Consider the following 121,896-nt stretch of genomic DNA (forward strand, 5'->3'; position numbering starts at 1 on the left):
GCCAGGATTCCTTGTGGACAGAAGTGATGTTGTCCTCTGTGCTAAGTGCCTGGTGATCAGTTCATGCCCCAGGGCCTGTACATGATGCAGGGGAAGGCCATTATGGCCGAGCCATCTACATGCCTTCTATGTAGCTGTCTTCAGTTCCTTAATTGCTTCAACCTTTGCACAGATACTGCAGGGAAAAGTTATCCCCTGACCACAGCGTTTTTTTTGCTGCAAGATTTTGGTGTCAGTGCCCTGCAAAGCAGCCTGAACAGACTCTAGCTGCATGCATCATTCTCTCTGGGTTGGGGATATGGCAGCAAGGCAAGATAAGGGACCTTCCCCCAAACTCATCTGCACAATGCCACATCTCATTCCCCTCCCTTTCACCCCCTCCCCAATGGAGCACAGGGCAAATCAGCCAGCTGTGTCTGGCACTTGGGCACGTTGGAGTGGAGGCATTGCAAATGCATGAGATGGGTTGAGCTGAGTGGGGAGGGGGTTGTGAGACGAAAATCATCTACATGACCCCCTCGGCAGCAACTAGAATATGTAGCTGTCCCAATAATCATGAGAATTTGGTGATGCTCATGAACTCATACTGGTGATCTGTGACCCTGACTGTCCCTACTGGTGTCTTTACTCACTCCACCATTTATTGGACGGTGATTAGATGTTATATGGAGTCATATTAATCATGGAGACCAGGAGAAATGTGCTTTTTTATTTATTTATTTATTTATTTTAATTTGCCTTCAAATCACAGCAATCTGCAAGACGCTTTACTGATAGACCAGGGCACAGCAGCCTGGTCTGGAAGCTTTCAAATTAAAGCAATCATAAGGCTGCCCTTAGGTTTCCAGTGACTTATGCAAGAAACCAAACACAAGAGGACAAAAGGACAAATGGAACGCTGAGGTTTCAGGCTGGAATTCAGCCTTCTCTTGGTTTGCATTGAGAGCAATGTGATCAACTCACCGTGCCTGCGCCAGGAGAGGGGAGGGAGGGGGCTGTCCTGATTAGATCTAATTTCCAACCTGTTTACTGTAGGCATCTGCATAATGATCGCCCTGCAGAGCGGTTTGCATTTTGTAACACCGGTTCCGCAACCCGTTAAAACACAACACGGCTCAGACCGCTGCTGTTGAAAACAAATCTCCTCTTCCTGATTGCGTCCGAGAGGATGTGGCCTTTGGATGTCCCGGCTGCTTGAGATGGCTGCGAGCCTCCTCCAAATGCCATCAGAGAGATAAATGCAAACTGTTATATTTAAATTAAAAAAAAAAAAAAAAAAAAAAAAAAAAAAAAAAAAAGAAAGGGAAAAAAAAGAAAAAATTAGAGAGTTGGAAAAGGATCTAAAGGTCCTTCAGGGGTCATTTTCCGTTTTAGTTTGTAGAAATGGGCTTCTCTAATACCGTGTATTCCTGGTCCCGCTGCTGGTGTGGGTGGCAGATGGAAGCAGTGCCAGTGAGAGGAGAGATGAGGGCAGCGATTCGGTCCTCTCTGCTTATCTCTGTTCGTGCTTCACCAGAACTTTCACCAAAGCAAATCTTCCCGTCGGGATTGACGATATACAGGCTGCAAACGTGGTGGGAAGTTGAGCTTATTTGTAAATCATTTGCTTTTAGTGAGAGCAGATGAGTGTGCTATTGTTTTGGGAGAGTTTCTTGTCGGCTGAATTACAAAAAAACAGATAAAGGGGAGGAATGCGAGGCAGACATGACCGTGCTGTTGCCAAAGGGTGGCAGAGGATTGCAGGTTTGAGTATCCAAGCAGCGAGGTGTCAGCAAACAAACCCAGGCTGGTTCACCTTTCAGCAGATCTGTTCATCGTTTTACTTTGATAATCAGGGTCCCAATGTCCTTTCCCACCTTCTCACAGCTTGGCAGCCATCGAGACAGTCACATGCTCTCCTCTGGCTGCTGTGGAGCCAAGCTAAAAAGTTATCTGTAATGGCAGCATTTTGGCAGCCTGGGCGGCTTGACCGGTGTGACTTCCTACAGTGACATCTAGGGCCAGAAATGCAGCATGGGTGGTAATCACAGCTTGGTGGAATGCAGCAAAAAAAAGTGGTGGATACCCCACTCCGATTTGGCCACAGGCTGCCTCTGTTTCCTTCCTGCATGCTGCATAATGAGAGCTTTAGCTCATGGATGCGCTTGTTTGGCTGCAGGGCTCTGTGTTGAGTCATTTGCCCCATCCCTGGAGGTGCTCAAGGCTGGGTGGGGCCCTGCATGGCTTGATGGCAAAGGGACTAGAAGGAATGGCTTCAAGTTGCTCCAGGGCAGATTCAAGTTGGATGTTAAGTAATATTCTTCTCCAAAAGAGAGGTCAGGCGTTGGAATGGGCTGCCCAGGGAGGTGGTGGAGTCACTGTCCCTGGAGGCGTTCCAGAACCGTTTAGATGTTGTACTGAGAAATGGGGTTTAGTGAGAAATATTGGTGGTATGTGGACGGTTGGGTTGGATGATCTTCGAGGTCTTTTCCAGCCTTGGCAATTTGGTGATCTTGTGTCTGATTTAGTGGCTGCCAACCCTGCCCACGAAGGGGTTGGAAGAAGGTGATCTTTGCGGTCCCATCCAACCCAAAGCATTCTGTGGTTCAATGATCCTTTTTACTGAGGGTCTACAAACATCACCAAAGGTAATCTACTGCTGCCACCTCAAAAACTGCTTCCTACTTGGCAGGTGGAGCCGGCGGTTCACAGTTCCATGCCTGAGAAAAGGAGCAGCCCTTGGAAACCACTGCATTTCTCCGTCAGACTACAGCTGCACAGGCTGGTGCAACAGCCTGGCCCTTCTGCTGGAACCACACTTTGCTTTCTCATTATGCAACCCTTGTATTTTAATAGAAGCCTTTTTTTAGGCAGTCTCAGAAACAGTTGGTGTTTTTTTTTTTTTCCCCTCTTTTCCTCCTTCTGTCAAATGACCAACTTAATAATTCACTAGTTGTGCTGGGATTAGCCACTTTGGGCCACACTCTGGATTTCTTATCTTTAATGTAGTTCTCGACGACATCTTCTGCACTTAATCCCCTGACAAAACTCCCTTTGATTCTCATGACAGTCGCTCACAGAGATCAAACGCAGAATGCTGCTCTGTCAGGTAGAGCTGGGTGAATAATTTGTGACAAATAATTTACCCACAGACTTTCTCCTCGTTTTCTGTGCACAAATTGTCCATTCGGTTGAGACTGCTGATGGATTTGTTTCTGGCTGCACGTGTTTGAGTTCAGGCTCATGAGAAAAAGCCTGCAGGTGCACTTAAAGGGCTTCAGCATCTTTGATGCTTTGGCCTCTTCCACTTCCACTTTGGTTTTTGGCAGGGCTGAGCCCATCTCACCTCAATGCACACCCTGATATGCTCACTGCTCATGAGTCATCATGCTTTATTTCTGTACCAGATCAGAGGAGCGTGACTTTCTCGAGCTGAGGAGTTGCAGTGCAAATATTCCCTAATATCAACTTCGCATTTCCTGTTCTAGGGATGCGCTGTAATGTGCATGCCTGATATGAGTTCCATCACTTTCCCTTGCCAGAATATTCTCCAAAAAGCAAGCTGAGGGATGTGCAAACCATCTGACCAAACATTAACAGTGTCTCTGAGAATGTTGCATCCATGCAAGCTAGGTATTTTAGGTAGAGAAAAGGTTAGGAATTAGGATTAATTAGGAATAAGCCATAAGAGAATTCTGGATTGATTTACGCAGTCTTTGTAATTGTATAGATGGGAATGTTAGAGCTTGCAGATCGTGTCAAAGTTAGCTCTTTCCTTCTCTAATTAAATGTCACCTTAAAGGTGGCAACTTTAAGGTCTCCATCTATTTTCCAAACAGCCTTGGTAACGCCTGCGGGGAGCAGAGAGCAGTGCTGCCTTACCAGGGCCCACAGAGACGCTTCATTAACCCAATTAAGCAGGTGGATGGAGAGGGTCTCTCTGATAATTTACACCTTACTAATGAAGTGTGTGACTCTTAATCTCCTCCAAACAAGATACACTCATGAAACACTGGTGCAAGGAAAGGGGAAATTAATTAGGTGAAAAAACTATGAGATTATAGCAGAGGGATTCCAATGAGGCAACTGTAACATAGCTGGTGATTCATTTGTGCCTGTCTTAAATTAATGGCTGAGCTGTCAAGTAAATAAGACCCAGCATCATTTTGACTTAAAAGACATTCTCATCAGACCTAGCACAAGGCACCTGATTCTGGTGCACTCCATTTCCAACACCCAGCTGTCTGGGTAGCCCTGCAACCAACCCAGCCTGAGCAGATCCTGGCCTGGAGGATCAGAAGCAGCTACTTTATGCCTATATTTTCAATACAGGACGAAAAGCTGGAGACCCCCTACTATGTGCAGGGTTGCCAACCACTAGAGCACTGTGTGTCAACACTTTTGTAGAACCAGCCGGCTCAATGAGCACAACTTCTCCTGGCCCCAGTGGTATGGGAAGAGACTTGCAGGGGTTCCTGTCCTGCCTGCGTAATGCTGGGTGGTGCCCTAAAACCTGGATGTGATGACAGAAGGGTTGGAATTGGATGATCCCTAAGGTCCCTTCCAACCCAAGCCTTTCCATGATTCTGTGATGGAGATTGTCTTGTTTTGTCCTCATGAGCTCACTGGAAAGACACCGTTCATCTTGTAGGTATGTATGGTAGCTCGTTCCCAGGGAATGGAGTCTTCAGTATTTCCAGAGTGGGAATGCTACAGAAATGCATTTTATCAGTTCAACTGAAGTGGAAGATTCCCAGAGCATCAGATCTGAGTAAATGTAACATTGGAAATTGTATTTTTTTCCTAAAAAATAACTCAATACAACCAAGGATTTCAAAGCTTTTGACAAACACGAATTAAAGCAGCAATTAATTAAGCTCTGCAGCACTCTTGTTTGATAAACAAGAGATACATTACGATCAGTCAGTATTGCCAACTGCAAACATTCACTGCGAGTCCAGCTCCCCAAAATTATGAGATTGGCTTTAAAAATCATGAGATTAAAAACCAAAATTGTTGCATTTTCTTTATCCACCATCTGGCTTCTCAGCCCCTAGGGTAAACATGCCTCGTGTTTTCGACTACAAGGGCTAACCACTTACTTACAGACATGAAAACTGGGATCCTTGCACTTCACAGCGGCTCCAAAAGTGAAGCTTTGGGAAAGATAGTAAAAAATCCTAAGACTCATCATGAAATCTGAAGAATTTGCATCGCTTATAATTAAAATAGTTTTGGCTCAGCAGCTATTTCTGAGTGCATCAAAACAATTTGAGAGCTGCTAGATGAGGAATAATGAACACAGCCCTTCCTGGTCCAAACTGCAGGAAGGTATAGATGGGTGAAAGACAATTGCAGAGGGAAGACGTCATGGTGTTCTTGCTGTAATGTAACCAAGGCACCATAGATAAACACATCAGCACTTGTGACAACTCTTCTGGGATTATTAATTATGGTAGATGATTGCTCCTGTCTCTCTGGAAGATGGTTGCAGGCAACACTGCAGCATCAGGCCCTGCCTGGGGGCGATAGCTCCGTCCCAACGCACAGATGTGAATGCCACCCCCGGACAACCCGCTCCCCTGGATGTGCAGCCCTGACAGACAGTGCGTGTCGGCAAAATCCTGTCTCAGGCTGATCCGACTTAGCTTGTGAGACAGGGCCATTTTGGTGGCAGGGCTGGCAGCCACCGCATTACTGTCTGGAGAAGAATTTACGCTGCAGTGGGAATGGCAAATTATCTGGAGGGAAAGTAGCTGCAGAAGAGCCATGGCTGGCCAAAACCAGGAAAACAGATTTCAAACTAATGTAAACAGCTTGGATTTATCACCGGGTTTGCAGGTTCAAAAATAAATATCACCGTTTCCGTGGTTCAAAAGTTGGTTATTTTCTACTGACACTTCAAAAAACGCGGTTTTCAGGTGACCTTGGAAACCACTTTAAATACACTTTTCAGTAATTTAAAAAGCTGAAGTTAATAAAAGAGAATCGGGGAAAGAACGAAAGTTTCAATTCTTTAAGCAGGTCTATTTGTCACAGAAGAGAAAATGAACTTGAGGCCACCTGAGCACCCAAGCACATGTATTTTAGAGAAAACTAGCTCTAATGTCTCCTCCGCAGCAGGATCCCCATACACGTTAAGAAGCCATTTTCTCCAAGGAAGAACATTACGGCTGTGCTTAGGATAGACTCTGATCTTTGCACCTAAACCTATTTCAGGCGATACGAGGGGCTTTTGTGCTGCTATGAAATTGCTCTGGGCCAGCGAGGGCACTCGCTGGCGGTGCGCTCCCCTCTCTGCTGTGGAAATCAAAGTACAAACAGGTTGAAAAAGCTACAGACAAATTCATGCAGTGAGAACCGGCTAGGGCTATTCAGTAAAAAGATGCAGCCTCTGGCTTAGGAAGTTCAGCGCTGCAGGGAATGGGGGAGATGAGGAGGAGGGCTCGTCCTGTTCTGGTGGTTTTTTTCTCCCCTGGACAGCTCTGGTGGCCTTGGTTGGACTTGAAGGCCATCTCCTGCGTGGAGCCATGGACCTCATGGTGCTGCCCTCCGTTTGGACCTCCTTCTCTGCTTTTCAAACAGTGTTTGTGTATTGAGTAAGGCATTTCAAAGGGTTATGCTAAATAGGTGTCTGGGGCTCAGTAATTAATGTCAACATCCGTAAGGGCTGCGTGTCTCACTGTCTTATTGCCCAACCTGTGACTGTAGACCAAGTATCTTATCGAGTTACTTGCTTCCTCCAAAAGGATGTACCAGCAGGTCGTGTGTAGGTTAAATATGGCAGCTCTCTAACCACTCAGGAGCTGTTTTATCCTGTGTGCAAACCTGGTTTATAAAGCTTATCAAGAAGAGAGGCTTGGTATCGCAGTCTAGTACTCATAATTAATCCTGGAGACAGTGCGGATTTAGGTTCATTGGGGCTGACTTCAAATTAAAAAGTCACTATTAGCATGTGAAACAGACACCATATGTTACATATTAACACTGTAGATATTACAGAATGTTGTGCATTTCTCTTTTCGAGTACAATAGCCATAGGTACACCCTTTTCAACAGAGAGTTGTTCAGGTACCTATAAATTGCTCTCTGTTAGAAGTGGTGGCAGATGTCTTTTTACAGGCATCCCTACATCCAGATCTATTCGTAGGCACGTATCCATATAGGTGAAGTCATTGTTTACACAGTTTTTTATGTTTTTTACGTATAGAATTGTACTAATTTACAGATGAATCTATATACATGCTATTACAACTTGAGCACTGTACTGATCAGTACAAATACACACACTGATCAAAGAGAAATGACACATTTACACATACAAATACAGAAATCTTGACATATCTAGTTTGTATTTTCCACAAATATTCGTCTTCCTTGTTCTCTCTCAACATCTGTGGCTACCTTGATCTGATGTACAAGTTCAAAGGGGAAATGCTGGCTAAGAAGGCGTTTGGCAGCAGCCTGTAAAACCTCATTGTACTAGGAGTTAATGCAATGTTCTCAGCGTCTTCAGTCATCTGAAATTCGAGTTTAAAGTTCTTGCACAATCACAGTCAACATAAAATGCAGCAGGAAATCGCCATTAGTCAAATGTGTTCATCTAATCCCACTGCAAAATGGAGCTTTTTCATTTCTAGCCTGCCACGGGTTACTGTGTGATTTCATATGTCAGATACATCAATTCTGCCAAGGAGAGGAGATGGGCAAGAACAAATTAAAAATATGGGCTCCTTTGCTTCAGGGGAAGTGGAGAGGGCAGGTCTTTGTAGGGAACAGTAATAATGATCTCATTTAAGAGAGTTTCTGAGTCTGATTCTTTGCTGCCCTTCTTCATACTTAATTAGTCCCTAGCAAATTGAGGGCCTAACCAGCAAATCCATAGGAATATGTATTCACTCTTCTCTGCTGAAAAGGCATTGAGAGAGTGCAAGTGGGGAGACACCAACCCACGTACTTTGATGCTTTACCGCACCTACTGGTTGCCAATGGGAAAACCTGCCGGTTCTTTCTCTCACTCTTTCTGTCCTCGTCCTGTTTTGTTTCTGTCTCTCACTCTCTCCCACTTCCCTCTTTCTAATTCTCTCCCTTCATTTGCGCAACCACAGGGATAAATACAGCAACAGTCCCTCTTCCTAGAGGCTCATTCTTGGGTGGATATTAGCGCGTGCCACACTCGGCTGCCGATTTGTCTTAAGGTAATTATTATTAATGGCTGTTGTTGTTTTTCCTGCAGAAACTGTAATATAGACCCTTTTGTACCATTGGCTGAAGCCTGTTGTTTCTGTAGGAAAAAGAATGGGCCCTCAGATTAGGTCTGCGTATTATGGCTCTAGTAGCACAGCAGGCTTTTGGTATTGGTACCAATCCTATCAATTCCTGGCATCCTTCCCCTTTTACTCCTGGTAATTAATCTTTTCATGAATGCTGTCACATTTAGAGCCATTTCATTAAGTTTCTGTTTCCTACGTTTACGTAACTCACTGCATCTCTCATCTGCTCCGTCAGCCGGGGGATGCTGGGAGGTGGTCTGCTCACCCCATCCTTTCCTTCCTCCCTGCAGCACTCGCGATGCCATAAATGAAGCCACACATGGATGACAGACAGGCAGCTGCGTGGTTCAGACAGCCCGAAAGGGGCAAGATTGAGCCATCAAAAGTGAGGAAAAGCCCCTGTGAATGGAGCCTGTGGAATGCCTGTCTCCCGTACGTGTCTGTGTACCAAAGGGACTGGTAGGGAAGCAGTTACACACTTTCAGCAGTGATGGTTTCTAGTAAAACACTGCAGAGTTCTTAAAGCAAAGATGTCGGTTTGGGGCAATCATCTCCTCCAGCCAAACATTGATGCTTCCTTCCTATTCCACAACAAATCTCCGACCGCCTCTCATAAAACACACCAACCCCAACACCTTCCTATAAGGTATAAGGCAGGAGCCCTTACAGAGGGAGAGGAGGTTTAAGCCACTTCTGCTGGTGTTGCTCCAGACTGTTATTGCTGGATTTGAAAGGGAGTCGGGCCCGATGGCTGCAGACAGCGTGCGTATGCATAGGGCACAGCAGCAGGGTGAGAGACAAAAGCTTGTATTCCCAGCCCAGCCTCGGGTGACCTTGTGCAACCCCTTAATTACTGCAATTACTTGCCTCCTGAGATGACATTATTAGGCCTTGCTTGGTAATAAGGGCTGTGAAGTTCACAGAATTATTCGTGCCGGTTGGTGAGAGAGCAGTGAGCAAAAACCCTGGGCCATCTTGTGCCTTCCAAACCAGCTCAGGGTCAAAAGGGGATGGCTGACGGCTCTTCTCAGGAACTCAGGGTTGGCGGTTCTGCATTTGGGGATAGGATTTTTGCAGCATGGCATCTGCAGAGCTTCACGGACGGTACGCAACAAGCCGTGCTGTAAGGTGATTGCACCCAAGGATGTATCACAGCTCTGCTCCTCCAGTGCTGTCCATCTGCCAAATTTCACATTTCTCCCCCAAACCAAATGCGAGAACTCTTAAATGGTAAAAATACTAATGATAAAAAAATGAAAGCATTAAAACTGATAGCTGCCGGAGCCAATTTTTAGCATTAGCAACACTCATTCAAAAGACTGAGAAAAAAAAAAAGAAAGCTGGAGCATTTTGCTGGTCCTTGGGGGAAAAAAAGTAATAATAATAATAATAAATAATAATAAAAAAACAGCACTGCAGAATTCACCCTGAGGTACAGGACAAACATTGAGGATCTCAAATGAAGTATTTCACTACTGAGGAAACAGCAGCAATGGAAAACAGGAGACCAAATGGAAAATGTTAAACAGTCTTAACTGTAACTATCACTGCAATGACAGATGCAACTTCGTCTGCCTGCAGCTGGGGATGCTGGGCTGGAGCAACAGTTCTCCCATCTTAGTGCTCGTGTCCTTCATGAAAACATGGCTGACAATGAGCACCTTTGGCTTTCTTGCCCACTTTGACCCCATAGATCCCATCTGGGTGCAGCAACGCATGGGAGTGCCAGCTAAGCCAGATGTAACCCAAGCCCAGACCCAGGGCAGGGACAGCACCCAGCCCCAAACCTGGACCCATCCAGGGAAGCAGTGAGAAGAACAGAGCACTGAAGAAGTGACACGGAGGAGAGGGATGCATTTGGCTTACCCCTTGGGCAGGCTTGTCAGCCTGCCTTGAGTGGAAAGAGATGCCATGACCAGGATGACAAATCAGAGGGGAAAACTAAACCTCCTCTTGCAGCACAAGAGATGCAGCATGGGGTGCAGGGTGTGTGTTTGGGCTGCCTTCATTCCCCTGTGAAAATGGAACCATTCTATACGTGTATTCAGTTCCTCTCTTCTCTGCCACTGCAGTCCAAGCTCTGCATTGTGCCTGTTGTATGTTTTGCCTTTTCCTTTAAATTATTCTTTTAAATTATTTCATGTTGCAAACCTGGCGATTATTTCATGCTGTTTAAACTATATTTGCAGTCTTTGATCATATGTAAGTAGACTGAAGTAAACTGCTGATAGAATGAAGATATTGTTCTTGGCGTTTCTCCTCTCGCTTTGTTCATGCATTATGCCTATAAGCTTGCATAAAATGTTCATTGCAGCAATATGCCTTTGTTATTAATTCTCGTGGTGCCACGTATTTTCATGAAAACTAATTCATTCACAAGTGGGGTGATTAGGTAATCTAAGCCAGTGTGTATGGGCGTATTTTGCACACAACGTGGACACGTACAACGCACAATTACATGTAGCCCAAACACATACTTATCCATACAAATAGAAAGACCAAACCAACGTGTCCTGTTTACATCTGTTTCAACAACATACCAATAATCCAGCTTCCAGGGCCCTTTCTCAACATGAAATTTTGGACTGCTGTGAACCTGAACACAACAGCAGAGATCTGCAATGACAAGTAGCAACAAAGAGCTCAGAATTTCAAGGCAAAATACATGCAGGAACCCAGGATGTCCCACAGGACACCTGTATGACCTCTAGCTTGACTCCTACTTGCTCCCTTTATAAACCACATGCATTAGTACATGGCCATTCTATAGGTCTGTGCTTCTCTGCACAAAGAACAGGTATCCAACCCTACTAGCTGCCCTCATTTAGTGGGAGACAGATGTCTCGCTCCCAGGTTTCTCTGCAAATCACAGCTAGGCATTCCATCAAGTAATTAAAAAATTGCCCCATGTTCAGGACATGGCTAAGCTCCTCTCTAGCCTTGACTCTGTTCCATGCAGTAAAGGCATAATTTGTGTCTGATTCCTCCATCACTAATATATCTTCATCCCACTTTTTTTTTTTTTTTCCCTCCCTTTAGAATTTACATTAGGCATTGCAAATGAGGGAACACCACGTCCTTCATTTCTCTTTTCTAAACAACAGAAAAACTCCCCCTCTGGGCTGAGCACAGCTCAGCAGGGTAGGAGGGACAGGAAGGTAGATATGATGCTCGATGACAAAAAGCTGCCAAACTACCTCCCTCTGAGTGGGATGATGGGAGGATGCCTCAGAGCCATACCTCTGCTGAAGACATGGTGGTCCCCTCCAGCCTCTAAAGGAAAGAATTGACAGCATCATCAGAGAGTGCCCATCCAACCCGGGGGGCTCCAGAATTTTGGATCCATTTATGGGGATCTGCACAGCCAAATTCTGGGACTGAGCATTCAAAGGGATGTCCCTTCATCAGATTCCTCCCTGGGTGAGATGGGCATGTGTTGTTGCAAATATTCCTGATAAGTAATAGTTTGCAATTTGCAAGAGACATTTTCATCCCTAAAAGATTTTGTTCTGATGTGTGGGGCAGTCAGAATTCAGTGATGGGTTCCAGTAACCCACTTTGCACTCTGCAAGTTGCATTCTGATATTTTAAGGCTCCAAACTCTTCCTTGGAAGGCACCTTTTCTTTCTAGCCTTGGTAAATAGAGTGTCCAATTGCAAAATGCTGATATTGTGCAGCATGGAAAAGGCTTTTTTCCCCCTGAGTTTTATTGTATACAATTGATTATACACCATTTTTCTCTCCTTCTGAAACCTGCACAATTGGAGTCGTGTTGCCAGAAGAACCTGCTGTTAACCAGCCCCAGGGAGAAGAAACAGAAAACAGGAAGAAAGCCATGTTTTCAAGCTCTTAAAAGTTTTTAAAAAACATTCCTCTATAAAACATACTGCAGTTGCAAGTACCAGGGGCCTCCTGATTGTCACACAGTACCAGGGCCACCACAGCAGTTGCTGTGTAACCGTGTCCAAGTGGATATGAGCTCGCTGCTCTCCCTCTCCCAGGACATGCTGTCTGTCCTACTCAGGGTGCACATCACAGAAAGCCAAGCTAAGGGACACAAGGCCCTTCAGCCAGCCAGACATACCTGGGAATGACATGAAACTCAAGAAAGAAAGGGTTTTCCTCAATCCCATCCCCTTGCAGGTCTAGAGGGTGGGAAAAACTGGGGAGTTGTAACAGCAGAGGCATGGCAGGAGGGAGAAAAGCACACCAAGTGACATTTTCAGCTATTATGGTTCAAGGCTTGGGTTATGCTTCCTCAGCAGATGGGGCTGTTGCATGGCAAGCTCATAACCTGGGTTTGTGGGAACAGCATGGCCAAATGTGGTGGCCACGTCAGGACTCATTGGCCCATCTTGGTGATGTAGGTCTACCTCTTCTACGTCCTCATCTAGTCTTGCCAGCACAGGTTCTGGGATCTCTGCATCTCACTACAGCTGCGTGGAGGAGATGGGCTAGAAAAGAGCAAGAACACAGCAGAAGAGGCAATATGGATCAGCAGGAATGAGCAATCAAGGAGTACGTAGAGTATTTTCCTGGTCACCTGAACTGCAACTTTGTCCAAAGGCAAATTCTCTGGATGTGGGTTCATACGCCTGATCTATAATTGGTTGGCTATTAGGGAACATTCCTTTAAACATATGAAAAAGGAGCCAGTTTGCAAGACCCAAACCAGCCTTCCGAACTGTGAGCATTTCCATGCCCCCTCTACATGCAGTCATACATAAATACACATGCACACAGCCTTCCTGTCTGTGAGAATTCCCTATGAGACCCCAAATCATCCTCCAGTCCAGATTATGCTTGAAAAAAAAGAACTGCACAAATAAATGCATAGATTTCACTGCAGGGAAAAAAAAAGAAAAAAAAAAAAAAAAAGATTATTTTCTGCATTATTTTTGCTCAGATTATTGTAGCTGATGAGCTATTTTGAGGTTTTCAAGTAAAGAGTAGATGTGGCACATGGACATGGTCAGTGGGCATAGTGGGGATGGTTTGGGCTTGGACTAGGGCATCTTTTCCAACCTTTATGATTCTCTGATTTCCTGCATGATGGCATTACGGACTCAGTGATCCTTAGGGGCCACATCCAACTCGGGGTATTCTGTGATTCTGTGATTTAATGAGCAGCTTTTGCACTTCTCAGTTTCACCACCCAAGAATAGAAGAGCTCCCTATGTGACTGACAAATGCTGAACGATTGGGAAGTGCCCATGATTGCACACTGCTTCTATATGGAGCAGACTTCCGAAAAGGATTTCAGGGTCCAATCCTGTCTCTGCGTACACTGTGTAAATCAGGTGTAACTCCAGTAAAGCTAATAGATGCAGCCTGGTGTTGAGCCCACCCAGATAAAAGGATCAGGCCCTCTAAGCTTTAAAGTTATGAGTCTTTTCAAACTGCCGATCTACTGTCAACATTTCGGTGATTACTTCTCTTTTTTTTTTTTTTTCCCATCACACAAACATAAAATAGTAACAAGATTATCAGATTAAAGAGCCAAAGAACAGCCAGTTTATTATACTCTTGTGTCTAAAACACTCCAATCTTATAGGTTTCCTCCCCGCTCCGCATCTCGAGGGGGGGAGATTGGATTGTTTTCATTTGTTTTTATTTTTATTTTTTAAGTAGCAGCCTGGAAAAAAATAAAGGAAACATAATGTTATAATAGTTCAGAAAGAGAAAAATACCCCCTGAGTGCAAACCAACTCTTCTGAGCTTTCCAACTTAAAAATAAACCTTTGCATTCTGCCAGTCCCCATGAAGAAGGGACGAGAGGACAAACAGAATGGAAAGGACAGAGCTGTTTAAAGCTAAAAATGTGCAAATGCTGCATTCCTCCCAGGAAAGGCAAAAAGCCCTGCACCGAGCCGCTATATTGCAGCGCTATAAATTGTTTAAATCGGAGATGGTTTGCGTTGAGGGTCCTGAACAGATTGCATAACTGTTGCACAACTAATGTGTACAAGTGTGTCACTAATTTAATTTTAATTTTACTGTATGAGTTTGTATAAGATCCCCCAGCTGTCATGTGCTCATCATCTGTCACAGAACTATCACTAAGCCATGCTGGGCTAAGACAGGATTATAAACGATGAACTGCCATGTGCTCTAAATCTTCTTATTTGCCTAGCCTGGAAGGTATGCCCTGTAAAATTTGATTGGCAGCGTGCTCTATTCTGTCAATTGACTTTGAAGGCCTTTTCTATTGGCGCGGGGAGCGGCTCTCAGTAGCTGTATTGACTGTCACCTGCTGACTCCCACACGTGCCTGACCCCAGCCCCGCACCAGGCTCTGCCCACTCGCGCCGCGGCGGCTCGCGGGGCTCTGGTGGCACGTGCTGCACATCAGGGCATATGGCCGGCTGGTTGTGTGCAGAATGGGATAACTGAAGCCAAGCAGCCCCGCACTGTTATTACAGCAGATGGGGGAAGCGTGGCATTCAATATTAAGACAGATGCCACCTCCTTATTCCACCTGTCTGGAACTTGGACATGGGACAGAATGAACTGTCTGCCTAATAATTAAGGAAACAAAGACTGCATTTATGAAGCTCAGCAGAGCACCGTATCTGCGAAGCATGCACGGATACAACCGCCGGCCACAACAATAAGGAAACGTAGACCACTGCTCATCAGATGCTCAGATACGTACGCGCAATTACAGTAGGAAACTGTACTGTCCCCAGCTGCTTGTGCAGCCTTTTATTTAGGCTGGTTGTGTATTAAATTAAACGGGTGGAGCGAGTTGGCTGGCATTATTACTATTATAAATAACGCTTTAAAATTACAGTGAAGTTCCTTAAATAACAAAGCGCCCACCGCTCCCCCTAACAGCCGCTGCCGCTATTGTGCTGTGCCCTTTCTCGCAAATTTGCTCTCTGCTTCTCAGTAGTCAACTGTTTTTGTAACAGCCAGAGAGAAGAAAAACATTCTTTCCAGGACCGCTATTATTTTCACGTATTTTTACACAACAATTTGCCTCTTTCTTTAGCATTGTTAAAAAAAAAAAAAAAGATAACTGTGTAAAAAAGACGGCCTGGCTCCTCGGCATTTATGCTATGTTACGTTTCTGTTATTTAATCCTACTTAATTTTGGTCCAATTACAGCTGAGCCTGCCGCGCTTTGTGATGGCAGTGAGTGTGTTGGGGAGGGCCTGATCCTGGCTGGGGTTTGTAGAGTGCTTGAATTCTGAAGGTTGGAAAAGAGCACTGAGGTGATCCAGTCTGGGTTTGGCACAGCGGAGGCTGAGGCTGGGGCTGGAGTGGAGGCTCTGCCATGTGGTTGCACTGGGGTCTTTGCCTCTCCAACAGTGGTGGAAGGGTACGTGCCCCACTTTTAGAGTGCCCCCAGCCACACACAGGTCTGGTGACAATGACAACACCTACAGCCTTCTCCAGTGTGTGTGCATAACCCCTCAAGAGCATCCAAATTCAGTGCTTTGATGCCTTGCTGGGCAAAGGTGTTTCCATGTGGAAGCAAGATGCCATTGATGCCTATGACTGAGAACCCAGTGTGATCCAGGAGATATTTCTTGTACCTCTCAAGCTACCTCCAGCCCTCTTTCTGTGGTCTCTACTGATGTGATCATGCCCATCCTTAAATCCTTCTACTTATTTTTACTCACTTTTGACTGAGTGAATTCAAAAGCAGCTTAAAAATCACTGTCTGTCTGTCCTAGGATCTATCCATACATAGCAACTGGAATAAAGATGAATAAGTTGCAGAGGGTGGAAACACAGGAGCAAATGTTAAGGCAGCATACACTGTGTGTATGTCATATATAAGATTAAGCACACACAGTGCCCATTGTCTCAGCACACCCTGAGAGTGAGCTTTCATGTTTATACACATGTATTTGTGCATACACGGTGGTATACATACACGATCCTTATTAATTAAAAGGAATAATTGAATTTTCATAGGTAGAAAGACAGCATGCAACACTGTAAGCAAAGCTTGATCCTTACGTTACTTGCATATATACATACTCATTTAGAAACATATACATGTAAATGCTGCATAACATGATTAGTTAGACATCACAGATCTATACGTATATTCAATTATATACACATAGACAGGCATGATGAACCCATTGTAATTCTGTAATAATGCTCGTAGATTGTTCCACCCCAATTTGTCACAGATGCATTTAAACCACACAGCTCCTCCTCAGCAGCAAACAACGACCAGATGTATTTCCAAAGCACAGGAATCACATGCCACAAATTGAAAATAAGCAATCAAAGCCCAAACTTTCTTTCTTTCTTTCTTTTTTAACAGGAGAGATAGCATTTAAAAAGGCACACATACATATTACGAGATGAGGATCAGTTTGAAAAGATCCCACAATATCTGTTACCAAGAGCTTTGTTAATCTTTAAAAAACCCCGAATGACTATTTATAGGGAAGCTGTGAATTAACTAGGCTTTAATAAATAGCTCACAGGCACGGGTGTCAAGATTGTGCTTTTTGTTCTTATATGTGTCTGCATTTGGCAAAAAAAGAAGAAAAAAAAAAAGAGGAAGAAAAAAAAGGAAGCTATTATTTGTTATTCTTTTTCTGTAACAATTATTTCAAATTAAAAGCCCATCTGAAGAAAGGCATATGGATGGAGTGGGGGTTCAGCCCTAATTGAACAGCCCAGGACTCGTGAGGTTAATTACAGATATTAACGCTGTTGTTCTTCAGCTTCTTGCCCTCATGAAGGCTCCAGCTTCCAAATGACCTGGCTCCAACAATAAGACTCTCTTTAGCCCATTAACTAATTGATAAAAATGTGAGTGTTTAGAATGAGTCTAATTAAATCACCGAGCCTTACAATTACGAGTCCATTTGGTAGCTGTCGGGAGATGGGTAACCTCAGCTGGCATTGTAGGCGAATAAAAGATAAAAATAAAAGGGAGCTTAACCAAAGATCATTTTGAAAGCTGTTCATTTGAAGACAAAGTACACATTTGCCTGAAATGTATACATACACCACTTCAGACGAGCACGGTGTCGCAAAAAGAAAATGGAGCATTTAGCAATCATGATTTTTTTTTTCCCCCAGCACGTGCATGAAATTCTCTCCCGGCTGTGTGATGGAATGAGCTACTTTCATAACCATTTCTGTGTTACAGGGAATAACTGGATGCTTTCGGAGCATCTAAGTGGATGACACCAGGTTCCTCAATGTTACTCATGTTTTACGCCCCTCTCTTTTATAACAGAGCACTCTCTGCAGTTGAAATCCCCACGTCCCCTTTTGGGTTGCTCTAGAGTGCTGCACTAGGGATAGCTGGTCGTTCCCAAAGGTCCCACTGGTGAGGTTGGCTTGCTACAGTAGGGCAGATGTTCTCATACACATCACATTTGCCTTTGGGAAGGGAGCTGCAAAATATTTTGTGCATGAAACTCCTCTTGAAGGCATGCCTCGTGTCCTGAGCATCCCAAGTAATCACCAAGTCAGAGAGTTTTACATCTAAAAAAGGATGAAGAGGTAGGTGCCAATGCTTGCTGAAGGAATGGTTCCATAGAAGGGACCCTAAGCTGACCTCTTCCAACCCAAACCATTCTTTGATTCCACGATGCCATGACAAGGGCTTGCCAGGTGGAAAAAGAAAAGACTGAAGCTGGATATCACAGTTATAATTGCAAGAGAGATGGAGGAGGTGAACAGGAGTGAATACACGCTGTCTCATAGGAGTATCAACCATACTGATCATGTGATAACTTTGAAAGAAATGAGAGTGGCTTTTCACCATTAACATAAAAAATGTACCCCAATAATATATGTAAAGATGCTGTCTCTGTCTTGGGAAATCGCTGAGCTGCAGATATCTCGAAACTGGAACAACATACAGAGGAATTTTCACTGTATGTTTGCCTTACTTGAATAGTCTACAGTCCTTACCATTAGCAAGATACTGGGATAAACTGCTTTTCTGGCTCACCCCTGTGAGCCTGCTGTTTGTACAGTCTCAGTGTGCATCTACAGTGAATGCACTACCCAGAGTATGTCTCTGACAGCACCATAGGCACTAAGAAATCTGGAAGGAGCTTTGCACAGCCTGTGAATGGCAGGGAGTTAGGAGGCATAGATCTTTAGGTCAGTGAACTATGGAGATTGTGCTTTGGCCTCTGAAATATGGCCTGGGTATGAACTGTCCTTGAGCATTTCTTGGCCCTTTGCATATTTCTAAGGCATATGGCTGGAGTCTGCCAAGATGCTTCTACTTTGCAATAAAATGGCCAGTCTAACAATTTGCAAGTATTCATACATCAACTGTGAACCTCTTCACCTAGAGGATGTTTTCCCATTATTTCCTGCACTGGAAACCTAAAAAATCAAAGCACAGTAAGGCAAACACACATCCATCACCTTTCTGTGTCAATACGAAGGCAACTGCTTGTTGCCTTCCATGTCTTGTTACTGATCATTAGAACATTACTTATGGTGATACTGGGGTAGATTGGAGGATGAGCTAGTTAATGTGCATGTTATGGTGACAGAGAGAGCTACACACAGCATTAAAACCAAAAGCACTGTGTAAGCCTTGGCTTTCAGATGTCCTGCAATGCAAGCGCTTTCTGCACAAGCAGGGAAAACATGAGATCTATATTAGCACAGCAGGAGAAGAAGCCATCTCCTCATCTTCCATTTTCACAGCCTTTCAAATCGTCCTCTTTTCTCCTTTCATGAGGAAATCTGGCTTTCTGCATCTAAAATAAACATTCATTCTTCTCTTTGCTTTTCTGCTTCTTTCTTTCCTGACATAAAGTTCTTGTTGCTAACGCACTTCACTCCTGAGAAAATTCCTGGGCTTTGGGTTCAGAAAGGGGGTTGTGAGTGGAAATCCCGAACCAAGCAAGGCTCCAGACATAGGGATGCTGGTCTGGGCTAGGATGATATTTCAGGTGTTATGAGTAGGCATGGCAGAAATGCAGATTTGGATCTAGTCAGAGCTTAGTTCATTTCCGGCTTTATCGATATTTAACCAGCCTTGGATGCTACCCAGGAGGGACTTGGCAGCCAGTTCAGAGCATGGAGCACAGGTGTGATGCGCTCCTGCCAGTTTGCCTTGCTCAGAAGATGGGCAGCTGTGCTCAGTGCTTGACAATGTTTCCAAGCAGCCTTGCAGAGTAGCCCAAGGTAGAGCCTGCATCCTCAGATTAGTCTTAAAATGGCAGACAAAGATAACCACGTGAAAGTCCTGGAGAAAAGAGGTGATCTCTTGGGTAGATCAAGATGAAAGAGCGTTTCCATCCATTGCTGCTCACTGAGATGTTCAGGATGGAAGGAACATCCGCTTACAAAAGACCTGGAGAAAAACGGTACAGGGGATCTTTTAATAGACAGAGTAGGCAGTGTCTTCCAATTCTTCACGACTGTCTCCATCTGCCAAGCAACACTGCTTCTGCCTTATCTGGATTGACCTTCAGCCAAATGGCTTTGATCCACAGCCCTGTCTCAGCCAGACTTTGGAAGAGGAGGGGAATGGCACAGTTGGGCAGGGGTAACTGGAGCACAGAGCTGGGCACTGTCAGCGGGTGAGTCTATGGCACAGGGAGATTCTCCGCCCCTTTCCGAGGAATTCACACATCTTTTGAGGAATATAAATTGAAAGAGCAAGGCTGATGGGATGGGACAAGCTGGAAATGGAGGAGGCTCTGGTCTAGTTTCTGGCAGAATGGAGAGGCTGAGTGGAGGCCCCTTGAGCTCTGAACCAGATGTCTGCATGTGCACTGACACCAAGATATAAATCTCCATGAAACTCGAGTAATCGGTGAAGTGATTTTGGTAGTTAAAAGACAAAAAATAAGGATTCGAGGTGGATGGAAATTTCTGTAATTTCTGTGCTCTCCATTTACCCAAAATTTCCCTAATTTTTTTTATGACAGAACTTCAACTTCCAATAAAAATGTAAAAATAGCATTATTTTTTGGAAAGAGATTCTTGCACAGGTTTTGAGGGCCAGCAGAGGGAGGAAAGGATCATTCAGCCCATTTTACATAGACTGATTTTTTCAGTCATTCTCATTTTCCTTCAATAGTGAAGACTATTTTAAAATGGAAAGAGAATCCTTAAAACTCTCCAGTGTGCTGTAAAACACGATTTTGTGGAAAGCCTCAAACAAAAGTGGACAGCATGCTCAAAAAACAAAGACCTTCTCTAAGAGATTGTCAGAATTTGGCTGCGAATTGCTGCAGGAATTGACATCTTGGCTATCCCTCCTTTCTTCCTTTCCTTACTCAGCAATGCCTATCCTTTAGAGATCTCATCCCTGTTCCTGAAGCACCTCCATGCTCTTCTTCCACCAACCTACAGCTCCTGTGACATAGCTATTACCTGACTCTTGCTTTATCACCTCACTCCCCCTCCCAGAGAGCCACACCTCTCCTAGCAGTAATAACAGCACTCCTGGGCAGAGGGCTGAGATGAGGGCACCTGGCACTGTATTTTGTCCAGGGGTATTTGTGGCAGCTTGATTGGATTTAATTGCCAAAGATCACGTGCAGTGTCATACTGCAGGTGTAATGGCAAAGTATTAGAAGGAAACATAATTCAGATCAATCACAGATTCAGATTTGCTAAGGAGACACCTTCTGCATGGTTGAAATCTCACTGTTTTCATGCTAGTCTATCAAACAAAGGGGAATTAATGCAGAAGATTGAAGAATGTGTGTGTGTGCAGAGGGGAGCAAAATCATTTAGAAATGCCTTGGAGTAATATCTGAATTGAAGTGTTACTATGCAAGTTCCTTTCCTAAAGACAAAGAAACTACTTACAAATATAAAGTTCCTGTCCTGGGCACATATGGCCCAACTGCAGGGTAATATAGAAATGGCCCATTAAGGAATTAAATGCTCGTTTAGCATCTACCACGCCTGCTTTATCTGAGGACTTATCGTAATAATTGTTTGGTAGCATACTAAAAATATGAGTGTGTATCTCACCGTAGGCAAAAGAGATTGATAAGAATAGGTTTTGGTTTTAGACATAACAACACACCCCCAAGAGGCAGCCAGTCAACAGGGAGCGTGAGCCAGTAACGTTTTTAGACCTGTGAGATTTTGGAACTAGAAGATTTAAGGGCACATTGGACAGTTTCGTATTTATTTATGTAACATGTTTCACTGGAACAGATTGCCCAGTGATCTGTGGGTGCCCCATCCCAGGAGGTGCCCAAGGCCATGGATGGGACCTTGGGCAGCTTGAGTTGGTGGGAGTTGTCTCTGCCCATGAGTTGGGGCTGGGTGATCTTTAAGGTCCCTTCCAACCTAAGCCATTCTCTGATTCTCTATTCCAGGCAACCAGATTCTTGTATCCTATTACTGGAAAGAAATGCTTGGGTTGCAAAAATACCAAATGCAATGTTTAGATGCCTCTGAAATTGTGACCCTTGTCTTCTCACTACCCATCAGCCCAAAGTGGCATCTGTTTGGGTAGCTTCCAAGAGAATAGGCAAATTTCAATATATTAGGTGAGATGTGCTGTGAGAGTTCTACTAAACTGTGCATGGAACTTTTCAAAGTCAGGAAGACACTGAGAAAATCCTATTTATGTGTAGATATAGCTTGATACGGCCATGGAAAGCAGATGAGCATATTCTACACGCATAAACGCACCCACTGCACTGTGTGCAAACTTCAAAGGTCTAAAATATTCCCCCAGCAAGTCCCACACACATTTTCGTGTTCTGTGCAAAAGACAAGAGGATCCAATCAGCCATTTCTGCCACGAAGAACCCTTGGAGGCATCTGGCCCAGCTATACACAACATTCCATTCGTTTTATTTCCTCCCCCTTATGACAAAGCCTCATCCCAATGCACTGTTACAGCAGTTTGCTGCACAATCTCTTTGTTCCCCTGCAGGCCAGTCCATCTGCCTCCAAGAATCTAGGCTTGATCACAAATGTATTTTCAACGGATTGGTGAAACATTCACTTAAAGTTATCTTGTTTTCCCTCGGGAAATTTTCAATTAAACAAACACACAATAATTATTTCCTTTAATTACTCATCGCTGTTTACCTGAAGCTAGGGCACCTTTGCCCTTTTACACATCAGAGAGCCGTCAGATTGATTAATTACTATTTATTCACTTCTTAGTCTCAAAAATTACCTCTGTACTACGGTCATTTTAAGAAATATTAAATAAATGTCAAAGGGAACTTTTTTGCTAGACATTTAAAGCACAGACTCAGTTCCTATGCAGTGCTTGGGACCTTTTTCTAATCCAAACCAGTCAGCTGGGGCAGTTATGGAGAGTTACCAACACCGAAAGGATCTGTTTGATTTCCAAGGCTTTCCCTCACTGTACCACACTTACCAAACACCAACAGGGTGTGTCAGAAGAAGGAACCACAGAATGGTTTGAGTTAGAAGGGACCCTTCAAGGCCATCTGGTCCAAATCCCCTGCAATGAACAGGGACACCCACAGCTCCATCAGTGCTCACAGCCCATCCAGCCTGACTTTTGGGTGTCTACAGGGATATCTACCAACCTCTCTGGGCAGCCTGTGCCAGTGCCTCAACATCCTTATTATGAAAAATGTTGTCCTTATATCTGATCTAAATCTCCACTCTTCTGATAGGGACGAGGTTACTTTTTGATAGAATGAGGTTATTTCTTATAGCTGTACCTCCCACAAGAAACCTCAAGCAATGGGATGGACCTAGGGAGGTCTCATTCAGTTCCCAGCCTCTACAGCTGTATACAAGGCTCTGCTGACCTAGAAAATCACAGTTATAGTTAGTGCAAGCAACAGTCACCTGCTGCCCAGCCCAAACATCTGTGGAGTACTGCTCTTTCTGTCCTTCACATCCCCCCAGAGCTCCCCACAGCTCCTGAAACCTGCTGCTTTTGCCTTAGAGCAGCATGCAATCGGCTGGGATGGAAACAAGAAAGGGATGGATGAGTCCTCTTAAGCCAGTATCAATATGTCTGATAAACTACATTATTATTAATGAAACCATCAATATCAAGCTGCAGGTCCCACTCCCAGCTCATCTCCCAGGCCCTTCAAGCCTTGCCAGATCTTACCTGCCTCTTTCCAAGTTCCCGCCCAGCCCTGTGATGCTGCACTTGTAAAATGGAATATTGATGCTGTAAGGAGGAGGGCAAATAGAATCAATCTGCCTTACATTTCTGAGCAGCCTCCAGCATGGTGAAGCAGGGAAGGGGTTCTGTGGCTTTTACCTCCCACAGAATCCTCCCAGGCAGGAAGGAATCCAGGTTGGGTTGATTGTTCTTTAAATCTCGGTTCCATGTGGTGCTGCCATGTAGAGAGCTTTCTTTTACCAAAGGAAATATATAATATTTTAAATTTTCTACATATCAATTCACAACACACATCAGCCCTTCTATTGTATCCTAAAGTACTCCATGTTTGCTTCCTTGGAAATGCAGTGAGTGTGTGCATTTTCACCAAGTTACGTGACTGTGTTTTCTCCACAACACCACCTCAGCCTTCATTAAAACAAGGTTCCTAAAACCATTTTCACAGCCTGGATATCAGGAAAAGTTTCTTCAGCAAGAGGGTAGTCAGGCACTGGAACAGCCCCCAAGCTGCTGGACTTCAAGGAGCATTTGGACACCACTCTCAGACATACAATCTGATTTTTGGGTGGAGCCAGGAGTTGGACTCACTGATCCTTATGGGTCCTTTCCAACTTGGGGTATTCTACAATTCCATGGTCCTTCCAGTGGAAGGTGTTCACATGTATGTGCAAATCTCCACATGAATGTAAAGTACTGGCAGAGCACGGAACGGATCAGCATCACCTTCGACAGCCAGCAATCAGGATACAGGCACACCAAAACATGCCATCAAAAGATTTAAGAGATTTTACAAATAAAGCTTCAATAAACATGACTGAGCTGCTCACATGCGTGAAGCTAGTCATGTATGTACACATTTGAAGAATCAAGGCTTATAGAACCAGGACACAGGGGGAGGTAGAAGATAATTATCCAAAGAGACCTACAGTGAATATCTGTGGGCCAAACAGCACCATATGTATGGTATATTGATTTGGTAGTAAAGGGATTATTTGAGTGATAGTGTCTATTCTGTATATTATTCAAATATAACAGATGGGAAATTGGCATGCCCTGTAAAATACAAAATTCAATATTCACCCAAGTGGGCTGATAAATTATCATAAACCATTTATGAATATCCCTCAACCATGAAGCCTAATAATAAAATAAAATTTAAAAGATGGAACTCTCAGTCCAGCTCTATCAAACAGCAGAGACAGGCGTACTCTGGAATAAGGATTCTGTTCTGTTATCTGAGCTGATCCTAGGCTGTGTTTTCTTCTGCAGCTTGGTCCCACCAAACCCAATAGAAGGTACATTACCACCAGTGATAAAAGAGGGAGAACATCCTGAAAGGGAATACTGATCATGAGAGAGATTGGCATGAACTGATAGATTTAAAATAAATGAATTTGAAGATATAGCTTCATCATTAGCCTTCTTTCCAAGCAGACTGCTATTTACATTGGCCGTGATGTGGACAACAGCAGTCCCTGATGTGTTTGGACATCAGGGCTACTTTGGGTAACAGAAGGGAAAGCCAAATAGCAAACAAACTCTCAGTCCACAGCAACCCACTGGGATGAAGTGCCTTTCTGCACATCCCTCCAGACAAGGGGATGCCCAAGCACATAGAAACCAACTGCAGTCTAACATGAACCCCACAAGCACGGATCACAAGGAAAAAAAGTAAGAATTCATAACAACTGAAGTATCCAAAAGCCCAAAGGAGGTTGGTGTCTGACCAAAGGAAACTTTTAGCCTCGTTAGGAAGTAGGACAAATTCATTGTCTCTAGCCAGATGGTGGCATTCAGCATAGCCAAGTGAGTAGGAAGGAATTTCTCTCTTACAGAGAAGAGCTCGTACCAAATCTTAAGTGGACAGCCAATACAGTGCATGAAAATTAGGAAGGGATGAATATCCTGTCTTCCTTCTGTTAGTTTAGGTGCCTGATAGACTCTTGTCTAGACTGAGTTGCTGCACATTCTTGATAAACCTGTTGTAAGCTGTTAAGAGTATTGATAGGAAGTTAGGCAGCATGGTGCCATCTGGACCAGGTCTAGCCAGTTTCCATGGCCATGCCTCGTGATGGACATGCTGTCATTTTCAGTTATTAACCAGACAAGAAAAAATAACTCCACCTCACACTCCTATCAGCGAATCATTCTAGAAATAATAACAGAGCTGCAGTGAACAGAGAAAGATTTCTGAAGATCTCAACCTCAAGAAGAGAAGCCCTTTGGAATTTCTCTACGTTTATTCTGCAGCATAAGTCTCAGAGGAAGTCTACTTTTTGTGATACACGGTTGTATCCAAAAAAGGTATCTAGACAAAAGAACATCTATTGTGAGTATCTCTGACGAGAAAAAAATAAGGCTTGCTTTCTGCCACAGAAACGATTTTCAGAATAAGGTGGAAATAATTCAAAAGGAATTTATAGTTAGGGGATTAATCCTCAAAGGAGGCAGAAAAATAAATTACCTGATTTTTAATATCTCTTAGCATCCAGCAGCTTCATTCTGATTTCTCCTTGAAAGGAAGACCACCTGTTAGAGCACCAAGATATGGATTTATCTAACAGTCTTTGGGAAAACACACTCATTTTTGCTCTTCAGAGATCAACTCAGTATTGTACATCTTTGCATTTAACTGCTCTATCCGTAAACTGACACAGCTGGAAAAAGTCCCACACATAATGAATATATGATTCCTCTGCAAAACTCACCGTATCCCTAGGGTATAAACCCTCGTGTTATTAAATTTCAAGTATTTAGAGGATGACTGCAGATGAGACTAGGAGGCTGGAATTGTTTCCCTGTCTCTATCATGGACCTGCTAGCCAGAACACTTCATCTCAAGCTTTCTATTTAACTGCTTACACTTTGTCTTTCCGATGGAGACCACATAGTCCTCGAGGATCTCTCATTAACAGAATCTGACACCTCTATGTCCCAGGCTTCAGTGAGGCCACGACTCACTGTAATTGTACAGCTCATTATCAGTATGTGTGCTGGCTTCTTCAAGGAGCATTCAGGAAAGGAAGGGGAAGGTGCATATGTCCTTCCAATGTTGTGCACAAAGGCTGTTATGAAAGCAGAGGAAAGAGCTGAAGACATCCAAAGTCACCTTTGGAACTCAGCCCTGGTGATAATGGTGCTGAGTAGAGCTGTGATACAAAATATTTCATTTGAACTTAAATACTTTACAGATGTGAACCAGACCTCACAGCAGCTTCTCAGGTAGACTTCACAGCAATTGCTCAGGTTGATGGGCCCTAACATCTCTCTCCTTTTTTTTGTTTCCTTAATTGTGCGTCTTTGTCTAGCACACAAGATCACCAGATTATCAACACAGAGCACCTCAAGAGACCCTCCTAAATCCATGATAAATGAGTGTCCTGACTTTCAAGATCTTGCAGCTGTCCCTGTTGATCCTGCTTAGTCTAAGGCAAAGTACTCCATGAAACTCCTCTGCTCTGTTTCATGCCTTGACTTGAGCTTTGAGACCACTGGGATATGGGCTAAAGATACGTCTTTTTTAGAATCACAGAATGGCCTGGGTTGCAAAGGAGCACAATGCTCATCCAGTTCCAACCCCTGCTGTGTGCAGGTCGCCAACCAGCAGCCCAGGCTGCCCAGAGCCACATCCAGCCTGGCCTTGAATGCCTGCAGGGATGGGGCATCCACAGCCTCCTTGGGCAACCTGTGCCACTGCCTCACCACCCTCTGGCTGAAAAACTTCCTCCTCATATCCAACCTAAACCTCCCCTGTCTCAGTTTAAAACTATCCCCCCTTGTCCTATCACCATCCACCCTCACGAACAGCTGCCCCCCGTCCTGTATTTTGGGTTCCCCTCCTGTTTTCTTGGCAGTGGATGTGATGTGCTGACAATGGCAGCTGTTTGCACACTACTGATCTCAATCTATGCCCATGAGAATGGGAACCCAGCCCATCCTCAATCTTTTTTGATTCAAATCCAAACTCTGACCACTGGATAGCCCTCCCAGCGCCATGCCATCTTTCTTCCTTTGCAAATAAAGGTTTTAAGCTCTGCTGCTCCACAATGTTAGCTGCCATGTAAACTCAGTCTTTTTCATCTTCCCAAGAACAATTTCTATCTGTTCACTTTGCATGATAGAAGGTCTGGTCACACAAATGCAGGTTTGTCTTACTTCCCTGTTACTTTGCCATTTGCTTTACGACCAACACAGGCGATGCTGCTTTTATAGCTGTACAGATTTTTGCACCCCAAAGTAGCAGTGCACTGATGTGTCGTTGCTGTAATTAAGAAATACAAAAATGATTTGTTAGTGAAGAGAAAAAAAAAAGACAGAAAGAAAGAGAAGCCCCCTGCAACATAATTGGTCACTGCTATGAATCTGCACTCAGGGGACAGATAGCACGACCAGAGGTAATAGCTTACACACGTATTCTTGAGCTGTGCAATAGATGGAAAAGTGTCCCAGATGGATTGGGCAGGGGCTTAGTTCCGGGATTATGATGAGACAGTGGGTAATTATTGAGTGGCATTGCCTCAGCGCTGATTATATCTGCAAGCTTGTTCCTTTCCTTCAGAGGAAAGCATTGATAAAGATAAACCATGCTGCTCTATGTCCTTCATGTAGCACAAAACAACACATTTCAATCTAACAGGATCAGGTCTCCACTTTGATCACAATCTGTTACCTAGATGTCTTTGCAAATTAATCAGCCCTGCTTGTTTAGCTCCAGTCAGTTTGTACTGCTAAATTAATAAATGTACTAGGAGCAACAGAATACATAATTAAATTCTACAGTTTAATCTCCACATAATAATTTTGACCTTAGTCTGGGGCCTCTGTTATAGCCAGCAACACATTGAATAGACACAGACCTTGCATTGCAGCTTACACTAACAATCTACCTTGAACGATTACTCAGGGGCACCATAATCAAGAGCTACTAAAATCAGAGAAAGCAGGAAGCAAAATTAAGAAAATAAAATTGTAATCAAGGCTTCTGGCCACATAAAATAAAAGGGAGCTAATGCAGCATAGGCGTACATCTATCTCAGAAAAATATAGGAAGATATTCTGCCTTGGCTCAGTTAGCCAGGAAAAGTCAGTTTGTATTTCCAGCATCAAACGCAACTGAAAGCAGCTCGAATTCCTAAGATTCCCAGAAGAGCAGAGGATGGGTAATGTTCTTCAAGGAAAAGTTTTGGAAAGAATGGGCTGTGCCATGAATCTTAGAATCGTAGAGACATAGCATGGCTTGGGTTGGAAGGGACTCCAAGGATCACCAAGTTTCAGCTTCTCTGCCACACTAAAGGTTGCCAAACGCTGGATCAAGCACTCAACTGGGTTGCCCAGGGTTGCATCCAACCTGGCCTTGAACACTTCCAGGAATGGGATATCCACAGCCTCTGCAGGGGAATCCTCTGAAGAGGATTTTTGGGCCAGCCTTGAAAAAGATCAAAGACATCTGATGTTAGAGTGAAGGGAAAAGAGAAGTTATTGCTGAACACGCTCCTTACAGACAGCTCCACGTGGAAGGTGTGGGGGGTAGGCATGGAGCTTTTACCTTCAGCTTACCTGCAAAGAATGGATTCTAAGGGACTTCCAGAAGAACCCCATGAAAGGGGGGAACAGAAATCCCACTTTGATGTGTAAATGCTGTTTAGGTCTCTGCTTTATGTTGTCATGCTCTTCTGTCAATGTTGTTTACTTGTAACCGTGTTGGTTCAACTCCAGGCTCTTCAGGGCAGAAATAGGATTTTCTGCTTTTGCCAAGTCTCTGCCATACAGCTCCATGGACTACAGCTGAGGACTTTCAGCAATGTTTTAGTAAATTTATATTTTATACATACATACATACATACATACATACATACATACATACATATATATAATATATAATATATAGGAAACTGTTCAAACCCTTTCCTCATGTTTTCTTCCAGGACACAGAAAACATCTCGATGTTCACCAGGCAAAAACAGACTTTTGAAGGTTACGGATGTTTTCAGTAGTTAGCATGAAACTCTTCCCAGGACATTTGGTTAGAACTAAGAGCTTGCTGTGGGCAGAGCATCTGAAGCTGTTTCTACACAGGGATGTACAGTGGGAATGTATCTAATGGACATCACAGGCAAACTAGATTTTCCTGCATCCACACAAAAACCTAGCTGATTATTTCTGAAAAGATTAATTATCATGAGCCCTTTCTTTCCACTTGCATCTGAGGCTTCTTGGCTAAGTAATGAAATGAGTCACAGACAATGTCTCGATGTGTTGATGGAATCAGGTCAGTGCTTTGTTGGCTTTTTGTATTGAGCAGTAAGGCTGTAGCACACAGCATAATTGCTAGTAGATATGCAGACAGCAAGGCACATTGGATTAATCCCCGAGATGGAACTCCCAGTATCCACTGTTAACAGAACCTTTGCCTGCCTTAAGGAGAAAGAAGTGTCTCCAGGACAAACAGGAGTTGCTGGCTGCCATACATTCAACATATCCTGTTGGGCTCTAACATAAAGGCAATGGTGAAGAATGAGACAATGCTGAAGATTGATTCAAAATCAGCTAATTAATCTTCGTAGCACTGAGTGACATAGTTTAGTGAGCACGGTGGTACGATTTATTTGATGGTTGGACTTGGTCATCTTATAGTGACCTTGAAGTCCCTTCCAGCCCAAGCCATTCTATGATTCTATTTTGGGGCCAGCAGACTGACAACACAAATGATGTAAAGCTAAAGCAGATTATCACTAGAAATTGTTCAGAGACCTGTTGCAAATGATAAAGCAAAATACTTGCTTTAGAAGTCAACACAGCTGAAGAAACTAAAGCAGATCAACAGGGAAATTATCTGTCAGTAGCTACGTGTATGTTTCCTTTAGAATCATAGACTCTCAGAATGATTCAAAGGACATCCAGTTCCAACCTCCCTCCCACAGGCAGGGTTGCCAGCCACTAAATCAGGCACCCGATCAGGCTGCTCATGGTGGCCCCATCCAGCCTGGTCTTGAACAACTCCAATACTTACGTTTAAACCCAGTTAGCTGACTTAATTCTCTGTGATTGCAGATAGTATCAGAAGCTTAAACAACAGTTTGGCAGCCAGTGTTCAGTGGGCCACATGACTGGTAACACGTACTGACTGAGCTGGGACTCTTTGTCCCAGACGTAGACTGCAGTAGCTGACACTAGAGTTCTCTGCAGAACAGAGTGTAAGCAACAATATTTTTCACATACCTGTAAAAAAATGCAATGTGATCAGTTCAAGTGCAAGGAGTGCTTAGAGAATTCAAAACTATTTAACCTTAGTGGTCAAACTCTCAAACAATATGGAATAATGGCATGGGAAGGTGTTGAATTACAGCCATCAGTGCATCTTCCCCTTTGACTTGCAATAGGATGAGAGGGCATGGCCTAAAGTTGCATCAGAGGAGGTTCAGGTTGGATGTTAGGAGAAACTCCTCAGAAAGAGCAGTGATGCAGTGGCACAGCTGCCCAGGTAGGTGGTGGGGTCATCATCCCTGAAGGTGTTCCAGAACCATGGAGATGTGGCACTGAGGGATGTGGGCAGAGGGCACGGTGGCGTGGGCTGGAGTTGGGCATGGGGATCTTGGAGGTCTTTTCCAGTCTGAATGATTCTACGATTCTATGAAATTCCCTTTCCTCCTCTTTGCTGACAAGGTGCAAAGCCCCTATGCATTCACTATAAAAACCCTGTATCCAAAGATCATGAATTACATGCATATATATTTTTTTCCACAGCTTTCAATGCAAGCTCATTTGCCACTTAGCTCATAGCATTTCTCCAGTACTCATCAGAGTTTAGACACAACTTGCTCCTTCAGCCCTGCAGAACTAGAGAAGTGTTGTTGATGTACAGATACTACCAGGAAGAATGGAGCACCTTACTCTATCTAAGATTCATGTCTTTTGGCAGATGCTTGTATCATCATCAAATATCATATATCATGTATCAATATATCATATATCAATATACTGTGATATAACATCATATATACACTGTAATATACTGTAATAACGTCACTTTTCCTGTGTGCTCCATGTAGAGCAATACAAACTGTGATCCTGTGAACTGTGTTTCTATGCAATATCTGTTTTGTTTATTAAAACGACATTAAACACGATAGAAGAGCAACCAGACGTTCTTTGCTTTAAACAGCTATAAAAATGACACATAACTAATCTACAATTTATTGTATTAGTGACTCATAAGCTGTTATTAATGAGTAACTAGACAATTTAAATCTTCATGCTTACTAAAAAGGGAGAAGAAATGTAAAAACAGCATGAGGAAGAAAATGTATATTCTATAAAAAACAATAAATGGACACTTCTTGCACTGAAACGACAACACAGGCAATCAGCCCTGTTCACCATTTATATCAATTATAAATGTAAAGATCAACTGGAATATGGAAATCTCTGGTGGCCAGGGGTATTAAAAATATTATGCAGAATTGTCATGCACTGCTCTTAAAAATAAACTCCAAACCTGTGCGTAATGTTGGAGTAGATAAGCATTTGCAGTCAGGTTGTTGATCCAAAGAGAGTAATTAAAGAAGGTGAGGTCTAAACTTGTCAAAGTCATTTTGCCCTACTTTCCTATTTATAGGTTTCAAAATGGAAAAAGCCTTCAAAAGGATTTGCATCCTAGCTTCCCTCTGTAAAATCCTTCTGCAAGAGATTTGAGAATTAGCTGCTGTGCCTGCAGTATATTAAAATCTTTGACAGCCATCCACTTGGGGAATCCCTGGGAAAAAGGAAAAAAAAAAAAAAGAAAGAAAGAAAGAGAAAGAAAAAGGAACAACACAAAAATAACCACCTCACTTTGCTTCAAAAGGTTCCCAGTATCACTTGAAAGCGCAGAATAAATCGCCGCTCTTCAGAATCGTCCCTAAGGCAGCGGGGTCCTTTGGTGGGAAGAGATGTGTGCCAACACGTGGCCCTCCTGCCCACTGCCCACCTGCTGCAGGCTGTGAGGAAGGGGTTTCCCCACTCTCCAAGCACAGATAGAGCAGAGAGGAGAGGCTCTTCTCTCTCACTGTGGTTTGGTCGGATAACGTCTAGCTATCTTTTCACTCTCATGTTGGGAAATTATCTTGCCCCACTGATTTTTAACTTTCTTTAAATGTTGTGGGAATCGTAGAGCCACAGAATCACCAAGGTTGGAAAAGACCTCCAAGATCATCCAGTCCAACTGTCCATCTATCACCAATAGTGCTCACTACTGACAGAAATGCCTTACATAAAAAAGAAAGTTTTTAACCCCCAAAGCTGGAAAACTCTACATCTTTGTTGCTGGATATTTTTAGCAGAGATTCATCTTGAAAAACAGCTAAAACTGTGACTTTGATGGAAAATAATAGAAAAGGAAGAGACAACGTTACTGCAAATTACTCAACTGCTACACACTCAGTTACCAACCAAACTTTGACATGGACATTTTATACACTTACCACAAAGGCAAGCAATTTTCTTAGAGCAGTTCTCCAATAGACCAGACCTGTGCTTCTTAAAATTGACAGCTGAGCTTTGTTTTGTCCTGTGATAGTGCAGCCAAGCATTTCCTTGGGCTCACAGTATAAACATATGCCCCACAGGAGAACCATAGAATCATTAAGGTTGGAAACAACCATTAAGGTCATCTTGTCCAATCCCAACCCACCACCTCCATGCCCTCTAACCATGTCCAATGTTCATGGAGAAACACTCAGCAGACAGACAGGTACGAGCTGTCAGGGACACAACATTATCTGACAATATGACTCTTCACTTCCACTTATCTGAACTTCCCTGTGCTAAGCCATGAAAAGGAATGGCGCTATCTAACACCAGTATCATAGCTGTAAGCTGATAAGACAAAAAAAAGATAGATAGTGATGGAAATATTTCGGGAAAATAAAAGAAAATATAAATAGCTGACTCATTTCCTAAACTGTTGAGATTATTTGGAAAAGCAAGTGAGTGAATGGTTTTATTTCTCACTTCCTAGCTCTAATTTTCAACTCATCTTCAAGAAGTTTATTTGTCATCACAAGGATTAAAGGTGAGCTGATACGGGCATGCATCATAAAAGAAATTGCTTCTGCTTCCTTGGCATTTGATGGTCCCGAGAGATGAGTAATGGGAGAGGAAATGTGTTTTTTATGCCCGCACAGAACTTGCTGAAGGAACCAAAGTGAGAAGTGTCATTTAGATAATGAAAAACAGTGTCCAGAGACGATCAGAGCTTGCTCAAGAGCAAGAAGATAGCATGTCTCCTTTCTTCCATGCTTTTTCTGACTGCGTGGACCAGATTTTAGCTGTGTAACATCACACAAGTCCACCCACAGCCAACAGTTTCCAACAGCTGAATATATCATAGAATCACATAATGGCCTGGGTTGAAAGGGACCACATGATCATCTGTTTTCAACCCCCTGCTGTGTGCAGGGTCACCAACCAGCAGCCCAGGCTGCCCAGAGCCACATCCAGCCTGGCCTCGACTGCCTCCAGGGATGGGGCATACACAGCCTCCTTGGGCAACCTGTGCCAGTGCCTCACCACCCTCTGGGTGAAGCTTTGTCCAGAAGCTTTGTGCCATTTTGAACACATTTTAATTCTCCTTTTTTTTTTTTCCCCACTGTTGCTACATTCCAAGAGAGCATTCATCCCACAAAGCCTTATCTACAAAGGCCTGTTTAGAAGACACAACTCTGCAGCTCCTTAATATCCTGGGAGGAAAGTCTGATTTATTTGCTTGTCTTAGTAATATTTTATTCCTTAATTCATCGACTAAATTATCAGGGAAAGAAAAGCAATATTTAGAAAAGAAAAACCCACTCCTTACTACACATTGTGTCTCTAATAGAGATATCCCCATACCCACTCACTCTTCAGTTTAAAGGAGCCTTCATCCTTATTTGCTGCTGGTTGGACTAGATGATCTTAGTGCTCTTTCCCAACCTTAATGATTCTGTGAGTCTATGATTCTGCATCGCTCCCATCAGCTCCTCGCCTGGTTTGCACAGATGCAGACACTGGCTTTGCAAACATGGCACATCCCTGAGTGCTGGCCGTTGGACACAGCCTTTTTTACCCCAAACATCACAAGTATCCTGACTCGGGAGCCAAAGGCTCTGAAAGATGACATAGTGACATACTGGTGTTAATTGTTCTGACAAGGACCCTCTGAGCAGTGTCATTGGAGGTGACAGTCTCTGCCAGTCTCCAGCTTAGCAGCAAGGTCACTGAGGAAAGGCAGTTTCCACTAATGCTGTCGGGCAGTGGCTGTGCACAGCTCAAATAGTGCTGAAACCTTCTGTTAATGGGATGTTCCAGAGTGACCACAATCCATGGGTAGCTCCACAGTGACCACCATCCCTGGGGACAAGACATAGCAATAAGAAGGATAGATAGAGCAATGCATTTAGAGGTGTCTATGTTATTCCTCTTCAGATGAAATCAAATGAACAAACAGATAAAACAAATGAAATGAAAAGAAATAAACAAAAACATGGAGGAACGAGAAAGGGTTTCATTTTCAAAGTATCTCTACTAATGAACCAGCAAATCTGTGAAGCAAGAAGACCCTGGTCAAAGCAAGTGAGGCTTGGATGGAGCCCTCCCTCCATTTTTAAGGCTTCTTTTCTTGCCCAAAAGCACAGTTCACCATCCCTGACTTCAGAAGTGAATAGCTGGGGAATGTCTCAGGCACCTGAACACAGCTTGCACATGGCAGAGTTTTACTTCTCAAGGCACTCAGGAATGTGGCTCGCTGCTCCCATTGCAGCAGCTGCATGGGAACCAATGTCAGAGACATTCACTTGGAAAGAGGATACTCTGCAAAGCACATAAAAGACATCAGCAAGGAGATGCAGCACTGTGCTCCCTGTAAGTTCAGCACAACACTGACCTCCTTCCCTGGAGGTACCACTCGCCCAACAGGTGATGTTTGACTCGCTGGTCAGGAGGTGACAATGTGCTAGGAATAGGAAATTCATATCATTTGTATTCCTTTTCCTCTGCTATTCTAAGGGTTGAAAGGGCCACCATTTTAAATTTAATTTACAGGGTATACTGTCTATCTGTTGGAAACACGAGGAAGCAGACCTTGTCCTAGTATTTATCAGACACATGCCGCCCATCTGCTTGAGCTGGGTCGAGGAGGATTTGCTGTTAATCCTTCAGACCCATCTGCAGGGGGTTCAAAATGCTGACCAGAAAGCTAGACAAGATGAGGTTTATTTAATTAAAAAAACTGCTCCGGAGGTTACTGGAAATCACTCTGAAGAAGAAATAGCTTTTGATCATGTCACTTCTGGGGGAGGCGGGAGGGGAAGGGGAGGCGGGCAGTGTTTTGCATCAAAATAAGATTGCGACTATGGGTAAATAAGTAAAATGATAGATCTGAGCTGAATAACCCCGCGAGGGGACATTGCTATCTACCTGTTACAACACATGGAGGGAAAACAAAGCCCCTGCTTCAGCTTGGGTGTTTCACCAGCACATTGCAGGGCTTGGCCTCTAATCTGGGCCAAGTATGAAAGGCAGAAATTGGGTTACTCGTGCATGCACACACACAGCACACGCATTAATCTGCAGGTTTGTTTGCATGGAGAGACAACCTAGAAAACAACTTCAGAACTGCAGCAGGTCAGCACTGCAAAACCTGGCATTTACATTTGCCTGCTCTGTGGAAGGAACACCAGTTTTTGTAGAACTGTAGAATTTGAGGGGAAGACAGCTAACCTGAGCTTTATTGCTTTAACATTTAATTTCAGCTTTTCATAATCAGGGCTACCACCACGCAGATCCATTTATGTGGAAGTGAGGAACTCCAAAATCCCAGCTACGTTTCTTGCTGTGTTGAAAATGGGCATCTGTAATGATATTACTTCTAAAGAAATATTGTGTATGTGATGGCTTTAATGCAGTGCTGTCTTTTGGGAGAAGTGGTTTTCCATGGGAACAACCCTTATACTCCTGATTGTTTTCCTGTGGCACAACAACTTTTGATGTAACTCATACAGACGATTTGTCCCAATCTCTCCCAGGGCTCTTCACCTAACCTAGAGGGGTCCACAATCATTTTCTTTTTTTCTTTGCTATTTCTTTTAAGCATAAACATCCACAGGCAGTAAACAATGACATTTCTGACCATAAGCTGGGAGACACAAGGTTTAGCATTGTGGTCCAATACTTGGTGCACTGGTGACATAGAGCTCCATCTACAGACCAAGGGCACCCATTCTGCAGAAGGATGGATCTCAGAAACCACTTCCAGGAGCAATCTTATTCCCTTGCAGAGTGGCAAGCAAAGATCCACGCTGCTTGGGGTCAGATAGCAAAGCCTTCTGCTTTGTGGCTGAAGATAACCTCCCAGCAATGTAATTTTATCTACTGCAAATTATTCCTTAGCTTTCCATTGCAGGATTTGCTTCACCTGATTCTAGAGCTGCCTGCTATCAGATAGAGAGTGAGAGGGATGTTTTGATTTATGAGAGAAGTTCTCGTGGAAAGTGCATGGGTGAAGAAAGAAAATCTCATCCAGAGATTATGAAGAGGGAAATTCACTGTGTTTCTTTTATGATGACCAGGTTAACCAGCTATGCATTGATTGTATAGATAGAAGGCCTCTAAAGTTGGGCAGGGCCACTAGACATGTTCTCTTCTCTGAACATACAGCTTCAAATTATCTATGGGTCTTTTGTTCCCCTTCCCCAGAGCCTCCCAATCCACATATTTTTACTCAGCAGTTCCTTCAGTTGTTATTCTCAGTCATGCAAAGGTGGCATTAACCCTTCCCAATCACCCACACCATAAGTTCGTAGGCAGGGCTGTGTGAGCAGATCTGAGCCCAGCCCCATGCTTGCTGTGCCAAGAGAAGACAGCACTGCTGCATGAATTCAGCCAGTTCCGCTGGCTGTTACTTCAACTTGAAAGGTGCAGATGTGGCATTCAGGGCCATGGTTTAGTGGGCAATATAGGCAACAGGTGGATGGTTGGACTGGATGATCTTTCCAACTTAAATTGTTCTGTGATTCTATGATTCACTGGCAAAAAGGAATACACATCCTAACTAGCTTTGGATTTAAGGTCCTACTGTGCTTATAGTTGTCAGATGCTGGACTGAGAGTCAAAGCCACTGATGCTGAAAGCACATTCTTTCTGCCTTCTCCATGGCAGGGAGAGTGTACAAGCACCTCAAGTCACAGCAGTGTGCACCAGGACCCCTTTGAGAGGTTTCAAACCTCTGTGAAGCCCAAACATCACAAGGCAAAACATGGCTGAAAGGGAATTCTTAATGACAGTATTTAAAAGATGGCAAAGCCCACTTTCTCAGCACAGATACTCAAATTGTGCACGGGTCCCCTATTTACACATGCAGAGTGGAATTTGCACATGCAATTAAGTTGATTGACATTTTCTTACTGTGTAGAGACCTTCATCGGCAAACATTTGTGCAAGAAATCAAGTGAGTGATATTTTTAAATGCCCACCCTGGCATGCAGGAGGAAATGGTAAGGAAACAGCAAGGACACAACTTCTTAGATGAATTCATCTAAGCACTTGTCAACAAATGTAATGAACGGAAATCAGAGGAGCAAATGACAAAAGCCATTGGTTCTGGGAAAAGAGCCTAAGAGGTGGTGTTAAAAGTGGCTCAGGAACAAGCACAGATCAACTGGTATGTCACTTTTGTCATAATTAGTTGGCAAAGAAAACAGCAAAGTCAAAGTCACAGTGGTGCATCGCAGCCCTCCTGTTAGCAGAGCAAGGCTATCGATCCCATCACTCATTTATTTAGGAGGCAGAATTTTAAACAGGAACGAGAACAGAGTCACCATCAAACCAGTTGTCAGCTGGATGTCACCCTAGGCAATTAGCATGCTCCTAATGTGCTACAAATTTTAAGCCCAAATTCTGTCCTCAGATGCTCGCGTTCAGCTCACACTGACTTTGCAGAGCACGTGGTTCAGAGAGCAGAAACCACAGAAGATCTGCAGGTAGATATTGCAGAGGCTTTAGACAAAGAGCCTGGGCTGGGAGGAAAGGAACAGGAGAGCTAAACTACGATGCTGCTAACAGAGCAGGAGGTGTGAAATACCCTCCCTGTCAGACTGAGCAGGCAAGGATGCAAATGTGCCCAAAGTAGCACTGGAAATGGGATGTAAATGCATTTGTAAGTGCCACAGGTAGTTAGCTATTAATAAATCTGGGGTTGATCCTTCACAAGTGTAAGTCGTTTGAATTCTGCTGATTTCTTTTGTTTGTACCAGCTGTAGATCTGTTTGTGTGTTGTTAAAAACAATATATCTCTTACCTGGGCCAAATTTGGTTCTCTGTTGCTGTGACTGGATTAGCTCCACTGAAATTAATGGGAGAAGTATGAGAGGTGTAGGCAATGTGGGAAATGAGAACAGAACACGGCTGCTACATTTGTTAAAGTAGAAAAGAAACGCTTTCATATAGACATATGAGCAAATCCGTTGCACGTTGGACTGACTGGACATTTTCCCTTAGAAAAAAAGGAAAACAAACTCCTTTCCCTTCAGAAAATGACATTTTGTGCAGAACAAGATTTCCCAAAAGGGAAAAAATGTTTCCTAGAAACGTTCCAATCTGAGATGTTCCAACCAGAAAACCAATAATTCTTCTTTTGTTCTACATCTGCCTGAGTCAGGAGACTGGTGATTCCTCCAAGCAACTCAGCTACTGGAAGAAATAAGGGTATGTTATGGTAGAATCAGTTTAGCTCATGTTAGGCTTTCCTGGGATCGCAGGACACACGTAGCTACAGCTCCCATCCAGGCAGAAGCAAATGATGATGACCTGATTCAAGCAAAACTCTTTCGTTTTAGCTCAAAATGTCAACATGAAATGCTCTGACATTTGCAAACAAATTCTTTTTAGGAACTATGTGTTCCAATTTGAGATGAAAACAAATACGAAAATACCAGAATTTCCCATGGGATAGAAATCCGGTTTTCATCGAGAGATCTCTATTGAGAGGTCACTTCTTTATTACAAAGCCACTGCTTTCTACGGCGATGCCTGAATTAAAATAAAAGATGGTCAGGGACCCAATTCTCATCTCACAATTGGATGGCCAACTGTCTTCCACCAGCTGGCTCCTCTGTCACTGTCTTGGGCACAGAAAGTTGAAGAATCCAGAACAGAGCCTGACAGTGACAACCACAGTACCGAAGGACAGAACATTCAGAAGTCTTGTCTATACATCTGCACAAAGAAGGGGAAATTTCAAGCTTTAGATCAGGTACCTCAACATCTTATCCGGTCCAAGGCTGTACATCAGCAAGGATGGAATTTCCACAGCCTTCCCAAGCCCCTTTTCCAGTGTGTACTGGAAAAGTTCCTCATGTGAACAATCTTTTCCTAATACCTAACTGGAATTTTTCCTGATGTAGTTTATGACTGTTGCCTTTTGTCCATTAATGCCAAGAATAACCCGTCTCCATCTTCTGACCATGACCCACCCTCAGCTTTCCCTTGCTCTGGCTGAGCAAACCCGGCACCTTCAGCCTCTCTGTGCTGCAGGTTTCTGATCACCTTGGTGGCCTCTGCTGGACTCACTCCAGTTACTCAGTGTTCCTCTTGTAGCGGAGAGCCTGAAGGCATACATACAACTGCATATTTAATTGGTGAGTGGCATGGACAACAAGAAGGCTGATGTTTCAACCTGATCCTTGCACTTATCTTACTTAGCAATGGCATTTTCTAACTATTACTAGAGTGACAACACTCCTGGATTCTGTAAGTCATCTCAATTCTCTAGGCACTAAAACAGAGACAGGCTGGTTTACACCAGGTCTGGACAAGGCTGGCTGTCTCCTCAACACCTCCATTACCATTGCCATTTGAGCAAATGAAACCATGATTGCAAATCACTCACCTGCTTATTTCATGTAGCAAAATAGCCAATGACACAACCAATGTTCCTGGGGAGAACTAGTCAGTTCATTGAAGTCATAAATGGGTGATAGCACTTGGAGCCGTAGCTTGTATTGGTATATATGTATAGGGGGCAAATACCAGCGTATGTGCAGAGAAAAGCAGGAGAAGTGAACATTCAGGAAAGGCAGCGTGTAATTCTCTGCACCAAAGCAGAATCATGCACAAGCCACCAGAAAATGCCGTATGCATCCATGAATAACCACCACGACATGCCACTGCCTTCTCTTTAGAACTCAGTCACAAGTCTGGGCACTGTTTCTCCCCACCACATAAACTTTCCCTTATAAAAGGTACCCCTACGTTGGGATACCTTTGGCCGCCATTAACATTGGGTTTCCATGGGATACTCCACCTTTTTGCCAGAGGATGAGCTCCCCCAGTGCCTTTGGGAGTCCCTTGCTTTCTGTGCCTTGTTACTAGTGTTACCTCTGGCCAACTCCCCAGGCCTTCGACACCTGTGGAAAGGCTTTGAGGGAGACCCTAAAACCACCAGAACATGAAGCTCATTCTCAGTTATTCATCCCATAGTCTCATCTACTTTTCCAAAATATACAGCGTTGATCTTTCAGCCATACATGATGAGACAGCATTGACTAAATCTGGATTTCTACTTTATTACAAGACACCATTGACTAAACCTGAGTCTCTACTTTGTTACAACAGTGATTCATCTCCTATCTCTAACTTAATAGAGTTGATTAACATTTGGATTTGGCAACCCCTTGATTAAACATGATACCCACAAGGAAGACAGTAGCAGAATTGCCAAAATGGGAACTTCCTGTCCAAAAATACGAAAGAAAGAGGAAAAAAAAACAACAAACAATAGACAACAACCAGCTCTTTCATCTGCTTCCTATGAGGACTCCGTTGTGTCTGTGTCACTGTGCAGAAGGCAGTAAGAGACGATGTCGACAGATGGGGAGTTGAGGACACAATTCACCCAGCCTTCAAGAAAGCTTACAGTCCTGTACTATACATTAATCCACAAGGTCAGTAATGGGGAGGGGGGGAGACACTAACCGTGTAAGCAGATAAAGAATTAAGATGGAGGTAGCAGACAAAGCGGGCACGTCTGTAGCATTTAGTGTAGATGGGGGAATCTGGTGGAATGTCACAGGGGGCATTTCAGCTGCAGGGCCCTTTGCCAAAGGCATGACCAAAGGGAAAGAAAAGAGCAGAAGGAAAGAAAAGGTGCAGGAGACACTCATCCAAGTGACAGCCAGTGCTGAACAGGGAGTAAATTAATCCTGGATGACACTGACAGACTAGGATTAAGTAGCTCACCCATGTCATTAGGTTGCATGCACATATAGATGAGCTAACAAAGATAGGGACAATGCTTACCCCAAATAATTGAGGACATGATGAAAAAAGGGTCAGAGGAAGGCTGCAAAAATAGTAGACCAGGAAACTTCCAGAGAAGACTTTCAAATCAGTCCTGTACTCAGTCATTCCCTTACCAAAGCATCTATTCCTACTCTCATCACCTCTCCTCATCTACTTGACTTTCCTTTCATTCTAGCTTCTCATTCTTGCCAAAAATATAGTTTTTCCAGACCTTCCACACGTTGTCCTGCTCTCTAATTACTGTTACACCCCAGCCTTCCACACACCCCTGTCAAGCTCCATTTCTTTCACAAAAACCATCACTATGGTTTACCTGATGAGAAGTAACTCAACTTGGTGATCTTACCCACCTCTTCCAACCTCAATGATTCTATGAAAGCTTCACCTCAGTTCTGTAGTTTATTTCCCCCTGCCCACTGTCAGGCTTCTACCTACTCCCCTGGAAACCCACCCTGGGAGTTCCTCTTTTGCAAAGTGGTAAAGCACACACAGCACAGCTTTGCAGGTTATGTTTTCAGGACTTGTTTAAGACAAGCACTGCTACCAGTAAATGACAGGGCTGAAATTTTCCTCATCGTCCTTCACATTGGTTGATACACTCAGAAATTAATTATTCACGTAATTGAGTTGCAATTCACTGCAGGACTGCAAGGGCTCCAGAGTGGGTGCCAGGGAAGAGGCAGAATTGCATATTTAGGAATGGAAATGGCATCAGGCTCAGCTCTGAGTTCTCCTGTAGCACTGAGAATACTGGGAATAAGAGCAGAACCTACACATAGTGCTGCTCTGTCCAGAGACTTGAGTGAGGCTGTACTTTGAGTTTCTTGCAGTGCTTGCTTGATCAGGGCCCTTAGCACTACCACCCAGGGAACATTCACTCTCCTACACTGCAATAACAAAAGTTAAGATGGTTCACATTCACATCTGTGTGAAAGTGGGTTAAATCACATGTTTGGTAAATTGAAAAAGGATCAGTCTCACTCAGAACTGGCAATGAGATAAGACTTAACTACACATCACCTAAGTGAGAAAGAGAAAAGTGCTATTTACCTTCTAAGACCCCTGCGAAAGGTATCTCTGTTAAAGCAGATACACTCCTCAAAGATGGATCCCCTTTTGTTTCAGGTTTCCCTCCTCAAGACTGTTGTAATTAGCATTTCTTAATGCAGCTCAGCTGAAACTGCCACTAATGCAATCTGAAGTTGCTAAATGCAATGTCATTGTGCACCATAACGAATGTTTGCTTAAAGATCAATAGGTGAGACCAGTGTTAATTGTTAAATTAAACATAAACATTGTCAAAACACAGCTATCATTATTCTTCCACCTGATGACACGAACCTGGAGATTCCTTGGTGACCTTATATTCAGGCTCTGCAACCTTCAGGTGCTTTGCATCAGATTATCTTTTCCTCATGCCAACTTTGTGTTTTAATTGATCACTTGCAAAACTCAATACAGGGGTGAAAACATCTATAGGGTACCTGGGAACATCTGTAGGGTACAGGGAAACTTGGAGTTAAACGTGTCACAGTTCAGCTACAGCCTTCATGGTAATATTCACTTCTACCTGCTTAGATTACCTCCTGGACTTACCATTGGAGCACAGTGTTCCAGGCTACATTTTTCAGATGCTTTGCCAACTGTTGGGGTTTGGTTCCTGCTAGCTGGTCACAGGAAGAGATGTAGATCCAGGGATGGACAGTGAGCATGATGCAGGAAGCCTCTGGCTTTGAACATAAACAATACTGAGTTTCAGCTCAGCACAAGAACCATTGCTCTCAGTAACTAAATGTGAACTTACCTCGGCTTTAGCAGAGAACAAGAAATCATTCCTGCCTTAAATCATCCCTGCCTTGCTGTGCAGCTGCAGACAGTTGATCAGAGTTTGCAAAGGCTGCAAACATAATAACAATAACAGGTATTATTTTCTATATGTCTTAGGAGGTCAACATCACCAGGGATTTTGAAGGGTCATCCTAAGAATCATTTCTGATTCTTTACATCACAAGGAATAAAACTGCACAGATTTAATTGGTTTGTCAAATACCATCTTGGAACCATCCTTTTTTCTTTGGTCCCGTTTACACTGGTAAAATCTGCTGTAGAGCCCCTTCCTCTGACAGTTAAAAGCTTCCTTCTAACTTCCAGCCTCAATTTATTCAGAGCCAGTTCCTGCCTATTTGTTCTTGTGCCAGCATTTCAGCTTATATAGCTCTTATCCCTCCCTCGTGTTTACCCCCACAACACATTTCTGGAGAGCAGGCCTATCTCTGCTCAGCCTTCGTGTTATTAGGCTGAACAAGCTCTGCTCTTCCAGCCTTCTTTCATAAGACAGCTTCTCCATTTCCCCAGTCACCCCAGTAACCCTCCACTCAGAATCTCAAACATGGGTAACCACAGCTGTCCCACTTAGGTTTTCCTTGGTATCTTACACAACAACATTAATGCTACTATAGTTCTACAATAAAACGGGTATCAGCCTGGTTGCATAGCAGTCCATCCTCATTCATCAAGCATTTAACTGCCTGTCTTCTAAGCCAAGGTGTTTGTCATTTAAGGCAGCAAATTCCATCACTGATCCCAATGTACACTGCTTCTCTGCTTCATAATACCAAAATTCTTTGGTCTGAATCAACAACATTCCCCAGTCAGCAGTTTGTTTCATTAATTCAAATAACTCCATAACCACTTGCCAGTCCCCCTTTTCTCCAGCCCAAGTTGTTTGCCATCCATGTCCCTTTGACTACTCTTTCTGCATGACAGAACTCTTCTTTTAATTCCCATCTTCTGTAAAGAATTTCCAGCACAATACATTCAGTGCTCCAAAGGAACCCAGTGCCAGGGAAAGTTCAGGTTGGATATTAGGAAAAATTTATTCTCTGAAAGAGTGGTGGAGTCACCATCCCTGAAGGTGTTCCAGAACAGTGGAGATGTGGCACTGAGGGATGTGGGCAGTGGGCATGGTGGGGGTGGGTTGGGCTTGGAGATCTCAGAGGTCTTTTCCACCCTTGATGATTCTATGATTCTATGATTACACAGGTCTTGATTTCTGCTGAGTGAAAGCTCTCAAGGAGCCTGACAAATCTATCTTCCTCTTACCCCACTTTTCATGTGCCCTTATGCGTTCAGTTATTTCAAAAGCTGCTCTAAAGCATTGCACTGTACTGAGGTACAGCCAGGAGTTTCTCTAATCACTTTCCAGCAGCTGCCCCATCCTTTATTACAGGTGCTGTGCTTGCTACTTCCCAGACAAAAGCACACAGGTTTGAATGGTGACTTAATTAATAATTTATTAAGAACTTTTGCAATGGGAATGTTGATCTCCTGTGCTGTGTCTCTCTTCTGGGTCTCCTCTGACCCTGACAGATTAGAACATTCTATGTACACAAGTCTGCGTTGCACGGAACTCTATCAGTTCTATTCACCCACTCCCATTAGTGATCTTCAGCATTAAGGAAGGCTGAGGCTGCCCCTTCAGTGTCTGGATGACACATGCTGCTTACTGCAAGGCAGACCTGTTCATTCCTTCTCTTTCTCTTTATACGACTAGTGAGCTTTTTACTGTCTCTTTTCCTTACAAGATCCTCTTTGTTTCACACCCAACTTTAGACTTTCACTGCCTAACCTTCAAGATAGAGCTTCTTTACCAAATCTAACCTTTCTCTCTTTCCCAGCATACTCCTTTTTTTTTTTTTTCTTTTTTTCTTTTCTTCTTTTCAAGGTTATTATTGATCTGAGGTCTAAACCCTTCCTGACAGCATTCTTCTTTCTTTCTCAACACAAATTCCAGATGGCTTCTATACCTTGCTTTAAAGAAATCCCCACCATTTTGCATCTTCAAATCCCTGTGTTGCCCTGTCCTATTCATTTTACCCGCTTCAGACACCAGCAGGAGCTACTGCTGGCCACGAAAATGTACAGACTGGGGACTCTGTCATTCTTACAGAAGGGCTGAAGCCATGAAAGCCTCCTAATAATAATACCGCCAACACTAATAATAGTGTCACCATCTCCATCTCCATCCTTCATAGCTACTCAGTTACGGGCAAGATGAATCTTGGGTGGCTGCACAAGCAAGCTGTCTTCTCAACTCTAGATAGCTTTGTATTAAGAGGGAATGTGCAATGCTTTGCCCATCTGGGCTCTGATATACAGACATTTGCTTTTTGTGCTGGTTGGTGCCCAGGCAACACCTCAGTACCAGCTTGAACCTGGGTTAGTGGGTAACAACATTTCTGCACTGTGATAATCCCACAGATCAAATTCTGTGCTGGTGTGGTTGAAGCTACGCATCTCTGTTCAAGTTTGCATGAAGTTGGCATCACTGAACTGTTACCATTGTTACACAGAAATAAGTTGCCTTCTGATGGGATTCTCGAGTGGAGCATTGCGTCAACCCTGCAGTTTTAATTTGCTAGAAGGAAGAATAGCACTTTGATATTCATCCCCACTTCTGTCAAACAAGATACGTGCTCTGATTTGCCATGACCACAATTTCATAACTCCAGAAAGACGCAGTCACACAGCAGACAAGATGTTTTTGCTAAAGTCAACAAACCTAACACAAGGGCGTTTAAGGCTTCCTCCTACATTTTTCACTGTGTGGTTATAAGGCAGCTTGGTCTTATCCTAATAAACACATTTTCTCACGTTAGTCAGATTTGAGATTTGATAATCTCATAAGGAAGCATGCAAGTCTCGAGCGTAGTGGGATCCACAACAAAAAGCAATAATAAAGGAACAACGAAATTTCATTGAGATGAGGATGGGTAGAGCTAGAATTGTCTCTGTGAAAAACCTGGGGAAAAGGAAAAAACAATGCAAGAGGTGTAAAGAGAGAGAAACCTCCAGAATTCAGCTTCTCCACGCCATTAATTATGGCCGTCAGGAGAATTGAGCACTTTGGACAGATTTCGCCCGGATTCAGGAAAGCGCTTTAACATGGGTTTAAGTTTACCCTCTGTTTGGAAAGTACTTAAGTATAGGCTTAACTTTGAGTAGACGTTTAAGTCCCCTTGACTTTAACATGTGCTCAAGTCCTACCTACAAAGGAGGCATTTTCCCCAAGCAGGAGACCGTCTTGGCTTAGGCACTGGATTAGCGATGAAGAGACAGGGATTTGAGCCTGCTTCTACCCCTGGCCATCGACCCCTTCTCTGTGCATCAATTTTCCCACCTGTAAAATGGAGCTAACTGCACCGCCGTTTGCAAAATGTGCTACTGCTGACTCACAAAACGTGTTAATGGTGGCTCTGAAAGTAATACCTCCTATTCAGTTCCGTGCAAACTGCAATAAAGAGCACAACACTGATGGAGCAAAATCTCTGCTGCACAACACTGCCTTTCAACATAGCCACTGCCATCAGCTATGCAAGCCTCATCTTTTGAAAGTTCATATTCATGTCACTGTCTCCAGGCCTTTCTAACTCCTCCTTTGAAACAACAATGGTTAATATAGGGCAATGGGGGATCTCAGCTGCACATCCTTCCCTGTTAATTCAATAAGGGCTGACTTTATTAGCTGGTTTCTCTTTTTTATATACCTCTAAGAGACACCTACCTTCTGTATATATATTTTTTTAATTTTAACTTAAAAAAAAAATCAATTTAAATTAATGGGTTATTAAGTTGTTGGATGCATTTTACACCTTCTACGTGAAGTGAGTTTGGATTTTCATTAGATAGAGCTAACACCAATTTTCAATAAAATATTAACCAAACACACACAGAAACAGTTCATGTGGATCTATCCACTACTTCAATAAAATTAATAGACTTAGATATTTACTCTTGCCCCAGCAGTAATATTTTCCCACATTACATTTCAAACAATGAAATGACACTAAATTCATTTAAAACAAATTTATACTATTGTTATTTTAAACAATACTTAATTCAATTTCAGTGTTTGGCATGCAACATTTGAAAATATCAATATTGTAGTTTAATGTAAAAATAATAATAATGCAGCTGCAAATTGTTAGCATACACAAGCTTCCCAAATGCCTTCCAGGGCTGGTATTTACATTAAACTGAAAATGAGCAAAACCAGCCAGATGTAACTGTGCCATCCAGAGAATGTGGCTGCAGAGACTTATGTACACACTTACACTTACAGAAGCACACATATATTGTACATTTAGATGTGTATATATGTGCAGGTATGTCAGCATATGTGTGTGTCTCTGTCTGTGTCTATGCATATGTATGAGAGGGAAGTGCCTGGAGGGCTGAAATGTTATTAGTTAATAACAGAGTTATGAATAGTATGTATTTATCCAATGATATAATAACCCACATTGTTATATGTCCAATAGACTATTATAAAACTTACATTAGCACCCCAAGGAAACTATATGCCAGTATAGAGCAGGGCAGAGTCCGCAGCGGATGAATGCTTTAGAGGAGCAGCTCTACTCAGCTGTTTCCTTAAAAAATGTAGGATATCTTGTGCTACTTTGGCCTTTCCACGAGCTTGGGGAAAAGGGCCTTTTTTATCATTTGGATGAGATCTTTAGGTTGAGGAAGAAAGGGACTAAGCTGTATAAAAGCACATGTGAGATAAGGAAAGATCCAAGACAGCCAGCATGGCTTCATCACAGGCAGATTGTGCCCGACCCATCTGGTGGCCTTCTATGATGAAGTGACGGCATCGGTAGGCAAAAGGCAATTGATGTAACCCACCTGGACTTGTTCAAGACCTTTGGCATGGTTCCACACCATATTCTTAACTCAGAATTGGAAAAGTATGGGTTTGAAGGGTGGACTATTTGATGGATAAGGAATTGGTTGGAAGGTCACAGTCAGAGGGCTGTTGTCCATGGCTCTGCGTGCAGGAGAAGACTGACAATGAGCGGTGTATCCCAGGGATCTGGGGGAAGAAATTCTGTACTCAGAGGGCGGTGAGGCCCTGGCACTTCTGCCCGCAGCTGTGGGTGCCCCATCACTAGAAGTGCCTGAGGCCAGGGATGGGGCTATGGGCAGCCTGAGCAGGGTGGGTTTCCCAGCCCACAGCAGGGGTTAGACCTAGGTTAAGGTCTCTTCCAACTCAAGCCATTTTATGATTTTGTGATTCTATAAGAGGAGTCACTGTAAGTGGAGTGACTTGAGACAACCTCTGAGGAGACTATCAAGTGTTAAACATGCAACCTTTACAGTTTTTTATTCCTCTACTAAGACATATTTAGAACAACCATGAGGCCATAGCTACTCTGACCTCAGTTCCCAGCTCTGTGCTATGGTCCCCAGCCTCAGTATTTAGATTGGATCTCTACCTGCTGACATGGTCCTTTGAAGCCCTTCTAACAAAGAAGAGCTTGCCATTTGAGGATACTTCCTCAATGTTCAGCACGCAGGGGAGCTCTGATTCAGAATAAAATAAGCAGCTAGAAGAGTGTGTGGGTACTTAGCTAATTACACGTTTGGTAAATTTGTGTTTTAAAACAATGCTGCTTGTCTCCTCCCTTTGCAGAGTGCCAGCTTACTGGAGCGTTTCCCATGGATTGGCAATTAGATGTAATTAGGTCTTGCGATTTCTGCATTTGTCTTCATGTCACCAAGTTTACTACTAAAAATGCTCATTTTGTTGGTAGGCGTTCTCTAATTGCTTACAGCTTGCAGCAGTAATAGAAACCGTTGGCAGCCAGGGCACCTGAGTTTACTGCTGGATCAAGACATCATTCCAAGCTCAACTTTACAGGAGGATTTTGTGGCAGTCAAGGTAGAAGGACAGAACAAGGTACAAGAGGTTTAAGATGCAAAGGAACATCTGAGTTGGGCGTTAGAAGATCTTTACAGAGCAAAAATTCAAAGCAGGAAATGAGGCTAGATTTGATATGGATTCTTCCACAGTGGAGAGCTTTAAGAATAGGTTAGAGAAATAGCCAGCAGGAGTGGTTTAGGTTTTGTTGGATGCTGGGACAGGGAGATGGACTGAAGAGCTTTCTAAGAGTCCTTTGAGTCTTATTTGTTGGTTTTATGAGAAGTACGAGCCTCTGCTCACCATGTGTCACCATGTCCCACTGCGTGTGCATTTGTCACGTAAGTCATATGGGCATGGGTCCCCTCTCCTGGCTAGATCTTCTAAGCTCTTAAATGCATTCCCCTGAAGAGTGCATAGCAGAAGGGCGCATTTGACAAGCACAATTGGAGATAAGCAGCCCTGAGGAGTTTTAGGACACCAAAGAAAGAAAATAATCTTCTGGTTTCTTCCTTGCACAAAAAAGATTTGAAATAACTCCATCCCCTCTGGACTACAGAAAGAGACACTCTAAACCTGATAATCTCCAGCTCGTAGACAGAACATTTTCTCTGCTGATCTCAGAGATCTTTGCTAAAGAGGTCAGCAGTGGGATCCTGTTTTGCCGAGGACCGCAGGTGTGCAGAGCTGTGCTGGTGGCCACACCACCAGGTCAGCAGAGCTGTGGGCTGCTCATGCTGGGCCCACCTCTTCTTGCAGATGGAGAATGCAGTGCATCTGTGTGGGCAGACCAGCTGGAGCCCAGCGGAGCTTAGCTAGCCACGTCTAAGTCCATCAGCAGACACCATAAGAACAGCTCTTTCTTAGCACCCTGCAGACACTTCGTGCCCCACCGAGGCTTGGTGCCACGGATGGAGGCATGCGTGGGTCACAAAATACAGTGATTGCACTCATTCCTCTTCCTCACCAAGCTGTGCAGACATACTACTGGCAGCTGGCTTATGTTTACCCCACAGGTCATAGGACGGAGGAGAAGTAGAGCAAAAGGCCCCTTCCAGTTGTCCTGACGCTTTCAAGGCGTGTGCCTTTGCCTGGAGCAAGCACACTTAGGGATGACGCATGTGGTTATGCACATTCCACCCGCAGAGACTGCTGCTCTTTGTCTAGCAAATGCTGCTGTGACAAAGCTGTTCCCTATCACTCCCTTTGATTAAATATTTGCTACAGAGCTGGCTCAGTGCTTTTCTCAAACTCCGCAATCTTGGATTTAGGATTGACAATAGCAACGAAGAACAGAAACAGTGTATGCATATATACAGGGATAACACCTAAAAATTCAAGGCTGGTGGCCCTGACATCACGTGAGGCATTTATTTGTTTCTCGAGTCAAGCTTTGGGGAAAAAATACCCTCAAACTATCTGGTTTATTTTTGTCTGGAGCTGCAGGGCAGATGAGTTTTCCAGAAGGGATAGAAAGCTGCCATCGATTTTATTATTGAGTCAGTTTTAATGAGTCACAGTATTTTTGGAAGGCTTTTAAGATTACTGTAAAGTGCTTAGTTACAGTGGCTACAGGTGCCAAGGCAGGAAAGGGAATAACAAAGAAATGCACAGCAGCTGTATCGCTACGCTTCCCCTCAGAACTGGGATCAGCAGAACAACACACATAGAAAATGCAAAAGAAAATAGGAGGAGATGTAAGAGATGACAGAAGTCAGCATGGTCAGCTGCTACACTACAGCAAAGTGCATTTTATTTAAGGGACTGCCTAATGCTCCTTGGAAAGGGCTGCTGAAAGACTCTGGATTGCCAGACTTTCAGTGAATTGCATGTTTGCCTTTCAAACTGTCCTTTGGTTGTAAGTCATTTGCTCCCATGGCTGCCAAGCTCTACCACTGTCAGCCTGTGTCGGATGAGCCTGGAAACATCTCATTTAGCAGATGAGAGAAGGGAAGGCTTAATGGGGAAAAGGGATGGTATCAAAGAAAAGAATCTTTTTTCTTTGACTGTAATTTGCCTTTTTTTTTTTTTTTTTGCCTGTATCATTCTGAAAGACTTGGGGTGCAACTTGCAGAGAGCCCGTAGGGATGCTCTGTGCTATATGACAAACAATAATTAGTAAAATATTTTGTAATTTCTGCTAAAAAGTATGTTCTAATGCTCAAAAATACAGAGCTAGATCAAAAGCTCCAGTTATCTTATGATGTGCCAGCCCAGTTTCAGATGTTTCCCATAATGACTGGACCCAGAGTTTGGTGCAGGCAGCACCCATGCTTCCAGTGCACGAGCTCAGAGCAGGATCCATTAAACATGCACATGCTCATGTTTGCTTCGGCATAGCAAGTGCCTGAATGCACAGCTGGATGCTTGCATATGCAAATACTGGTTTGTACGTGCAGATAGCTGCACGCAGACTGAGGAATCAGTTCTGGCTTTGGGGGCCCATCTCCTCATGCCACCCTTCACCAAGCAGGGTCACCACTGGCTTCGTAGCATCTTCCAGCATCTTCAGCGAGGCATTGCTGGCCCTGGAGATGGCATATAGCACCCCGGGTACACAAACACACACCAGTGAGGCAGGGAGAAGCGGAGGAAACCACTCATTGTCTCCAGCTCCAGCCTTGTGTCTGCTCTTCATGCGTGACTGGCATGAGTCCCACCGCTAAGTCCTTGGCTGCCAGCCATGCACGGAGTGGCAGGCACCTGTCCCTGCTGGGAGACCTGGCGACCCCGGCGTGCCCTAACGGTTAGTTCTTTTCTAACATCACGTCTACTCGAATTTACCTCAGGATTTCCCCCCTCCGGGTGCCAGGGAGCTTGGCTGATGCCAACTGCTTCACCATGGATAAGGCAAGGAGCGTTCCCAAGCTGCACCAGGGCACCCTCGAAGCATTCAGCTGTACTCTCCTCGCTGGAACAGATGGGGCCCATCAAGGTGTTTGTGTCCTCCAGCACATCAGCGAAATACCCCAGCAATGGGACAAAGTCAGGAGAGAAAAACAAACTGCTGCTGAGCTCCCTCTCAACCACCCTTAAATCGCAGAGACGGGCTAAGCAGAAGGACTGGCTGTGTGCTCCCATTTTGGGGCACCAATGGGGCCAGTGATGCTCCCACCACCCTTCCTGCAAGGACGCCATCTCTGTGCCCAGGGAATCACAGCTCCCAGAGCTCTGCACTGCATTTTCTTAATTCGCTTTCTTCGGGAAGCCCATCCAAGCATTTCCCTTTCTGTTCACAAACCAGGCACGCAGCAGCACCATGCATGCACAGACAGAAATGCCTTTCACAAGCTGTCTCCAAGTGGCTCTGCTGGAGTGGGGACAAGGAATTTCATTTCACTGGAAAGAGACCAGCCAGTAAGAGCTCTTTTTTCAGGAAGTTTAGAGCAGCAATAGGACTAAAACATAGAAGTCCTTATTCTGCAACCTGTTTCTTACATAGCATTCTCCTTTCTTCAGCGTTACAAATGTGAGTATAAGTCTTTCCAAAGCGTGGAGAATTTTTGAGTGATCTTCCATTATTTCAGCTTCATTTATGGTCTCTTGCACATTTCACTTATCCGTCTGAAGAAAAGGAACAGAAGCTTTTGCTTTCTGACAACTGATCTGCAATGGAAATTGGCAGGTTCTGGGCATCTTGTCCTCATTTTAATGACATGAAGTTCATCAGGTAGAAAGAATGACAGATAGGGGTTGGAGGGGCCTTAGTTTGCACCTTGCTATAATTGTGTGCAAATATAGCATAGGAGAAAAAAAGAAAAAGAAAAACACAAGCAAAAAGCTGCCTGCTCTGTGATAAGGAAATAGAGATGGCTGAAGGCAGAACATCCCAGATCTCACGCCTGACACTCCTTCACTCTGCAGCCACTTTCCCTCTTGAGCAACCAACCACAGTCCAATGGATTCCTTCCATCCATCCTATCTATCTCCTCTGAGCACCAATTTTCTCATCCCAAGCTCTCCTCTGCAAGAGCCATACAGTGCCCATAGGCTGGAAGCTCCATCTCAGCAGGCTCCACTGTGAAAGAAATAACACAAGAAAAACTAAGCATCCAAATCTCCTCTCCAAACCCAACACTCATTTTGTATTTAAATTCAAAGTGGTGCAAAAGCCAGCACAACCAAGGCCGAGCAACTGCAAGGACTATGCAAAAAGTGCTTTGTACTGAAACGATGGGCCAAGATTGAAGCCGGTCTCAGGACTGTTCATCTGCAAAAAGGGAGAAAAAAAGAGGGCTAAAAACAGCTGAGCAGCAGCGAGATGAAGGAAAAGCCATCATTTAGGGCACTGGCAACTCGTTAACCCAAATGACCTGCATCTCTGGCGAGCGCTGACCCAAGGACTTGAGAATTTACCTCCGCTGCCCAATAAACTGTCGCTGCCCAGCTTCTCTAATTAAAATAGTCCTGGATTTGCAGGACCTACCCAGAGAATAAACTGGAATTGATCAGATTAGCTAAGCCAGATCATACGTAGAGCATACAGGCTGGCCAACAGCCTACTTTGGACCAGATTAACCAGCTAAAATAATTGGGGATTTTTGCAAAGTCTGCCCCTAAAGACTCGCATTAAAGAAATGCACCAAAGACTGAGCGTGTACTGCAGCCCATTTCTTTTTACCTTATTTAGTTCCTAGTTTGATGGTCTTTGGCAAATGCTGGGAAATAGCCTTTTATCTTTTGCTTACCAGTGAAAAAAAGGTCTCTGCTACAGCTTCAGGTGAGCTGCACCAATGGAGACTGGTGGGTCTCCAAAAGGGTAGGGAGGCTGTATTTAATGTCTTACTATAGAATCTTAGAACCATTTGAGTTACAAGGGACCCTTAAAGGTCAACTAGTCCGAAACCAGTATTGTCACTCCAAAACTCTGTTACCTTTATTCCTACCCAGTGTTCCCTGTATTTCACCCCTGTGCAATGAGGAATGATTTGTTGGGATTTTATGGACTGACTCTCAAGCGAGAACAAAGCTGCATTGAGTCTTTGCTGGAAAAGAAGGAGGAAGCAGAAATCCTGCAGCCCGAAAAGGACTGAACCCAGATGGTTGCAAAATGCTCTTAGGGACCACACGGAAAATGGCCCTGGGAGACACAGTGCATCCCTCCACCCGTTTTCACTACGTTCTGTGCAGGGCAGCCACATCCTGCCTGATGTTTCTTCTGAGCAATATGGATGTCGTGGCCACTCGGGTAGAACATGTTTTGCTACCAGAGCCAAGACTGCAGGCACAGGGAGGAGCAGAAGGAGGAGCAGAGCCAGGAAACACCTGAGAGCTGCAGTCCCCGCTCCTGTTCTCACCGCCTTCAGCAGCCTCTGCCCAAGCCAAACAGACAGCAGGGCCGCCAACATCTTGTTCTCCTCTGCGGGGGCAGCCACCCACTTGGCTTCTGCCTGCAGCAAGCCTTGGGCTTTCCCTGCATTGCTACAAACCTATCAAAAGCCATGTCAGGGGAAGGGGAATCAACATAATGTCTTTTTGGGACCACTGCTCTCACTGTTTGATGAACTCCTCTGACACTGAGTTTTTACCACACAAAAGCCATATATGTCAAGGCAGATAAAACATCCTATAGATAGCTGTATTGCATAATAAAGCACTGGCACAGGTTGACCAGAGAGACAGTGGTGCCCCATCCCTGCAGACACCCAAGGTCAGGCTGGATGGGCTCTGAGCACCTGATGGAGCTGTGGGTGTCCATATTTGTTGCAGAGAGGTTGGACCAGATGGCCTTTAAGAGTCCCTTCTAACTCAAACGACTCAACGATTCAGTGATTCTGTTGACCTCACCTGTGGGATGTAACACAATTCACTCACCTCCAAACTCTTTATGAAGGATCTGTCCTAGCACAGCCAACAGTGGAGACTTTGCTGAACCAGTGGTGGCCTGGAGTCCATGTCTCTGAGCAGCAAGGAAATAAAGAGAAGCATATGTAATTAAAGGGCAGCAAAAGACCTCTTCTCCCTGGTGTTGATTTTCTCAAGGACACTGGGAGGCTTCTGTTAATGAGAATCATAGAGTAGCTTAGGTTGGGAGGCATCTTAGAGCCCATCCAGTTCCACTCCCATGAGCTGGTAGTCCCCTCACTACAGCAGGCTGCTCAGGGCCCCATCCAGCCTGGCTTTGAGTGCCTCCAGAGATCACCGAATTACAGAAAGACAGAATGGCCTGGGTAGGAAGTGACCTCAAGGATCACGAACCTCCAACCCTCCCACCACAGGCAGGGCCACCAACCTCCACATTTCACAGCAGCCCAGGCTGCCCAGGGCCCCATCAACCTGGCCTTGAACACCTCCAGGGATGGAAGGGGCATCACAGCCTCTCTGGGCAGCTGTTCCAGCACCTCACCACTCTCATAGCAAAGAACTTCCCCCTGACATCCAACCTCAATCTGCCCTCCTTTATCTTAAAACCATTTCCCCTTGTCCTGCCATTATCTAAAGAGTTGAATGGAATGGGACATACACAGCTTCTCTATGTAAAAATATAAACTGAAACGCAGAAAAGCCCCAACAACAATTTTCTTCATACAAGATAGACACTGTAGAACTGTGGCTGGTTCAATCAGCAGCTTGCATTGTCATATCTTGGCCTGTTCCTTTTCCCCCTCACCCAGGACGCTCAGGATGGTGGAGGCTGGAGCTCCATAGAAAACCATGACAAGTGCCATGCCCTCTCTCTGCTGAAGGCAAACTTTCTTTTTCCCAAGCTTGCTTCCACCCAAGCTCAAAGCAGCAGGCTCATTTCAGCCACGGCTTTTGCACAGCCCAGCCCTGCACACACAGTCTGTTCTTCTGCACCCATACGAGCCACTCACAGCCATTCTGCACTTCCAGTCTCCTGGAATCTGCTGCTTGCTACTGGTCTGAGGGTAGGAGCACAGAGCTGCCATGAGGTGAGCACACCGAATGCTAATTGGCCTGCAAATGAATCCTTACATACCACAAGCCAGGGAGTGCATCTGCTTTTTGAGCAGAGGGACAGCTGCCACAGCGGGAGAGAACAGTTCAGTCCCAGCTCTGTCTTGGCTGCCATGACCCATCTCCTCAATTGCCACGTGTGAAATTGCTCCTGAGATGAACAAAGCAGCCCCATATACAGAACAATTACAAAACCAGAGCTGTAAGGTGTTCATCCTCACTTTATCTGGGTTCTTGCCGAGGTGTCCTTTGGGGGTTGCTGTGGGATCCACAGCACATTTTTCACCCAAGTGGGGTTGGCAACCCCACCCAAGGCAGCAGGGCTGGAATTAGGTGATCCTTAAGGTCCCCTCCAACCTCAGCCATTCTATGCTGCTATGATTTCACCCTCTTTTGTAGAACGATGTCCAGAAGCTGACCTAAGACACCCGCACAGGGGTATTATATAACAATGGAGATTGTATGCGTAGTTGATGTAAAAACACTTAATCTCACAGCTGCTTCCCTCCCCTGCATCCTCGGCAAAATTCTCCTTTCATCTCCCCTTTAAATACCTGGTATTTAATCATTTCACAGGGTTGGCAAAACAAGCACAATGGAGGCAATGTTTCCTCAGACCTATTTTTGTGTGGATGCGCGCGTGCGAATTTTTGGCAGAACCGGTGTTTGCGAGGAGCAGATAAAACTTTTCTGTTCAAGAACCACTGACAGCCAGGAATTGCTGCCTGCCAGCAAATCTCTGCTCACCGGGGGAGATCATGTCATTGTTAGCCAGGTAGAGGGGCCGGGGATGGGAATCTAGAGAGCTTCCTTGTTAGGCTGTCAATGGAAGGGTTGTTTAGCAATTACTCTAAGACAGTAAATCTCTGTCTGTGGACCCACTTCAAGATAAAATCCAGACTTGGTTTGCCCTGCTTATAGAGCATGGATGCATATGCATCCTGGAAGCGACATAACCCGGTAATATTTTATTCACATCACACTCCAAGGAGCTCACTGACTGGAATTCAATAGAAACTGTTCTCTGTGTGAAAGTAATTTCAGAAAGTAATCTAGTTTATGGAAATGAAAGGCATCAAAACACAAAAAACACTGTTTCTGTACAAGTGCTTTGCTTCAAATATTTGACATGGAAATTTATATAATCCCTCTGGGGCACATGGGTTTCACGAGTGTTAACATCTTTTGAAATGAATTTCACAAATGTTTATTTGGAATAGCAGGCATACAAATAATTTAGAATATCAAGGCATCTTGTTGAATCAGTCTTAATGATACAGATCTCAGATGGCTGCGGAGGTTAAAAGGTATGAATTTTAATTGAGTGTATGGGAGATGTCATTTCCAATCATTGCGCTGCACTGCCACAGCTATCACTTTCCAATTCTAAGCTCTCTGCTACCTCCTCCTCAACTCTCTGTTACTTAAGGACCAAAGTGAAACATTTTTCACATTTTATTTGAGTGCTGGGCATGTATTAAATCCAGAGTTTTGCTGCCTATCTTGGTTCGTACAAGACTACATCATTGTCACATTGCAACACTTCTCAAGCAAGAAAAAGGATGACTTTTTCCAGATAGATAGTAGCACATTGTTATTCCAGCCTTAGAAAAAAGTTAAATGATAAAAAGCAAACAGTATTGAGGCCATCTACAGCATGAATGGTTGCTGAGACCCTGGCCAAAGTCAGATTTTCTTCCCTGCTTCTATGGCGGCCTCTACTTATAGTACAGCATGAAGCTGAGGAGAAATTCTTTTGCTGTCTAAAAGCTAGCTTTTAATTAGTAGATCTATATTTATTTGTGGCTTGGGGCAATGTGATGGATAAGCATGAAAAGACAAACTAACTGGGTACCTGTTTGGAGATCTCTGCCCATACTGTGTGGCAAAGGAGCAAGGATCCTGTGGGAAAAGATATCGTGTGATTGGGTAATTAAAAATTATCATAAGCCATAGGCAGTAGGAAGACAAATTAAGCCTGCAAAGGCAGCATGCGTTCCGAGAGCTCCTCAGATATTGAGTGCTCAATATTACAACTTCAACGCTCGTTTAAAGTTCATTCGTAACCCAGATTTGTAATCAGCAGGATTTTATCCAAGTTCTTATTTGCCTGTGTGTGACACACACACACACATATAAACTGGGGAAGGAAAACAAAAGAGCAGTTTTCTCACATGGAACAAAGTGGTTAGGCCCATTGGTAGCTTTCTGCCTGGCTAACCTTGTGTTCCTTAGAACCTAGATGTGTTCAGACAGCACAAGGGAGTCAAGTCGGGCACATTCCAGGGGAAAAAAGTCTCTCTGCCATTCAACAGACTTGGGTCAGAGGCAGGTGCCATGCAGACCATGCCTTCAGAGAAACACAGCTGCCAAATTTCAGCAAACCTCTAAAGAACATGCACAAGACTGGTAACTTGGCCGAACACAGATGGACTTCAACAAGGGCACGAAGAGCACTTTGTTGGCAGGCAGCATACGGACAATTTCCTTTCTTCTCCCAGGTGTGATGATAAAAGCTCAGCAAATGGCTATGAGGTTTTTTTTTTCTTTTTGCAAGCAAAAACTTATTCCAAGAAATACTCCTTGTTTTCTTTACAATGTCTATTATCAGCAGTAAGAGTACGATATGTTTGAGGCAACCATCCGAGCCATACAAGTTTTGAACCTCTAGAAAAACACTGGTGTTTTTGTATGACACATTCAAGATGCCTTGCTATGGACTGAATCATCATCTAGAGTGACTCTGGTTTCAAATACATTTTTGTTTGCTAGGATTTATGATCTTAAACAGTTGATAATAATCATTCTGGGTCAGACAACGGACAGTCATGTCACTGACTTTGGCAACCACTCAGAATAACAAAAGAATAAGTAAGTAATTGTGCTTCCTAAGAGTAACCTTCCAGCTTCTGGCAATCTGCTGGGATTCATGAGGCTACTGACCCTAAACAAGTAGGATTGAATGGAAATGACCCCCTGCAAGGCACAAATGTTCCTAAGACATCCCTGGGAGTAGGGAATCCATGATCATAGAATCATGGAATCATGTGAGTTGGAAGGGACCCTTGTGGGTCACCTAGTCCAATTTCCCTGCAACGAACAGGGACATCTGATCCTATGGGGCCATTTCCAGGGTTTCAACAGCTTCACAAGCAGAAGGTATTTCTTGGCATCCTCTTTAAGATCCTTTCATCTTAGAGGAGACTGGGCACAACATCTGTCCTGGTTCCCAGCAGTGCTGTGCTGCTGCAGCATCCCCTCTCCATGGTGCATGAGCACACCCTGCCCATTATCAATCCTGAAACTCCCCTCTTGTTAGGGCAGGCTGGGAGGAACACAAAGCCCTCTGTTCTGCTTGAGTCTCTCCTGTGAATAGGTGGAACAAATGAGAAGCACAGAAAGCAAGAGAGGTTGTTCAAATGAGGGAATGACTTCTCTCAGGAAAGAGAGCTTTTCCTTCCTCTCCATCCCATTTGGATGGAGTGAGCCTTCTGCTGAGCAATGTGGGCATCAGTTTCATCTCTCCACTCCTGACAGTCTGCTTTCCCCCTCCTATCACACACTTATTACTGCAATGTCTTTCCTGTCCTACAAACCACCCTTTCCAAACTGCATGTACTTGGGCATCTGCTGGTTTTAAAGGAGCACTGAGCTCTGTTCAAACCAGATCCATGCCTATAGAAGAGTTCTTGAGTCCCCTTGTTCAGCAAACACATTTACAACCAAGAAACCAAGTAGGGTCTGGACACTGAATGCTTACACTGCACTGGCTGATCCAAAAGGTCTGCTCGGATATTATACAATCATAGAATCATTAAGGGTGGAAAAGACCACTAAGATGCCAAGGTGCCAGTTTGTCTTAGCGGAAGTAGAATGGGCAGCTACTGGACCTATTGCTCCAAGTGCAACTATAAAATGATCAAAATAGTCTTTTGCAATATATACCAATTTACACTAGAGATCACTATTCAAGAAAGAGGATTCAAATGGATGGTTCCCAGTAATGTGTCTGTCAAGGGCAGGAAAGCAGCGCAGAACATTCAGTTGCATTACAAGCACATCCCTTCCTTGCAAGTATGGCAACACTCCTCATGTGTACACCTCATCCAGGGCACACATGCTTCACCCCTATTTGCCTGAGTTTGCAGAAAGCCTAAAACAGTGTCAACGGCCAGTATCTTCAATGCATGATGGCAGCTCCAGGATTTTCTAGGAAGCACCACCAGCACTGAAGAGGAAACTAAAGCCTCCTAAAACACATCTGAGGACAAGAAGAGCCCCCTTTAATCACCAAGTCCTCCCGTCACTTTCCACAGCAACCAAGGCACACAAATCCCATTTCACAGGCTGAACAAGCATCAACTTCAAATGAACTGGAGCGTCTGCCCCAAGGCCATTCCCAAATCTCAGTTGTCTGAGAGTCTCAAACGCTCTTCTGATATCCAGCTTGAATATATTTCTCCTCACTTCATGTCTCTCCGTATTTGCAGCAGTGCAGTCTGTCAAAGCTAAACAGTCTCACTCCTCTCACAACCAGCAGCTGCATCCCTCTTCAGCCAACATCACACCAAGTTAAATCCTCCTGGCTCTGCCCATCTCTGTTCTTCGTTTCTGCCTCAAATTCCAAGCACTCCCTGCTCTTGAAGTCCCCAGATCTTGCAAAGATCCATGTCAAAAAGCAGAGGTGCACAAAAAATAGTGTGTCTTTTCACTGCAGAGATGAAACCAGGAGCAGGACAGTTAAGTCTCATTAGGTGGCTGCTAGCCCTGGCTAACAGCCTTTCCTTCCCCTGAAGTGAAATTCTTCCTTAGATGAGTTCTCAAGATGGGACAGGAATTTTCAATACAGTACAGACATCTATATGGGCTTTCCAACACCCAGATGGCCACCATAAACACCTTCCTCAATGGACACCATAAGCACTTTCACACCATAGCACATCTAACGATGGCCAATTAGTCAAATCATCCAATGGGAAGGAGCTAGTTACTGGGACAATTCACTCAGGAAAACAACCAGATCTCCAGAAATCATTGAACTGTCTGAGTTGGAAGAGACTTTTAAAGGCCCCCTGCAATGAACAGGGACACCCACAGCTCCATCAGGTGCTCAGAGCCCCATCCAGCCTGACCTTGAGTGTCTCCATGGATGGGTCATCCACCAACTCTCTGAGCAACCTGTGCCAGTGCCTCACCACTCTTTTTGTAAAGAACTTTTCCCTTACATCCAGTCTAAATCTCACCTCTTTTAGTTTAAAACATTTTCCTCTTGTCCTATCACAACAGACCCTGCTACAGAGTCTAAAAGCAGGCCTTCTAACGAAGAAGATGACCAAGCATCACTGAAATCATTCTGAGCCATTGGTTTTATTTCAGTGCTGCTTAAGTATTTCTTTGGAGGGATTTCAAATCCATTTTTCCATTCCTGTTGGTTTGATCACACTCATTGCAATCAGCATTTACTCTGATTTGAACAAGTATTGTTGTATAGATTGGTAAGGAAGGATCACATCTACAGCATATCATCTTGCTTGCAGAAAAATAAGTTTAAAAAACCCACAATCAGCATCAACATCAAGTGGATTGCTTGGAAAATAATTTCTCTTCCAAAATGTAATCATCTATATTGGATGCAATGTTTATTTTTTCAAAAGAGAATAAAAATGGAGTTTGGGAGCTCTCGTGTCTATAAAAAGACTACTTTTCCTGGCATTTATAAATATTAATATGGAACGCCGGTGAAGAACAATACATAACAATAATGAGAATCACCAAATCCCATCATTTTTGACATCGTCATATCAACAGCTTAAGGATTAGCAGGTGAACTTTAAACATATTGCTTCCAAATAATAATAATAACAGTGACGATAATAACATCAGAATGAAAAAAACCTCTCACTGCATTATATATTCTTGATGGCTTTCTTCTTCTAATAGCGTTTACGGGATCATTGCTTTGAACATTTGGATGACACGCTTAAAAAATTAACCTGAAGAAGGGGGAGGTCTTCTTATCTCCTTCCATTCTTGCCAAGCTTTGCTTAGCCCCGTCTTTGTTTCCCACTAACCCCTGACACTGGCAGAGTCAAAGGCCTATCATCTAATACCCTAATTTCAGCAGGATTTTATATATACGTCTATCTATGCACGTCTGCAAATATTGTGTGTGCCATCTCCACGCCTGTGCACGAACTGAAGCAGCGTTTCAAAAGATAAAGTTGCACCAGGTGTCAGTTCTCACACCTCCTGCTAAATGCATACGGTAAAAAACGACGCCACAATTTCATTGGAAATCCAAGCTATTGAGATCTAATCGCTGCTTAAGCTGTGGCTTTATTCAAATCTGGATCACCAATAGGGCTCAGGATGTAAATGAAGTGCAAAGAGAAATAAAGCAAAGGGGAAAAAAAAAAAATCTATGATAGCCCTTTTCCTTCAGCCATTTGATTCTCAAGTCCTTATCAGTCAATTAATGCATACTAAAACTTTGGAGGCAGCCTCAGTTTAACAGACCTAATAGCTGCAGCAAGTCCCAAGCATTAGCCAAACAAAACACACTTTCAGCAGCCTTAATATGAGACTGAAAAAAGGTCAAAATAGACAGGCTTTACAGAATAAATCCCGACGATCCATTCTAATTTCCACTCAAGGATCTTTTAAGCAGTTCTTGGATGCTCTTTATGGTACTTTGATCCAAGCATAGTTTCATTAAAACTTTGTGGCTCGGTATTTTTAAACCTGATAGCTTCACTAAACTAGTTCTCAAAATGTTAGCTAAGCCGCTATGCATAAAACTACTTTACTGTCATGGTGTCTTCTAATATCACCTAAGTACAGGCTGCTGCAATTTTGAAAATGAACCTTTTCTACATTCACCAGATCTCAGCTTGGGAATTTTTGCTTTCGCACTTGAAGGCTGTCTGGCAGCATAAAGGGAAGGTGCTGCCTTACCCCCTTCCTCTCCCCCTCCTTGAAACCTAAAACTAAAATTAGCTGCTGTACCTTATTTGTTCTGGAAGCAAGTTACACAGTACTTTTATCCACCGTGGTTTCCAATTGCGGGATTAACGCTGGATGCTAAAAGAAAATAATAAAAAAAAAAAGAAAGAAAAAGAAAAATCCCTAGAAAAAAATAACAAAACATTAAATGGTGGCTTAAAATCCCGTTAAATGATGGCAAGATAAATTCCCTAAAGACTCAGGAAAACAAATGTTACTTCCCACCTTCATAACTCGGCATGTTAATAAATCTGATTTAACTGCCCACGGATGAAAACCTCTGTGCTTCCAGAGAGTGTCCTTTGCTCCCCTGAAAATGAGGAGGGCTGTAAGGTTAGGTGACAATTTTCTTCCTTTCTGCCTGTGTTCACAAAAGCCTTGATTTCTCGAGGAGCTCTTGCGGGAAGCTTGCAGTACAGCATTTCAGAGAATTACAGAAAGATGGCTTTAGAAAAGGCTGGGCTGAGTTTTCAGGAGAAAATGCAAACAGAGGATTGTTTTTAAAACTAATAATAATAATAAAACCAGTAATAAAACAACTGCTTTACCAGGCACTAAAGTCCAGCTCTGCTATTGTTTGAGCCATGTGTCAACCTGCTGCTGGCTTTTACGGGAGCTCGTGGCTGGTGCAGGGAAACATGCAGCAAAATGTGTAAAGTTGCCCAAAAACACCTCAGGTGGCTTTTGGGTGGGAGACTGATTCCATGTATGGTGGACATTCAGGGAACCCATGCTGACATGAGCATCCAATTCAGGGTCTGAGCCCAGGGACCCAAAGTCCAACTGCATCTCTCCCCATGACACTGACACCAAAGGAGGCAGAAGTGTGTATGATCATAGAAGCACAGATTCGGTTGAGTTGTAAAGGACACTTTAAGGCCATCTGATCCCTGGAAATGAGCAGGGACACCCACAGCTCCATCAGTGCTCAGAGCCCCATCCAACCTGACCTTGGATGTTACCAAGGACGGGACACCATCACCTCTCTGAGCAACCTGTGCCAGTGCCTCGCTGCCCTTAATGAGGACACTTGTTCTTTATATCCAGCCTAAATCTCCACTGTTGCAATTTAAAAACATTTCCCCTTCTCCTATCACAACAGACCCTGCTGAAGAGTCTGTCCCTTTCTTTCTTACAGTTCCCCCTTTAGATATTGAAGGTTTGCAGTGAGAGCTCCCCATAAACCCCCAAAACTCAGAATATCCCAAAAATTCATGAGAGAATCGTGGTTCGGGAAAAAAACCTGCCCCACTGACCACCTCTTGGGCAAGGTTTGCTTCTGAATATCCCATGGGAAAGGCCACCAAACCCTCCCTCTTTAATTCCCTTAGATGCTCACTCAAAAAGCCCACGAGTTACCAGTTTTGCCATCAACCACAGCCTGGTGAGCTGGGACAAGGCTGTCCCACTCCATCCCCATCACCTGGCAGAAATATTTGGGTGTTTTCACGGCTTCGCACACCTTGCACAGGTCAGAGGCAAATCCAGTCAACTCAATGACTGACAAAAGCATCCTGATGTCAGGTATAAAGAATGCCACCTACAGCTTAACGTCTGCAAAAAACCCTCCGAGTTCGGGCAAACAATGAACGTTTTTGTCTTCTTAATGCCCTGTATGCAATCGAGTGGAAATGCTACTTCCATCCTTAATCTACAAATGAAATTAAAGTTGTTGAAAGACACATGATAAACCGGGATCCTTTGTTTCTTACAGAAGAAGGGAAAAAATTGAAACCACTAAATATTTTAGCAGATTTACTAAATTTCCAATTAAATCTGGAATTATGGCAGAGCCTGTATCTGCCTCTCACTCCACCACACACATTTTCTATTTGAATAAAGTAGGTTAGATGCAGTGCTCCCTCCGCCCGCCCGCCCCAGCAGGAATATTAATGAAGCAGATCCATCGTGCTGGGCCAGCGGGGATGCTGGGGCATCCCTGGGCTGGGGTGGGTGGGAAGGACTGGTACGAAGGGGAACAGCCCCGGCTATCCGGAGGGAGAGGGATACGCTAGGCAAGAGCACCCTCTGCCCGCTGGCAGGAGGGTCTGGCTCTATAATCATGCCCCCATCGCTCCCCCTCCTTCCCTCTGCCGAGGAAAGGTCACTTGAAGCAGCTTACACAAGCCAGATGAGGTGGAGACCAAATCGGGACCAAGATTATGTGCCAGGGACTTAAAAGGAGGAGCAGAACGGCGAGTAACGCTGGTGGGTAATTTCTGCCTGTTTACTGCCCTTCCTTTCATCCCACAAAGCCCTGGCCATGTCAAATTAAGAATAACTTCTGGTCCCCCATGCCAAGCTTTCCAGCATATGTGGCCAAGCTGGCCCCTGCTTGGCCAGAAAGGTTTGGGTGTGCTTATGGCTCTTCCAAGCTGGTCCAGACCCACTCAAAATGAAAGGGAAGGTGGATGCTGAAAGGGAATGGGGATGCATGGCTGGCCCTCCTGGCAGGGGGAAGATGGGGATTTCTCCCCTGCCAAAGGAACCTCTGACCACAGAGCCCAGACCACCAAACCACAACGCTGGCTATAAGAGCTGGATCTAAGGAAGAACCTCCCTCCAACCCCAGGTGCTCTAGATACACCCCAAGCCTGGCATTTGCATTGAAGACCACCCCTCTGCATTTTGCCTCCACATAAGTGGGGCTATATCAGAGACTCACAAAAACTGCTGACCACAGATCTCTTACTTCTCTCATGCCTTACACTTCCCCTCTCTGGACTCATCACATCACTCCCTGCTGCACACAAGAGGCTTTTTGCCCTGTGCAGCAGCTAAGCCCATGCCAAGTTACTGTAAAGTTTGTTGTGACACAGAGCAGTTGAGCATAAGGCCAAAGAGATTAGAAATTCCACTTTTCTCTTATAAACTGGTCCATTGCAGCTCATTCCCACTGCCTCTATTTGCATCTTTGCTTCTAGGCAGCTGACAATTGATGCTGCACATTGGCACTGGGGGGAATGTACATCTCTAAAATGCTTTTTCAATCCCATTTCGATATTTATCTATACAAATATCTGTATAAGGACCAGTATTTCACAACCTTGTATGCCAAGAGAACAGAACAGCTTTATTTGCTAGCGGTCAAAAAATGCAAATTGTAGCCACAAATTGTTTGTCACCTTGCATGGGATTTCCTACAGTGCAATTCTCACACTTGGGCTCCCTTCTGTGCTAGGGGGACAAGGGGAGCCAAACCCACAATCTCCATGGGACGGCTGTGTTAGGATGGGATGGGATGGGATGGCATGGGATGGGATGGGATGGGGTGGGATATGATGGGATGGGATGGGATGGGATGGGATGGGATGGGATGGGATGGGATGGGTCTCACCTTCTGGAGGCACTGTCCAACTCAACCATAAAAGGGTTTCCATCCTGAACCTCACCATCAGGCCAGGAGTAAGAGATCAGCAACATTAGGGGCATTTTGGGGAACAGTTCAGAGATGAGTCATATTAGCAAAGCCCCCATCCTCTCCAGCACTTCCAGCATGGTGCTTGTGGTCTTGAAGAAGCCCATGAGGCAAATAAACTCCTTCTGTTTTTTCCTATGGCTTTTATTCCTCTGCTCTGCTAACAAAGGACTGGGAAATATATTGACCTGCCCCAGCAAAGACCTCAAATCATGTTTTCAGTGGTAAAGGTACATAAGACACTTAGGAATTACCATTACCAGAACCAAAAGTAATCCTAAAACACCAAAACCATTGCTATATTCAGGTAGATTTTAGAACATTTCATAGAATCATATCATAGAATCATAGAATGGTTTGGGTTGGAAGGGACCTCAAAGATCATCTAGTTCCAGCCACAAGAAACAAGGTAGAAATGTCTGTAATAAGCAAGCAAATATTTAATTACTAATAATTCATATTTTCAAAATGTAGGTCTGATTTTTTTTTATTTTTAAATAACATATATGACTTCAAATTTTGAACGAGGATAGTTTCCATTTTAAAATGGACCCGGAAGGATGAAAGCTATGAATTCAAAAGGCTGAAAAAATCTTCCATGTGATGCAAACCAGTTCACTGCTGGCTGAACAGAGAACCACCAAGGTGTATTTCAACAACAGAAAAGATGACCTAATCCACATCGACCTCCTTCCAAAACCAACAATTTCCAGCACTCCCAGTGGGAATCCCTCTTCGTCACTGCCGTGTGGTGACAGAAATCCCCGCTACCATCAACCTTGGTTGGAGAAGGACAGACCAGGACACTGCCACATCTGCTCCCTCACTGCACTTGTGGTTTTCCACTTCTCACCACTCAGGATTGGTAGGCAACTTCCCCAGCCTGACAGCGATTGAGCAATGCCTTGGCATTGTAAACCTTGGAGCCCAGTGCCTTGGGGACCACCTGTGTTCCTACAAATGAAGGCAGCAGAGGGTCGGGATGATTTGCTGTAAGTTATGTGATTAAACAGCAACTCTGAGTTTGCAAAGCTGTCCATCCATACCTTTCATCAGCATTTAATTCACTGAAAAAAAAAACCCAACAACAGAAAAACCCACACAACCCACACCAACCCTTAAAAGCTTCAGAGTTGCATTTCTCATGGCTGCAATAATACTTACAATATGGACTCTAGCAGCTTTTTATGTAACTGCTGCTCTTAATCAGCTCAGTGTTAGCAGCTCTAACCTGCTCTTCCTTGATTTATTTTATTTTATTTCTAAAACAAACATAGATTTACAATCTCTCTGATTTCCCAGCTTTTATGCCACTCCACTGAGGCGCTTTAAACATCTCATTTATCTCCCATACGTTGGGAAATTACAACCCCCTCCTCTCCAAAACAAACAAGCAAGGGAAAAAACCTCCAGCTAAAATCTACACAGTTGGGAAGTGTTGATTTAAACAATAACCCTGAAACAAGATAGGGAGAGCCGCGAACACAAGAACAGACTTTTATTTTCCCTTTGCACAGATCGAGCTGTGAGGTTGTTTGCGTCAAATGTTGACTTGTTCCAAGGCAGCATCTATTTATATGTTGTGGAACTGCAAGGAAGCAGTGTGAAATAATAATTCTCAGTCTTTTGGGAAAGACCGCGCCGTTCCATTTGTTTTAGCACACGTTTTCCACCACGTTTTTCCACTTCCACGTCTGTCCTTCTGTGAAAGCTGGAAAGCATGGCAGTAATATTAAGTATCGGACTGCCCAAGCGAGGTTTGGATAGGAAATACATGCTAACATTTTTTTCTGATCTGTATCATTTATGAAGAAAATCCTTCCCTAATTAGACAGACGATTTAAGCTGTGATTGCTAACGATGGATGTTTGCTGAATACAAAGGGCTGTGCTTAAACAGAGTACCCACGCATTTTGCACCAGGGAAAGCAACTCTGTGCACCAACGTTGGAATCTGTTTTGCTATTGCTATTTGTTGGTTTAGACACCTATGTGTCTTTCTCTCATTTCTCTTTAGTCTACATTATACTAATAGACTCACAATACTAATACAAAGCTTTCTCTTCCTAATTAATATTTTGTAAAATGTAAGCAAACAACTCACATTTTTCCATGAATAAAAGGGATAACATTCCCTTTCTCAGCATTATCTCTAACCTCTGTTGTTGGGTTTTTTTTTCCTTCACTCAAATGATGTTTTTATTTACCCATGGCAAGCTGTGTAAAATTACTACCGGAAAACACTCCTCTGCGAGATGCATCAAGTCAAGGTTGGAATTTTGAATCCAAGATAACCTCCAAACACCAAAACTGTTCCCTGTACTTTTTGCAGCAGACCCAACAATTCAACACTCCCCCCTTGAAAAGAGAAAGCGATCAAACCCCAAAAGTCTCCTTTGTGTCAATGGGGCGTAGGGGGACAGTTACAAATCTAAGCTCTCCATTCCAGCGCACATCCCCAGATGTAAATAAGCACACAAGCATGTTGCTACATATTTTTACTGAAGCAATTACCGACAGCCTTATCAGCGGCGCGTTCCGCACGGCGCGCATTACTTATCCGTTGTGCCCTCTGCTGGATGCTGCACACAAGGCAAGCGCTATTATTTCCAATTAATTTTTGGCATCATCACTTGGCACCCGCTTTAGGAATGCAAAGCGTGAAATTTGTAGTAGCAGGTTTAATATTTGATCCAGCCAAAAATATTTTTGCTACAAGGACTTACCTTTGGTGGTGTTTTCCTCCCCTGCCCCCTCCTCTCCGTGCTGCCGAGCCTTGTTTGTGGTCCAAACTCAAAAATCTGCCACCGAACGCCGTACGTGGCAGGAATAATTTCATGCTGTGCAAAATTTGTTTCATTTCACATCCTGTAAGAATAATTACTTAGCATAATGCCACTTAAGCTGTGTTTCTAGGTGCAAACATTAAGGAAATGGTAAAGAGCTTGATCCTGGTTGGGAGAAAAAAGGGCAGTTAGGGGTTGGTGGGGTTCTGCAAAGCCAGATGTTTTTAATGCCAGGGACAACAAGCAGAATTAAAATGTCATAAGTGCTATCACCAAATTTAAAAACACAATAAAATTGGACACCTCGATAGCACACTGCCTTCATAAATACAGGACAGTGCTCCTGGTCTGTACTGCCTCAAGTTTTCCTGTGTTTTCTGTAATTAGTTTTATTTGAAGGTGACAATTGCTCAAGCAGCCTCGAATAAAAGAGCAAGGGAAGAAGCTCATGTCATGTTACTGACCCATTTTTACATAGAGAACAGGACAAGGTAGGTTTGGAGGAGAGTTGATGTGGCGTATGAGAGGGGTGTGTTGAACAAATTTCAGCATAAGCACCTTAGTACTTCAGGGCACTGTGATACACAGTACCAAGGAGGCTCTGATCTTCCCTCTGGACCTCCCAAAAGAGGAAGAGTTTCTCTTTGTTGTAGGCAGTTACTCAAGGTTCACTCTGTAAAAACGGACTTACCTCCATCAGCATCAATCTGCAGTGAAAGCCAAGGGCAGCTTGGCCTAATCGAATAACCTCAATTTTAAGGGCCAAAATTAAAATTCTGATTCTTACTTTTCCTTTCCTAAATGGTGGTAAGAAATAATCTTCAGTGAAAAACATCTCCTGAGAACCACCTTATTGCCTCATGCTTTATCCATCAGTGACAACACTCTTGTGCACCAAGTAGCTTCATCTTCCTCAAGGCCATTGTGTCTCTTCCTTACTTGTAGTGGAGCCAACAAAGATCTACAAACATAAATTCACTGACGACCGTTCCGTTTGCATTCAGTTGGTTCAACCTGACAAAAGACACATTCTCACATTTATTAGGAATGGGCTGAGAATGTTCCCTGGATGGAAACCACCACCAGAATGTGCTACCTCCAACCTACCCACAACCAACACAAATTGTGGTCATGGCCTCAAACCTGCCAGATTTCAAGAAGCATTTGGACCACACTCTCAGAAACACAGTTTGGATTTTGGGTGGTGCTGTGTGGAGCCAGAGGTTGGACTCATTGAACCCTGTGGGTCTCTTCCAACTTAGGATATTCTATGATTGCATGAAATTCCCTCACTTCCACTCACCTGAAACAAGTTATTTCAATTCGTACTCATTCTTGTTTTCACTCCATTTTGAACAGGCCTTTTGTGAAATGTCAGGTTTGAACATAGTAGAGGAGTCAAGAGGCAGCAAGGGAAAAAATTACGAATTTTAGGAAAAAATGGTAACAATTTGGGCACACAAATTGTTCTGCTTTGTGGTCTGAATTAGGCAGCAGACCCTCCCTGAGGAGGTTTCATCATCAGCAGTTCTTCAGATGAGCTTTTTATACTACTTTGTACTTTTACTATACACATTGTACAAAGTGGTTTTGATGCTAAATCAAAGGCCAAGACAAAGAGGAGCAATAAACAAAAGGCTCCCAAGCAATCTAAGTGGAGGGCTTCTTCCCCTTCGATGTGTTTTTCCCTCCTGAAAATTGGCAAGTTGCTGCCCCATCTGACAAGCAGTGTGTCACAGTTGTCCAAAACCTGCTCAACTACTCATGCACAAGGGGCAACGTGTGAAGGACGCAGTGCCACTGGCGCTCCTTGTCCTCTCTGCAGGGCCCTTGGTGGTAACAAAGCATGGTTGCTCCATGTACCAACCTGGCAAGGGCAGTGCTGCAAGCACTCGCTCCAGCTTTGCTGGGCAGATCTAAACCAAACAGCCTTTCGGAGGGTACTGACAAGGACATCTTCATCCCCTGCTGTGAGCAGAGCAGCTTTAGTCTTTGTTTGCTCTCCTAGCACTGTGCCAAGCTCCAACTCTGCAGGTCCCTGGGGTGGTCTGCAGCCAGGCCACGCTGAGGGCTTCCCATCCCCATAGGCATCACTCGGAGATGCCATCTGTAACATGGGTGCTTTGTTTCCTGAATCTTAGAGACGTGGAGGCTGGGGAACATAGCAATCGGGTTTTGTGCTCTCTACCCCCTGCCTCAGGCTGAGGTGGCCCACAGCACTTCCAATGGATGAAATGTTTATATGACCCTGTGAATTTTATTCATTTTGAAAGCGCAGTGGAAGCAGGGCATTAAGTACATTCAAATTAACACAGCATTTACCGAAAGCAGCATAAAAAAACAAGAACACAAAAGCGGTTCCGTTCTGAAGCGCTTCCTACCTGTAACTCATTTCTCACCAAACCCAGGGATGAATCAAGGGCACCAGCACTGTCCCTGGGCATGCTGTAACTTCAGCACCACTTTGCTTGACAGGCAAGCGGCTGCAAGCCATCCCAAATACCTGTGCCACCCTACAGACCCCCTCGAGGCTGACCCACGAGCTGGTAATGCATGTGTGCGTCTGTAAGGCACGGGGATTTCAGCTATGTTTCAGGATGGATCGCTCTGCTCAGCGTCCGGCTCCGCAACTCTCCTTTCAGCTGCAAATATAAGTTACCGACATCTTGACGAAGGCCAAGCCCGACAATTTAGCAATTGCCTCCCTTTATTTCTTTCTAAAGACCGCGCTGAATCACGATGGGATTTGGGGGTTTTGTTTTAATGGCAAGGCAAGAATTCGCTGATCCTCCCCACGGCGAAGTTACTTTCAAGTCAGCGAAAGTTCTTGGCCCACGATGAAAAGTCTTTGCCAATTAGCGCTCAACAACCTCAATTCATCCCTCCTGGTTCAAGATGAGTAGGAACCTAATAAGGCTGTGATAAAAGGGCAAAAGGCACCGAGTACCCAAAGGGGATTAATGGGCTCTTCCATTTATTTGTCTTCCCAACAGCTGAACTGTTACAAGTATTGACGGGCTTCAAACGGCCCCGCGCCCGACGCAGCCCCAATGGCCACCTCCAGCCCCAGCCCCGCAGGGCCAGGGCTTCCCCCTGGGCGATGCCAAAACCAACAAAGCCCCGGGGATCAGGTAATGAAACTTCAGCTTTTCCCCCTTTGAGATTTATTTACTGGCAGCTGACAAGGGGCAAATTCAGCGCGGATTGTGTAGCCGAGGCCCTGTCAAGCCTTCAGAGGCACCCTTATGTCGAATCACCTTCCTGACTGGCATGTCGCTGAAAAGCCCTCGGCGCTGGTCCTTAACAGCTCCCGACAGCACAAAGGACACTCCAGACAGATGCCTACATGGCATCCTGCAGCATTTTAAAAGAGAATTAGTGGTTTTAATTATGGTCGTCGTATGAAAGGAAACCATGCAAGCTCCGCAGGAGACCTTTGATCAAACCCTTTTGCTAGCACAATGCCGCGGAACTGTGACTATTCCTAGCAAGGGGCCTTTTCTCGCTGAATGACTCACCAGTGATCTTTGAATGCAGACAAGTTCCTCGCCCTCCCTCTTCATTAGCGAGCATTTCTATACAGGCCCTATATAGCGCACGGAGTCTAGGAGCTATACAATGGGGGGGAAAAAAAGGATCCCTACAGATTCTGGCCTCCTCTTAGGAAGTGCTGAAGGACTCTGAGTGACTTTATTCATTAAAACAGGTTGCTATTAATTAACTGTCATAATAAAATAAAGAACTATTATTTGCATTTCTTAGTGCGCTCCCTTTAGTAATATGTATAAAAAGATGCTTGTAACAAAAATGAATTTATAAGGGAGAAAAAGCCCTCTGAAGTCGTCCCCCTTCACTTCTTTTTTTTTTTTTTAAGGCCCAGGCAGCAGGAGTCTGACTAATTATTAGGGCTGGTTCTGCAAGAGAACAAATAGAGGTAAAACACAAATATGAAAGTAATTAGGAAAATGCAAAATCCTGTTTACTTGGCAACCAACGCATGCAACTGAGACTAACGAAGAGCAAATCAGCTTTGCTTGTTTGATAAACTTAGGGGTGCCACCTAAGAGGAGCTGATAAAAATTAAACTTCTGCCAGCATCCCTCAGCACTGCCTTTCAGCAAACGGGCTTACTAACACACAGGGCTACGTCTGAAAGCACCAGCAAATCTAATTGGAACAGATTCACAGGAGGAAATCTCACACTTCCTTCTCCGTTAAACGTTTTCACCTTTGCAATCTGCCATCGGTGATACCTTCCAGCTGAGCATCCAGCACAGCCACCCGTGTTTGCATGTGCAATTCATACGCTAGCAGCGCTCACAGATGCAAGCATTTCTGGTCTCCTTCCCTGAAAAAAAAACATCAACACTTCCACTGCTGCTCACACCTGGGAATGCATGTGGTGGGAAAGTTCTGCTTGCAGTTTGCATTGCTGCTTTTTACAATGCACGGTGATACATCACTTGAAGCAGACTGCAGCTTACATACCTTTGTGGAGCCCCTCTTTTCTCCCAAGCAGATAGTAGAATTCACAAAAGCTGCCAATTATTTCAAGACTACGCAGCTAAGGAGAGGCATCGAATCAAGATAAAGAAAACTCTTGGCTCAATATATTTGCTTGAATGGATTCTCAACAATGCAGGTAACAAAAGCACTCAAAAATTGGATTCCTAATGCTTTTCTGCCAGCCTGAAGGACTGATTCTGAGAAGTGAGAAGAAAGTCAGCCTTGAGAAAGCAGCATGGAGGAATGTATGACATTCTCTCCCTCTGTACAAACACTTCTGCAGGAACTGACAAAAAGGAAGAGATTTAAGTGAGGAACAGTCGACCTGAAATGTAGTCAATTACAACACAAAGAGCTAAAAAGACACCCCTGAATCGCTCTTCTTCACTCTCCCCTTTGCAACCCACAAGCCTGAGTTTTATTTTTCTTTTTCATTGGTCATTTCTTATCTGCTGCTTGGACAGGAATTGATTCATAGAAGGACAGGGGAGAATTGCTATGGAAATCATTGGAATGAAAGGGAGAAAAACAAAGAAAAAATAAAAGAATCCAAAGAGCAGTTTGATTTTTATACATACAGCACTCAATGAAAGTGCTCAAGTTTTCCCACAATGAGTTAGAGGGACCAACAAAAAAGTCATCTTCTCTTGAAGGGATCTGTTAAGTTCAGCAAGTCACAAGCACCTAAAACTGCCCCTATCCATGTGCACAGCACAGCACATCCATGCTGAGATTTCAGAGGATGGAGGAGCAAAGTATGAAAACTATGCCAAACAAGCACTTCCAGTAACACCACCAGAGTTCAGCGTCTGTTTTAAGCCTTTCTAAGACATATTAACTGACAGAACCTTGAAAGACAAGCTATTTCATGTCATTCTTTGGAAAATATGAAGCTGAGCTCTTGGGAACTGAGTCTTCCTTAGCCTTTGGGGAAGAATGGAAAGCAGGATGGATGTCAGCACTGCAGCCTCCCTACCCCAGACTCACACAGCACAGGAGATGCCATGCTGCTGCATGCAATTACTCGCTACAGGAAAACCAGTGCAGTGAAGTCTATCACAGCATAAAATCCCAGTGCAATGAAAACAGCCCTCCCTGCAGTGAGCTGGGTTTGTCTCCACCCAACACCATCACCCCATACCAGTGGCTGCATTTGTTCCCAGGGGGTCATTTTGGCAGCACCACAGAGGCACAGCCAGGGCATGGAGGGCACCTGAAACAGCACACAGTCATGCTCCTGCAAGGGCTCCATCCTGCATGCTTGTCCTGATGGAAACCCACCTGTACCCATGCTGCCCCATGACTGTAAAAATGCACAGACACACAGTCTAAGGAAAAATGTAGTAAAACTCTTTGCTTGACAACAGCAGCAATGTTGAAGGGCAAAACATATATTTTTGCATCTGTAAACCATCTATAAACATCCATAAACAGATCTAAATGATTTTCTCAGTGCTGCCTTTAGGAGGAAACTCTCTTCTTGAAACACCGCATTTTATTTTGTGTTGAGCTTTCTTCACATACAAACTGTTCATTCGGCAACAGCAATCGGATACCAAACAACAGTACGCTCCTGCAGAACCCTCTGCTCTTTTTGTCACCTTTTCCCAACATTCTCACATTGTCTGTGACCAACTCAAAGCTCTGGACCTGTCAAAATCCTCAGCACCTCAGAAGGGGCACAGTGGAACAGGCACTACCCAGCTTGCCGCTTCAGCTCAGCTTTCATTTCCCTCAGCCCCTGCAGTTCCTTCTGGAGGTGGTTCACAGCCTGTAGGATATCCTGCCGCTGGGGATCATCTTCTGCTTTCTGGGTGTAGAGGAGGAAATGTTTAACAGTTTCGGAGAGCAATGCCTCAGGGTCCTCACCCACCCGATGGAGACGCAACATCCTCTCGCAGGCTATGGCGTAGTTTTTGTGCCAGTTCACTGGGTGATGTGGATGAGAGCTGACAATTTCTTTGTAGGACTGTTAAATGGCAAAAAAAAAAAGAAAGAAAGAAAGAAAAAAAGGGGACAAATTAAGCAAACAAAGGCGACCAACAGCTCTTAACAGTGCTTCAGAACTGCCCATAAAGGAACAGATGCTACTAAGATGTCTCCATCATCCAGAGTCAGAGCATTTCTGAAACTCACTCTGTGTTTGCCATGTGATGTGTGGTAGTGTGAATCCAAAATCCAGGGATTTTGTGCAGCAGCTGTTTGTTTAGAAACATTACAGACAATTGAGAAATTGAGATAACCCCAGAGCACATTATGCCCTTTCCCAAGAGGGAACCAGACTGGGCAAAGATGGATTTCCCTGCTGTGCCTGCAAAAACACTGACTCAGTGTTCCAGGAGATTGGGACACCTTCAACAGGATGTGAGCAGTTTGAATCCTAGGGTTGCCTGGGTTGCAAAGGAGCACAGTGCTCATCCAGCTCCAACCCCCTGCTGTGTGCAGGTCACCAACCAGCAGCCCAGGCTGCCCAGAGCCACATCCAGCCTGGCCTTGAATGCCTGCAGGGATGGGGCATCCACAGCCTCCTTGGGCAACCTGTGCCAGTGCCTCACCACCCTCTGGCTGAAAAACTTCCTCCTCATATCCAACCTAAACTTCCCCTGTCTTACTTTAAAACCCTTCCCCCTTGTCCTATCACCATCCACCCTCAGAAACAGCCATTCCCCCTCCTGTTTATACACTCTCATCAAGTACTGAAAGGCCACAATGAGGTCTCCCCGGAGCCTTCTCTTCTCCAAACTAAACAAGCCCAGATCCCTCAATCTTCCTTAACAGGAGAAAGGAGCGTTTGCTAAGTGGCAATATTGATAAGCTCAACATCATGCCTGGGAACTTCATGGAACAGAACAGCAAAAATGACAGCAAAATGGGCAAAACTTTAAAGGAAGCGATTTACAGACTGTTTGCTGGGCTATAAAACATCTCCTCTCTGCTGACACACACTGATCGTTTCGTGCATCTGCTGGCATCTCTGGCAGTGCAGTATTTATTGAGATACCTACACCAGCTTACGTGTGTCATTCTCTGCTGTGAAATGCAGCAGAATTAATTTGCAGTGAGAAGACTGTCGGATTTTACACTTGCTGGCTCAGATGCAAGACTGTGTAATGACAGAGAGGACAAGTGCATAGAGGGGACTTTAGGACAAGCAATCTCTTGGCATGGGTTTGGAGCCCAGCGCAGACAACATAATTATAGCAAAAGGAGGGTGTTGACTGGTTAGCTTTTGGCATCCTCTGTGACCAAGAGGGCAAGCAGGAAGGGATAAAATCCCTGAACAAATCTCTTTGAATCTGCTATGCTCCTGATTTGGATGAATGAGAGAGAATGCAGATTACAGGACAGCCTATCTAGATACACCGTGATATTTCCATGTGGTCAAAAGAATTAAAAAAAAATAAAAAGGATGGAGACTGCAGACAGTATTTATAACAAAATATACGACTTACAGTGTATGCCAACGTGTACAGCTGTGCTTTCATTTCTGCAGGCACACTGGCAGTTTCTGCAAGGCCAAATATAAAGAAAGCTGTTTTCATCCTAGGAGAACAAGAAAAGAAAACACTTTATAGCAACTGCTTAACATAACCAGCTCACATCTCCTGATCACGTCTTCACCATGTCCATAAAGCTCTTTAATTGTATGGGACAGTAAACAAGATTTTTTCAAGTCATCAGTGATACAGATTTCTTTCCACGGTATGCCCAAACTACCCCGTGTTCTTCAAGATGCTTTGAGCAGAACCTCTAAGTGAATGAAATCTGTGTTTTCCTTCTGAAGTTTGGCACATTAAGATCCAATAAGGCCATGCACTATCAAGCTGCCTGCTTTGGTGTGTATTTCCACGCACTGGGGAGCAAAGGAGCATCACCTGGCTTGCCACATCTCCTCATTGGCGACAGCTTCCCAGGAAGAGGGCTTGAAACTAAACGGGAATTAAAACAAAATGCAGCCATCAGATCCATGTCATGTCATTGTGTTTTGCTCACTGCACAATCATCCCTTCTAACTCAAGCACTGACAGACCTCCCAGGCAGCAGAAAACCTGTCATGAAGCCTACGGCTCTGACAGCAGGGAATTCAGCTGATCCTCAGTCATTCATAAAACTTTATCCCTCTCCCTGCACAGGGGGAGCCTCTGGTGTTTACATCAGGTGTTTCACAGCATCCCAGCTATCCACAAAGTGAGAGATGATTTTTACCATCCCATCATAGCTCAGTCTACAACATTTAAAGCTCTGGGTGTCCCATGTCTTCAACGGTTTTGGGCTCCCAATGAAGTTTTAGGATCAGAATTGGACCTGACAGTTGACTAGAAACCTCAATTTTTAACACTAGCAAAAAAGAAAAAGCACATGCAGAGATACTGTGTGTTCCAAAACATAAAGCATTAAGATTAAAGCTCAGATTTAATTTCTCTAACACTGCAATGGATGTGGTTATGAGGAATAGGAAGCAGGAAGACACAGAGCTGTGCTTCTGCCTCTTACCTCCCATACTCTTCAGTCCAGTTATAGAGATTTCTTGTCAGACGAATCCACTCTCCTGGGTCAAAGACAGCATCAGAAGGAACCAACTTCTCACAGGTACCCCATGGCCAAAGCGAGTAACTCCTCTTCCAGGTTGAGTCCCCTTCATGAAGACCTATGCAGACAAACACTTCTTTACTGCCAAAAAAAGGAACAAAGAACAAAGAGAGGAATGGTGAAGCCATGTCAGAGGCCCTGGGCAATCCCGCGTGCTTGAGCTGCCCACCCACCCCATGTTGGTGCAGCAGACAGGCCTCAAGAAGCACAACTGTAGACATCTCTGTTCAGTGAGGGGAAGCTGAACCAGGTGAGCTTTAAGAGTTCCTTCCAACTCAAACAAACCTATGATTCTATTACTTTCTGCAGCACAGAGCATCTCGCATCAGAACGTCTCTGGGGCACTCTGAAGAACAGCTCTGTGGGCACATAAATACCTCCATGGTACTGCACACCTCGTGCACCAGAGCAGGAGGGACATCCAGGGGAGATGTTCTCCCGTGTCACACCTTACATCTGTGCCAGAAGTAGGAGAAGCCCACTTTGTCCCAGTGGCACCTGGCCCTGCTAGTCTGCCTCCCCACGCTCGCCCCAGCTAGTCTAAATGCAGATGCTATTCTTATTCATGGGAGTATCTAATCCTTTCTCCACTCTTACTAAGCTATTTTTATATGATGATTATTCCTGGAATACATTCATTCTATGCTAATCACTTGGCCACAATGTTCAGGAAGGAGAAGCTGCAGCAATTTACTCTCCAACCATCATCATTTTGAGTACACAGGAATGTTTTTTTTTTTTTGTGACGAATTGTGTCAGCAAAAGAAAAAAAAAAATCCATAAATATTCTCTGCCAATCACCTTCTTATTTTTCCTTCCTAAAATTCAAACCTACCTCAAAACAACGAGAGTATTATACCTTGTTCAGCAAGACATAATATTGTTCAACAACACTGAACAACATTATATCTGGATGGAGTTACTTCCGCACAGATATTTGCTTTAATTGCAAAAATAATCTCACCACTGGGGAGGAAGTCAGTAGAGAAAATTGGTCTTTTGGATGCAGCACCAAGCTGTTCCATAAACAATTTCAAGAGGAAAAGGTTGAAGATTTTCGGAAAGCTGTTCCATTATGAAAGAAATGCTTACTGCTTATTCGCTTTGAGGAAACGGTGCAGATTAAAAGCAAGGGTCCCATCAGGTAATATTCCTTCCACAGGGTTCCACCGGTTCCCAGGAAAATGAACACCAGGTAAATGCTTTGCCAGCTTGGGTAAATACCATTCATAGGTCATCATCTATCACCAAAAACATTATCGTAATTAAAACAAGAAGCAGAGTTTCCATCCATTTTACGCCAGCAGCTGTAGAAATGCCTTTCATGTGAGTAATGATTCCATTTATTCAGTAAGGGTTTCCTCTCATTTCAGCAATGGCCCGGGACCATGCCATCGGATCAGACCATCAGTGGCTTCCACTTGGAGAAACATGGTCATTGCCACTGAGGGGAAAGACTATGTAAACCCAAAATAGCTACAGCTGTGAGGAGACACAAGAGAGCTTTGGTTAGACATGGGGCATTGGGTGAGGGCTCCCCAACAAATCACAGTACCCTGTTGCAAAGCCAAGTGCAAGGATTATGTGCTAGTAGAAATGCAACTGTGCCTTCCTGCAAAGAGGATTCCTCTCCTTCCAGTACTCAGGAAAAACAAGCACAACCACCACCCCAGGGGACACAGCATCTTCATTTGAATTAAAAGAAAAAAAATAAGTCAGTCTGCAAAAGCACCTTTGGTGGACCAGGATAACACAGGAGACCTCAGGAATTGGGCCCCAACATGGCAGAGCCCTTGAGAGAAAGCCCAAAGCCCCATTGCCCAAGGGCTGCTGGCTGACTCTCAGCCCTCCAGACTGCTCCCAACATGCAATTTTCTGAAAACAGAAAGGATGAAGCTTTCTCAGCAAGGTAAACATCAGCCCTGTGCAACAACTGGATACCTGCCACGTTGCCTCATTCAGTATCACCTTCTGAACCTACCTCTTGGTCCACTAATGTGATATCTGGCCTCACTCCTTCAACATAATGCAGGTAACGAAGGGCGTTCCCAGGTAAGTCTCCTCTTAGCAAAATCACTGCACCCATTGGCATAGAGGACAGCAGGTTTTTTGCAAACTTATCAACAATGTAATTGTTGCTCTGATCACAATCACTGAAGAAAGCAGATGAAAAAGAACATTTTAAAGCCAGGCACTTGCACAGCTTTGCCCATGTTTGGAACAATTTTATGCAATAGACATCCAGTGGTGATGTCCTTCCCCTTTGTCAGATCTGGCTGAAAAGCATCATCTCCACTTAGAAGATACAAACACGAAGCCTTTAGACTGCTGTCCCCCACAAGCTAGAACAAGAGACATGCCACTATGGTTTTGCACAGATACACACACAGTGCATGCATTCATCTTAATGCTGATCTTTTTTTCTAATTTTTCTTCTTGGACTAAACATAAAGATTTGGAGCTGGAAGTGCCAGTACACAGTAAGTATTTGAAACCCTCCCTACTCTTTTAACACTTTTAATTAACCTGAGCCTTGTGCAAAGCAAGGATTTCTGCCTATGGAGCCTCTGAGCTCAACACTTCACCAGTTGGTCAAGCTCCACCTGAGCAGCCGTACTACTATACTGATTTTTACCTAACCCACTGCAGAGTTCTCAACGTGGTTATGGAATAAGGAAGCCTTATATTATAAGATGTAATTCATTTAATAAAAGAAAGAAAAACTAAGAAAAAATACTGGGAGACTTGAAGCAAAGCATGGGAAAGAGAAGGTGATGCCCGAGAGGATGTCTTACCTATAGTTGGCCCAAATTTGAGCAGCAACGAGAGTCCCAGCAGAAAACCACTCCAGCCACGGCAGCACTCGGCTGCCCTGCAGCACAGCACCTCCAAGGGACGTGAGAGCAGCCAGCCCCAGCCCTGCCAGCACAGCCACAGCCATATTGCTCTGCATCCAGAACCGCTCCACCTAGGACAGAAGGCAATGTGGCAGTGCTTCCTTGGGATGCGAGTCTACACTTTTGGAGCAGGATTATCTCCAAGCTGGAAAGCTCACAAATGAAGGGCAGACAGAGACAAGGAAAGGAGAAGTTTCTTTCCTTTATTCATAGAATGGCCTGGGTTCAAAGGAGCACAGTGCTCATCCAGTTCCAACCCCCTGCTGTGTGCAGGTCACCAACCAGCAGCCCAGGCTGCCCAGAGCCACATCCAGCCTGGCCTTGAATGCCTGCAGGGATGGGGCATCCATAACCTCCTTGGGCAACCTGTTCCAGTGCCTCACCACCCTCTGTGTGAAAAACTTCCTCCTAATTCTTCCTTTTAAACATACATCATCTATCTAAATACCCAGAGACCATATTTATGCTTCCCCAGTTAAAAGGGAACAGAAAATGTAGCTGCATGCTTGCACCCTCTGCATCTCCAAGACAACCACCTGCTCTTGATTCGCAAGGGACCCAACAGCCAACGAAGCATGAAGGAGGCTGCTTCCAAAAACCAACACCCCAGAGCAATTTTCAGAGTGAAACTTACCACTCCCAGAAACAGAGGCTTTGTAACATCCAAATTTGCTCTCCAGGCGAAAAAGAGTGAATAAACACAGAGCATTCCAGCGAAGAGACAAATCACGGGTGATTTCTGTTGCTTTATCCTATAAAAAATAACATAGCACTACAGTGGCATGATCAAAAGTAGGAAAAAGTTTTATGTGCATGAAGACAGCTGTCTCTCTGCATATCTGAATGCGTTTATTGCAAGGAGCTGGTTGGTTTTACCTTAGTTTTCCAATTTATGAAACTTTTGTTTTTCAGAGCATGCAGCCATCAGGATCTCAAGATTTTTAAGGCATCTACAGAGTCACAGGGTAATCAGGTGCAGGGCTGTTTTGCTCTTTATCAATAACACAGGAGAACTGCTGAAATTTCTGCCCAAGGAAGCAGAATAGCTCCATGTGGCACAAGGCAGAGAAAGCACCTAAAGCTCACGCTTGGTCAGTAAGGAAATGCAGGTGGGAGTAAATATTCCCCTCCAGCTTACCGCAGTGCTGTGCTGAAACAGGCCACGAGTGCCAGGGCAAGGACAGGAAGGGACAGCTCTGACCTCATCTGCTCCAACTGGAAGCTGTGGGGAAATCAGTGCATGTCTGCATGACCCTCAACTCAGTGCCTGCACTCAGTGCAATGAGAAAACAGGGCAGCTGTACGGCAGCACCCCTGTTCTGCTGGGGTTGAGTCCACCAGAAACAGGAACAAGCCAGGATTTTGAATCCCCAGCAGTGGAACAGTCATGATTTTACTCACACCAGCATATCTCTCATACTTGATCGAGTCTCGGACTTGGCCTGGATTAAAAAGAAAGAAAGAAAATGAGAAATTCACACAGTGACTGGGGAAAGGAGAAGTCTTTCCGCTTTCTGTCTGCAGAACCCTGAGTGTAAAGGGCTGCTCTAGAGCTCTTTCAAATGGTACCACACTGATCACAGGGGACAGGAATTGCTTAAGCAAAACCAAAGACAGCAAACTACTCGAACTGCAAAATTTTCCTCCATTTTTTTGTTTTACATTTTAGCATGGTTCACCACCCAGACGAACCCAACTCATTACCTTGTGACCAGAGCACATCATACGGCTTAGCTGTGAGCTCCACTAAAAGTGCACGACTGGGGGCACCTCATGGGCCTCAATTTCCACTTCTTTACCTACTTGGAGAAGACCTCCAAGGTCAAGTCCAACCCTAACCCTCCCCCACGATGCTCACTGCCCACGTCCCTCTGTGCCACATGTCCACCATTCTTGAACACCTCCAGGGACAGTGCCTCCATCACCTCGCTGGGTACGATTCAGGAAGTCTGGAAGGTGTATTTAACCTCAATAAAAATGGAATAGTACGTTCCATTTAAAAAATAGTTAAGAACATAAAAGTGTCAGAGGATGGCTCTGGCATCAGCCCAACCAGCATTAGGACCAAACACTTGGATTTTGCTGCATGTACTGCTCCAGTTTCAGACCAGTTCAACATAAACGTGGTGCAGGATTACACACGGCCCATCCTTAAGCCTCCTGAACATCAATTTGAGTTCATCAGATCTAATGGAGAAAGCAGTCAAGAGATTTGTATGCATTGGCATTGCTCTGCCCAACAGAACCTAGTTCTCAGGAGAGGTCTGGGAACAGGACAACAGGGAAGTCTCAGAAGTCCTTCAGAGGGTGGACCTTATCTCTGTAGGAGCACAATGCTATGTAAAACACAAGCCTTTCTTTTATTCCCAGCATTCTGCATTGAAAACTCTGAGACAAAATGGCCACTGCTCTCCTTGGGTAGCCAGAGCTCAGTTTGGGTTGAAGCAGAAAGATGCAAATCCTACACTCTGCACACAGTTATATTGTATCTCCCTCTCTTTGCAAGAGCACAAAGCAGACAGAATAACTCAGAGCAAACGATTCTGAGATTCCCCCAAACCTACCATTCACTTCAATGCAACATTACTGAGATGTAAGTTAGAGGAATCTCTTTTAAGGTTAAAGCAATGAAAAATTGCTTGCAGCCTCTTTCAATAGCTGGGTTTAAAATGATTTAAAAAAAAATAAGCCAAATATTTGTCTTAAAATAAGAAAAACACAAAACAGGTGTTGCCATCTCTCTCTAGCAAGACTTGGTCTTTGGGTTTTTATAAATACGACACACGTGGACAGCCCCTGGTAAATAGCACAGCTCATCCCACAAAGACAAAGAGAATCAGGTCTTGCTTTCCCAGCCATCGAACCCACACCCAGAAAATCTGACAGATCCAAAAGGTCAAACTCAGGAAATTATTCTTTAAAGAAATTTCCAATTTTTCCACCTCCAGGCCATTTAACACCACAAGCAGAAAGGTTCTGCTGCCGCGTTACTCAAAAGAAAGCCTTGTAGAAAATGATCTTTATTTACCAGATTGAATGTCCCATATTCCTCCCTGAGAAAGTGGGTCAAAAATCCTTGAAAAGTCGTCTGGTCTCCCCATGTCCAACGGGCCCGATTGAGGTGGGACGAAGCCGGCAGATAGAGATAAGGCAGCAAACCAGCCAAGAAGCATAAACCCAACTTCAGCAAATGGCCTAGGGACAATTCCTGCACCAAAATATGTCATATTGCATAACAATGTTTATTTTAGTTTAATCATGCTGGAACTTCAAGAACAGATAAAGAAAAAACATCAAATATATTTACACAGAGCTGATCTCTCAATTTATAGTAAGTCCCTACAAAATGCTATGTTAAACCTTATGATTTTGTGGATTACTAGGAAACTGCATCAAACTGATCTCCTTTGCATGGCAGGGTGAAATTTAAGTGAAGCAAATAATATTAGCTAGGACTCATGAGTATCATACTCACTGCATCTTTCACATTTAAATCATGGCATGACATGCATAGATGGCTGAAGCACTGCAAGGCTGAGATAACCCACTTTGCAGCGATTAAGAGTTGGCTGGTATTCCATCTGGCAAAAAAAAAATGCTGCTCTAGTACAACTACACACATCATCACCATCATCAGGAGTCAGTTTTGCCATTTACTTTATCATGATTACACTGGCTAAATTGGATAGGCCAACTTTTGGGGTGGGATTTTCAAGATTGCCTAAGGGGTCAGGAAGACAAGACTTTCAAAGGGACTTCTGTGCCTAACTCCTTTAAGTGCTTTGGAAAATCCCACCCTAGAATATTGCACGCTTGCTTTATCATTAGCCACCGTCCTGTCAATCAAACACTTGTTCAGAATTTGGGGTTATGTGGAATAGACACCATTCAGCATTCAGAGCAACAACCTACAGAACAGAGAAAGTAGCCTGATAAAGTTGGTGGCCAAAATTTCTTTTAGAAATTCTTAAATTTATTTCTAACTGAAAGGCACTGGTTTTGATCAAATATCTTATTATTAGGTGGTTTTCCGCAGCATGCTTTCCTGAACTGTCTAAAGTATTTCCCAGGAACGTTACATTGCAACAGCATTCTCTCTGCTGGAAATCACAGAGGTCTGTGCACCTCCCTGGTTAAAAAAACAACTGTTTAAAGAAGAAAAATACACTGCATGAACCATCACTTTGGTAAAGGAAACAGGAAGGCTGCAGGGCTTTTGCTAGAAGGACTTTTGCATCAAGCTTGTCTGAACTGCATCTTATCTCTTGCTGCTCACACACTTCACTCTAGGCTTAGCTATAAGCTGTGCCACTGTGTAGAACCACTCCTGATCTGCCAGGCTGAGGGTGTAGAAATACAGGTAGGAGCATCCCAGCACAAAGCTGCCCAATTGTCATCTAAAGGTAGAAGGCAGAGGGTACAGGTGGAGGTTTCTCTGGCCCACTTGTAAAGTGATGTTAGCACTAAATCTTTTGAGATATGCAGCACTTTTTAGAGCAGAGTTCCTACAACATGTCTGCACCCAGCCCAACAAAGCCATCTGCAGAAGACCACCTACATCTGACAAGAGCATTGTAAAGTCCCTAAATGTTATCACGGAACCTCATCCAGATGGATGCACATCACCTTCCTGAGCCAGGTATGCAAAATGGTCTCCTTGTTCTGCAATGAACAAGGAGATGACCTCCAGAAGTCTCTTCCAACCTCCAACTACCCTGAGATTCCAGGACATCTGACCGCTTCAGGGCTTGTTGTCCACTGAAGGTCAATTTTGCCTTGGTCTTCTCCAGCTGGCACAAGCCAGGTGCCTCACCTGAGAGTTCATAGAACTGGCTTGGGTTGGAAGGGACCTCAAGGATCATCATCCCCCTGCCACAGGTAAGGTTGCCAGCTGCTAAATCAAGTTTAACTAGATCAAATTGCCCAGAGCCTCATCCAATCTGGCCTTAAACACTTCCAATGATGGAGCATGCACAGCCTCTCTGGGAACCTATTCCAGCAGCACTCTCTCAGTAAAGAACTCTTCCCAGTCATCTAATCTAAACATCCTTTCCTTTAGTTTAAAACCATTCCCCCTTATCCTATCACTACCTACCTGCATAAAAAGTTGATTTCCCTCATGTTTATAAACTCCCTTTAAGTACTAGAAGGCCTCAGTGAGGACTCCCTACAGCCTTTTCCAGGCTGATCAAGCCCAGCTCCTTCAGCCTATCTTCATAGGAGGTGCTCCAGCCATCAGATCATCCTCATGGCGCTCCTCTGAACCTTCTCCAAAAGAGCCTCTTGCAGGACTCCAGTCCTAGTAGTGTCAGAGCTGGAGGCAACCAAACCTGGCACATCCCAGGGGCATGCTGAAGAGAAATGCATGAGATCAGCACCTGCAGCACCCTTGCTAATTCTTTGTGTCTTTGCTGGCAGCAGTCACACAATGATGGACAACAAGCCCACGCAGCTTTCATTTGCTACCACCAGGGAATCAACACAGAGAAACTCATCTCCAGTCATAAGCCAGTGCCTTAAAGCAAGCTAGAACAGCTGTGAGTCAGCAAAATACACACCGTCTTTCTGAAGAGCAGGAAGAGAACCCAAGGTACAATACAAGCAATATAAAGCACTATTGTGTGCTGATTGCACAAACTGAGGCCGCAGCAAAAGGCACCAAGTTTGGCGATCTGGAAGGGAAAAACAAACAAACAAACACCTCATAATTGCTCTTCACAGTTTGCAAAAAGAGCCACACGCCAAAGCAGCATCAATGCAGCCCACAGCAGACATAGAGAATGAGACAAAACACCCCTGTGAGCACTGGTTGGTTGTAATACAAAAAACACAGGTTACTTCAGTTAAGTTTTATGCCATAAAAATAATTACGCCATTTCTATGTATGAAGATATGATTTTATGTAACAGGAGTTAATTCTTTCCTCTTCTGCAGGCACAGATGGCTAAAGTCAGGGCTACACAAACTTGCTAAACAAAGGGAATTAAAAGCAGTATCACTCAATAGCATAATTTCATTTCAGAACCTGTTTTCTGATAATAGAGGTAATGTGTTCAGACTATGCAGGGTATTTCTGGTACTCACTGAGGATTACTTAGCTTTGTTACCAGCACTCTGACCATCCCAGGCTGATGCTACAGAAAGCATCTCTCCACCTCAAGTGGCCGTAAGCTCTGCTCAGTCCTGCTTATTTCAGTCACTAGGTGACAATGGCATGTGAGGGGTAAACATTTGCCTTCACGTGGAGATGAGATCACCCAGTAGCTTTTAATTAGAATTTAACACTGGATGTTGCTTTGTCAAAAGAAAAACCTGCTATAACTTCAAAAAAAATCCTTGTGGTCTTCAGAGCTGCCCTGAAAGACTTGGGACACCTCAGTAATTCTTTGTGTATACCGGCGACCTGCAAACACACTGCTAAAGATGCTTCAGGCTGGATATTAGGAGCAAATTCTCAGAAAGAGTGATCAGGAACAGAGAGGTGATGGAATCACCATCCCTGGAGGTGTTCCAGAACTATGGAGATGTGGCACTGAGGGCAGAGGGCATGGTGGGAATGGGTTGGGCATGGACTTGGTGATCTTGGAGGCCTTTTCCAACCTTAATGATCCTGTGAAACGTGTTGTCGACTTGCTGTTTGTAGCCTGACCTCGTTGAGTTGTAGGGTGCTGGACACCCAAAAAAAAGGAAATAAGCTCACTGACTACTTCTGGACAACTCATTTGAAAATCCCATTGGAAACTGGGTGCGTCAAGCACAGGAGCAGCTTGGAAAATGCCCAACTCCATCTCCATGGAGTCCAGTTTCTAGGGATCTCGGGACAGAATTGAGCAGAAAATAGGAGAAAATAAATAAATCCAATGATGAAACAAGGTTTCTCTAGCCAGTGACAACACGTGTTATTTGATAACTTGCAAAGCTGAGTAAACTACCACTGTGGGCTCCTAAAATTCTAGGTTAGCCCAACAAAAATCCTTTTATTCACACAATTTATAGGAGTCACAGCAGGCAAGTCAGTAAGTAGAGAACAGATCAGATGTTCAGGCAAAGTAGGAAGAACAAGACTGGTGAGTAAAGCCATCTGACCACCTGATCTGCTCCCAAAGTAGTGAATACAGCATGAATTGTCCCTGTATTTAATAATGGCATTATTTTGGGGGTAGTTTTCATTTCAAAACAGTATACATTGAACTGCACAGAACTGACAGAAAAATTGGCCACTTCTGTTTTTCATTAGAAACGTGGGTTTCAGACTGGATGAATTTTTCTGTAAGATGTATCTATTTACCCTTGGGAAAAATAACAGTCCTACCAACAAAACCTTGAACACTCACAGCCTACTTTGAGTCTTTGATGCAGAAAATTAAACTTTGTGCTAAAACATTTAGATGAAAATGATTTTGCTTTTTCCATTCCTATCCTCTACGTGTAAAGCAACACAAAAATGCCCATCCAGCGTGTCCCAACAAAACCCTTAAGCAAAGTGCACAGATTTTCAAATGCTTGGCACTTTTGAAAATGCAGGTGGATCAAGGATCAACACAGCTGAACCCAGCCCCAAAATCGGCCCTCCCTTGCTTAACAAAACTGAAGGACTAAATGGATAGGAAATTAAACAGACTTGTCATAACTAATTGAAAATAATAATAATAATAATAATAATAATAATAATAATAAACTATTCACTTGGCTTGAGACTCTTTACCTTTGATCTCTCTTTTGCAGTGGATGCCTCCTCAAAATGCACGGTAAGAGCCATAAGCAGCCCCACAAACAGATTGTTTAAGCTGAAAACCTCCGCCGTGATGGACCACTGCCATGTTAGACGAGAAAATGAAAACACCCCCGCAGCAAGGATTCCTCCAGCATATGAGCCAGAAAGCCTGCAAACACAGATAACATGAAATCTTCTTTTCCAACAAAAAAAAAAAAGCCTACTTTATTGTCCTCTTTTTTTTTTTTTTTTTTTTTTTTAAAACACTGTAGCAGCAGAAATTATGACTGCCACCCAGCATCCTTCCAAAACATTATATGGTTAATATGTCCCTAATAATTTCTTTGCAGAGAATTGCAATTAGGAAGAGCACACCTTAGCCATCCCGTGTATTTGCAAGGCACCAAATAGTGAACGGCTGGTGAGCCAAGCTGGGTTTTTCTCCACAAACACCACAAAAACTCCCAGTATTCAATTCAGTTCCAAAACCTTGATGAGCAATGACACAGCAGGTCATGGTACGCTGAGCCAGAGAGTCATGCCTCTAACGGGATGCTCTGTGCTGGAGGACACATGAGCAGTGATGCAGCCTTAAGTTCGTTGAGGCCCCGCATAAAGAGTGGATTAGAGCTATTCACGATGGACAGCATTAGCAGAGCTTCCCTAAGGCAGGTTGGACTGTCTCTGGGTTGGGTGGGGATTGCAGTACCCATAGCCCTGGGATGGAGAGGCACCCACCAGACAGTGGGAGAGGAGACAGTGGGTGCCATTTCCAGCTAGATGGACTTCAGCTCTTGTTCCCAAATGAGCTGGATGTTGCAGGTAGCTTGGGGAGCCCAGAGGTTGGATTTAGCCCAGGAAACCCATTGCACCCACTCTGCTGGTTGCATTATGGGCTCTGCTCTTTGGAAGCTTGGCTTTTTGGGAGGTCTGTCCCATAGGAAGTTACCCTGCAGAATGGGATGGAGGGCAGCACAACCAGCTCAGTCGTGTCTCATCCAAGGACTAATAGCTGTGACTAGGGTTAAAGCTGCTCTCTAGAAAATCACAGGCTCTATACAGACTGGTATATTTCTAATCCCACCCCAGGTATGCATATTTCCATTTAGATAGAATATTCTTGGCAGGTTTAAAACAAAAGTAGCATAGGCTAGTCAACCTCTTCACCAAGCTGAATCATCAATACCTGAATCATCGATACCTGAACTATGACCGTATCCCTTAGTGCAACCACAGCAATGTGCCCACATGGTTCATTCTGCCCATCAAGGACTAGGTATCCATGTAAAAGCAGCTAATGGAGTTCCTCAGAGAACATAACTGAGATAAATGGAGATGAGCAAACAAAACCTACAGCCCTTGCAAACAGGGACAAGAGGGATTCTGGGAAAGCACTCTCTAGTAAGGGTTCCTCTCCTTCATCATAAGTTTCTCCCACTTTCTCAAAACAAACTAAGGTCTTCCAGCAGGCTGAAAAGCTGATACATTCCTGTAGATGTATTTCTGTAGACGTCAGAGAACTCATGCAGTTAAAACTGGAAGCTGTAAACTATTAAAAATAAGAGGTAGCATCCATGGGGAAAAGACGATTAGCATAAGGAAGTGGAAAGACCTGATCTTCATTTCTCTTCCTAACATGGGACATGCTGGATGGTCTGAACAAAACATCCCAGAAAAAAAGCTGTCACTCAATACCCATGCCACTCAGCAAAATAAAAGCCACGTTACAGCTATACTGTGATAAAGAAGTCGCTATTTAAGTGTTTTCTAGCATGGAATTCCATCTTGAAATCTTCAATAAATTGAATGCATGCTCACAAGTAACTAAAGGTGCCAATCACTACAGGTTTTCCACCAGCATTAATACGAAGTTTCAAGTCACACAATCACACAGAGGTTTTCACAGGCATCAGCGCTGCTCCATTGATCTTCCTACCAAGCCAGCCTAACATGACAGACTTTCCTTTCCTTTAACCAGCAAAAACTTATAAAGAAATAAGGTTGTAAATCCACTTGAAATTCTTGCAGGGAAATACAGTAGAAAAGATAAAGCAACTCTCCCAAACACCATGGGAAAGAGAAGCAGAATTTTAGGCAATCTTCTCAATCATTTACCAGTTTTTTCGTCTTTACTAGAAAAGACTCAAGCATCTTAGTAGAGTTCAAACAAGATTAAAGACCTCCCACCCCGATAAAAAGTCTCAAACTTACCCTTCAAGTTTGATGAAACCAGGCTTATGCAAAAGTTACTCAACTCAAAGCTTAAAGCCTTATCCCAGCTTTGTGGATAGGGGACATCCCTGCTCACCGTCCAGCCCCCAAGTAGTGCAGGTTCAGAATCCAGCACTGGGCACAATCCAGAGGCTTTTAGGAAGAAGAGCTGACTTCATCTTTCATTCCCACTGAAACACTAAGGAAAAGCTTCCTGCTAAGTTCTCTCTGTGAGAACATGTTGTGTGTATGGAGCACCAAGCTCCTACAAGCACACCAGGTGCTTAAGAAAAATCAAAAAGACAAAACATATGGGTGTACACTCAACTGTCCAAGAACATCACAAGAGCAGCTTTGGGAAATGTATAGTGGAGACCAAGAGCTTCTTCCAGATTCTGTTATCAACAATGGGAATGATAGAATGGCTGTTTACAAGGATGGATAGTGATAGGACAAGGGGGAATGGTTTTAAAGTGAGACAGGGGAGGTTTAGGTTGGATGTTAGGAGGAAGTTTTTCAGCCAGAGGGTGGTGAGGCACTGGCACAGGTTGCCCAAGGAGGCTGTGGATGCCCCATCCCTGCAGGCATTCAAGGCCAGGCTGGATGTGGCTCTGGGCAGCCTGGGCTGCTGGTTGGTGACCTGCACACAGCAGGGGGTTGGAGCTGGATGAGCACTGTGCTCCTGTGCAACCCAGGCCATTCTGTGATTCTACAATTCATTTACAACTGATGATTCAGAAGGAAACACTCTGAGAAGTGGAAGTGATAAAATCAGGTATTTCCAGACAAGACCTAACCGGCAGAAAATAACACACCAAGCAGCTCTGCTCAACACAAGAGGTGATGGAGCAAAGCAGCACCAGCAGAAATGAATCCCATACAGCTATGCCACACAACACTGGCCCCAAATGCAATGAAACCGGCCTTGTGGCTGAGCTAACGTGACCCACATGAGGATTCCTACATACCTGGTAGAGGGAGAGGCAGGAAGATGAAACAGAGAAAGGAAGAACTGGAAGAGCAAAAGGACGGGGGCTGGACTGGAGGTCATGAAACTAAGAAGCATGAAAGCATGAAACTAAGTTTCACGAAGCATGAAACTAAGAGGATGAAAGGATTTGCAAAGCAGGACTGCAATCTACAAGTGAAGATGCTGCTGGTGACAACATGTTGCAGGCTACAACTCCTTTAAAGGCAGGCACAGATGGTATTTTAATGAGTAAGTCAGAGTGTGGTGTGGAACAAGGTGAATATAAGAGGTGAAGGAGATATCCTATAACTACAGCAAAAGCTCAGAAACAACCAGCCTACTAACTGGAACCTTATGAACATTCCCATCACCTGATAACATGCTCTGAGGGACAGAAACAGTCAGCAAAGAAGAATGCACACAGTCCTTTGTGAGAAGTATTTTCCTTTGGCAGCCCTACACATAAAAGAATAAAAAAACATTTAGTTTTCAGAAACAAGAATATTAGAATGTGTGCCTGGGCTTCAAATCCAAGGATGTGGGCAATACAGACTGCTTTTAGCCAGGAGTATCGGGGCTGCAGGTTTTTATTAGTGGTTAAAACAGCAAGGAGAACTCTGATTAGATGTTTTAATGTGTCTTGGCAAGGTTTTAGCTTTTCATCTGCAGGTAATCTCTACGACGTGTCAACATGCAATTCAACATTCAGCCTGTCCTAAGTTTGGTAAAACTTTCCCTAAGCCAAGAGTATAGGTTCTACCTATATTCAGTTAGCAAACTACTTAGCTGCTATTTATTTAAAAATCAATGCCTGAAACTTTGTATTTAGTCATTTGCAAGAAGCTATTAAACGATTTGGGTAAAGCCATAAGGGTATGGGAATTGTAACTGAACTGGAATGTTTTAGTTAAATGCAATCTTCAGAGCAGTGGCTTCTTAAGAAAAGTCAGCTAATCAAACCATACTTTATATTTGAAGCTAATGTATTAAACACTGGAAACACCTATCTACTAAAATAAGCTGATTATTTCTGCCTTCTGTTTCCTCCAAAACTTTAGAGGGTAGCAGATTTGTTTCAATTTTTCTTTTCAAACACTCTCTGTATAAGGAACAACTCTTGCTTTTAACCATCTCCATCACCGAATTGAATTTTTTTTTTCCATTTTCTTTTCTCCCTGCTAAAGGGAAGCTAAAGAAGAATGGGACTTAGAAGATTCAACAGCCAAGCTTCTACCAGCCTTTTTCTAAATGTCCATTCTAATCAGAACTACTTTTTAAGGAGAAAACAAATAAAAATCAAACGTGCATTTAGGACCAAAGTGTTGATAATCATCCCCCCAAACGCCAGTCCCTCTGGATCTGCCTGTCACAAATACTCAGCAGACAAAAGCCTGTTTCTCCTGCTCTCAGCCCTGAAGAGCCAGCGCAGGTACTACAGGGAATAGCAACCCAGATTTTAGTCTTCCTTAAGGACCTCACGCTCAAGAGCCACTTGAGCTGTGCCTGCAGCCTCCAATCCCAGCATTGGAGGAGGAGGCAGCACAGAACCCAGCTCGATTCGCCCATCATGATGGAGTCTTCACAGCCATGAAGAGATGATAATAATAAAAAGCATGCAAAAAGGCAGGAGCACCGCAAATGAAAAGGGACTGTCAGGACTGGCTGGGAAGTACTGATGCAGGAAGAATTTCGGCTAAGAGAGGTGGTCCTGCCCCCACCCTTTTTACACAGGCCCTATGGGATGGGAGGCTTGCGGTGAGGCCACCACCACTGCAGCTCTGTAGGGTCACACTGAGCTCCACCTGTAGGATGATCCCAAGTCCCCAAGATCAACATGCAGCCTCGAACACTACCAGCACATGTAAGAGGTACCCAACCAAAGGCTGGGTAGGGGAGCAGCAGCCTCTTCTCAGGGAGTTTGGCAATTGAATGTTACCACGCCAAGCCATCCCAGGGCAACTCATGGGGCTGAGCAGCTCCCGACAGGCCAATAAAACTCATTAGAGCTGGGCTGCTCTAGGAAATGCCCTGCTGTGCTTGCAACTTTCTAATAAGTTGAGTAAAAACTGCACTTCCAGCCACCCAAGCCAGGAGGGAACTTCTCTCCCTGTGTCTTTGTAAGCAGAAAGGGAGCATTAGTTAGGCTTGATTCACAAACTCAAAAATCCTTAGAAAATAGGTACGCTTGATCCCGGGCGCTCATAATAAACGGTGTCTGCTTCCAGCAGCCAAAAAAAAAAAAAGAGAAAAAGAAAAAACTCTCGGTAGGAACCGGCTTTAGCAATTTGAATGTTTTATAAGTTTTTTTTTTTTTTTTTTTTTTTTTTTTGTAATTGCAGAAACTTTTCCTAATCTGACATTTGTTAAAACCCCTTATTAGAAATTATGCAGCCGCGGTAACTGCGGCAAGAAGAAGCACTAAAAAAAAAAATTAAAAAAAAAATTAAAAAAATAAAATACTGGAGCTGGCTTCACAATTACCAAGTCAGCCCATGCAGCCCTCCGCTATTGTGCGGGGTGGCATAAACCCCCCGGCGGGCTATCAGCTCCCTGGCAGGCAGGGGGCTGTGCTATTCAAAGCGCGAGATACAAGCTGCGGGGCACAAACCTGGCAGCTCCCATCTGACCCCGCAATCCCCGGCTGGTGACAGCTCCAAGCTCCATGGCAAATTAGGCCTTCTCACATTACAATTGCAGGAGACAGATTCCATTAGCGGTATCTGAAATTGAGTGGAGAGCTGCTCTGTTATCAGACTTGACTCATAAGCGCCGCTATTAATCAGAGCTATGATAGCATTTATATATTTCAAGCTATCTGCTGCCGCTGTGATATTCTGCTACAAAGGGTTGATGGGACTTAGGGAAGTGAACAATAGAGCTTTCTGGGAAAAGCAGAGTAAATCAAGAAAGTCTGTGACTTCCGCACATTCTGAAGGGATTGCGGTTTACATAAATTTTCTCCCAATTGGAGATTGAGCTCTTCCTCATCTTACACATGGGATTTAGTTGTCACTCAATGGTAACAGCTGTGAAAAGGTGAAGCGGCCCACCGCTCAGAATATTGCCTCCGCTTTTAAAGCAATTAACCCATGAACAGGAGGATACCTGGTGATATCAAAGGGATTAAGCCAGGCAGTGCATTATTAACATTTCCTTGAACTAATTCTAACTCTGACTAGCTGTCAGAAAAGACTCTTCAGTCTTTAAAAAAAAAAAAAAGAAAAAAAAAAAAAAAAGACTTCTTTTTGCCCTGCTTTCTCTTCCCCCCCTTCCAAATGAAGCACTTATTTCAGCCTAATGTGCGTACTTTAGAACTGAATGCAAATGAACAGATTTGCTCACGTCTTCACAGCGAACTCAACGCCGCTTTATTATGGCTACACAGGGGAAAAAAAATATATGTGATCAATTAGTCAGAGGTCACAGTAGGTAGACTCCTAAAAGCAAATCAACACTGAAGTATTTTCCATTCTTCTCTTTGCTCTAATACTTACTTGTTACGTGTGCTTTTGAACCTGTATTTGGCTACAATGGCAATACTCTAAAATAATCTGGAATCTGGAATATCTACATGTGCCCTAATAGATGATTTCTCTCTCTGTGAAGCTTGATGTTCTCTTTTTCTCATGCCTACAATCAATGGGGCAGCGATGGCTGCCAGAGCATGCTCTTCTCCCTCACTCTGCATCCAAATCCCCCTCCACAATCCCCTTCCTGAAACATCTGAAGCCTGAAGCACGAGGATGCTCTTATACCCTGCCCAAAATAAGGGTCAGGCTGCTGGGAGTCCCATCACTTTGCACACCCAAAGGATGCATCTTCCCACTCAATACACGCAGTAAACATATTTTTTGAGCACATGTCAATTTTGGGGGTCTTCCACACTCTGTTTTTCCTCCGTTTAGCTATAAGCATCCTCTGGAAAAGGCCACATCCTCCCACACACCTTGTCCATCAATGGGTCCTTCCCACAGGAGCATCACTGGAGCAAGGAATCTCAATGGGGCCGGAACAACAAGTTTAGAACACCTCTACCATACCCTGTGCACATCACCACCAGTTCTCACTGTCAGCATGGGGAAAGCAACGGGCTTCAGTCTTCATGCATAGCCACAGCTTGTTGCTTGGCAGAGTGGTGGGGGACACATCTGTCTATTATATACACATATATGTGCATATATATATATATATATATTCCTATATGTATAAATAGAAGTCCGTGTACATATACATTTTTCTTATGTGTATAAAAGTCCGTATATATATAGGTATAATATTCTCCTAATATGTATAAATAGAAGTCCCAAAACTAATGCAATATGCAGAACACCAGCCGAAGAGAAGTAAGCTGCTCAGCTCAATGCAACATTTTTCTCCTTTTCAAATGCTCGCGTGCAACATGATTGCAAGAACTCCTGTGGAAAGGACACCTTCTATTCTGCAATTGCATCTGCAATAGTTCGTACGTCTGCACAGAGCAAAACAGCCACGCTATGGAAGGTAGGAAAAATGCACTTAGAGCAACGAAAAGCGCACTATTTCTATTCATAACAGAGAATGCAAAGAACGCATCATCTGTGCAGAAAATTACACTTTGGCAATCACATTATAAGAACATAATTGGTTTACTTTGTCAACTTGCTATGCTTTGCCTCCCACAGTAAAACAAATAAATATTTGTTTAAGGAAACAATCGTAGAGTCGCACTCGCTGCGTCCTAAAAACATAATGCTGCTCCCCCGTCTTTCAAAGCAAAGATGAATTATTTGCATCAGTTACAAGCAGTCGAAGAAAATTCTTTGTAAATGCCATTTTACCATAATTACAAGCGATTCCTTAAGACTGCGCGGAGGGGAAAAACATATTTGATAAGTAATTCAAAGGAGCAAAACGCTCATTCAGCAATAGTCTGGATTACTGACAAAAGGGCTTTTTGCATCCGCCCGGTCCGATGCAACTTTGTTGGGAGAAGCATATCTCTGCGTTTAGCAATGAATCAATCAGAAGGCTGAACTGCTTCCTATCGCCCTGCAGAGCATCCCGCCAGCGAGCACCTGAGAGAGGAGAAATCTGGTTAAATTATGAACGGACCGAGCACGGTTTGGTCCTAATCCTACACGCACCGCGGCGCCCTAAATAATGCCAAATCGTAACCCTTGCGTTAAGCAGGGAAAGAAATTACCCCGACCCGGCGGTGGATGAAGTCGGGAAATGCCTTCTCCGACAAAAAAGGAGAGGATGATCTAAAAGGAACAGATGTACTGTAGGCAGAGGCTGGGAAACGCAGAGCGATCCCCTCCCCGCCCCGCGCGATGGCAAACTGCACCACGCCAGGCTGGTGGGTTCGCGGGGAGAAAAGAAAGGTTTTAGAGGTTAAGTTCAGGTCAGACGACAAATGAAATTGTAACAGCCCAAGTGACATTGTATAATGTCTTCTTCCACTCAATCAATAGGGCACTGTGAGCCCCATTACCATAGAGATGGCTTCCTCCTTTCTGAAGGGTGTCTATTGTTTGACGAGAGAGATTTGCCACTTGAACCGTGCTGCTCCCAAAGGATGTGTACTTCATCAATTATTTGTATTCCTAACATCTACATATTTTCATATTAACGTCCCCAGCGCTCGCACGGCAGAAGGAGCGGCCGCTCGCTTTTCCTCTGGTACCGAAGGGCTTTCAGGGGTCACCCCGTCAGCTCAATTTTAATTAAAACACAAAAATGCAGCAGGATTTGATAGCCTGGTTTAAAGCTTTTGTGAAGACACACAATCCCAGTTCAAAACAAAACACGCAGACATCGGAGGCTTTGGAGCAGACGCTGCCAAGCAAACGCTTTCGGAAAGACTTCTATTTGGTTTAAGCAGGTGGCAAGAGAGAAGGAACTTTTTTTTTACCTTAAGAAATAATAATCGATTTTAAGGTGCTTACAGGGAAAACCACGACATTGTAATTTGTAAATAAAAGTGACCCACAGCACCTTACAAAAATCAATCACCGCAAGGCTGAATAATTGATTCTGTCACTCACTGCCTTACATCTATGAAATAATTTTCCACAAGCTCTGATAGTTTCCACCATCTCCCACTTCTAGGTTTTCCATTCCTCGATGCGAGTTTCACATTTGACAGATGCAACCCCTTCCTATCCCAGTTAAACAACAACAACATGATTAAAACCTCTAGAAGCAGAAAGGAAATTCCTAAACTTCACTCATCATTCCCCCTTTGCATTCCAGCTTCTCTGAAGCAATGACAGCATCCCTTCATACACACAAAAGGGGTATGCGGGGAACAGTCATATTTGAGTTAGAACTGTAAAGCAGGGCAGATCTCTACAATAACTGCAGCAACTGTAATTAAAAATATTAAAAGTAGAATTCAATGCTTAAAGAATTCAGACTTGGTGATCCTTACGGCTCTCTTCTAACTTAGGGTATCCTATGATTCCATAGTCTAAAATATTGAGCAGTTCCACGCAGGACTTCTTAATGTAACTGGAAAATGGGCTCACACAGGAGGGCAACCCTCAGCAAACACACATTACGATGCAGGATGCTACATAAAAAGGCACTGGCTCAATCACACATCTGACCCAACACTGAAATCAATCCTACTCCATAAGACACAGCACAGCACCCTGACAGAACCACAGACAGTTTTTGCTCCCACCCACGTTTTAGAGCTGCATAGGATCCGCTCCCATTTATTCCTGCTTATATTCTGAGGCTTGCTGGGAGTGGCAGGGTGCTGTGAGCTGGGTTAGAAAACAGCTTTTCTCAAAAAAATCAAAGGACAAAACAGGGTGCTTGAGGACTGCATCCCCAGCCCTGATACCATTTCAGATTTCACTGCCATCCGCAGCCTAGAAACGTGCCCTATTTTCCCCGTCAAAGAACATTAGAAATTGTTTGTCGGGGTTGCGGTAATCCCCTCCAATCTGGGTCAGGCAGAGGTTAAGTGCAGAGAGAACTTGCACATCAAAGGCAGTCGGGGTGAGCGCATCCCAGGACCGCACACCTCCCATGGGCAGGGTGTGGGATGCAGGGACGATGGTGGGTAAGGGACACAGGTAGCTGCCTCTGCTGGGAGCTGTGAGTAAACCCAGCTCTTTCTTTAGCCACAGGTGAAGCTCATCTTGTTAATTCAAACTGACCATCTGCATCTTCCAAGAACGACAAACTTCATTAGTTCTGCTCAGTTAGAGCGCTCGCTGATTTGCGATAATGAGCCCCAACAGCCTGTCACCTCTTTGTCAAGGGAAAGGGCATACTTTTTCTTATCATTACTATTAAAAAAAATAATAATAATAGAGAGCAAGCTTTTGTGCAAGAAAGAAGGTCAAATTCAGATTAAACCACTACTCCTTTCACCCCGAGGAACTAATCCCAGCCAGGAGCTGCCGGTCGGGAGGGCTCAGCCCCGTACCTGAGCACGGTGTAGAAGAGCAGCGCGGCTGCCGCAGCTCCCAGCACAGCACACAGCAGGTTGACACGGCCCGCAGCAGCCCCGCTGGGCAGCAGCCTCATGGCCAGCCCAGCCAGCAGCGTGAACAGCGGGTAGCCGGGCGGATGGGCAACCTGCAGACAGAGGGATGGGCTCAGCAAGAGGACTGCAGCTTCCCAATCCAAGCACCGCATCCCAGCACCCAGCATCTCGGTACCAGGTATCCCGGTACCCCGGCATCCTGGTGCCCCGGCATCCCAGCTGTTTTGTTTTTTCCCCCTCTGCTGAATGCTTTTAGGTTTGGTGCCAATTTTGCACTCCGCAAATATTTTCCCCCTTAGTGGATTTGGCGGCAGGCGTCACCCGCGTTAATGAGCGGCGGAGAAAAGAGGTGACACGTCGCATTATCACGCCTTAAACTGCTTGTTGTTTGGGTTCACAGTATATTAGGGTCATTCAAAAGGCTGGGGCTTTTTTTTGTTGTTGTTGTTTTTTTTTTTAAAGCAGATTCTCAACTATTTTATTGGGTAGCAAGTTGAAAGACCACACTGCTATCGGATTACCACCGCGCTGACAGTCCTAAGGTCTTGCCTAAAGGGATCATGCACCATAATAAAGTTTATTAAATAATAAAACTTATTAAAATTGTTAACCCGATTTATTTTATTCTCCCCAGCTTATACAAAATTTGGGTTGATAATAAGCCAGCTACTGTATATACAGTAAAGCCTTTGCTTTATAATTTAGTTTAATTGGATTTAAAACTTGAAGTAAATTGTCGCGTGCTGTACTTATAAGTTAGTAAAAACTGTGGTTTGAAAATAAATTAATCTACTTTACTCCATGCTTAATTAAACTTCCTTAATTCCTAAAACTGTTAATGAGAGCATTGATTAAACAATAAAACTAATACTTACTCCAAGCTCATATGCGGCTGTGATCAGCTCCCCTGTGAAAAAATAATGTAAAACCAATAATTACTATTAGGAAATGACACTCCTCCAAAGTTTTCAAAATCCAAATGCTTGCATTGGGGTTTTGCATTAATTTGACTGGATAAAACTGTAAATCTGTAGAGATTTAACAGCATGAAATTTTCTAAGAATATTTTCTCCCTCTGATGTCATGGCACAAAATATCTTTTGTATGTTTCCGCACGACTTTTATGAACAGATAAGGGAAAACATAGGTGTGCTCGGTTACAGCGCGGCCTCAGACATCCCAGCTGCAGACATCTGCATGCATCAGTGTATTTTTAATTTAAAACCCATGGATTCGACAACTCTCAGTGCTTACGTTGTGCTGCCTCTTAACAAATTGGGTGCTTCTCATTAAAAAAAACCCACAGCAATAAGCAAGCAAACAGAACACATGGCTTGTGTTTCAAAGGGGGTTAAATGCAATCACTCTGCTTGCAAATCTGCAACCTCAATGCTAAAGCAATCCCTGCAGCTTTGCTAGCAACCCCTTTACCTGTCAGGGTTATGCGCTCAGCAGCTGCTCCTGATACACAGCAGCACCAAGATTTTGCATTACATTTGCAGTCGATGCCGGGTGAATGACTGTCACAGAACCATCCACGTTAGCACAGCAGCAGAGAATCTTTGGCACTTTTAGAGCACTTGGAGCTGCAGTGCTGTTGAACTGCATGCATTAAATCCAGCCTGTGCACATGAGCACCATGGGCTCACCAACAAGGCAACAAAATTAAGTATTACGACACTTGAGGCATTGATTCTATGATTTTCGACGTGATTCTGTGATAATTTTATGCAATTCTATGATATTTCTACGTGATGTTTCTATAAGATGATTTCTACATGATTCTATGAAATAGCATAGGTTTGGGTTGGAAGAGGCCGTAGAGATCATCCACGCCAACCCCCTGCCATGGGCAGTGCTCTCCCTATATCAGTTCCACGTGATTCTATGCCATTTCTATGCTATTTCACTGAATCATCATGCAACATTTGCTATCCCAGCTACGCCCAAGAGAAATTTTCCTCTCCCCCCTCCTCAAATTGCCGTTTTTGGAAACAGAACCTCATCTTACTGCTGTCTTGGAAGCACCAAGTTTGAGGCAGCTCCATCCCATCGCTGGATGGCAGAAATGCAAAATGAAGGGTGCTGCAGGATAAACTTCTCCAAAAGAGAAGCGATGCAGTGGCACAGCTGCCCAGGGAGCAGTGGGATCACCATCCCCGCAGGTGTTAAGAACTGTGGAGACGTGGCACTGAGGGACACAGGGCAGTGGGTATGGGGACAGGCTGATCATCAGACCACCCTTTTTGAAAAGATTTCCTCATATCCAACTCAAAACTGCACTCACTGAGCTCCCATGTGTTGTAGTGATGTCAGTTTGCACCATGCATAGAAGCAACTCCAAAGCAGCACAGCCACAAAGCCAGCAAAGGTCCCAACCCCAGTAAAGGCAGTCAGGCAATGCCTGAAAACTGACTTATCTCCAGCAAGGGTTGGAACCAGTGTCTGAAACATCAGAATGAACTTTTTTTTTTTTTTTTTGGACTTGAGTTTATTTGATCCCTTTTTAAGCAGTTTTAACATCTGTGGATGTATCCCAATGAGCTCTAAAACTCATTCTCTTGTTTCTTTCTTGTAACGCTAAGTAACACAAGAAAGCTGCCAATGAAAACATCTATTGCCTTTTACACTCCAGGATTACTGCAAGCTTCAGGAACAATTAAAAATATACAGATAACTTCAAAAGAATAAGAATAGGCTCCCTGCCTCAAAGCAGATACAGCAAATCCTTAAGCACCTCTTTACTCACACAGGTAGCTTCAGTAATTTTGATGGCACAGGCGTGAGCCCATCGAGTTCAGCAACTCCACACAGAGCTCCCAGAGACCACAGTCAGGGCTGCAGCAGGCTGTTCTCCACGAGAAATGAAGGGAACAACCCCAAAAAGCCACTTTACCATTTGGTGGTGTGGCTGCTGGCAGGGAAAAGCCCAAAAAGGCAGCTGGGATGAGGCTGTCTCTGATGGTTGGACTAGATGATCTTAGTGGTCTTTCCCAATCTTAGCGATTCGGTGTTCAGCTCTGGTGAATGCATTCAATCCAAGCAGCAGGTTTGGAAGAAAACGGAAAAAAACAGGGGAAGAAGGGGAGGAAGGTGATGGGGCAGGGAAGGGTGGGTCTGGCCTGCACTCCTCTGTGTGCCTGCACTGGTTACCCGCACGCTGAGGCAAAACACAAGCTCAGGCACAACTAAAACCCATGCTAGTGGGGTTTAGATCAGAGCTAACAGCTCCAAGTGAAGGCACTGCATGCTTCAACATGTGTTCATTTATCATGAGGGAGTGTTTCCGTGGAAAAACAACAGTAGCTGCATACCTATTGATCACTGCATATGAAGTGGAGCTAAACCCTTCTAAAAGCTTTGGAGCTAGCCTCACACACCTCACCTGTGGACTGTAGGATGCAAGAAAACATTTAGAAATAAATTCTTTCAACACTTGGCAGCTCACAGCACAAGAGTCCCTCTGATCTCACACAGGGGTGCAGGGAGATGAATAACACCAAAGTGCAATCAGATCCATCTGAATGTACGAGCTGTGAAAACATAAAACCCCACAGTCTGCAAGCCCAAAAGCCCTTACTTGAATACCCCATTTTTTTTTAATGTATGGTATGGATCTGAAACCAGAGTTTGGCTGGAGTTTAACACTCATTCAACTCTTCTTTGCCATACAACAGAAGGAAAGCACATCAGTGTTCTTGTTCTGTGACCAAAACATCAGAGTTCCTAAAACATCCCAACCACAACCACATGCAGAAACTAAGTATTTTGTTTGTGTGTTTTACACAAAATGACACTCAATTCACACAACTGCAGAAGCCAACAGGGGAACTTTCTTCCTTCTGCTCAGGTCAGTAAAGCAAGACACAAACTGTCAGACTGCTGCAAGGCAGAGATTTCTGAGCACTGCAGGGCAACTGATCCCATGGAGCTGATGAAGCCCAGGAGGTGGCTATGATGCGCTGAGCCCCAGAGATGAACCCCTGGATGGATAGGATGGCTGCAGGGCCCCAAGCCCTGTGGTTTAGCAGCACTATACTGTAACAGGGGACTGTAAGCAACAGCTCCTTAAGACGAACATCTTTATGGGGTGACAGCAGTGCAACTATAGGATGAGCATTCCTATGGGATGGCAGTAACACACCAGCCCGTATCGGGTGAGCAGTCCTTCTAGATAACTCCAGTACACCGTGGCACTCCTATAGGATGATCAGCCCCCACACAGCATGGAACTAAGTTATCTTTAAGGTCTCTTCCAGCCTGAGACCAATGACCCATATAGGATAACTGCGATACACAAGACCCTACAGGATGCCTGCGACGCATGGCATCTATACGGCAAGAGGCACTGTTGTGGGGTAGCAACGCACCAGCCCCTCCAGGGCAAACATCCCTACGGGGGTGACACCAACCACACAGCTCGGACCTCCCTCCGGTGCCACCACCCCAAAGCCAACCCCCAGTCCGATCCAAGCGCGGCCCCCCGGCCCCGGTCCCTGCCCCGCGGTGGGTGCTGGGTACGTTACCCGCGTCCCCGCCGGGTAGGCCGGGCGGCAGGGTGCCCACATACACGGCCGCAACAGCAGCACACACAGCCCCGGCAGCGGCCGCAGCGGCCACATCACTCCCGCTCCCAGCGCCCATGTGCGGCCGCTTCCGGTTTCGGGTGGAACGCACCACTGCAAAGCCAACTGGGGGGGGGGGAGGGAGCGATTCGTCATGCTTTCCTTCCCCTCTTCTCCCTCCAAACAGCCTCCTGAGAGCCGTCGTTAATTATATAGGGATAGAGAACGAAAGGATGCCGTCTAAATGGTAAAGCGACGCAGCAAGGCCTCGAGCACTCGTTCTGCATCACCCCCCCCCCCAAAGGACTTGGTACAGCCGGGAGGGCGGGGCGGAGGAGCCGCGCAAGGCGCGCTGCAGGGCGGGACCACAGCGCGGGAAGGGGGCGCAGAGCTCAGCGAAACCGGTGCGATCGGGGCAGGCTGCCTCGGTTACAGAGCCGGACCTGAGCACGGGGCCGTGCAGGAGCAGAGCCTCTATGTGCTGCCACTGCGCCAACACCGGCCTTTAAGTTTTAAATACAAGCTCAGTGAGCGCTTCCTCTTCAAACTGGTGTAAAACCAGAGTGAGAAGCCAGCTTGGCTCTGTGTGGAGAGTCTATAGACAAAAACAATAAAGGTTTATGGCTTGAGTAGAATCGGGCAAGTCTCTATTGGGTTTCAAGGTGATGGTGCATAGATGGCCCTGCACAGAGACCTGGGCAGGCTGCATTGATGGGTTCAGAGCAATGGGACGAAGTTCAATAGGACCAAGTGCAGGGTTCTGCTCTGTGGCCACAGCAACCCCAGGCAGCGCTACAGGCTTGGGGCAGATTGGCTGGAAGGCTGTGAGGAAGGAATGGAGCTGGGGATGTTGTCCAAAAGCTGTCTGAATGCGAGCCAGCAATGTGCCCAGGTGGCACAGGAGGCCAATGGCATCCTCTGTACTCAGCACTGTGAGACCACACCTCAGATGCTGTGTTCAGTGTAGGGCCCTCCACTACCAGGACACTGAGGCCCTGGAGTGTGTTCAGGGAGGGGAACGGAGCTGGGAGGGCTCTGAGCACACGGCTGAGGGAGCTGCGTGGGTCAGTGCAGAGAAGAGGAGGCTCAGGGGAGCCCTCACTGCTCTCTCCAGCTCCCTGACAGGAGATTGTGATGATTTGGTTTTTTCTCCTGTGTAACAGTGATAGGACAAAAGGTGATGGCCTCACATTGTGCCAGGGGAGGTTCAGATTGGATATTAGGAAGCATTCCTTCTCAGGTAGAGCAGTGATGCAGTGGCACAGCTGCCCAGGGTGTGATGGGGTCACTGTCCCTGTTCAAGAACAGTGGAGATGTGGCACTGAGGGACATGGTTGGTGAGGATGGGTTGGAGTTGGACTTGGGGATGTTGGAGGTCTTTTCCAACCTGAATGATTCAATGATGCTGTGAGATTGCTAGAAAACAGCAGCGTGACCCACCTAGAAGTTAATCTGGTAGCTCAGGGTACTGCTGCAGGCAGAGCGAGGCCGGCCCGCATGGCTGCTTTCCATCAGAACACAACTGCTGGGCTCTGTGGTGACCAAGCAAGCTCCAATGCACTCCACTTGCTGGCAGGTTCTTAGCGTTATTGGCTGAGGTTCATTGGGGAGAAGAAAAAGATACGTTGCAATCTTCCACCAGCCATTGTCACTATGGTAATGAGAGGGGTCATTGTTCCTGCACCCGTTGGGGCTGCTAAAATGTAATGTTAGCAGCAAAGTGTGCAGTCTATGTGTGAAAGCAGGCTGGTGGCGAGGCTCTTTATCCAAAGCGTGGCTTTTTTCTTTGCCCTATTTTTCTTTCTTTGTATTTAACTTGGAAAAGGCACCCAGAGACAATGCAAACTGTGACTGATTACAATTATATTGATGGGGGTGGTAGCAATTTGAACGCGGATATCGAAATGTGGAAGAATGGCTGGTAATAATATGGTAAGGACAAACTATTCTTTAATTGTCCTGCAAGTTGTTTTATATCTTTGTCATGCAGAAACTGGAACTTTTAGTGGCAAAGTACTTTGCTCTAATATGGTAGGGCAGGCTCACAACAGCTTTTCTCTTATTGAATAACTAACACCATTTCAAAGGCCAGGATTACAAACCCACTTTATGTTGGCACAAACGCTTTGGAGAGTGCATTTACATTTTTCTCCTGTAAGCAGAACTCTATTAATTCATGAGGTTTGACTTCCACTTCTTCACCAGGCATAACCCAGAGGGGTGACCAAGATGAAGACGGATTGCATGCCCTCTTTTTTTTCCCTTCCTTCTACATAGTGTGAGCCAGGAAGATGTTTTCAACTATTTTCATGTGTGCTCTGATAGTTGAGAGTCGACCAAACCCAAATCAGTCACCTCACCTCAGACAGCACTCTGCCCTTTCTCAAAGCCCTGAGAATGGGCTCAGCAGCAATAACAAAATATAAATATATATATTCCTTAGGAAAAAGGAAGCACCAGGGGAAGTGGAAAGCTTTGGAAAGATGGCTTGTGCTACACACATCGATTTATTGAAAAAAAAAAATAGCTGGAACTTGTAGCACGAGAGCATACTCTAGTGGTAAGCAAGCACAGAAAGTGCTGCTTGGTTTGCACAGTGTGTGTGCTGGGTGCTGCTGTAAGACGCCTGCTGCCTTTCCGTGGGAGGCTTAGTGCTCCTATCTCCTGCTTCGTGCTTCACTCAGCCTGACAGGAAATACCCAAGGCAGGCTGAGAAAATAAACAGGAACTTCTGAAGTAATTTAAAAACACAGCTTGAGAACATATCTCCAAAAATGGCTGTGTACTTAGAGAGCTGCCTTTGTACCGGGCTCTGTTGCAAATTTACTCCTGAGAGACACAGTTTAGAGGAGGCAGGAGATAGGAAAAGGGAGAATAATACTTAAAGCAAATTCTCTTCACCCATGGCAGTGTCATTACAAACTTGAATGAGCACAGTTATTGCAAATAAATAAAAACAATAGACCAGAACCAGTTTTACATAAGAAAATACTGGAATACTGTTCAATTAGTCCTAAGCTTTAGTTAAACCTTTTCTTTTGCCCATCAGGTGATAAGGTTAATACAGAAAGCACTCAGCTGCTGTACTTATGTAGCAACAGTCAGCATCCATTTAATGAACTTGCATGTATACACATTTAGCAAAGCTTCAATATTGTCAGCACTGGACTGGCACAGAATTTTAATGGCAAAGTAGCCAGCCCTTGTCTTAATCGTAAACAATGTCCTTATGGAAGAAAAGCTTGTCCTCATGGGGAGTGTTAACAGTGCAAATAAGCACTGCTTCTATATTTAAACAAGAAGTTTGGCAGTATTTCTACCGACAATATAGGCTTGCCTGCAAAGCATGAAGAGAAAGATTATGATACTTTTATTTGTTCTTAAGTGGCTTGAATAAGCTGCATTTTATGACTTCTTGCTCTGAGGAGGATGGGAAGACCAGAGAGCTGAAATTGTTGGGTGTGGTGAAGAGTACATCCAGTAGAAAGAAGCAGCATGCTAACTAAGCAAGCATCCCTCTGATCCCATTCACGGGGCTGTCACCATGCTCATCCCATGAATGCATGTGTTTGGAATTATTGAGGTGAGCCAAGGATGGGCTGGGACATCTTTGGTCACCCAGTGCACCTCGGGACCTGTGTGGCCAGATGCATCATGCAGGTGGTTTGTAGCAGTCACCTTGGACATCTGATGAAATGAGCTTTATGTAAGCACACTGTGCAACCACTGTGGCACTTCTCAGTGCCTTTTGAATCTGTGCCCAATTCAAATAAAACCTGTAAAAGAAAAAACACAAAAGTCTTTCCTGGTTAGGCTACCAGCACTGCCAGGCTGGTGGCACCATTCCATTTTTTGTCTGGTTGGGATGAGACTCAGCAGTCCTGGGTTTGGAGGACTGGGGAGTTGAGGACTAAGATCCAAGGGAAAAATGTGCCTGTTCCATCCCTTATAAGATATCTTACTCCCTATTTCACAAATCAACTTTATTCTCTTCCCCAAATTAAAAAAAAAAAAAGAAGACTAAAGAGATTTCCCCCTGCAGTTTTCGTTTTCCATGATTTTGCAACTTTATGAAACAAGCTTTATTGTCTTGCAAAAGCCCTCCAGTGCCTGCGTGCCACCATTCTTTGCAGCCTTCCAGCTGATTTTCTGACACACTGAGCAGTCACAGATCCCATTTGTCTCGGCTGGTTTTCCCAGAACTCTGACAAATCAGCTCTATGTTTTCACACCTGACTTCCTTAAACTTATTTATTTCTCCCCATGCCTTACTGATAGACTCAAATCTGGTGCCTGATCTGCACATTGTGTTGGCACAGAAGTTTTCCAGAGAGCACCTTCTTGTGAGTGTGACTGATGCACCACATGAGGGCCCCATTCCCTTCATCCCCCCCAGCCCCCTCACCTACTCTATGATGGGTATTTGCAAGTGCAGTGTGCTGGAAACACCTTTTACCACCACAAAACACGTTCAGATGCGGTTGTTTTTTTCCCCCCTTCTTTTTAAGTATATGTGCCAGATATCAATTGCTGCCATGTATCTTGGCTGCCAAACTCATCAGCCTGGCCTGAGAAGCGCCCAAACACAACACCTATCTGAAGTCCTGCAGTAGCAGATGATGTTCCAGGGATCTCCGTGGTTCAGTTTGTCATCCGTGTTCTCACTGCCAGTAAAACTCATCAGAACTCACTTAGGTGAAGCAAATAAAATACTGCTTTCTGTTTTATACCTATTTATTGAACTGTGATAAGAATGTATCAGCTCAAGGTATTTGCACAAAGGAGGAGTATCAAGCAAAACAAGAACTGCATCCCTCAAAATCGCTCTCCTTTCTTAGTTTACCAGTGTCTTCTACTTGGACATGTCATGTCTTCATTACATTCTTGCACTGAACAAATCTCCAGGGCTGCTTCTGGTAGTTCAAGTTCTGTCTTTTAATCTAGTTGGAAACTGGTGGAGCTCCAGAGTCACTTAAAAAATCTGTATTCTTCCCTAAAGTCACTGTCTTAGTCTCATTATGGTAAGGTGATAGCACAAACTGTTTCTCCTCTCGTTCCACTAAGTTAAGGTTCCTGGCCAGGACTGCCATGTGTCATGGCCAAAATTAGCTTGTCTGTCATGGAAGACGTTCACTGGCACAGCTGCCCAGGGAGGTGGTGTGGTCACCATCCCTGGAGGGAGACGTGGCACTGAGGGATGCAGGCACTGGGCATGGTGGGGTGGGTTGGGGCAGGGCTTGAGGATCTTAGAGTTCTTTTCCAACCTTAATGATTCTGTGATGCTGAACATGGAAGATGTTTTGAGGGGAGAGGGTTGGAGGCTTAGCACATGGGCAGAATGTTGAGTTTGTTAGTCTGAAAGCATCGGTTTGCTTTTCCCTGGCCAGCTAAGAGCAGATCTGACTCAGCCCTCTTAATCCCTGCTTCGAAGGGGAACAATCCTAGAGACATTTGTACGGTAGAGGAGCAAAACACCACCATTTTCTCTACCCTTCTACTCAGAAATGTTTGAGCCATCTCCAAAATTCTCCTATAGAATTCACCAAGGGGCAAGAAGCATTTGACCCAGGAAATTTCAGTCCAAACACTCAGAACTGTGATACTCCATACTTAAACAGAACTGAGACTTGGTGGGTGACAGCAGCATCCCCACAGCTCAGATGTGCACGTACTTCCTGCAAAACTCCTGAGCATGCTCCAACCTCTCGCTGCCTGATCTGTACAGACCCTGCAGTTGTTCTCCTTAGAGGTCAGGAAGCACAAAAACAGAATCAGGATATTTTGGCTCCATCTATATTTCCTCCAGAAGGCCAGGCTAGGAAGCAGATTAAATGGATTACATTAAATCCAGACTAAATCCTGGCGTGTACCCAGACCCGATTTGCCCATTCACGTTCCCAGTTACTCAATGGCCATGTGGCATTGACATTGCACAATGGATCTCAAATTCAATTTATCTGCTGGACTGCTGCTCTGAGATGTCACCACAAGGATCTATATAGCCCACAAGGCAGAAGACGTGGTGAGCAGCAATCATCCCAATGCATCAGAATGAAGACCACCCCTAAGCACACATTAAAACACACAAAACTGAACCCAAGTCTCCTCTCTGTCATGCTCCAAAGATGGCTTCAAGCTCACATCTGAGCATCAGCTTATAACCTTGTAAGGTTTTTCCCACAGGGTCATGCCTCGTGATGCTGAGGATGGATGGTGGCTTGGCAATAAATCAAGGAACATATTCATTGATGAACGTGCTGGAAACTCTCTAGGGGCTGCAAATGGAAGGGAAAACAAAGGCATTAGCCCTAGTAATTTGTCATGTGGATATGGCTTTCTAGGAAGGGAACTGGGAAATTTGGTTTGGTCCCACTGAGAACAAAAAACTTCCAGTTTGGCATTGCCTACTCCTGGATTTGAGGTAGAGAGATCTCACCCTGAACACCTTTTTAACAACAAGTGGGTGTTCACAATCACATAACAACACATAAATCACAAGGCCAAGGCAGACATGGAGCCGTGGAGTTTCATAGACCTGTTATTTCAAGGATGAATGAAAAGACCTTCAAAACCTTCATTTAACTGAGAGGGAAGCACTTCTATAGCCTCCTCTTCCTCTCTTGCATCTCAGAGCCCAGGAAAAGGTGATTGCAGTGTGATGTGGTCAGCAGCCACTGCGATGTCTGCATTTAGGTTAGTGCGCTCGTTGTTGCCACTGCTTACAATTTACAAGCCTCAGACTTCTCTGCTTTCTATGGCCCAGGATTTTCAGGCTCTTTGCAAGCCAAAATGAGAAAAATGCATCCCATTTGTCTAAGGCCAGAGTTGCTGGTGCAGAAAATAGCTAAGTGCTGGAACTGAACTCTGCTTCTGCTTACACTAAGAGAAGTCCAGCATCCCTCACTGCCTTTAGCTGGTTCACTCCAGATTCCCTGTCACCAAAAGCAGAATTTGGCTCTTGCTGGGTTTTTTTTGTTGTTGACATTAAAACAAAATCCTGCAAAAGATGTAACCACAGACAAAATCTCTTGCCTTCCACAGATCTGCCTGAACCTGTGCTGTGAAAGGAGTGGAAACCTCTTGCAGGGATGGGGACAGCATCAGGGTCTGCTGTGTGGATATTGGTGCATGGTATTAGCAGGACTGGCACACCATGACCAAAGGTGGGCTGACCATTACTGCTGGGGTCAAAGGCATTGCTGCTTGGTGACTTGATAAGTTTTATGAGCTAACAAGCAACAGCTCAATCAACATAAGCAGTTCTTCTGCAATATATGAGATAATTACACTTTTTCCCCCCTCATTTTAAGGAACCCTGTGGATTTTTTCATTTTTAAATATGAAATAATGGCATACAATTTGACCTTCCCAAAAAAACCTTTTGCAGAAAGCAGTATGATCTCTACTGATTGTTCATGAAAATAGCTAGCAAGCAATATTACATTCACTGTCTTTCATGAAGATATCTATTAGCTTATCTAGGCTGGTTTGGGGCTAGTTGCAGCTGACTGATTAGAAAGACTACCAGGAGAAATGCAAGAAAAAACCTCAAAAAAATCATTTAAGTGTTGTACACATACATAAAACCCTGTCTATAGTTTTCACTTCAAGGGAAGAACTCCTGTTATTCTCTGGAAGACACCATAGGCAGGATGAAGAACTCCTCAGGCTCACCTCTCTTCTACAATTCTATGAGTTGGACTCAATCCTTATGGGTCCCTTCCAACTCAGGGTGTTTCAATTCTGTGATCTTCCACCTCCCACCTCCTTTGGCTTGCTTGACTTTCTCCCATCACCGAATTAAACTGAAGAGCCACATTCCCTTGGTTGCAGTCAAAAGCAGCAGCTGCCCATCTCCACTCCCATGCATGCAGTGAGTGGGTTTCGGAGCTGCTCTCCCAGCCCAGGACCAGCTGCAAGCAAACGCCAGCTTGGGAATTCATTCCAAGTAGGCAGGTGCAGTGGCTGGAGAGCTTGTGGGTTGCCCTTCTGCCTCAAAACAACATTACTGCACATATGCTGCAAAGATAGCATTGTCGAGCAAAAGCTGGGGCCTCACTGCAATTTGGAGGCTTGCTCTCACAGAGGTTCAGAGCAGGAGGTGTGAAAATAGAGGACTCTCTGAGGATGAAGAATAAAACATTTTGGCATCAGCTCCACGCAAAGTGAGTACATTTGCCCCAAGAGATAGCAGGTGTGGAGCAGCGTCCCTTTGCAGCAGTGCTGGAGAGCTGGGTTCAGGGCAGGTTTCCCAAGGAGACTTGTTACAGCACAGAGGAGGCCAGAAAATTGCTGCAAGCAGCAGTAGGGGTGCAAAAAAAAACCAGCCCACGAACCCATCCACTGTTACATTTAGCAATCTGCAGTTTAGCAGAGAGAAGGGTAGGCGGTAAGTTGACCGCAGACTGTAAGTACCACATGAGGAGAAGATTTCTGATGGTGGCAGGCTGATTAATTGAGCAGAGAAAGGCAAAGTGAGCCTGAAGTGCTAAAAGCTGCAATTAGATAAACTACACCTAGCAGTAAGGTGAGGCCCTGAGGGAAGACAATGAAATGCTGGAGAAATTTTCCCTGGGCTGGCAGCTTGTGCTGAGTTTTGATGGCCTCTTCCAGCACTTTCTCCTCCTAACATCCCCTGTTTCCCTTCCAACTCCTTTTTGCCTTTTCTAGCAGATGCGGGGCACGCTAGGACTTGAGATGACTTAAACGTTCCTACAGCCAGCGTGGGCAAATGGAAGGTCATAGATTCATAGAATCACAGAATAACAGAAACACAGAATGGTTGGGTTGGAAGGGACCTTAAAGATCATCTGGTTCCAACTCCCCGCTCTCGGCAGAGTTGCCAATCACTGGGTCAGATTGCTCAGGTCCCATCCAACCTGGGTCCATCCAGTGAGGTTCAGTGCCAGGGTAGCTCGGCTCCCAGCCCAGCAAGGACCACTTACCTTTTTTTTCTTAATGCGTTTGGTTTTTGGGTTGGAGACCCCACATTTCTGCTGATGTCCTCTGCAGAGTTTCTAAGGGGCTATGGCAGGGATAGCAGTCCAGCCCCATACATAACAGATGACCCTGACAAATATCCAGTGCCACCACTTGTTGGCTTTGGCCTTATACCACCTTACAAAGCAGCATCTGTTCCTCAGGTCCATGGAGCTCCAGGAGACCAAGGCTGAGAAGAGAGAGAAGCCAGTTTCTAACAGCCTCTAATCCCTGCCTTCCATAAGCAGTTTTAAAATGGCCATCAAATCTTCCCTCTGCCTTTAAATGAAAAAGTGATGTCAGCAGTAATCTGCTGCCCCAATTTATCCCCATATAGTTGGGCAGTTTGGGCTAATGCATTGTTCCATAAACATATGTTTTAACGCACCCGTGAGCGCATACACACAAAGAGAAAGCTTTGAATACGCTGCACTAGTTATGGAGACTAATGCCTTAAATATTACTTTTAAGACTAATGTCAGATTATTAAAAACATAATCCATTCTCCTGATTGGACCTAATGTAAGCAGGAGGATAAGAGGGCTTCTATCCATGCATTAACACATTTCATGGAGTGTAAAGCCACTTTCTTCCTCTTAAAACATAAGGTCAGGAACTAATAGAATCTGCACTTCAAGTGTTTTTTTTGAAACATATTACACAGAAACTTTAGTGAAAGTTAATCTGTTGATAAGTGTTAGCTGGAGCTGTGTGGGTAAACAAGAAATAAATGTAATTCACATGGAATTTTTTTTCCCCTGTTAAAGACCTATCTGTGCACTTTAAAACATTTATGTTTAAATAGAGCAGAGACCAGCACTAAGAAGCACTCAGCCCAAAGCAGCTTTATGTAAATGTGTCGTAAGGGACTAAAATAAAGTAAGCTACCCAAATCTCCCAAAGCTAACAGGAGAGGGGCTCTGACCCCATGGGAGCTTCCCCCCCCCCCCACCCTGTCTACCACTTTCTGGATTTCATTCCCTTTTCTGGCCTCTTTTTTTGTTTCCTCATTGCCACTGTAGCAGGTTGAGTTGTTCCCCAAACAGTCCCGCTTCCCCATTTCCTTTGCCCAGCCTCTGCAGAGTGATTCAGAAAGCACAAACCAGGTGCTGACACAGAGATGATGTCCACAAAGGGCTGGTGTGGTGTTGCCCAGGACCCATAAATCTGTCAGAAACATCAATTTTTAGCATCCTCAGCTCCTCAGTGGTGCTGGAGGCCAGGCAATGACCCAGCTGCAGCGGGAGAAGCAGGAGGTGGAAGCCTGTGCTGGCAAGCTCCGGGGCTTTGGCCCTTGTGCTCCCAGCTTCATGCCAGGGACTTAAGCTTTGGAAACGAGCAAAAGCCACCAGAAAGGGATTGATGACATATGGATTTCATACATTCAGAAAATGAAGGAAAAGCTCGCTGCGGCTGCATGGGATTAGAGCCATTCATGTGCAATTCCTTATAGGGAACCTCCATCTCAGGAGATACTGATAGAAAGATAAGAATCAGAATTTGGGGTTTCAGCCAACTCCAAGGAAATGGAGAACAAAGCCATTTCCCAGCCAACCAGCAACACCTGCCGAGATGGAAGTAAGTTGCTGGTGCTGCTTGCACCCCAAGGCTGCTCCAAATCCTTTGGTGACCAAAGTACCATCAGAAAGAAGCAGCAGCACCTTCCAGTCAAATACAAGCACAAAATATTTCCATCAGAACCGAGATAGTTCCTCTTCCTCTGGATGCAACTGCTTTCCAATATATTCATCCCCATCAGATGTCATGCACCAATGAGGCTCCACAGTTTATGAGAAAAATTACTAAAAAAGGAAGAAAAAACAGTAAGATAAAGAGCTGTGATGCTGGACAGTGAGCCCTCATTGTGTGGCCATGTTACTTTAAAAAGTAAGATATGACTTTGCAAAAAAGTGGAAATTGGATTGTGTGTTTGGTGGTGGCAGGGAGCAGGAGGATACTGCTGTCTTAATCCCTTCTGTGGCTCTTGTCCTTAGCAGAAACTGATCATGCCTCAGGGGACCAAAAATCCTCACAAATGGGAATTCTTTGGCCATCTAAACAGCTATGGTTTTGTCATGGAAGCCACAGGAGCCATGAATTTGAATTAACTCCATGAAATCTTACAAATGGATGGGGAAATATATCTAATTCGTCAGGTTCTTTTTCTCCTTTCCAAAAGACCATGTCCCACTGATGGCAGTTCCAATCAGTGGAGGCATCATTCAGCAGGGAATTAGCTCTGGTAGCTGTGCCCATCCCCAAGGCACACAGCTGAACGGGGAGGTGAGAGTATTGGGAATGCCACCAAGGTCCCAAAGGGATGGGGAATATTGGAGCAAGCGTGGCATGGCCAACTGGGCAGAGCGCTGTTATTGTATAAGAGAGAACACAACAGCTCTAAAAGCTTTGAAGAAAAGCAGTAGGGAAAAAAATAAAAGGTGAAAGTGATACAATAATAACAGTAATAAAAGATGCTAAATAGAGGCTTTTGCCAATGAATTCCCAAGTCTTTCAGTGGTGACAAGCATTTGATCCTGGTCAGGCCAATCCTCTTGACCTGACTCCAATGTGCACTTTTCCCGTATTTGAAGGGTACTGTATTTGGCCAAAACTAAATTCAGAGCTTCGTAAGCACAATTTCCAGTTAGTTATACAAAACCCTCTTGAATTTCTGTGTGACTTAAGCAATAGCACTCTTGCTGCAACTGTTGCCTCTAAGAGGTCCATCAGGAGCCATCAATGGGAAGGAAGTCGCAGATGGCAGCCTCAGCTTCCAATCACACCTCTATCAGGTTCTCTGCAGAGTAAATTAATGCCTCATCACCCCGTTAGGGACGGATGTAGCTTTCTGTTATGCGCATATGTAGGTCTGGCAGGTGTATATTTTATTATTTAAAAGCACCTTTAAGCCACCTGGGTCATTTGGTGTCATTCCAAGGACTTTTCCCCAACTCTTACCTCCTCCGTGACATAAGCTCATTTTTACTGCTTTGAACCCATGGTTGCACTCATCTGCTGGAAAAATTCTTCGTTATATTTAAGTGTCTTTTTAGTGGTATTTCCTGTATGGCAAGCAACGGCGGGTTGGAGTTTCAACTTCTCCACCTCAGTGCAATGTCTCCTCCCCAGGCAGGCAGAGTGGGACTGGTGGTGAGAAGCCACAAGGCAACCAAGATGCCCATCTGAAAGGAAAGCAAGTGGTTCAGTAGCGATGGGTAAAAAGCATGCAATTAAATTACCATGCATTTTAATTTGCAAGCCATAGAGACAAACTGATTTAAACACATTTTCATTGCAAAGTAGGTACAAGCATTGAAATATCACCCTCAGACTCAAGGACCAGCTCTTAATTCCTCATTTGCCTTCTGCTTAGTCTTTCCTCTCGTTTGGTTCAGCTTCCTGGCTGTCACAATGTGTGTGTATAATCCTGTAAAGACTTGGCTAAAGTGTTCAATTGGAGTGGCCTGATGGAAGCCGTCACCATAGATGAATGAGTTGACAAGGCCAAAAAATGCTCTGCTCTGGGTACACAGCAGGGATGGAGGAAGGTCCCTGTGCTGAGGGCAGGGTGACCCAGTGCCCTGTGAGTAGAGTCACATGCAAGGAGAGCATCCTCACCAGGTCCTTTTCCTTCTATAATGACAGCCTTCTCCAGCTCCTGCCTTCTCACTGAGGAAGAAGAATAACCCTCCTCCAAGCCAGCCTCCCATTGGGAAGGTCGTCCACATCTGTCCCTACCGTGGAAAGAGAGAGAAGAGAAGCAGTGAACGCAATGAGACAAAGTGAATTCAAGGCTGTCACATGGGGCAGAAGGTGGCCATGGCATTAAGGAACAAACTGCAGTACTCACATGGTGACTTTTTGCAACTTCTTTACACATAGCATAGGGAAAGAGGTGGCTGTGAGCTTGTTTGCCAAGTGTGGGTCCCACCAGGAGCAGAATGCTGGACGATACTGGAGGAAGGTGCTAAATTCACCTGCAAACACAGGCAGCAGAATTTTAAAACATTAACAAGTTAGGAAATGCCTCCTGTTTAGAAGATCAGTGAGTATTGAAACAAAATGGGGCCAGAAGCTAATTATATGGAAATATTTCTATTTGCACATTTCACTGGAAGGCAAAGCGAAGAGTGCAACTAATACATCTCTGCAACTGACAGGAATATTAAATTTTCTGTCATTTTCCTACCACGACTACCTCTCTCAGCATGCATTCTGTCCTAGTTCCTATTAAGGTGAGAACAGAATCAAACTCATTAATTGTCTGCATTTTAGATATGATAAGAATTTAGTGGCTGGTCTTAATTAAACTACAAAACAACTCCTCTTGCTGCGGTGTGCATTCCAAGTTGGAGCAATTAATTCACTCACTTAAACTGATCAAGATTTAATTACCATCACTCTGTGCAATTACTCCATAATTAAAGTAATTTGGTTCATTCCACTCACTGACAGTGTCATTGAACAGCTATTCATTGTACCAAAAGAAGTGATAATTAACTTAAAGAACAGCTCAAGGCAGTTCTACACGGACTTTTAGTTATTCCTAAATATACCTGTACCAGAGAAAGCAACCTGTCATATCATACATATCCCTGGTAAATGGTTTTTCATTGAAATTTCATGTTTCCTTTCCTGGAAAGAGAGAACCACCACCAGAGAGCAATGCATGCTATCTCAGAAGGACCGAGGGCATTTGGCCACCTTCTCAGGGAGCCCATTTTGCTCCCCAGCGTCATGGGAAGACAGATCACGTAGACAGTACCATCTGTCCATGCTCAACCTCACCCTGTAGCATCCCACAGCATCCCCAGTTTTGCTCCCATACTCACAGGTTACCTCCATCAGGCCGTGAGTTGGGTGCTGATGTGAATGGTGATGGTGGCACTGTGCTCTGTGATTTCCTATTGTAGGCTGCCTGTGTTCTCCTTGAGCATCCTTTCCTTCAGGGGACCTCAAAGGCCCCATGGGTGCACAGTCAGCACAGAGCATCAGGTCTGAGGATCTCATCTGTGAGAAGAGATGAAAGGACAAGAGGTAATGGCTTTAAGCTGCACCAGGCAAGGTTCAGGTTGGATATGAGTGAAAATTCCTTCTCAGAAAGAGTGGTAAGGCATTGGAACAGGCTGCCCAGGGAGGTGGTGGAGTGATTGTCCCTCAGGGTGCTCAAGAAAAGGATAGATGTGACATGGTTTGGTGGGCATGGTGGTGATGGGTTGATGGTTGGACTTGATGGTCTTCTTCTAACATGAATGATCCAATGACTCATATAGGCACCAGGAAAAATGGCTTTAGGTATGTCTGGTTGCACCAGGTAAATGTTAAGTGTGCCAGAAATGAGCCTTGCACCTGCACCTCTGGTAAAGCCAAGTGCTTTGGTTGGGATCCCAGCGCTTGTTGGCCTTTGGTGACTTAGTTGGCTGAGTTAATATCAGCTCTGCCCAGGGGAATAGAGACAATATTTCTTTTTTACTTAAAAAGAAACAAATCCCAAACATTATTTTTAAGCTCCTAAAAAAGAGCATTACAAAAGAATGAAGAGGAAGAAGGAAAAAAAAAGGAGACTATGTAAAGATTGCTTACCAGAGTCCTTTTGCAATAGTCAGCCACACAACAGAAATAGGTGGACATTAATTCATGCTAACCTTGCACACCTAAATACCATTAATTCATCAAAACTAATAACATTAATTCCTTCAAAAATGAGATTAAAGACAGGCACCCCTTGCAGTCATAATCTGTGGCTGATGACACTAAAATGAAACCTCCGCTAGACAAAGCTACCAGCAGAGCTCGTAGAATCTCATAAATTGCAGCTGGCAATACATAAATCCTCAAGACAATATATATTATTTTCCAGAGAGCATGCATTTGCACACCAAACACCAAACAAAAAGGAATGCAAAGTTGTGTAACTTCTCTCTCTACAGGAGCTGTCAGAGCAGCGGGACGCTGCAGGGAGCAATACTCACCTAAATGTGTCACAGCAGGATTGAGGACACCCGGCTGGGACCACATTTGTTGTGAGCTGGGTGCACAAAGCCCAGCACAAAGCTTGGGCTGACCTCCTGGGATGGTTTCCAGCAGGGATATCAATGGGGCTGTCCTTCATTTTCAGCAGGCTGGGGGCTATTGGTGCTGACATGGAGCACCTTAAAGGTAGGATATGACCATGAAAACAATTCCATGAGATGGCACAAATTGCTGCAGGCCTTCCTTCCCCAAGCACGTGGGAATACGAGGGTTCAGCTTCAACACTTGGGATCATCATGACATGCATCTGTCTGATTCCTTCCTCAGACCCATCCCTTTCTATCATTTATCCTCACCACGTCCAGGCATGGAGGCATGGAGGGGGTGAGAGAAAAAAGAGGAGAGAAGGCACTGTGGCAGGATTTGGAGGATTTTTGAATCTTGTTCCTTTCTGAGCAGGTCAGGGTTTTCCATGCTGCACATGGTGCTCACTTATGGGGATAGACCAGGGCTTGCTTGGATTAAATGAGAAAAACAGCCAAATAAGGGCAGCGTGGGAGCCCTGATACACTCATCAGGATATGCATCAGCTCCTGGTTCTGGATCCCCAGCCAAGAGCTGCTTGCAGCTTCACCTGCATGATCTGGGACTGTCAACAGCTCCAGCAGGAAGTAACACGGGCACATCTTGAACCTGCAAACATTCAGACTCTAAGCTTCCTATAGATTGCACCAAGAGGTGTCCCAGTCACAGCTGACGGCCAGATTGAGAGCAGGACCACCTGCAATGGGATGGATGCTGTGCGCCTCTGTGCTGCCCAACTTCACTGCCCCTTGGCCCTTCGGGGAAGCATCGATGCGTCCAAACACCGGAGGTATTATTTCAGATTAAAACCAGATTAAGCCCATTTAATTTTAACTCAGATTAAGCCCCTGTTTAGAGTCTGGCCCCGTTTCCAACGCAGTCAGGCTCCCTGCAGCCAACTGCCTTGGCCCTGGATTGGAGCAGAGCTGCATCTCCTCCTGCCTGCCTTTGGCTCAATGGTGCATTGGGGCTGTGCTTCATGGTTTTGAGTGGGCACCCCTGCAATCCCCAAGAGATAGAGGCACCAGTGTGTGCACTGCTCCAGATGAATGTGTCACCCACACATGCACACCCTCTGCATGTTTAATTACACAGTGCTTTTCAGTGCTTTTTAAGAAACACAATCCTTCAATGCCTTTCAGAGAATAGTTGTTTGCAATGAAATTTAAGGAAAGAAAGGTTTTGGACCTGTTCAGTCTAGCTGGAAAACGGCAGCAGGGAAAATGCAATCCATCTCACCACACTGAGTTACACTGTCCTCATGGTGTCACAGGTCTGATTTCTGGGATATGTTTGTTTAAATTATTTTGAGATTTGGGGATTTTGCCTGTTTCCATCGGGTCATTCCTGACGTTTGAGGACAGATTGGTGCCCCATGGCCCTACGCTGCACTTGATCTAGGAGCAGTTCCTTGGCTGCAAGTCCCACACTTCAATGCTAAAACCACTTCTTGCTTCTACTGGAAAGTGTTTTTCATTTGCAAAACAAACCCCACACAATTTCCCCGACTCCACTCACCATACTGGGTGTGCCTGTTTCAGCTGGGCTCTGTTCCCACGTGGGGAGCTGGAAACAACACACAGCAGTGAGGTTGCAGCCTGGGTGAGTGAATAGGAGAGGTGATCAACCCAGACCATTCAATCCTTCAAACTTTTGGCCTCTTGAGGTGAATTCTGGGTCTGATCAAGGGCAGCGCTGCCCATGGGATGCATGGGACCTGAAAAATGGAGTCCCAACCCAATAGGAAGTGAGCTGCGGATTTGTGGAAGCCAATGATGACATCCCCAAACATGGTCCTGTCACAGCAATGGGACACAGTAGGTTCAATGTTCTCAGGAAACACAACTGAAGACTCAGTTTCTCAGCAGGACAGCAGAGCCTGGCACCAATCACAGTGTTTGCAAACCCAGGGCTGCTTCCAAATAAATGCCAGAGCCCAGAGCAGTACTGGGATGCTCAGCTTCCCTACTTCTCCTACTTAGCACCCTCTCCTTAAAAATATTGAAAACAAATCTGATATTTTGATGCTTCCTGATAAATCTTACATCTGTCAAAAATGACCTTTTGGGGAAACAGCAATAGCTGGCATTAATCCTATTATTTTATCGTGATTCTTTTTTTTTTTAATGCAGCTGCCATTTCATCTTGCACCAAGTGAATTGAAGTTCTCAGCTGGTGCACGCCACTCTCTCAGATGTGTGAAACACTGATAGCCATGACAAGAATCACAGCTCCTTCCCCTCCTGAGCCCCCAAACTTCTTTCCAAGTCTGCACTGAGACCTTCAGAAGAGTCAGCTCAGCATTGAGAAAAATAATCTCTCACCAAACGATGAAGGGGTCAGGTGAAATTCATGGCTCCCTCTCATGGTATCAGCCCTCGTATCCCAGAGCTGCACAATGCAAGAAAGAACCTTTGTTAGTTCTGCAAAGAAGTGGGATAAAATTGCTAATGATTTATCTTTAAAGAAACAATAAATGAATGTTGA

General features: G+C 44.4%; 1 protein-coding gene and 1 long non-coding RNA gene across 5 annotated transcripts; both read right to left on the reverse strand.

Annotated features, from left to right (window-relative positions):
- Nucleotides 1-34,543: 34,543 nt before the first annotated feature.
- Nucleotides 34,544-42,706, reverse strand: LOC128087298 (uncharacterized). The gene is made up of 3 exons (XR_008209776.1): nucleotides 42,663-42,706; nucleotides 35,002-35,126; nucleotides 34,544-34,667 (listed from the first exon to the last, which is right to left on the reverse strand). It is a non-coding gene; the product is annotated as an uncharacterized LOC128087298 (long non-coding RNA).
- Nucleotides 42,707-75,295: 32,589 nt separating this feature from the next.
- On the reverse strand, nucleotides 75,296-104,475 carry TMEM260 (transmembrane protein 260). Of its 4 annotated transcripts, XM_052696602.1 has the most exons (16): nucleotides 104,335-104,474; nucleotides 100,684-100,715; nucleotides 99,749-99,900; nucleotides 89,136-89,313; nucleotides 86,989-87,102; nucleotides 84,459-84,638; nucleotides 82,832-82,872; nucleotides 82,569-82,652; nucleotides 82,065-82,182; nucleotides 81,329-81,501; nucleotides 80,515-80,686; nucleotides 79,626-79,774; nucleotides 78,438-78,614; nucleotides 77,819-77,872; nucleotides 77,396-77,486; nucleotides 75,296-75,912 (listed from the first exon to the last, which is right to left on the reverse strand). In XM_052696602.1, the coding sequence occupies exons 1-16, from the start codon at nucleotides 104,450-104,452 to the stop codon at nucleotides 75,640-75,642; spliced, it is 2,106 nt and encodes a 701-aa protein (XP_052552562.1). In that variant the 5' UTR covers nucleotides 104,453-104,474; the 3' UTR covers nucleotides 75,296-75,639. The 4 variants fall into 4 exon arrangements, with proteins under 4 accessions (XP_052552562.1, XP_052552563.1, XP_052552565.1 ...); XM_052696603.1 differs by lacking the exon at nucleotides 77,819-77,872 and having other exon boundaries at nucleotides 104,335-104,475; XM_052696605.1 differs by lacking the exon at nucleotides 99,749-99,900 and having other exon boundaries at nucleotides 104,335-104,426.
- Nucleotides 104,476-121,896: the final 17,421 nt, after the last annotated feature.

The sequence above is a fragment of the Tympanuchus pallidicinctus genome, unplaced genomic scaffold, assembly GCF_026119805.1.
Source record: "Tympanuchus pallidicinctus isolate F22 unplaced genomic scaffold, pur_lepc_1.0 scaffold3, whole genome shotgun sequence".
Lineage (NCBI taxonomy): Eukaryota > Metazoa > Chordata > Aves > Galliformes > Phasianidae > Tympanuchus > Tympanuchus pallidicinctus.

Coding starts and splice junctions, on each gene's coding strand:
- TMEM260 (XM_052696602.1), bottom strand. CDS start 104,452: ATGGGCGCTGGGAGCGGGAGTGATGTGGCCGCTGCGGCCGCTGCCGGG. Junction 99,901..100,683: donor CAGCCGCATATGAGCTTGGA/GTAAGTATTAGT, acceptor CTCTGTCTGCAG/GTTGCCCATCCGCCCGGCTA. Junction 80,687..81,328: donor CAAATTTGGGCCAACTATAG/GTAAGACATCCT, acceptor TGCTTTCTTCAG/TGATTGTGATCAGAGCAACA.